At 43.8% G+C, this 144,179-nt stretch overlaps 3 protein-coding genes across 5 annotated transcripts; 2 read left to right on the top strand and 1 right to left on the bottom strand.

The window, feature by feature from the left end:
• Positions 1–41,955: 41,955 nt before the first annotated feature.
• Positions 41,956–104,772, bottom strand: PTDSS1 (phosphatidylserine synthase 1). Its single transcript, XM_026495690.4, has 13 exons — positions 104,454–104,772; positions 92,938–93,029; positions 80,915–80,959; positions 78,137–78,261; positions 73,897–74,055; positions 69,613–69,764; positions 66,284–66,425; positions 64,221–64,333; positions 61,325–61,390; positions 53,809–53,908; positions 45,790–45,858; positions 44,983–45,052; positions 41,956–43,044 (listed from the first exon to the last, which is right to left on the bottom strand). Exons 1-13 carry the CDS (start codon positions 104,630–104,632, stop codon positions 42,935–42,937), a joined length of 1,422 nt encoding a protein of 473 aa, XP_026351475.2. The 5' UTR covers positions 104,633–104,772; the 3' UTR covers positions 41,956–42,934.
• Positions 104,773–105,084: 312 nt separating this feature from the next.
• On the top strand, positions 105,085–123,764 carry MTERF3 (mitochondrial transcription termination factor 3). Of its 2 annotated transcripts, none has more exons than XM_026495691.4 (8): positions 105,085–105,177; positions 107,908–108,247; positions 109,714–109,866; positions 114,516–114,705; positions 118,710–118,857; positions 119,234–119,305; positions 120,467–120,628; positions 123,467–123,764. In XM_026495691.4, the coding sequence occupies exons 2-8, from the start codon at positions 107,923–107,925 to the stop codon at positions 123,659–123,661; spliced, it is 1,245 nt and encodes a 414-aa protein (XP_026351476.2). In that variant the 5' UTR covers positions 105,085–105,177; positions 107,908–107,922; the 3' UTR covers positions 123,662–123,764. The 2 variants fall into 2 exon arrangements, with proteins under 2 accessions (XP_026351476.2, XP_044238620.2); XM_044382685.3 differs by lacking the exon at positions 105,085–105,177 and adding an exon at positions 105,232–105,941.
• A 3,357-nt stretch (positions 123,765–127,121) lies between these two features.
• On the top strand, positions 127,122–131,779 carry LOC113252908 (cytochrome b-c1 complex subunit 7). 2 transcript variants are annotated; one of them, XM_026495692.3, is made up of 4 exons: positions 127,122–127,370; positions 129,577–129,648; positions 130,735–130,901; positions 131,577–131,779. In XM_026495692.3, the coding sequence occupies exons 1-4, from the start codon at positions 127,352–127,354 to the stop codon at positions 131,652–131,654; spliced, it is 336 nt and encodes a 111-aa protein (XP_026351477.1). In that variant the 5' UTR covers positions 127,122–127,351; the 3' UTR covers positions 131,655–131,779. The 2 variants fall into 2 exon arrangements, with proteins under 2 accessions (XP_026351477.1, XP_044238621.1); XM_044382686.3 differs by lacking the exon at positions 127,122–127,370 and adding an exon at positions 128,017–128,106.
• The last annotated feature ends 12,400 nt before the right edge of the window (positions 131,780–144,179 follow it).

Genomic DNA, 144,179 nt, shown 5'->3' with positions numbered 1-144,179 from the left:
AATATTAAAAAAATATATATATATAGTCAATTATTGAAATCCTGTGAATGGTTTCAAAGTTCTTCAGGTTGTATGCATTTAGTTATTCTGAAGAAACTCATCTTGGCTTTAATGTTTTCAGTGTAATGACCATAGAGATTTGGTTTATATCAGAAATACCCGTTTGTAAAATTAAAAAAAAAAAAAAGAAAAGAAATACCCATTTGTCCTCCAAAGTGGTACCTAGGCAGAGACAGACGACCCTAAGAACACCAGGCTTTTATTTAGTGGGAGCTTAAGAGGGACCAGGTGCTGTGATAAGTGCCCCACATTGTCAGCTCATTTAATCCTGGCCCACCTCTGGGGAGAGATTTCCGATTTTCCTCACTCTCCAGGTGAGAACCGAGAGTCTCGGTGAAGTGAAGTGACTTGCCCCCCACAGGCCTATGTAAGGGGTCGGCCTAGGACCATAATCTGGGTCCGTCTGAACCCACCGCGGCCCAGCCTGGCTGTGCACAGGAGATGGCAGGATGGAGACCGGGTCGGGGGCCAGCCGACCTGCAGCTGGCTAAGCCCCCTAAATGCACTCATGCAGCTGAATTTTGGAAGCTAAATGAGAGATACTATATTCTTCTCTTCTCATTCATATTTTAATTCAGCCCAACATGGTAGCCTGTACAGATATTTTTAGGCTACAGAATCAGTACAGTTCTGAGGATTAAGCTGCTTTAATTCTCGCGGACTTCCCTCTGTCTGGCAGACAGGGCATATCTTTATGTAAAATTAAAAGCTAATAAGAGTTAAAAAATTTTTTTTTTCGTGTGGCAGTAAAGTTGCTTTCTTCCAGTTGTTCTCAAATGAAACATGCTGTGCTCGTCTCCGAAAACTAGGAGGCCTGGAGAGAAATTTATGACTTCCAAACAGAACTTAGAGGTTGAAGGATATAGCAGTTTGCAAGGAACACAGAGCTGAGCCTGTGAGAAAGGCCGCTCCGAATGTCCTGGCCCGAAGTGCCAAGGTCCTTTTCAAGAGTCCCCAAAGAAGCTCTTAGGTGTCTGGAAGGGGAAAAATGGGGGCGAGCGCTTTGAAGCCATGTCTCCCCTAGGAGCCTGTGCGCTTTCCCACATGCGAGCCAGGCATTTCCTGCACGCCACAGGTTTGGGGAGCCTTCCTTTTTTTTTTTTTTTTTCCCCTGCTCAGGGAATTATCCAAGATTTGTAGCCAACAGCCTCTGCCACATTTTCTCTCAGCTCTTAGTCACACTCCCATATATGGAAATCCTTATCACATAACTGACTCCCCAGCCAGGACATTTTTGTAGGAAGCGTTCAGCGTGCTGTGGGCTTTATAAGCTCAGTAATGCTAAGGATGGAATGGCAACGGCAGTAACGCGCGTGCGTGTGTGTGTGTGTGTGTGTGTGTTTAAACAGCCCTTACTGCTGCTAGAACATACGTACCAAACTTGAGCTCAAGGCTTCATCCCCTTCAGTAGTTGGAGAGTGAAGTGAATTTGAACTATTTAGAAAGTCATGCCCGCGGGCCGCCTCGGTGGCTCAGTCGGTGAAGTGTCTGCCTTTGGCTCAGGTCGTGATCCTGGGGTGCCCGGATCGAGCCCCGAGTGGGGCTCTCTGCTCAGCGGGGTGTCTGCTTCTCCCTCTCCCTGTGCCTGCCGCTCTGCCTGCTTGTATTCGCTCTCTCTCTTAAATATATAAATAATTAAAAGGAAAAAAGAAAGGCATGCCCACATATCGCCTGGAAGCAAAGCAGCAAGCCATGATCGGAGATTTCTCCCACGATAAAGGATTTCAAATCCCCTCGGCATGTGGGCACTTTCTCCGGGGCTAGGCAGCAACAGCACAGGGTCAGACAGAATTAGTCGGTCACAAGGTTAGTCCAGCTTAAATGAACAGAACAAAGAGGAGCCCTGCACAGACCGGACCTTCAGCGATGCTTCGCCTTGCGGGGAAAGCGCAGCATGCGCGCGCCCCTCGGGCCGCCTTACATTCAGGCAACGAATTATGCGGGTAGTTCAGGGAGTCCTCACATCTTTTTGTCCTTGTGCAACTAATTCCTCTTACCCCTGAGGTTCCAAAGGGCACGTTATTTGCGTGAGAATACACAGCTAACACCACTCCTGATTCAAAAACTCTCGTTGGCTCCCATTATTCAAGTCCAGACTTTCCTTAGAAACAGAATTGAGGGGTAACGGTTAATATTTAGACAGTCAGGTACATGTGGGTAGGCACCACAGGGGGCAAAGGTGAATAAGACATGATCTTGGAAAGCTGTCAAGACACAAAAAATTAATAATAATGATAATAACAATAATAATAATTGCAGAAAAAGAAGTATCTTAGCTCAGGCTGCTAGGACAAAATACCATAGACTAGGTGGCTCAAATCCTTATCGCTCGTAGCTCCGGAGGCTGGAAAGTCCAAGATCAAGGTGCCAGCTGATTCAGTTGCTGGCGAGAGCCTGCTTCTTGGCTTGAGGACAGACCGACACCTTCTAGCTATGTGCTCACATGGCCTTTCCTCAGTACATGCAGGAGAAGGGAGATGGACATCTCTCTCTTCTGCTTCTTCACAGGGCCCCAATCCTATCTTGAGCGTCCAACTCTCAGGACCTCATTGAAACCTAATTGCCTCCCAAGGGTCTCACACCCAAATGCCATCACACTGGATGTTAGGGCTTCAACACAGGAGTTCCCAGGGGACACAAACGTTCAGTCCTTCTCAATAAGTGAGGGAGGCAGGGAGATGGACAGGACCGGGCCGCACTGAGGTGTGATTAGATTTGAAAACACATCTTTGCCAATGGTCTCTTTTCCACTCACTTGTTCCTGGGTCTATGTATAGCTTCCCAGAGAAAAAAGGCAGGACACGTTTGTGATCTCTGTCAGACTTTCAGTCTGAAAGGTTAAAGGGGGGCAGAGTTGTGGGGGAGGCCAGAGTTGTGGGGGAGGAGGTTGAGGCGGAGGCTGGAGGAAGACCAACGCAATGTCACTGACAGTGGCCCTGGAGGGTATTCTCCAAATTGCCTTCAGCGAAGATGGGCTGCTCGTGCATTTTTACTGACACTCTGGACCCAGAAAGTATTTTTTTCTGAGATGTCTGAAATCTTGAGACGCTCTTCAAAGCTGGATCCCCAGAGCTAGTGCGGTAGTTAACGTACAAGTGAGACTGATCTCCCAGACACGGTAGGAGATCTTTTCTATAATCAGCGCCATGTTCTTGGAGTCCAGGTTGCCTTCTGGCCCGTCTGCCGTTGCCTCGGGATGAGTGTTTTTGCTTTGCAACAGGAGTCACTGACTCCAGGAATACTTCATCCGCATGGAGTCCTGAAGCAGGCAAGTGACCGTGCTTAGGATAAAACAGAGCAAGAGAACAGCCCCGGTGCTTTAGTCGGGAGCCCAGCCACGTAAACATTCTCCGGGGCACCCAACGCCAACCTTTGGTGTGGGACCCTTTATGCATTGTACCGCATTGGCTTGGAGAGTTTCAAAAATAATTTAAGTCACCTTATGCAATTTTTTGGCCCTAAGCGGGGGGGGGGGGGGGAGTGAAATGCTAAGAAATTATTGATATAGTTTGATCAATCATTCTGATTGATCAAATTAGCTGTTTTCTTTTAAAGGCCTAGCACTGCGTCCTCCCCCTCTCTTTCCCCCTCTTTCCCTCCCCTTCACTTTGATTGAACACCTACCATGTGCTGGCACTGCCCTAAGCATAGAAGTACACAAATGACTAAGGCATGGGATGGCACCTGGCTCTTTCATTCTATAAATAAATATCTATTGTATGTGCCAAGCACTATGCTATGTAGAGGGGATACTGCATTAAACAGGAAACACAGATTTTGTGTCATCAGTGTATAGTCTAGCAGGAATGCTATTGAATAAGCAATTAGGAGTGTTGGCAAAGGTCATGAGTGAGAAGAATACAGTTCCATGAGGGTGTATAACGGGGACCGGACTGAGTATATTGGGTGTATGGGATCAAACAGTTCGTGATCCAGAGGAAGAACGTGTCAAAAGAGCTTAGGACATGCTTTTCACTAAGCAAGCTCTGTTTTTATTTTATATTCTATCTTCCTACAATTAAGACAATTAGATTAACAATAAAAAATGTATTTAGTCAAATTATTTTGCTTTTGATTACATGAGTCAAGCAAGCAGTCTGATAAATGAGTTAGTTGCTGAAGATTTAAGCAAACTTTGTCTAGGGATGATTGACTTTTTTTTTTTTTAAAGATTTTATTTATTTATTCGACAGAGATAGAGACAGCCAGCGAGAGAGGGAACACAAGCAGGGGGAGTGGGAGAGGAAGAAGCAGGCTCATAGCAGAAGAGCCTGATGTGGGGCTCGATCCCAGATCGCCGGGATCACGCCCTGAGCCGAAGGCAGACGCTTAACCGCTGTGCCACCCAGGCGCCCCGATTGACCTTTTGATATATATTTACTCAAGATTGATTTAAACTTCTACGCTCCTATAGCAGCTGTGGTCGGCGGAATTCTAAGATGGCCCCAGTAATCGCATCCCCCTCGTCCCCAGTACATGTCTCTCTCCCAGTTATTCAATCAAACACTAAGCTAGGTAATCCTGCAAAGAGATTTTGCAGATGTAACTAAGGTGTCAAATCAATAGGGAGATTATCCTGGGGCAGAGGGCTGATCTAATCAGGTGAGCCCTTAAAAGGGACAGGGCTCTTCCTGGTGAGAAAGATGCAAAGAGAGAGCTAGATTCAAGACTGGCTGGTTCTGAAGATGGAGGGTCCATGGGGCAAGGAATGCAAGTGGCCTTTAGGAGCTGAGAGCAGTCGCCAAGGAAACGGGAAACTCCGTCCTACAACCACACGAAACTGAATATTGCCACAACCACATGACTTTGGAAGATGACCTTGAGCTTCCAAGGAGAACAAAAGCTTGCTGACACCTGAGCAAGACCACAGCCATGCCATGGACAGCCTTCTGGCCACAGTACTATGAACTAATAGCTGGGTGCTGTTTTAAGCCAGTAAGTTTGTACTAATTTGCCCTATAGCAATACAAGCTTAATACAGCACCTATTCTCTTTCCCTGCTCAGCACCGTTCTCTTCAACTCCTTCTAATAGACTCCGATCTTCCAGACAAAAAAGAGTGGGCAAGTGACCAGGCTGGCAAATCATCATTTCTCTTGCCTCTAGGCATAATGATTGGCTCAGACGTTGGACGTGTGACCTGAGCTGTGCAATCATTGTCTTTACATGTGAATTTTCGATCTTGGGGAAGAGAGCTAATTTTCTTCTCTGGTCCTGAGCTGTAGGAATGTGAGTCCCTGCACCCACTGTCCTTTGGCTATCTGACCCATGTCCTTTCAGTGATTTCATCACATGAGCCAAGGCACACTCTTTCAAGTTCATCTAAGTCCTGTTTAGCTTTTGTCATTGGCGTCCAGGGCCCTGAACAATGCAGCTAGAGAAAAGAAGAGTTAGCTGGAAGATACAAGTTCTGCTTATCAGACAGTATGAAACACAGATGTGCCTCGTTGCATATAACCTGGGTTTTGATTCTTTCTTTTTCTTTTTAATAAGTGATGAAGGTCATCAAATTATAGCAAAAATAAACGCTAGCTCAATTGTCATATTACGAAAGCTGCAAGGGACCTTAGATGTTATCTGATTAAGGTCCCTCATTTTCTACATGCCAAAGCTCTCTGTGCCAGAGAGGCACAGCTAATTAGGGAACAAGCTGGTCATTCCAGAATCGTTGGATAAAAATGACCCAGGTTGGATGAAAAATGATGCTGCTTGCGTTTAATTAGTTTTTCTCTTCTGCTCACCAAATTTTCTGAAATTGTGTCTACTGAGTACTGTGATTTTCAGGATTTGAATGGTATGTTTTCAAGTGAAACCATCCAGTTTCTGGAAGTCTGATGGAACCTCAATTTGTCAAGCTGATTTTTATTTGATCCCACCAAAAGTGGGTATAAAACTGTCTTCCAGTATACACTGTTAGAAGCTTAGCCTGGGCACAACCTTATCTTTGTGAAGACTGCATGAAGATAAATCCATAAATTATCTTTCTTGAGTACGAATATGAGTAGTTTCCATAGATATCTGTTTACAAATACTAGTGAGATGAGTGTTTTCCAAAACCTGGTTGAATGACATCTTTGATATATGAAATTATCAACTTCTTATACCGTTTGTACATAGAATCACAGACTGTTAGACCTGGCAGTGGCCTCAAAGGTCATCAGACCCAGCCCCCCATTATTCAGACAAGGACAATGGGCTCCAGAGAGGAGAAAGGTCTTGCTCAAGGTCAGATTCTATTTTAAAACATCGATACCTTTAAAAGAGATGAATGGGTAGAAATTTTTTCTTCAAAATTTGCATTTTCTCATGTATGCAAACAAAAAAGAAGTAGCAAAAATTACAAAGATCATTCACCATCTGGATTTTGGTGTAACTTGGGAAAAGTTTCCAGACTAAGAAAAAACCTTACCAATGAGATAATAAAATGATCTATTTGTTAGAAATCTAAAAATTGAGTAATTGGGAGAGAAACACTTATTTATTATGAAAATTGATGCCAGCTTATTTTTAAATATTTAGAAAACTTCAAACTGCAGAAAAAATAAGAAGGAAAAATTATATTTTTACTACCCGACAGAACAAGTCTTTAACATTTTGTGGTTTTCCTTTCAATGTTTTCATATGTATCGGAGGTTTATGACAGTCACAGATATTTTCCCATGTGACTACATCTTCTTTATAAATATCTACTAAGTGCATGTGACATGTTTTTGTTCAGCAGCTAACAATTCTTATTAGGGGAATGCTGGTTTTAAAATAACCTTAAGTGAGCATCTTCATGTATAAATATCTTTTTCCATATTTAGGATTATTTTCTTCCCCATAAATGGAATGCCTGGGTCTGTTCTATAGTAGGCGCTTAGCTCAGTAGATATTTATTTAAAAACGACATGAGTATATTAGTCAGAACAGCCTAGGTGTGTTGCGGTAACAAGCAGCTCTATTATCTCAATGACCTGACTAGACAAGAAGTTATTTCTTAGTGATATAAAGTGATCTCTGAAGTTGCCATCTTCTCCACAGGGATTCAGCATCCAGACTGTTCAGTCTTTGGCTTCACCACCTCAGCCAAGGCCTCCTCTCTGACTGGCATCCTCAGAGGAAAGTTCTCCAATGCTTCAGTGCAGAAGTGACGCGCGTCACCCTGCCCGCCACCCATCGGCCGCAACCAATCACACAGCGCTGGCTGACCTTAAAGGGGATGAGGTCCGGCGAGGAGGTATCCTCTTCGCACACAATGGAAGGAGGGGGGCCCTGAAATTCTCTGTTACATCAAGGTTAATATTATCAACAAATGGTTTCCCTGGAGAGTCACACCAATTTACATGACCGTCAATTCACACGAGAAAGTCCTTCTCACTACATGTATTTACTATGCTCATTGGATATTACTCCTTTAAAAAAAAAATCTTTGCTACGCTAATGGGCAAAAATATTCAATTTGGTTGACTTTTTTGTATTGATTGATTCATTCACTTAATCAACTATTCAACAACTATTTACTTAATAGGTAAGCCACATTGACCCAGGCAAAAGGGCTACAGTAGTGAACACACAGACATGTTCCCTTCCTCATGGACCTTATAATCATTGACTGGTGGTAGTTTCTCTTTCGTGACCTGTCTGCACGTACCTTGCCTGTGTACGGTGAGGCTTCTTTGCTTTTTTCTTACTGGGTCACGTGAGGTCTTTCTACAGCAAAGACAGACAGCAGCTCTTTGTTGCAAATGTTTCCTGCAGTTTGCCTTTTAATCTTAATTTTGGTGGTGCTTTCTTTTTTTAACAGAATTTTAAAATAGTCTATTCAAATCTACTGATCTTTTCCCTTATGATTTTACTCTTGTTTTTGACTTTAGAAAATACTAAAAATGGTTATTTCTGAGTTTTCTTACAATTTTTCTTTTGCTAGAAACCACCTTGTGAGAAAACACACACACATATATGATACATATAATTATATTACTCTTGTAATAAACTAATTATACATAATAATTATACCTAGTTATACATAATATGTATCATACAATATATATACAATGCAATATACATAATATTATACTTATCTGATTATACATAATTAAATATATCTATATATGTGTGTGTTTTCTCACAAGAGAAAAATCATAAGAAAACTCAGATATATATTATATACATACTCAGAAATACATATATATACTATATAATTGTGTGTTGTATATAAATGACACTATATATGTGTGTGTTTTCTCACAAGGTGCTTAATAGATGTAGTTATATATCACACAATACATAAACGTACATATAGAATTCAATGAAGAATCCCAGACTGTTTATGCAGATTATGAACATGGAAGTCACTTCAGTAGATCCCACGCTCTCCCACATCTCCTGTTAGTATGACCTTTTCTCCTCTTCGAGTTCCTACTTCCTCTTACCTCCAGCTTCCCCACTATATTTCTATAGTGTTTTCCTTTCAGCAACCTGTCCCCTTTGAAGGATTAATTCACAAGAAACAAAGACGTTGCTTCTGTTAGGGGTAATTGCATTTTAATTGGGGTCTTTAGTCCCTTAACCGACCGGGATTAATTTTCAAAGGAGAAATATCAGGCACTATGACAGTCAGTAAGGGAGATGTTTTGAGCCGGGACCACACCTGGCTTACAGAGATCAGCCTTGAGTGGCACCTACCAAGAGCTCGTGTTGCTCTTCCCTCGGGCTGACGTTAAACCCAGAGCCCAGCTGTCCTTTGCTTGCCCTGTACAAGGTGAGCTCTACTGGATGCCCTGTTCACGTTTTTTATCTTTTCCCTGAAGACTAGCTTCCTCTCCTGGCTACCCTACTTCTGTCATTGACCCTAACATGGAGACTCAGAATCTTGGTCACTTGTAGCCCTTTGCTTTATTCACTGCCCGCCGACACTGTTCAGACATCCCTGTTTCTGTACTTTGGAAACATCTTTGACCTGGAATGCTGTTCCACTTACCCAGAGCCTTACAGGCACAGCTAATAGTAACCCTTGCTCTTCCGACCCCACAGAGGACCTGTCCAGGCCAGTGGTCTCCAAAGTGGGGGTACAGGGTGATCCTTGGAGGTGCAACAAGAAAGTAGTAGACATTTTACTTATAAAATTTAACCTTTTAAAACTCCCATCTTTGTGTGTTTTTAAATAGACCTAATATATTCATTTAGAAGTACATGACCAATTCTCATCAATTTTAAGACATACACTGCTTCATGTTTTAACGTCTCTCATATTGAGATGTATTTTACAACGGACGCCTAAAGAAAGCCTTATGTCCTGATACAGTTGGCAGCAACATTTCTCTTTCTTCTGAGACATTAGATAATGATGTCATATACAATTGATAGCGTCTTGAATTCTATGAAATAAACATATATTGGGTGTGCTTCCTCAAGAAAGTTTTTAACTAATGGGAGTGCAAAACGAAAAAAGGTTTGGAGGCCACCCAATCTATACAACTCAATTGCTTCTTGTTACACACTTTCTCGAATTAATGATTCACTCACACATTTGTGTGTCTGTGTAGTTGTGTACACTCTTATTATACACTTGATGAAGTACCAACCACGTGCCATCCTTCTTTATAGTCCTTACAAAAACTTGCACAGCCTGGGCCAGTAGCTTTCAACCTTATCCAACCAAAGACCTCTTTTATAGCTAATATTTTAAATGTCCTCTTTACTATCTTAAAATGAAATCCCACACATACAGGTATTAAAAAAAGAAGACCATATTGTATTAGTTAGGGTACATTTAAAGGCTTACGTACAATAGAAATTATTTCTAGCTCCTATCATGGGACTGGCAGATAAGTAATGTGTGGGGAAGGAAAGGGACATGGAGGGTGGTGTGTAGGAGATTTTCATGGGCCAAGCCTGGAAGTGGCAGGTCATACTTTTCTCAGGTGCCATTGGCTAGAACTCAGCCCGTGACCGTACTAAGTGCAAGGGTGGCTGAGAAATCGAGTCTAGTTGGGGGGCCCAGAAGAGAGAGGAACACAGCTTTTGGTAAACACTTAGCAGTTTCTGCCACAAAATACAATACTCCATTGTTATAGAGAAATAAAAGAAAAATAATTGTTAAAATAATATGATTTTCATGATATAAATCCTTAGGCATGGCCATACTAGCAGACATGAAAGTAAGACGTGTCTTTCTATATGGGGAATCATGTGAATGTGAAGGCCTCGAATGCAGTTTAAGGCAGGTGTGCTGTCTTAGTGACTAACTTGTCCTTCCCATTTTACCATTACTATCCAACAGTGATGTTGCTACTAGTAAGGGTTCCCCAAATGGTGAGCAACTCTTGGTAAAATTCCAAACAAAAGGCAATTTTCTCTTAATTTATACAGCCGACACATTCCTGGAAAATCCAGTGCATATGAGAATTCTGCAAAAAATGCTTTCCATTTCTGTGTAAAATAAAAATGGTCTCAAGGCTCAGACCATTATGAAGAGCTATTATTATTTTTTTTTAACCCACATGGATATCCAGTGGGACACTAGGAGGCCATGAAGGATGAGGGACCATCCTTCATGGTGGACGCTCTTCTGTCTATTGCAGGACATCTAGCATCCCTGACGCCCTCCCACTAAGTGCCAGTAGCACCCCTCGAATCATTATGACAACCAAATACTCCGTCACAACTTTCTAAAACATGCTCTGTGGAGAAGTACGATTTCCACTGAAGATCTCTTCCATTCAGTAATGCTTATGCAACTCACCCATGGGCGCATGAACAAATGCACTAAATTCGCCAATCCTGGCATATTGCTGTAAAGCAAAGAACATGGATATCTGTGCAATGCCACCGTCGTGCTCTGGTAGGTGACCTCACGTACACTAGTTCGTGTAATCCTCATAACCATCTTGCAAGATGAGTGTTAATATAAAGTGAGCAAAACGGGGCTTTGGAGGGGAAATAGCATGTCTGCATTCATGTGGTGACTAAGTATGTGAGCAGCTAGGACTCAATCCTATTTCCACTGATATTGGGGTGACCATTCATGTAAACCTGCTGTCTAGGAGTGACGATTATGAGCATCCCCTCTCACTCTCAAAAGAGCCGCAGTTTGGGTAATAAATTACATGGTCACTGTGAATATTATGTGCTGCTATTGTCACCAAGGGGTCAAGAGAGAGAATGGAAAACAATATTCTGCTGTCTCAGGCATCAGCGGGATGACAGAGGATCCAGAATGGGTTTTCCTCTTCCCAAGTCATTATCAATGCCATTTCTTAAATCATCCATGGAGGTTTACATTTATCTTCTAGCGAAACAATTTTTTAAACAGTAGGAAAACAAACACTTCCTAGATACTCAGTCTTTGCCCAGCACACAGGAGGGTGTTCTTCACTTTCAGTAAGATGTGCTGCCCATTGAGAAAGAGGAAGATTAAACGCTCCGAAGTCTGAGAAACAGCTGGAAGCGTGGGAAGACGAGCTGAGACGTCCTGAGTGAGGTAATGCGTTCATGCTTGCTTTGTTTCAATTTACTGGTCACAGGACTGAGCCAGAGAGAAACCCTCCTTTCCATTTTTAATAGTCAGAGCCCATCTCTGTCGGTTCCTGTTTCTAACAGTTTTTAAACAAATCAGTTTTAGAAATGTCACATGCACACGGTTGGTCACAGAGTTATGGAAGAGGACTGGAAATTCCTGGGGTGATTTGAGCATTCAAAGACAATATTGTACTTCGCTGGGGGTACTCAGCCCTTGTGCCTTTCCCACGTCACTCTGGCAATGACTCCTTTGCCTCTGTCCGCACTGCTACCCCCCAACTTTTGTTTCAGCTTTCCAGGCATTTTGTCATTTTTCTCTCCAGGTCTGCAGCCCCCCTGTCAGGAGCTGGTGAGGCAAAGTGGATCAGATTATCCTTTATGTCTTGTGCTAAATATCCCCAGAACCATCAGGTCCTTCCCCCAGCTACATCGCCCACCGCCCTCATGAGTTCTCTGAAGAGCCTTCTTGGTCTTCCACCAAGAGCTCCAATATCGAGGGTCCTGGTGCACCTGCTGAGCTAAACTCCCTCTGGGGCACGTTTCAGACTCAGGTGGGGCAGGAGGTTGGGAGGAACAATCTGGACTGTCCCTGGTGAACCTGTCACCATTGCCAGTGCTTGGGAATGATGCTTGACAAACAGCACAGCGCCCCATTACAGGCTCACAATAAAATTCTAAAACATTTTAAAAACATTTTTAAAATGAACCAATTGAGTCATTGCAAAATACCTTCCTGTTGCGATTGCTTCCTTCAGCTTCTATTATATCTCAGAAGAAAAGAAATCACACCGGAAATGGATACAAGTTATTAAAATTTCCCACTCCTCAAATCTCTGTAGTGGAGGAGTAGGTGTGAAGACTACCAAGGGAAACCTTACAACCTTAAATGGTACATATGACATAAATCCCCCAAGTATGGATCTTAGACTTTTTGTTATATAAAGACAGGTTGTCCTGCTGAGACTATAGGCAAATACACTTCATAAATGCTATCCTTCCTGCTCGCCACACCCATGGCAGTCACGGTAAATTGATGACTTACTCCTTCTTGTAATTCTCAATCTTCCCTTCTGACCTAGAGTAAGTGCACACCCCTAAAGAGGTGGACAGTTCCAGAATCTATTAGCCAGGAAAGATGTAGCCCTTCATGTCAGAATCTGGAAACTTAGAGAGTGGATTTCGAGCACCACGGGGCAGATCTCCTGTCTCTCTCTTGCCCCGTGGGTCTGTCTTGAGAAGTCTAGCTATGCTGGAGTATGCCAGGGGGGAAGGGAAAGATGTGGAGATATGCCAGGAGCTGGGCAGGGAGACCCTGGAGAGGAATACAAGCTGGAGACGAGTAAGTTACACTTTGTCGGCCCCATTTCTTAGCCAGAACTGGCTTTCTGAGTCTGTTTTCTCTTTTGCCACCTATGAGCTTCAAGCAAAATTCATTCATCCAACAAACATATAATTCATCTATCCTGTGGCCATCACTCAGCTCTGATCTATAATATGGGGAGGGATGAGTCAGATACAGTCCAGGGAAGGCAGACCTACAACAGCCACTTATTCTCACTTAGGTTCAAATGAATCTCGCTTTCTGGAAGAGCACAGGCTCGTTTAGGAGCTCATCTGATTAGGTCAGGCCCACCCAGATAATCTCTCTTTTGATTACCTCCAAGTTACCTATTAGTTACCTAATCATGGGTGTGATATCCCATCATATCTCCAGGTTCTGCCTACACCAAAGGTGAAGGGATTATACAGGGCGTGTTCACCAGGGGGCAGGAATCTTGTGGCTATCGTGGAATTCTGCCCACCACAGACTAGCAGCCTCAGCATTCCCTGTGGGATAGGTAGACTGAGGCTTTTGTTGGGACTGCATAACATTGCAATTCTCCCCTCCGCTGATCCTACTTCCTTTATTCCCCACAGATGGTAATCTCGAGATTACCAACAATTTTTCTGAGTTTGAATCTCCATCTGTGAGTCTGTTTCCCAAGGAACCTGACCTAAAACATGAGTGCTGTTGCACCACTGGATTAGAGGGTGCGGAGAACGCATTGGGAGCGTTTAGACCATCTCTGAGCCAGTTATCCTTGAGACTCTACTGAAAAGGATGTTGACAGAGCTGTGGGGCTTATCTCCGGGCTGCCAAGTCAGGAGCCACGCACGGGTCATCACCGACAACCACATCACTCAATGGTCCTCCTCCAGTTTCCACTTGTTTTAAAGTTTGGTCCTCCTATATCATCATCGATGCAATGACGTCATAGTTACTTACACTGAAAACATTTCAGTAAGCACTGAGTCATTGTAGCAGAGGATTTAAAAGTCCCGGGGGTTAGACTACTTACTGAATGCCAGCTTCTCCATTTGATTGAAATATGGCTCCAGTGACTTAGCTTTCTTGAGTCTGTTCCTTCATAAAATAAGCGTCAGTTTCCTATTTGATAGAATAACCCTTCGTGGAGAACTCTTAACATGTGCTGGAAACAGAGCAAGCATCCTGTAAGTTTCAGCGATTTCATAGCCTCAAGTTAATTCCTGTGACAACCCTGCAAGAGAGCTTATCGCTGAATGAGCTCAGGTTCAGAGAGGTTAAGCAGCTTCCTAGCATTCAACTAACAGCCGAAGAGGGCCAGGGGAAGGATATCAACCCCGCTCCTTCTGACCACAAGTCTTAGCCCTTGACCGTGATTCCATCTTAGTTCACCGTGGTGGGTATCAGCAGGAGCGATGAAGCCAACACTGCCTTAAGCACAATGCAGAAAGAAAGAGAAAATGAAAAAACACACAGAGTCTCAAAATCTTTGGGAAGAAAATGCCGGTGCGAGAGGCTTTGGCGCAGGTTCACCTGAAGGGCGTCAGGATTCCGAGCCTGAATGTCTGTGCTGGTTTGTGGTTTCCTAAATGCGGGAGTGGAAATCAGAGCTTTTCTTCTTCAGAGAGCTACACGGGGTAATAACCCCTCAGGAGAATGCTGTTACAGGTCCGTCTTCAGCTTCTGGGTTCCCTTTCTAAAACCTGAAAAATTCTGAATTTTGGATGAAGGCTCTGGGGCCTTTTTAAATGATCTCTGACCGTTTTTTGCTACTTACCAGAGCAAAGCCTACAAACACACCAGATTTCTTTCACAGAATGACCTTCGTTGAAAGATCCTTTATCTGAGAACTCTTCAGGGGATCTTTTGCTCGCCACGAGGTGGATTAACAAGCCCCAGGCCATGCACACCCCCCCAGCTCTGCCCGAAGGCAGACCCAGGGACCTTTAGTGGCTGCCGTCCAGTCTTTTTCCTAGCTATGGCTTTCAACTCTGCACTGCAGAATTCTCCTGCATTGTTTTCCATGCCCAGAGTGGTGGTGTGGAATTTTATAGGGCTAAGGGGGTTGAGGGTCCGGGGCAACGTTGGGGTTGTGGATAAAGATGCAGAAGAGAAATAGGTATTATGCCCCCTCTCGACCTCTAGTTCCTTTCCTGGAACCTCAGGGGACAGCAATCATCCACTCATAGTATTTTCCACATAATCCCAAAACGTAAACTTTACATATTTTGAATGCATACATTCTGCTTCATCCTCCCTCCTTCTTCACTTTTTATTTAAATGAGATGAAATGCTCAATGAGATACAGGCCTGGTCTTATTTAAAATGACAGATTCAGAACCACAAAAGGAAGAGTACCTCCAAATAAATGACCTGTGTCTCCATATTTCTGCCGAGTCTATATTCTAACATTAAAACCCTATTTTAGCCCCTTTGATGTGGGGCTGAATGTGTGAGCATCATTTTACCACCATTTGTTTAGCTGTACTTTGGCAAATGTCAAGTCCGAGTCTGTGTATTTGGACTGTGGTGGACAAAACGAGGTCGGCAGCCTCCTGATGGGCTGTGTGTCTGGCTGATGGCCCCTCATGACCTCAGTCCATGAGGAATTGCATGACCCATAGGGAAGCATCAAATGAATAAGGTCTCTGGTCGCTTTCTTCTCCTCAGGATAAATATCAGTGATCAGCCAACACAGAAGATACTCACCACTACCCCAGCTCCAGCGCTCACCCTGAGAGCAAATCAGTGAACACCTGGAGCATTTAAAGTGAAAACAAATGTTTCTATGTTTGGTCGCTTCCAAATTATTCCAAATTATTCTCAAACTTATGAGGGCAGTGTCCCATTCAGCCCCTTCTCACTGGTTATCTACCTTTGGTCAACAAATAATCATTGATGATTCCCTTTCCAATATATGGATGGAAAGCAGGGAGGAACGAAAACAAAATTGGTGTCTCTTTTGAGTTAAATTCAATTTTACAAACAAACTGAGCATCTACTAATGGCCAGGTATTCTGCTAGCACTATGGAGAAAAGGACTGTGAATTACAGTCAAGGGAAGGGGACAGACTGATTGGCTTTCAATGACAAGAAGTCAGCACAAGATGCTACAAAGATATACAAGACAAAGGATAGTCAATCAACTCCCCCAGATGGAGATGGCAGAGGATCAGGGAAGGCTTCCTGAAGGAGGCGACAGCTATTCCAAGTCCTGAAGATTGAATAGGAGTCATTAAGGAAAATGCGTGTGAAAGGGATGAAGACCTTGCGTGCAGACAGCAGCTTATGCAAAGGTTCCGAGGCAAGCACGTGGTATGAATTATATATATTTGCATGTCATTTATTTTATTTATAGACAAAGAGATGTATATGTTAGTTTTAACCCACATCCTAAGAACATTTTGTTAATGCTCGAAGTACCCTAATCAGCTAAACACATTCCAGAATGTTTTGTAAGCTCTATAGACTCTAACTGGAAATCCACACTCTAGGATATAGGTTCAACAAGAGCTTCAGCAATTTTCCCCTCCACCCCCAGCTTTATTGAGATATTACTAACTTATATGCAAGTTTAAGATGTACAATATGATGATTTGATAAACACATACGTTGCAAAATGATAGCACAATAAGTTAGTTAACACCTCATCCCCTCACACAATTACAATTTTTTGTGATGATTAAATTTAAAATCTACTCTATCAACAACTTTCAAGTATATAATACAGTATCGTTAGTTATAGTCACCATACTGTACATTAGATCCCCAGAATTTATTTATCTTATATCTGGGAGTTTGTACCCTTTGACCAACATCTCCCATTTCCCCCGCCCCACAGCCTCTGGTAACCACCATTCTAGTCTCTATTTCTATGAGTTCTATGAGTGACTTATTTCACTTAGCATGATGCCCTCATAGTTCCATCTATTTGTCACAAAGACAGGATTTTCTTCTGTTTTATGGCTGAATAATAAATTCCATTGTACATATATACCATATTTTCTTTATTCATAAATATTCATTTCCTCTATCTATTCAACTTAAGTTATTTCCATGTCTTGTCTATTGTGAATAATGCTGCAGTGAACATGGGCATACAACTATCTCTTCCAGATAGTGATTTCATTTCCCTCAGATATGTACCCAGAAGGGAGATTGCTGGATCATATCATAGTTCTATTTTTATTTTTTTTGAGGAACCTCCATATTGTTTTTCATAGCAGCTGTATAAATTTGCATTCCCAGCAACAGCATATATGGGTTCCCTTTTCTCAGCTTCCTCACCGACCCTTGCCATCTTTTGTCTTTTTTTGATAGCCATTCTAACAGGTGTGTGGTTTGATTCACGTTTCTCTGATGATTAATGATATTGAGCATTTTTTTGTGTGTATCTGTTGGCCAGTTGTATGTCTTCTTTGGAAAAATATTTCTTTAAGTCCTTTGCCCATTTTTAGTTGAATTGTTTGGATTTTTTTGCTACTAAATTGTATGAGTTCTTTATATATTTTGGATACTTAGACCTTATCAGATAGATGATTTGCAAATATTTTCTTTCATTTGATAGGTTGCCTTTTTATTTTGCTCATTGTTTCTTTTGCTGTGCAAAAGCTTTTTGGTTTGATATAGTCTCACATATTTATTTTTGCTTTTGTCGTTTGTGCTTTTGGTGTCATATCCAAAAAAATCTTTGCCAAGACGAGTGTCGAGGAGCTTTTCCCCTTTGTTTTCTTCTCGTAGTTCTATAATTTTGTATCTTACATTTAAGTCTTTAATCCACTTTGAATTAATTTTTGTGAGTGTTGTAAGATAGGGGTCCAATTTTATTCTTCTGCATATGGTTATCTAGTTTTTCCAAAACCACTTATTGAAGAGACTATCCTTTTCCCATTGAGTCTTCTTAGCTTCCTTGTCAAGTAATAGTTGACTATGTATGCATGGGTTTATTTCTGAGTAGAACTTAAGCAATCTTTATCTTACATCAGCACTAAAGGGTTTGCTCATTGTGTAATGGGTTTAGAAACTATTTTTTGTTGGTGAAATAATTGGTGCAAAAGGTATGTGGATAGCCTGAAATACAATACAGGTCCTCCATGCTTACATGAACACAGTGTAAGAATTTTCCAAGTTCAACAGCTTACACCCTTCAAAATGGCCTGCCAAGCCATCCAGATGGAATCCATAAGATGGAATCTGTATCTGTGTGCTGGAACTAACAGATGAGGCTATTGCCTGATTTTGACTAGAATTCTGCCACTAGAATATTATCTCATCATGCAAAGATGAGCAGTGTATGTCAGAGAGCAGTGATTTTATCAAACTTAGGAAAAAAGATTGTGCATTATTACAATGCCTGCTTATTAATAAATGTTTGCATGTATAACAGAATTTGGTCTGGGTCTTGCTTTCAATGCAACCTTCCCTTATACCCTTTAGTTGGGCAGTCTTCGTAGTGGAGATCTATAATCCTCATCGCTTTTTAACTCTGGGAGGCTAAGATACCCTGCACAAAGAACCTAATAATTATAAGCAGCCAAATTGGCTAGAGTCAGATTTCCACAGCATGATTCCTTTGTTTGTTTTTAATAGTGCTAGCCATCCATCCCCACCACTCCAGGGAAGGAGTTATCCAACATGGCTCAATTCAGCTGAGCAGCAGGAAGGACAGAATTCCATGGAAGGGAGCCTAAGTTCTACCAGGAAGACAATACCAGTTCTGACAAAGCTGCAGGGTGATGCAAGGACAAAATAAGGCCACTTGGCGACTGGGACAGCTGAAAGCAGGATGGAAAGAGGTGTGGGGCACAGGTTAGGGTAAATGACTCAGGACTGAGGCTGTCACCAGCAGGTGATTGCCAGAACACACCCTTGTCGTGGTGCCAAAACATATTGTGTTAACTTAAAGGAGCCACACACAGCTGAACACCAGTCAGCTACTCATGGCCAAGCTTATTACCTATTGCTTCTCCACGCCCCTCCTCTGAGTCTGCTCTGCCCCCTGCACTTTTCTGTTCGCTAATGGCATCACCATCTACTTGAGAATCATCCTGGCACCTCCTGTATCATCTCCCTAATTTTAATCAACTGCCAAATCAGAAAACTTCTCCCAAGTTGACTCCATCCCCAACTGCCTTGGTTCTAGCCCTCATCATCATCTCTGTGGGACCATTGACACAGCTTACACAGCAAGAGGCTCCTTGCTGGTCCTCCTGCTTAAAGTGTCCCCCTCTCCACTCTTGTCTTCTCTCCAGTGCACATTAAAGCCCTTTAGAAGCTCTGCACTGTCCTTAGTAGACCAAATTCCAGTGCAAGGTGGTTTATTAGTGTGGTTTTATTTTAGTGTGGTTTTATTACAACTGATAGAATCTTAAGCAGGACTATTTTGGGTGAAAAGAGGAAAATTATTTGCTTACATAGCTGAATTGTAGGAAATACAATGGCGTGCCCCAGAAATTTGAATCAGGGGCTCAAGTGCCATGGAAGTTTTTCCATTTCTCTGTGTATTATCAAGCATTATCTTCTTGCCCTTCTACACAAGTCTGGACCATGATTCATGGCCACTTAGAGCTCTTATCTACCTAGATGCACCACTATAGTAGGAAAGGGTCCTCTTTTTTTCAATTTGAATTTGGAAATTCCTGGGGAAGACCTCTTATTATTCTGGCTGGGATGGTGGGCCCATCCCTGGTCTAACGAATGTGGCTGCAATGGGGAAGGAAAACTCTGATTACCGTACGTGTCCCCGAGCAGAGGCCAAGAGCATGATGCATCACCCATACTGATGAAAATGGGTGTCCTTGGATAATCTAGCTGAGTTCTGGCCATGAAAACATGGCCTAAATAATTCCCTTTCTGGCTAGCTAACCCTTAGCAGTATGGCATAGGAGTTAAGCCCTTAGGCCCTGGAGCCAGACAGATGTAGGTTCAAATCCCAGCTCTCCCAATTATGTTAGCTGTGTAGTCTTGGGCACTGGGCATAACCCCAGTGAGCCTCAGTTTCCTGACCTGTAAAACAGGGAGGGAAGTAAAATACTACCTGTGTGAAAATTTAAGGAGATAGGTTTCAAGAGCACTTAGAACCAAGCCTGGCTCATGGTGTGAGCTCAGTCAGCTCTTCCTGTTCCCAGTACCCCTGGCATGAGTGGGCAGCCTTCAGAAAGGCAGCAGGGCCTCGGGCTACTGCCTGCTGCCAACAGAATGAGATCAGGGTTAATCAGAGGAACAGACTGACCTGATTCACAGCACTCCAGTGAAGTGACCCATCTGACACCCCAGACGAGACAGTGCCAGGAAGATGAGCTGCTTGGCAAATGATATTCTCCAAAAGCAACAATGAGGGGTCCTTTCAAAGCATCTTGTCTCCCTGCCAGAGGAGGACAACATCTGGGAGGAGGCACTTCTCCACCTCCATGGTTATGATGCTGCCAGCCTTGTGGGTCACAGCCTGGAATCATCTCTTTATTAAATAATAATTAGGAGGCCCCTGTAAAGGGAATCTGGATGTAATTACCTGACTCATGAAGCTGTCCAGTTGAAACTGGGAGGCTGTTTTACTCCTGTGGCCACACTCTTAAGCAATTTTGGTGGTTCTGGAAGCAGCAAGTGGAGTCTCACTTTTGTGGGGGTCCCAAACTCAAAGTTGCATGTTTAAGTATACACATCCCTCAGGAAGTCTCCAGCCAAGACTCCTATTCAAATGGCAAGTCCTCCCCTTTCCTGCTCAGCAAGATTGGTCTTGGAACAGAGAACACAAAGAAGAGCCGAGGGACCAGCTGGGCAAAGAGTCAGCTCATTAGTAGCCTCCACGGAGGTGTTGAAATGAAGCAAGTTAAAAGCATATTAGTTTAAATGAGATTTTTCATCAATGAGGGGTGGTGTTTAGATAGGAACCAAATGCAATCATTTTGTGACAGTGCATAATTTAATAATTAATGGGGAAGTTGTCAGCATAATCTTGATGGAGTCCCAGGAAATGAGAAATCTGTCTTTATTAAGGAGGATCCCAGAGAAAGTTTTTGGAATGCAGACAACTCACCAGCGAGGTCCTGGTAGCAAGTCCTTATTAGATGCATGAGTTGGGACAGACTTATTGTCCCTTCTGTGTTCCATCTTGATTTGCCCAGCCCCACTACCTCTTTTAATGGAAATACAGAGAAGAACAGAGGACATTGCTGGCGGTTGTGAAGCAAGCATGAGTTTTCTTTCTGCTTCTCAGAAGGGCCAGCCAGTGCCTCTGCCACGCTCCTCAGGAATGGCACGGAAAGACAAGGAGAACCAGCTCCCTCATGGTTCAGCCCTGTCCCTGCAGCCCTAAGACCTGCCAGGGCTGTGCAGACTCCCAGTGGGCCCACAAGGGAATCCTAGGAGAAAATCCTACAAAGGCCCCCATTGCACAGTGATTAAGGCAGGGTTCTGGAGCCAGAACACCCAGGTTCAGCTTTCCACTCGGGGACACAATGGTGTGTGACCTAGGACAAGCCATTGAAGCTCTCTGGGCTTCAGTTTCTTCATGTGTGACAGGGACAGTAACAGTGCCAATCTCATAGGGCTGTTATGAGGATTAAATGAGTCATTCTATGTGAAGGACTCACAGCAGTGGTTGGCACTTAAAGCCTACTCAACAAGTGTTCTTCTGTTATTATTCTCTTCTCTAGAACTTGGCTGCCCAGTACAGTAACCACTAACCACATGTGGCTATTGAGCACTAGAAATGTGTGCAATCTGGGTTGACAAGGGCTAGAGGTATAAAATACACAGATTTTAAAGACTTTGTGCAAGAAAAAGAATATATGATCTCTCATTGATAGTTGTTATATTGATATATGTTACAGTGATAGCATTAGGTTAGGTTAAATAAATATATAGTATTAAAATTAATTTCACCTGCTCTTTAAAAAAAACTTGGTAAAAAACGCGTAACAGAAATTTCTCATCTTAACCATTTTGAAGTGTACAGACGACAAAAAGGGATCAAAGGTATTCAAATCGGCAAAGAAGTCAAAATGTCTCTCTTCGCAGATGACATGATACTCTATATGGAAAACCCAAAAGTAGCCACTCCCAAACTATTAGAAGTTATAGAGCAATTCAGTAACGTGGCGGGATACAAAATCAATGCTCAGAAATCAGTTGCATTTCTATACACGAATAACGAGACCGAAGAAAGAGAAATTAGGGAATCCATCCCATTTACAATAGCACCAAAAACCATACGTTACCTTGGAATTAACTTAACCAGAGACGTAAAGGACCTATATTCTAGAAACTATAAATCACTCTTGAAAGACATTGAGGAAGACATAAAAAGATGGAAAGATATTCCATGCTCATGGATCGGAAGAATTAACATAGTTAAAATGTCCATGCTACCCAGAGCAATCTACACTTTCAATGCTATCCCGATCAAAATACTGAGGACATTTTTCAAAGAACTGGAACAAATAGTCCTTAAATTTGTATGGAAACAGAAAAGGCCCCGAATCTCCAAGGAACTGTTGAAAAGGAAAAACAAAGCTGGGGGCATCACAATGCCGGATTTCGAGCTGTACTACAAAGCTGTGATCACAAAGACAGCATGGTACTGGCACAAAAACAGACACATAGACCAATGGAACAGAATAGAGAGCCCAGAAATGGACCCTCGGCTCTTTGGGCAACTAATATCTGATAAAGCAGGAAAAATCATCCGGTGGGAAAAAGACAGTCTCTTCAATAAATGGTGCTGGGAAAATTGGACAGCTACATGCAAAAGAATGAAACTTGACCACTATCTCACACCATACACAAAAATAAACTCCAAATGGATGAAAGACCTCGATGTGAGACAGGAATCCATCAAAATTCTAGAGGAGAACATAGGCAGCAACCTCTACGACATCGGCCAAAGCAACCTTTTTCATGAGACATCCCCAAAGGCAAGAGAAACAAAAGATAAAATGAATTTATGGGACTTCATCAAGATTAAAAGTTTCTGCACAGCCAAGGAAACAGTCAGAAAAACTAAGAGGTAGCCCACGGAATGGGAGAATATATTTGCAAATGACACTACAGATAAAGGACTGGTATCCAAGATCTACAAAGAACTTCTCAAACTCAATACACGAGAAACAAATAAACAAATCAAAAAATGGGCAGAAGATATGAACAGATACTTTTCCAATGAAGACATACAAATGGCTAACAGACACATGAAAAAATGTTCAAAATCATTAGCCTTCAAGGAAATTCAAATCAAAACCACACTGAGATACCACCTTACGCCAGTTAGAATGGCAAAAATAGACAAGGCAAGAAACAACAATTGTTGGAGAGGATGTGGAGAAAGGGGATCCCTCCTACATTGTTGGTGGGAATGCAAGTTGGTACAGCCACTCTGGAAAACAGTGTGGAGGTCCCTTAAAAAGTTAAAAATTGAGCTACCCTATGATCCAGCCATTGCACTACTGGGTGTTTACCCCAAAGATACAGACGTAGTAAAGAGAAGGGCCATATGCACCCCAATGTTCATAGCAGCAATGTCCACAATAGCTAAATCGTGGAAGGAGCCGAGATGCTCTTCAACAGATGACTGGATTAAGAAGTTGTGGTCCATATATACAATGGAATATTACTCAGCTATCAGAAAGAACGAGTTCTCAACATTTGCTGCAACATGGACGGCACTGGAGGAGATAATGCTAAGTGAAATAAGTCAAGCAGAGAAAGACAACTATCATATGATTTCTCTCATCTATGGAACATAAGAACTAGGAAGATCGGTAGGAGAAGAAAGGGATAAAGAAAGGGGGGGGTAATCAGAAGGGGGAATGAAACATGAGAGACTATGGACTATGAGAAACAAACTGAGGGCCTCAGAGGGGAGGGGGGTGGGGGAATGGGATAGACCGGTGATGAGTAGTAAGGAGGGCACGTATTGCATGGTGCACTGGGTGTTATACGCAACTAATGAATCATCGAGCCTTACATCGGAAACCGGGGATGTACTGTATGGTGACTAACATAATATAATAAAAAATCATTAAAAAAAAAAAAAAGAAACTGAGTATAAATTTAAATGGAACAAAATATATATGTATATATGGAAACTTAAGAGTCTAGGCTCAGAGACTTATAAAGAGTTTTCACCTATATGAATGTCCAATGGGATATTTAGAAATCAAGAGGACCCCAGAATGATTTTTCACTGTGCAGAACTGTCCCGTTGCACTGAAGGACATCTTGTATCCCTGTCTACCTTGCATGCCAACTGAAGACCAGTGGCATCCTCCAACCACTGGGACAACCAAAAACAACCCCTCCATTTTCCAATGTTCCGCATCAGAGGTAGCACAGTCCGCATCGAGAAGCAGAGATACTGTATCATGAGAAAACAGTACGGTGGTCCCAAAGGTTCCATGTTCAGTGGGCTGCTCTGTTTCCCTGCCTGGCATCCCATCTGTGTCCTTCAGAATGTCAACCCGCGGCACGTCCTCCAGTCTAGTCCTGACCGTTCTCCAGCACAGACCAGAAGCCTAGACTGCAGTACTTCCAGAACCTCAAACACAGCAGGTTCAGCATCTTTCCCTTCAAACCCCTGACATCCAGGTTTCAATGTCACTAATGTTTTCTCTTGAGTTGGTGAAGAAATCTGTATTTACTAGAACACAGGGAGAGCACTTCTAGTGGGCTGTAAGAATCCCAAGGGGCATGAAAAGTCACAACGGATGGTCCCCAACAGGCCAGTAGCAGGCTGCACGGCTTGGGTTTGCTGGGTGGGGTAGACGGGTTTGGGTAGAGTTTGGAATTGCAGAGGCGATAGAGACCATGAGTCCTGCCACTTTCGGTCCTGCTCGCTTTACACACTCAGTTCTCAGTTTCTCTTCCAATAAACATCAAGCAAATATTTTTAACACATTAGTTTGAAGGAATGTCCAACTGATGCCAGCCCAGCACGCCTGCGTCTTCATCTAGGTATGGCTCCATCCATGCTCAGGCTGTTATTCCTCAGCCTCCAGGGCCCAGCTGCCCTGGGAAGCTTTATCTGCGCTGTCTGTCCTTGACCATCCTTCACTTCTTGGAAGTCCTGGAATACTCACCAAGCACATGCCTGATAAGCTTCTCACTTGGATCACGTTGTCTCCCAGTGAAGGGATGAACCTCGCAGCCCTTTGGTTCCATGGCACCTTTCCTCATGGAGCTTTGTTCTTTCCAACATACATCTTGGGAATCTCAGAAGGAGGCATCTTGTTTTGAACAGAATTTTGCCTCAAATGATCAGACAGAGATCACAATTAGCTGTGGTTTCTTCTAACTAAAAAATTGAAGACCACCACAGAATGCCGTAAGAAGATGGACTTTATCTATCTAATGGTCCCTACCAACAGCAGCCAATGGGCAAATTGTTTTGGCATGAAAATCCAAGCACCCATTTGAAGGCTCCTCCTAAAAATTTTTTAAAAGGAAAAGAGCTCATTCCTAAAGTCGTTTCTTCCCAATATAGAACCTCCTTGAAACAGAGTTTAACCTTTCTGGGGTTCAAGTTCACTTATTCTTTGCATATAACAACTTCAGCAGCTTCTTTATTTCTAAGAACAAAGGCTTGTTAAAAAGAAAAAAAGTCTCTCAAGTCTCCTTGGACATCAAATAGCTCTTCAGAGGAAACGCTTTGATGAGTTAAGTGTAAATGAGTAAGAAACATATGGATTAGATTTCTCATGTAATACACATGGATTTAAGAATTAAGAGGGAAAATCTTTTTGGAAAATATGGTTTGGATTTGGGTTCTGCCTACTCCACACACTAAGTAAAGCTAAAGAATATGGATTTTCCTCGGGTCTCGCTCTGCACCTTCAGCCTCGGGCATTTGCCATCATTCTTTCCAAAGAGTAATGTCAGATCAGGAAGGCCAGGGAAGATTTTTAAACAGGGAATTTATAGATTGCTAATGTTTAAGATCCAAATAGTTTTTGTAACAGATTCTCTTCCCATCAGATGGGTTTTAAAGCATTTTTCAGAAGCATCTCTCTGCTGGCCAATGCAACTAACCAGAAGGAACTTTGAGCCCTGTTTCGGCGAACTGAAAACCAGACTCTGTGGCTGGTAATCCCTTTTCAAGGAGGCCTCCTCCTACCCTCGGGGTAGAAGATTTTACCAGTTGTGGCCTTGATGGGATGTTATTATACCCTACAAGTTGAACCCAGCTGAGAAAGTTTCTTTTAGTCAACACATGCTTTCATACAGTGTCTGTAAGGGATTATATGGGATTAAGGCTATGAGAGCAATTGACACTGTATGTGGAACATGGAAAGTGCTGATTATACATTGGTTCTGTCAGAAAACTGTGAAAATAGACTCCTATTACCTCTGCGGATGGGAACTGCTCATCCCACACAGCCCTACTAAGAGGCGGCCTGGCTGGGCAAACAAGTCTCCATCCAGGGGGCTTACAGCTGGGTTACAGAGATTTCTATTGTACGAGCACGGGGGAGGGATGCAACGTCGAGTAAGCCCTAGGACAGCCACTCTTCTCCTTGTGCACGAAGCCCAGCCACAGAGGAAGGGGAACAAAATGGAAGCAGAGAGAGACTGAAGAGAGATGACAGGCTGTGCACTCCTCTTCCAAGCCAGCAGCTCGTCCTGTCAGTTCTGCCTCCCATGTGTGAGTCTCTCTTTTTTCAATAGCTTTACCGAGAAATAATTCACATACCGTACAATTCAGCCATTTGAAATGTACCATACAATGGTTTATTCATCAGTATGTGCAAGCATCACCTCAGCCAGTTTTAGATTTTCAGCACCTCAAAAAGAAACCCCCTACCCTTTAGCTGTCACCTCCCCTCCCATCACCCCCACCCCTTTGTCCTAGGCAACCACTAATCTACCTTCTGTCTCTATAGATTTCCCTATTCTGCACTTCCATAAGGATGGGATCAAGTAACACGTGTTTTTTGTGACTGGCTTCTTTCAATCAGCACAATTTTTTAAGGTTTATCCACATTGTACATGTATCCGTACTCCATTCCTTTTTATGGGTGAATAATATTCCACTGTATGGATATACCACCATTTGTTTATCCATTCAATCTGTTGATGAGCATTTGGGCTGTTTTCACTTTTTGGCTATTATGAATAATGCTGCTATGAACACTCATGTACCCCAAGTATAGCTTGGCCCTGGCCCCCTCTCTCTACCTCCCTGCTCTTGGCCTAAGCCACTGTCTATGAGATTTCCATTCCTGCCTCCCTCTCCCACCTTTCCCCCTCTCAAATCTACTCTCCACCTGACTTCCAGAAGGATCTTCTAGAAACATAAATCAGATATTGTTGCTTCCTAGCTTATAACTTCTCGGTGAATTTCGATTGCACTAGAAAAGAAATTCATTCCATAGTCAAGGCTCTGTGTGATCTGGTGCCCACCATGACACTCCTATCTGCTAAACTATCCCTTGCTCGCCCTGCTCCAGGCTCATGGCTTTCTCTCACTTCAACACAATATCTGCTCTGCCTGTCATGTGGCTGTCACCTCCTTGTCCTTCCAGTTGCAGCTTCAGTGTTGCCTCCTCAGAGCAGCAATCAATGATCAGCTAGGATAAAGTCAGTTCCCTCCACCACCCTCACCTCCCTGATATTCTTTCTCACAGCATGTGCTTTTTTCTTCACACAATTTACAGAATTTGGAATTTCTTGTTCATATAGTTGCTTCTTACTCATCTTCCCCAGTGTAAAGTCAGTTTTATTTACAATTGAATCCTCAAATTCTAGAACAGCAGTGTCTGCAGTTGAAAGAACCAGTGTGTATGGGGCGCCTGGGTGGCTCAGTCGTTAAGCGTCTGCCTTTGGCTCAGGGCGTGATCCCGGTGTTCTGGGATCGAGCCCCATATCAGGCTCCTCCGCTGGAAGCCTGCTTCTTCCTCTCCCACTCCCCCTGCTTGTGTTCCCTCTCTTGCTGGCCATCTCTATCTCTGTCAAATACATAAAAAAAATCTAAAAAAAAAAAAAAAGAAGAACCAGTGTGGGTTCTGTGAGATGAAGACAGGAATTTGGTTTTTATTTTTATTTTTTTTTAAAGATTTTATTTATTTATTTATTTATTTATTTATTTGACAGAGAGACAGCCAGCGAGAGAGGGAACACAAGCTGGGGGAGTGGGAGAGGAAGAAGCAGGCTCATAGCTGAGGAGCCTGATGTGGGGCTTGATCCCATAACACCGGGATCACGCCCTGAGCCGAAGGCAGATGCTTAACGACTGCGCCACCCAGGCGCCCCTAGGAATTTGGTTTTTAACTCTAGTTTCTGGATCCAGTCCTTCCTGAGGGTCCACCTTGGGTACCATGAGACACCCCTGTGTTCTTATGATAAGCACGTTTCTTTTCTTGAACTGGTATGAGTGGGTTCTGTTTCTTACAACTCAACGATCCTTGACTAATGACTTTTTTTGTGCCAACTGTTCACAGGTATTCTTTCAAAATTGCCATTGTTGGGCATGAATTGCTCTTTGAGTTTCTTTGTCTCTACAAATTTACTTCCCTAAATCTCCCCTCCTAACATTCCAAAATCTTAACTTCTGTATCCTTTAAAAGCATGTCTATATTTGTACATCAATGCTCACAGCAGCATTATTCACAATAGCCAAGAGGTGAAGGCAACCCAAGTGCCCATCAACAGATGAATGGATAAACAAAATGTGATCAACTGATCGATCGATTGATCTATCATCATCTCTATCTCCAACGAAGTATTATTCACCCTTAAAAAGGAAGAAAGTCCTGTCACATGCTACAACATGAATGAACTTTGAGGACATTATGCTAATTAAAAGAAGCCAGTCACAAAAAGACAAATACTGTATGATTCACTTACATGAGGTATCCAAAGTAGTTAAATCCATAGAAAGAGAAAGTAGGGTTGTGGTTGTCAGAAGGAGGAGTGAGGGGTAAATGAGGAGCTGTGAGAGTTTTAGTTCTGTAAGATGAAAAAGTTTTGGAGATCTGCTGTACAACAATGTGCATATACTTAACACTACAAAACTATTCATTTAAAAATGGTTAAGATGGTAAATTTTATGGGTTTTTTATTGTAATTTAAAAAATTTCTTTAAAAAAGCATCTCTACTTCATTCTCCTTCCCTCCCCTCCTCTTTCCCTCCCTCTGTCCTTTCCTGGTCAAATATCTCTAGGTCTAGGCCATGGCCCATGCTGGGCTAGGCACTAGCCAAGGTGCGGGCTCTGTCTGGAGGCTCTCCCAGGCCCCCCATCACATGCCAATGAGCACTCCCTGTTCCATAGAGCTCATCAACAAAAGGCAGGGCCACAGCTAGAGGCTAGGTTAGTCTTCGGCATGGGCTGACTGCGTGCCAGGTGTTCCCTGGGAGGATGTTTCAGACCAGTTCTGGCCTTGTCAGAGATTTTCTGGCCATGCTAAATTGCCTCTACTTCAATGTTTCCACTTTTGCTTATTTCCAGTTGATTCCTCTTTGTCCCCATTGTGAATGCTGCAGGAACTAGGGTAATAGACTTAAGTAGGCTTTGGGGCATGATAACCAAGAACAGTCTGTAGGAGAAAATATTTGGTACAGGAAAGATGGTACAGGAAGAACAAATTCATCCCTAAGACTCTTACTGTGCAGTCAGAAAACTCCTATATAAGTACTAAGTAGATTTAATTTCACTGACAGCAACTACAAAGATAATGATATCTAACGTTTATTGCAAACTTACTATTTTTCTAAGGACTTAAAATATACTATTCATTTTATCGCATAAAGTGTAAGTAGTGTGTCTGTTTTACAGATGGGGAAATGGAGGCCCAAATAGCAACTTGCCCAAGGTCACACGGCCAAGATGTAGAGCCAAGATTTGAACAAATAAATGAACATTTATTAAGTGCCCATTGAGAACAAATCCCTAAACTAGGCTGTAATGGAGCCCCAAAATTGTAGAGAAAGCATTCATACGTAGGAAATGGCCAAAGAACAACTTAAAGTAAGTATACCTAAGTATCTCTTCAATATATATGAATGGGAGTTGAACATGTATGAGTTGACGACGTATGGAAGAGAACAATAAACAGTCCAGCCGACTGTTTGAATCTTTGATTCATGAGTCTTTGAATCACAGAATCTCAGAATTGGAAGAGATCTGGGGGTCATCAAATCCCACCTCCTACCCAAAGCAGAGATCTCTTCTACAGAATCTGTGGTAGTTCCACTGTCAACTTAAACGCAACTAAGCCACTTCCTTTGTTTTCCAGGTTTTGATTAGTACAAAGTTCCTATTTTTCATCAGCCAAATGTACCTTCCTTAGGGGAATTCTCCTATTGATCCCAGTCTCCTCCCCCCACCCTGATCTACATTAAATAAATCACCTTTCCGATTGCTATGTTTGCCCTTCTTTGCATGGAGAAAGGAGAGAAGCACACATTGACCACCTACTCTGCTCCAGGATATCACAATAACCCCACTAAATAGGGATGATGATTTCTTATCTAAGGGCTTGGAAGGTAAGAGATGTTAAGAAACTTGTCCAAGGACACACAGTCCAGAAGTACTAGAGCAGACATGTGAGCCCAAACTTACCTCTTTTCTACTCTACTATGTTGTCTCCCAAAGTCAGTTATCAACATGCTCCTTATCATCTCTCCTACAGACCACCTAAATGTCCCTGGTTTCTTCAGACGTTCCTCCTCAGAGCAAATGTTCTCCAGAACTTCCCTGATGGTGGTCACTCTCTACACGTGCTCCAAGTTGTCCATGTCCCTCTCAAAATGCAGCGTAAGCCTGGAATACTATTCCCAGAGTGGCCAGACCATCTTGCCTGCCTCGCTTGCCTTGCGAGCCATCGTATCGGCCAGGATGGCTTCACTGACTTCAGAAGCAGGGAGCCCCATCGCACACTCGCCTGACAGAGCTACAACCCCATGTCTTTTTCGTTTGAGCTAGTTTCAAGTCAGAGTTCATCTATCCTTTACTTATACTATTGATTCTAACAAATTTGGATGGCATTCTGTTGGATTCCTTCCTTGCTTTGTTTTGAGACAGTATTTCAATGTTATGGAGCATATTAGCTGCCTCTCTCACTTTAGGTTATTGGAAAATTTTTAAAGTAGGTCTAGTCTTCAATGTTGTGATACTGTCACTGTAAGAATGTTGAACATGCCAAGACCAAGGGCAAAGCCTCAAGACATTCTATTAGAGCCTTCCAAAGAGTGGCTACTAATTGACTAACTAATGTTCTTTGTACAGTTGTCTACCCAAATGTGATTCCAGTGAGCTATTTTTAACCCTATTATTTCTTCGCCTCCTTCACAGTTTATACAATAAAAGACTTTGTAAAACACCTTGCTGAAATTTGCCCAAACCATCCTTTCTCCAAGTGTGTTCTGTGGAACATTTGCTCAATAGAGTATTTTAAATAGGTTTCTTTGGTGCAGGATTTCTCAGAACCTTTAATGTGCTAATATGCACTGTGACTAGGAGGAGTATATTAGCATACTGGGTTTCTCAAAGTTGAGGTGGGTTGTTTTTTTAATCGTTTAAAATTATTTTTTAACTTAGATGGGATTTGTACTCTGAAGTTTGAGATTTGATCTCCCAGTCTGGTAATCCTGTGAAAAAGGACACATTAGCCTTGCATGGTTTGTTCGTAGTGAACCTCAGCTAATGCTCAGTGATTAATGCTTTCTTCTGTAAAGATGGTCACAGACCACCTTTAATAACTTGTTCTAGAACTTTACTGTGGACTAATGCCAAGCGTGTTGATCTGTAGTTTTCAAAATCTACCTCTGTCCTCCTCTCTCCTAATGACACTTTCTTGTTCCTCAGGGTTGAACCAACAGCAGCTCTAAAATTCAGCACCACGTTGACACAATGTTTACCTGGAGCTGACATTTCTAACACAGGTAGGTGTGTCTTGGGCTCTGACTCCCTTCCACCAATGCACGTTCTGCCTTTTTCCAGTTTGTATATCATACTGTTGATGGGAAACATATAAAGAAAATCTTTAAAATAACTCCCTCGTGCTCAAGGCTGTCTTCCCTGACTCTGTGTCAGACTTGTTTCTCCCACTGCTTCCCATGGACCTCCTCTTAGCTAATTCATAGTCATTTCCTTCTAGAACCAGCTGGATGATCTCTCACTTCATTTAGGTTCTTCCTGACCAACCTCATCTCTCCCATCCTATATTCCTGTGTCATGCATGTATCGACTCGTCCTATTTCCTCTATCGTTTTTTCATTCAAGAATTCATTCCTCCAACAAACATACCTAGTGTGTTAGGTGTTGGGTATCTGAGAGTGGAAAACAGTCTTGGAGTCAATAATCTGCCAGGGAAGACAGATGTTGCACAGGAAGTAAGAGTTACAAGAGGAGGGAGATGGTGCTGTGGGGGTGGTAAGCTAGTCTGTGTGTTGATGAAGGTCTTCCTACCAAAGCAATGTTCTAATTGAGAACAAAAAGACGTGGATGAGTTTACTAGGGGAATAGTGGGAGGCAGGATGTGGTGGGGGAGACCCTGGTGGATATTTGAGTGATAAAAACAGGCCAGAATGGCTGGAGTGCAGGGGCGGGGCGGGGGGGAGATGGTACATGGGAGGGCCAGAACTTGACTCAACGAGCCATAGTCAAGAGCAAAGAGAAGTCACAGAAGGCTCTGCAGCAGGGAAATAAGACACAATAAAATATAATCAGACTGAACTCTTTTTTTCAAATAGCAGACACCAATCTTTTGTTTTCCTTTCTTGTCCTCTGTGTGACTTGCAAAAACTCTCCCTACTTCCTTTTAAAAAAATTGTCCTTAGCACTTCCCAAATAGCAGCCCAGGCTTTGGCCGCTTCAGATACTTGACTTTTCCATGGGTTCTGTCCCTCTTTTGTAAGCATCCCTGGCTATCTACGTGCTTTCTGTTTTTGTAGATGCCTTTTAAAATTCTAAACTTGTTAGTGATGGAAGGCTTCCAAGGGTGGAGCCGGTTCTGAAGGTGAGACATACACAGAGCTGGGGGAGGAAGAAATTTAGTTGAAAAGACGAATATGTTAAACGCAGGGGGACTTGGTGGCTACGCCAGCGACACATGGCTCACTTACTTCAGTAACTTGTAGGGGGACGTGGTGGACAAGGGCAGGGGCACGGGAGTGTGGATCCACGGGCAGCCCAAACCCCAGCGCTGGTGCAGCCAGCTGTGTGACTCTGGCCAAGTTACTTGACTACTCTGGGCCTCCGTGTATTTTTTTCTTTTTTTTCTTTTCTTTCTTTTCTTTTTTCTTTTCTTTCTTTTTTCTTTTCTTTTCTTTCTTTTCTTTTCTTTTCTTTCCTTTCCTTTTCTTTTCTTTTCTTTCTCCCTCCCTCCCTCCTTCCTTCTCTTTTTCTTTCTCTCTCTCTCTTTCTTTTCCAATTTCTTTGTCATTGTGGTAAAACATACAGAACATAAAATTTACCATTTTAAGTATACAGTTCAGTGGTTTTAAATACATTCATAATGTTGTGCCACCGTCATCTCCATCCATCTCCAGGACTCTTTTTACCTTTTAAAACTGAAACTCTATACCTATTAAATAACAACTGTCCATTTCCACCTTCCCCGCGGCCTCCGGCCACCACCGTTATGCTTTCTGTCTTTGTGATCTTGACCACAGTGCTTCCTGTCAGTGGACTCTTACGGTATTTGTCCTTCTTTGACTGGCTCACTTCACTCAGCATCAGGTCCTCAAGGTTCTCCCGTGTGGCAGCATATTGCAGCATTCTCTTCCTTTTTAGGTGGAACAATATTCCATTGCCTGTCTGTACCCCATTTTATCCATTCATCTATCCGGAGACACTGGGGTTGCTGCCATGTTCCAGCTATTGTGACTACTGCTGCTGTGAACACGGGTGTACAGATAGCTCTTCAAGACTCTGCCCTCAATTCTTTGGGACATATACCCAGATATACCCAGTGGGATTGCTGACCATCTGGGAGCTCTATTTTTAATTTCTTGAAGAACCACCATACTGTTTTCCACAGAAGTTACACCATTTCACGTTCCACCATCACACAAGGGTTCCAGTTTCTCCACGTCCTTGCTGACACTTGCTATTGTGTTTGTTGTTTGGGACGGTAGCCAAGTGGGTGAGAGGGGCACCTTGGTGTCGACCTGGGTGCCATGGGGGTTTGAGCACGGGCTGACCCTGGGCCCCTTCCTCCGAATGTCTCCTGGCTTCCTGGCTCTGTGTGTGTGTGTGTGTGTGTGTGTGTGTGTGTGTGTGTTACAACACAAAGGTTAGGTCACACGGGCTCTTTGCCACAACCTCCTTCTTGAACAGTTTGCGAGTCAGAGTTGGACGGCAGAAACAGCATCTGGGAGCAACTTTCTTTGGACTGGAAAGGACGTGAAAATGTGTTATTCTGTGTCATTTCCTCAGCTATCTTTTAATACAGCCCAGTCTTCTGGCTTCCAACAGCAGGAGGGATCGGTAGGCTGATTACGGGATTGTAATCTTGCAGAAGGGCAGGTGGGCCTCCCCCTGCAGCCAAGGGAGTGATTGAGTTTTGGCTTAGTTAACCCCCGAGAGAAGTCAGATTCGCAGAGACACTTGCTCGGAAGAGGCGGAAGTTGCACATGGCTTTCTTGAGGAAACACATAAGTGCTTTATCCAGCGGATAAAACATTTTACTCCATGGTCTGTCGTTGCCTGTTTGGAAAGCTTGTGGTAAGCAGATGCAAGACGGAAGAACATTTGTGTTCAAAAGCAAAAATAATTCCCCAAATTAAACCGGTCACAGCAGGATAAAGTTAGCAGGATGAGAGAGAATTATTTCACTTTGGGGAGAACGACCAATGGAAGTGTCTTTCTTTTGGGGGCTCTTTTCTCACTAAAGCAGTAACCAGGTCTTGCAAGATATGGAAAGAACATCTTCCCTAGACGCCTGGCAGACACAGACCCTGGCAGGGCAGCCCCTGTGGTTCCGGGAAAGAACCTCCCAGAACACGGCTGTCACCATCTGAAAACCAGAGGGGCTGCAGGTCTGGTCAGGAAGGAAGCGGCTCACATGGGAGCAGTAACTCCTCTGGAAACTGTCAGATCAGATGGAGCACATCCGCCAGCTCCTTGCAGGGAAAGAACCAGAACCCTGGGAAACAGGGCATTTGTGGCAGCAGAACTTTGTCGTTCTGCCTTTGTAAGCTGGCACCCACTTGCAGCATGTGCTATGGGCAAGCTGTTCCGGGCAGGTGACAGAGCTGCCGAGAGGCCAAAGGGCACGAGGAGGGGGCGGGTAAAGCTTAACTCTTCCCTCTTGGGGTTGTGCTTAGGGGAATCTCCTGGATGAATTAGCTGGTCCCCAGCAGTGATGGATACTGAGGCCCCAAAGGAGGGCTCATCCTGAAGACAGGAGGTGGGTGCCTGGCTGGTGAACCAGGATCCACTTTGATTTTCTCATTTCCTATTTTAACTTACAAACCTCAGTCCAATTACAAGGCTGGCTGTACTTAGTCAAGGTTCTCCAGAGAACAGAATCAACAGGATATCTATATCTAGATCTATAACTGTATCTGTATCTATCTACATGAGACTTGTTAGGAATTGGCTAATGTGGATATGGAGGCCAAGAAGTCCCACGACCCACGGTCTGCAAGCTCGAGAACCATGAAAGCTGGTGGATGGTGTAATCCAGTCTGAGTCTAATGGCCTGAGAATTGTGCATGTTTGTGTGTGTGTGTGGGGGGGAGTCATGGTCGGAGTTTGAAAGGCCCAAGAACCAGGAGCAATAATGTCCGAGAAGATGGATGTCTCGGCTCAAGCGGGGAGAGCAAATTCGCCCTTCCTTCACCTCTTTGTTCTATTCAGGCCTTCAATGGACTGGAGGATGCCCACCCACGTTAGTGAGGGCCATCTGCTTGACTCAGCCTGCTGATTCAAATGCTAATCTCGTCCACAGACACCCTCGCTGACACACCCAGAAATAACGTTTTACTAGCCGTCTAGGCCTCCCTCGGCCCAGTCAGGGGTGACACGTAAAATTAACCACCCCACTGACCTAGACATTTTCTTTGGCCTCCACTGTAGGGCTTATCTTCAGTTTCTGTTGAAATTACTTGGATGTCCATAAACAGAAACTTCCGGCAGAGACACAATATTGGGACCCGCAGTGGAGGTGATCCGGGTGGCCAAAACGTACACTCGCACTTGGGTGTGTTCGAGAACCTTAGCCCTCTCGTCCATGCCCTATGTGTGGTCTGGCTGGTCCCACCCTCGAGCTGAGCCTGGCATTCTGTGAAGCCAATGTGGTCCAAAGAACACGCCTGGGAGACGTGCAGGGCGAGTGTGGGGGTGAAGAGGTGCTCGTGAGAGTATGTGTGTCTGTGGGTGGACACGACTGTGACTTTAAGCGCCGTATTCTCACACACACCGCTCTGCTGTCAGCATCCTCGCTGACCACACACGGAAACACACGATCCTATCGACTTTAATAGATGCCCTGGCAGACTGGGGCTATGATAACAGAGGCTTGGGAACTCTGAGACTCTGGCTGTTTTTTCAGCTTTCACCCATCCTTGTGAACTGGGTCGAGGTCGGGTTTAAGGGGAAAAGTGCTAAACGCCAGCACAGCGATCCCGGGCGTTGTAGTCCGTGGTCTGGGACCGGCGGCAAGAGGAGTTCACACGGCGACCGAGCGGTTCCTTCCCACCTCAGCAGACTGGGAGCTGCTTCTGCCCAGCTTGTGAAATCGAAGCGGGAGCTGACCCACCACTGGAATGAAAATTCGAACCCAGGCGACCGTTTGGTCTTCAGGATGACTCTGCGGCTCTCCTGACTGCCTGTGGCAGCAGTAAGAAGTCTGCTCCCAGTGAGAGCGCAGAACCTTGACTGATAAGAGGGACAGGTGGAGAGTTTCAAAAATCTTACAGGAAAACCTCCTCCTAGAGAGTTATGACTGGGGTGACATGGGCTTGCTAAGTGAGAACACCGAGGTTTGGTTTGGGGGGGCGTGGCACTAGGTCAGCATCAGACTGTGCTGGGTGTGTGACAGTCACCTACTATCCCGTCCCTCTGTGAAGAGTGGCTTTCAAAGCATTTGGCCAGGGACTCATCAGAAAACTGCTCTCTCTCATTTGTATCTCAGCGGAACAGTTCACGGCTCTCTGTTCTCCCTAGAAATATGGTGTGTGTGGGGGGGACCCAGACCCTTAGAAATCAAAGCCATATGCATACCATATTAAAAAAAAAAACCACCCAGGCCATTCCGTTATTGCTGACCATAGGAATTCAGTATTTATAATTTACATTCTTTCCCATACTTCGCTGTTTTTCAGAAGTGAAGAGCAGAGGTTTATGGCCTCACCAGATCATAAATCAGATTCCTGAGGGTACAGGGAGCTGCTTTAGGCTGAGGAACTGCCTTCTGACAGTTTGCAGAATGCGTCAAAACATCAGGAAAAGAACCCAAACAGAGATGGGACCTGCTTCAAGGAACGACATCCTGACTCATTTGAGGCCATACAAAGGGCTGATGAGGCCAGAGTCCGTCTCCTCATATGACACTAGTTATTCCCTCCATCCAGCACGCAACCAGCCAAAATCACACGGGAAGCCAACATGTGGACAGAAGCTGGGCGTTCAGCCACCCCTAACACAGCGAGCACCTGAGAGAGGAGTCGCACTATCGCCTTCCAGGGCGAGGGCAGACAAGGGCCTGGGCTCCCCCATTTGAGCAGGCTTCTCACTGTCCACATGTGTGCCATGGATGCTGGCTGGAAGCAAGGTGGCGGCAAGTCTGTGGAGGCTCTGGTCTGGCAATGGGGCGTGAGACCTGTGCACAAGAATTGAGTCCAGGAGCTTGAGTGGAAGAAAGAGCATTAGGCTCTGTGCTGATCCGACAGCCTCTAATGCCTGTGTACTCCTTCCCTGAGCTTCATGACCCCAGAACATGGGGCTACCACCACCAAACTCACTGATTTCAAAAAGAACACACTACATACATACACCTGAACCCACAGGGCAGGTGAGGGGCGGTTTCAGGGACGCCCTTTTCTCCTGGAATTGAAAATGCCATCCTGGTGTCAGTCACGAGCAAAGCCAGCTGAGCGCTACTGCGGCCCTAGGAAGATTCAGGGGAGCAAGGGGGGTCCTAACAGCCTCGCCCAGAGGTCTTTCCAAGGTTTCCAGTCCTCTGAAAGCCTGTCTGGAAGATATGTTAGCAGTGGCCCATGAAACTCATCCCCTTGCTCCTGATCTGGATTTTGTCCACTCCAAAACTAGGTAGAGGATTCTAAACATTTTGAAAGCTGGAGATCCTTCTTAAGCCCTTCCTGGGTTGCAACCGTAAAATACCTAATCAGTCCACGACGTGTGCAGTCAGATTGACGAGAACGAGCCAAAGCAGCCCTTTGTCAGGTGAGCGGGAATAGTTAAGGTTTATAGTCCAGGTTTTCCAGGATGGATTATTACATAAACCCTGCCTGCGATTTGACACCATAATTAAGGCTATTCTATGTATACTTTAGACATGAAAACACATTATTTTGGTTCTTTATTCTCAGATTTTTCTTTTCTTTTAAAGGCAAACAAACCTTATTTCCTGTGGTTTGTAGAATCACGAGTCTCCTTTCCTGAGCACCCTTCTACAACGGGGACACGGCCTATATGGAAACAACAGCATCTGAGGCCCAGGGGAGACAGCATTGCGGGTGGGGGTGGAGGCCAGGCAGATCTAAAAAAACCTTCCAGACACTGTGGGACATTATCGGTGCCCACAACTTGCAGGCCCTCTGAACATGTTTTCAGAGCCTTCCAATCACAAAGAAAAAAATAATTACTACCCAGGGCACAAGAGGTTCACATGTAGCCCAGAATGGCAAAGGAGGCTGGTGGTTGGCTGCATCAGCTATGAAAGCAAAACTCTTGAGCAAATTCTATTTTCTTGAATGATGTTCCTGTCCTCACTGGGTTTATGAGAAGGGGATGGATTTGCCAATGCTCTTCTCCTTGCTCTAAGAGGACAAGAATGCTGGGGACCTTGGAGTCCCTTTGCCAACACTGTAAGTAGGAAGCCTGCCTGTCACCCATCCCTCCAGCCAGCCAGGTGTGCTGTACATAGAGACCGATTTCCAACCAGAGGATCGTGACGTGTAATAAAAGCTAAGGTTAGTCATGGGAGGCCTTGGAGCTACTTGGACCTGTTACAGATCCTTAATGGTGTGAGACTTTAACAACAGATATTTTCTTATAGAACAGGCCGCTTCAAAATCTACCCAACAAAGCTACAAGAAAGGGAATGTCAAGATAGACAAAGTCACAGATGAGTTTCTGAACTGGAATAAAGGCAGTTTTAGTGAACAGGAGACAAGGAAGATTTTTTACAATTCAGCATCCAACAAACCAAAAAAACCCACAAAAAACAAAACACCACACGCAACTATTTTTCTCCTTCTTTGGATGACATTCATAAATGATTCCTCTGAATTCACAGAAGAGAGGAAAGTAAAAATGCCGTTAAGTATTTATTGCACCAAAAATAATACCAATTAAAAATTTTTGTGACTTTCACCCGTGATAGTCCTAGCATCAGGTTTAGAATAAAATGTGATCAAGGAAATGTAAAAATTCAACTACTACGGGCTAGCAACGAGACTCTGCAGCCCATCGGTCTTAGCCATGACTAACGTCGACCCTCGTGAAGCACCAAATCTCAAACATAACCCTTGCAAATGCACACACACATACGAAGGAAAGACATGCATTTATGATGAAACACTCACTGATGGACAGAAGGCTTGGCTCTCCTCACATCTTGATTTCAATCACATAGTGGGAAATGTACTGAGGATTACGATAGCCTGCCTGTGGGACTCCTGGTTTCTCTGACACTATCAATGAAGCCCAGCTGGTGAACACCGTGGTGGGCCCAGGAATTCCGCAGGAGGCGCTGGGCATAATTCAAAGAGCACACAAGTCAGACCCCCTGTGTTGAACGTGCTCACTTCAGTCCGGTTTTCAATGGTGAACGGGTAGCTCTATTCCACCCTGCGTTTAGCCTCCCCGCCGTAAGGGTCTGACCACGTGCACTCTTAGAAACAAACGAAACAATCCGGTGTCCGCTTCCAAAGGGAGATCCTGGACAAAGAGACTACCACTCAGAGATGCAGCTTCGGACGGGAGATCACTAGGGCTGAGCCTGCTGTGTTTGGGAAAGAATTTTATTTTATTTCTCCTGGGTGAGTACTTTACTCACGAGCTCACTATAGAAGAAGTTCTAGTGAAAATAAGGCTGGCATTTATGGGATGTCTTTTATCATCAAAATGCTTAACAGGTCAATGAAATGTCCTAGCATTGCTGTGGGAGCCGTTTGGCCATGTCTTCTACAAACGGTGAAAGCAGACAGAAGGAAAGCAGGGAAAGGCCATGGAAAGACCAAGAAGGACAAAAAGGAAAAGGTACCTAACACTCGGCACAATGCTACTTATGGAGAAAAAGACGTGAAACATTCTTTGCACATTATGTCCAAAACAATGGTGTCTTTTAAGAGGGCGGTTTGCAAATGGCGAATGTGAGATGATCTGCAATCGAATCGTTTCTGATATTAAATGATGCCTCTGGTCTATTTCCATCAATGTGAGGTCCATTTCCAAAGAAACAAGTAGAAAAGTAAGCCAAAGCCAGCAGTATGGTTTCTAGGAGGAATGGCAGCTGAGGCTCTGGCCAGTCACGGATAGCACTGGTTTTGTAACAACTGTGTCAAAGAGCTTTTACAGAAAGGGAGAAAAAGAAAATTTAAACTCAGAGAGCAGGGGGCACCTGGGTAGCTCAGTCGTTAAGCGTCTGCCTTCGGCTCAGGGCAGGATCCCGGAGTCCTGGGATTGAGCCCTGCATCAGGCTCCTCCGTTAGGAGCCTGCTTCTTCCTCTTGCACTCCCCCTGCTTGTGTTCCCTCTCTCGCTGGCTGTCTCTCTCTGTGTCAAATAAATAAATAAAATCTTAAAAAACAAAACTGAGAGAGCAGGCACAGACAGTACCTGAGGCCTTTGCTGGGATTTCAGACAAGGCCATGGAGAAACGGTCTCATGTGCACTTTGCTTTTCGGATATCCCATGGGACAGTCAGCCGCCGCGTGCTGAACGGGTACCACCCCCCCCCCCCCCGCCCTCCTCTGGCCCCGGAGAAAGGAACGTGCCGCACCAGTTACTGAGCTATGAATCAGGAGCGTTCCAGTGCCAGGCCCAGCTCTCCTAGACAATGAACTTGGAAACACTCCAGGATGTGGGCCAGGCATAGGAAGGAGAGTCGAGGTAGACCACATAAGGATACTGTGATATACTCAGGCACTCGGTGCTCAGAAAAGCAGAAAGCATGAGGAAACGAAACAAACTCACTTGCAAGGAAACTTCGCGTTGTACCTATGCTTTAAAAACACCTCTTTGACGGGATATGAAAGTGTAGGTGGGTTTATCCAAGGAGCACCTCTGCTCTCTCAGCCCTTTCTGGGAAGGTCAGGGCTGTCGTGTGGACCACATGTGAATGCGGAGCGGGGTGGGGGGCGGGGAACCCATCACAGCCGACTCCCCCAGTCACCGTGCCCCTCCACTGGCAATGTGCCTGGCTGCTGAAGCAAGGCTGGGTGACGCTCTCACCCAAGTGGTCGCTGGAAGCCCAGGGCACAGGATGTGACCCCGGCTTTGCATGATTCATTTAACCCCTTCACCCCGGACTTCCTTTGCAGAGAAAGAAAAACATGACACTTCTAGGGTGAAAGATTTCCTTAAAGGGGGAAAAGACACGGAAAATTCTGCTCTGGGAAATGAAGGAACAACAGGATTTCTTCTGGCAGATTTAGATCTCTAAGCCAATCGGCTGAGGACTGGCCTCTTGCTCGAGGGAAAAAAATCCAACTCGGTGGGTGTAACCATCACCACATGAACACACCGACGATGTTGTTAATTTCCCGTGGATCACCCGGGGATCTGAGGAAACAGAACCTGTGTCCGTAAGCCCTCTAAGATACCTATGTTTCTTCCTCTCTCGTAGCACTGTATAAAGCACGTATGCATTCACATTATCCTAAAGTCACTTGAAGAATACGGTGATTGCTTACAAATGGTAAAAAATACCAACGCGATGCAAAGAAATGAGCACTTTACAGAGATTTGTCTTTGATGGCCTTTAACGTGAATTATTTTATTTAAAACAGGAATCCATCAGAGGTGGTGAACTATCAGGGTAAGTAAATGTTCTAGAGCATGGCACAGATGAAAGGTAATACTCACCAGCACCTCACATGGGACTAAAAGACAATGTCAGCCACACAGCGTGGGAGGAAAACCGACACAATGCAGAAGGCACCTGGCTGGGAGAGAAGCCCGGTGTGCGCTGCCCGCAAGGAGCTTCGCTTCTGTGCACTGTGGATACGTCAGGACAAACGACATCGGGAACGAACGGAACGGGTTCTAACCTGAAGCCCGCGAGCCTCTGTGGGTAGGGCATCTTTCCTCAGACCAGTTTCCACCCACCCTCGCGAGGTTTAAGGTCCTCAAGAGGGGATGTGTCTTCGAGAGAGTGACACCAACGTTCTCCCCCATTTTGTCTCCGGGAGAGAGAAGCGCCCTCTCCAGCTCAATTTCAGCAGTGGCTTCTAACTTAAAACCAAACACTAACAACGATAAAATAAAAGACAGAAGGGGGGCCTGGACTTAGACCAATCAGTCGAATGGGAGACGCAGATTCAGAAAGAGAAAGACTGGTCACCAGTTTGCAGGTGCGCGAACAAATGCCTGTCTCAGGGACCCGAGGCCACAGTACAGGCAAGCGCAGCGCTGCCCTGGGGCGGCGGGAGGGAGCAGCTGTGCCTGCCCGCCAACGCTCCGCACTCCTACCAGTGACTGCAAGCCAAGTGCTGAAGTTGGAAGAGACCCCGAATTGGCAAAGGATCCCAGGCAGTAAGCTGCCTGGGGTGGCCGGGCCTGTGGGAAACAAGACTCACGCTCTCAAATAACGAACCCCGAGCCCCCTCTCCTCGTCCTGATGGCACTGCATGTTTGCCCTCCTCGCAGGGAGGTCCACACCATTCCATTTCCCCTCTCAGTTCTAGGCACTCTCTGGGACATCTGCGACGAGCCAGGCTCTTTTCATTTCTTTCCCACTCCGTTGGTGACTTTTGACTTGGAATGTCGATTCCTTCTTCTGGAAGAGTGGCTTTCGTTGTTGCCTGGATGCTTGGGTGGGCTGTCTTCAGAACCTGGCCAAAGGAATGAGAATACGCCCGTCACCGTGGCTATGCAGGGCTGCGGGCTCGCTCTTCAGATCTGCAGCTCTCCCTGCTTGCTCGGGCCACCCTGGGCCGGCCCTAAGTGCAGGCTCTTCTGCTGATACTTGCACTCCATCTAGTGGCCTCATGCATACACGAAGGCAAGGCCCGGAAACCCAGCACCGAGCTGGTATGGCCGGTGTATCCAAGCGGATGGAGGCGGGCTGTTCTAAAGAATTTTTACATTCTCGCTGTGTAAGATGGACTGTGTTCGCGGTGATGCGCTCCAGAAGGGAGAGGACAAATGAAATCAAAGCACAAGGGGCCAGGATTCGGGTCTACTCTTCCAACCAAGGGAGGCATCTCCTAGATTTCCATGCCTTGACCCATTTACACACTAGAGTTTCTACATCCCCAAACTGAAAGGGTTCCTGACTCTACAAAATTAAAGATACTATGCCCTCTATCATTTGATCCAGACAGCAGCGTTAAAAACCAGGCCCCTGCTGCTCAGGACAGCTCTGGAGCCTCCCACTGAGGATGCCACACACCTTCGAGATGCTCACGGTCTGTGGGGACAGCATCATCTGCCACACTTATTATTTGTTTGAGACCTCAGAGAAAAACTTCCACATCAGTGGGATGCTGAGCAACCAGCAGGTGTCAGCCAGGTTGGGGGGGGGGGCTTCCAGGTAGTGGGGTGTAAGGCTTGGGGGAGAAGCACGACTGCCTGGCATCTGGCTGGCTCTGCCCTGAGGCTGAGCACATGGCCACCCTCCAGCCCAGCAGTCAAGCCACACAGTTCTCTGCTCCAGGGCTCAGATCCAGGCCCTCCACCCAAGACAGCCACGAAAAACATAAAAAGTTCCCTGAGTTTTGGTCTCCATTGCAAGGGCCATTTGGCTTAGTCCAAGAGATTCTTCAACCACTCTGAAGTTTGTTTTTTTTTTTTAAACTATTTTGTCTACCTTTCATTTAAACATATCTCTACCACTGCCTACTTCCTGCAGTCTTTTCAATGGAGAAGGGCTTAGAAGTGCCCAGAATCAATCTGTGAGGAGATGGTTCTGAATGAGGGAGCCCCAGGGAACCCCTCTGCCCACTAGTATCAGCATTCCAAAACAGGGTGCCCATCAACTCCTTGATTCAGGAGTCTCAGAAAGGGCGCCTGGCCACTCAGCAGGGAGCATTCTCGCCTCTTCCCTGGAAAGCACTCTGAAAAGCCTGACCCCCAGAAAACTCGGGAAAGCAATGCCAACAGTAGTGCTTTCCTCTCCCTGGGCCCATGGTTTCTCTGAGCAATTCTGTGAGCTCAAATTCATGGTCTCCAGCATTCATAATTCTCTCCGTTCAGCCAAGCCCTCCAATCAGCTCACGAGAACTGACAAGACCTTACTGTCCAGCGGAGCCTCTTTGGTATCATTCCACAAGCCTAATTCCTTAAAATAGCCAGGTGGCCCCAAATCTTTCCAAAAGGCTCAAGATCCCTGGCTCCCCTATTGAAATCTCTCTCATACTGGTCTGTCTCTTGAATCAATATAATTAAATCAACCTGCCTCTTCTGGGGGACCTCTCCTCCTGGTAAGTAATTCTTCCTAACCCTTTTCACTCATGACAAAAGCCAGGAGGAAGAACATTCCCATCAGGGCGCCTGAGACGGCTGCAGGCCTCGTGACATTCTCCCGTCTCAGAAAAGGCAGAACCACGTGGCGCCTCTTCTTATGAGGCAAGTTTCTTGGGCAGATCTGGCCAGTACTTTGCAGGTTTCATGAACAGGTAACGGATGACATGTGATGAGGAGGTCTGAGAGCCTTCAGGGCGTACGTTTATCAACATTCAGAGGATAAATATTGATTGCAAATCTCGTTACTGGGCCTCAGGAGGAAGAGAGCCCAATAAAGTTTTAAACAGTGAGTGAGAGAGAGATACCTTTTGAGCCTTTCCCATGAGACCAGGAGATGTCTGGACTGTACGTGCCATCTTCACACTCTGAGTACGTCTGGGGAGAGAGGCAAACTTAGTGATGGAGTTTCAAGTGCTCCCCGGGGTGGGGGGAGCAAGGCCAGCAAGTGAGGCTGCCCCGCCCCTGCGTCACCAGCAAGTGGCAGAAACTCCTCACGCTTCTGCTCCTCAGCTATAAAACCACCACCCTCTCCCAGGGGCTACAGCATCAATCTTCTAGAAAGTACCGTCAGTTCCTCAGACTTAGGGTATGAATCAAGGACGAAAGCCGTATTTTACTTAAGAAGATACTACACTTTGCGTAGACTACCAACACAGCGCAGCGCTTTCAGCCCGCTCACGTCCGTTTCCTAACCGTAACCCCTGTGTCTTCTACGAGGCGGGCAGGGCAGGTGTTTTGTGAGCAGGGAGCCCAAGGCTGGGTCACAAGGAGGCCCGCACAACGTACAAGGGCCGGGAAGAAAACCCAGCCTTTCAAAAACCAGTCCAGGCCTCTCTGTGCAATGTTATTTTTAAACAGACACGTAACTGGGTTTTAAACCCCTTTACAAAAGGAGGATAAAAATAGTGACCTAGTGAGCAGGGCACACACAAGCATGGGCAGCCACTGATCGGGGACGAATCCTGAGCTGGTTACGTTTCTACGGTAGCCAAGACTGGAGCCGCGAGCTCAGTGTTGGCCATGCCATGTTCTCAGATGAACACCCCCCGCTAAAGCTCCAAGCAGGGTGTGATCATTTTAAAGAGGGACCAACTCTGCCTTCCCTTCCATACCTTTTCTCGGTGACCATAGTGCTCTGCATACCAAACCATACCATAGAGACACAGGAAGGTGGTGAAAGCCTGGAAGAGAAAAACAAGTACATTTCATACACAACGTTGCACCAAAAAATCCCATTTCCCAGGATTTCAGGGTTTCGATAGTAACACACGCGAGATAGCTCGATGCGGTTTTGCCATCTCTCCTAGGACACTGGTTACACAATGGCAGAGATGGACCCCGGGACACGAGTGTGTGTGTGTGTGTGTGTGTGTGTGTGTGTGTGTGTGTGTGAGTGAGCGGGGGAGGTCATCCCCCAAAGCTCCGGACAAGAGTTACGATGAGACCCTCGTGACTACTTATGACGCCGATAATCAGAACGCAAGATCATTTTTCGATGGCGGATAAGGTGGAATGCGTTGTCTGCACAGGTTTGCAGGTTTTCCTTGAGAGACGTATAGGATTTCCTATACTTTACATCTGGTTCTCGGGGCCCATCCTCTGCCAACAGCACCGAGAAGTTACAAGGACTCCAGCGGTCAGCCTCTGTGGCGAAGAGGAGCTCTAAAGGAGAAAAGAGTTTCACGCGGTCTGGAATCACAGTGGTGGGCATCGAGGACTGACAACCCGGTGACTCTGCTTTCTCAACCCCTTTTTTGTCTCAGTGGCCCCACCCCAGCCCCAGTTCTGGTTGCTTTTGTTTTTCTTCTGTAAGTAGATAGGAAAATACAGAGGAAACAAAACCGCTTTGGAAGCAAGCCCCTGAGGGAAATGAGAAGGGAGTGCTCCGTGGGTACCCAGAGGCAGGGATAACTTCTACTTCCCCTGACAACTCCCCCACCCACCTTGCACCACACCCTAAATTATACTCTAATTTAAGCAAAGAATAGCATCTACGGAAATCCAAAATCTTCAAATGTGCCCAGACACTAAAAATCAGGGAGAAGTTTCTGGTTGTCTTGCTGGAGCACTGAAGGAGAGAGGGGGAGTGAGACAGATGAGTTCCCGCCAGGCCCTCCAGCCAGGCCTGACCTTCCCGACTATAAGTGAATCACCAAAACAAAACAAAACAAAACAAAGCAAGATGACTGTCCATCCCAGTTCCCTGTCTTCGGGATTCCTTGCCTTAGGAATCACCAACACCAAAGCACCTTCACTGTCTGACCTCCGTTTCTTCCTCTGAATTTCCTGTTGGGAACTGTCACCTTGAACCAACCATTCGAACAGTTGTAAAGTCATGGCAGAACCTTCTCTTCTTGATTAAGTTTAATTCTTTCCAAGAATCATAACTTTAGATCCCAAAGGGCTGCCTGTCAGATAGCATTCATTTCAACTCCTCTTATTTCATAGAAGAGCAATGAATGTTCAGAGAGGCGAATGGCCTTTTCAAAGGCACGCAGCTAGTTTGTGGCAAACCAGGGCCTGGACACAGGTCCCTTGGTATTCCTGGATCCAACTTTTAGGGATGGCTGCAGAGATAAATAAATCATTGATATGATGTCTATACATCCTTATATCTGTATCCAGCCAGCCAGCCATTCATTCACCCATCCCCAAAGAAAGAAAAGCATCCCTGGGAACAGGCAGCACCAGCAGCATCCCTCTGCACCAGCCCCAGACCCGAGGGTGGAGCCCAGCCTGCAGGGAAGGCAGGGGCTCTGAATTCTCATCAGCCCAGCATGCATAGCTCTGGCCCACTTCCTGTCGGTCAGCCATGTTTACTGAGTGCCTGCTAGGTGCGCAGTGTCATCTTAAGTGCAAAAAAGACAGGAGTCCGAGCGCTGTGGAGGGCCTTCTTCTACGTCAGTGAAGTGGGAGTACTGGTGTGGTGGAGACAACATGAAATGTGAGACCCACTGGTTCATTTATTTTAAAGCCATATGCAAGGTGGCGTACATCAGCAGATGAGGGATCTCAAGAGAAGGAAGCTCATAGCCTTCCCCATCAAAAAATCAGACAATGAATGAATATATTAAGATGATAAAATGAAAATAACTTCTAACCTTTAACATATTCTGGGCCTTGCTCAAGATTTCTAATATACACCACCATTAAATGTACCATTTTCATGGGATGGAAAGAGTGGGGAAGCCTAGAGGATTTGCAAAGTGTCAAGCTTAGGTATGTGTTTGCTCCTTTAAAAAGAGCAAAACAGACTGTCCTAGGTTTGGGGGTGGGGAGTGGGGAGTGGGGGGCAGGTTCCACCTCCCCAGACCAGGAGGCTGGACAGACAGCTGTCACTCCACTAGACTAAGGGGCCGTGAGCAGGAGGCTGGCTGTCATTGCGAATTCTGCCCACTGGAGGGCAGGAGTGTGGAGCTCGGCCTTCCCCAGCCCTGTCCCTGAGAGGGCAGGTGGCAGCAGCTGTGGCGTGCTCAGGCTGAATGGGCTTTGCAATTTGCAGGCAGGCAAACACTGGCAGGTGGTGAGCGACAGGTGCTTATCATCACAATCGCCACACAAAGGAACTGCTGTGGTGGCCAAATTTACCACTTCACCTGGGTACTTAGGGGCCCATTTCACACTTGTCCCAGGAGACAAAAGCTTGTAATTTACAGGTCTGCAATCACACCTGTGAAAATCTGGCCTCATATCCACTTAAAATGTCAAGGCCTGGATTTAAAATAGCGATTGTACAGATTTTGTTTAAAGAAAGGGAAAGGAAAAAAAAGAGAAAGAAAAACATGTGGGATGAGGGCCAAGGCGGCACACAAGCAGGGGTGTGGTGGCAATGAGGGCGTAAGACCTGGCTTGCCTTCCAGTTAGAGTAATGAGCAGGCAAATTTACGATGACTGACCAGACAACTGTTGAGGAGAAGCTTGGTAACCAGCATACGGGATCTCTGCTTCTGCCTTCATCTCAAGGTCTGGACCTGTTCTCTTACCAAGCAAGGGGAATAATTAGGGGCTTAGTTTTTCTGAGTAGTAAGGGAGGCCTGGCCACACTTAACTCTCCTATGGAATAATGTTCACCTCCCTTCTGAGTTTGAGACCAATCTTAATGTTTAATAAAGGCCCTGAATATGGGCAGTGGGGACCCCTAATCAACCCAGCCAATGGCCTCTTTTCAGGCCAGGTCCCCCCTCCGTGGCACTCATCACTGATAACACTCATCAGGGGATTCTGCTTCATCTTCAAAGGCCTGATCTCCTGGGGCTGTTTCTCAGGCCCAGCCTCTTAAATGTGGCTGCTCCAAAGAATCCCATCCTCAGCCAGCTTTTCCTGCCCGCCTCCCCCACACCCCCTCTCCTACCCCGGCTCCTTCCCCTAACTGAATCCAGTGGCTCCAACCACTCCCTGTGCACCAGTGGCCCTCAACTCGTTCACCTCCACAGCTGACCAAGTCTTCCCAGTGTTACTGGACAGACTGGAATTTCTAATGACAGAGGGCATCTTTGCCTTTAAGTTCTAAGGGTCCCTCAAACCCTAATGCCCTAATCAAATTCATCTCCTTTCACTCCATGGACTTCTCTGATATCCCCCAAATCCGACTTCCTGCTCAGCGGGGTATCTGCTTCTCCCTCTTCCCCTCATTCCACTCGTGCTCTCTCTCCCTCTCTCTCAAATAAATAAATAAAATCTTTTAAAAATAAATAAACAAATCCAGCCCTCTCTCTGTATCTTTCCATGCCACTGCCTTGGGTCAGCCTCCGTCATTTCTTGCTTGGGACCCTCAACACCCTCAGACAGCACCTCTCCTCCCCCCAGACTCACTCACCCCGTGCAGCCTTTCTCTGTGAACCAGGGTCTTCCCACTGAATGACCATCCTTAGATCTCCAACTACAGACACACAAGGGTCCTTCCCAAGCAGACGTCCCTTGTTCCCTCCCCCACCTTACTCTCCTCACTCACTCTTGTGCCCCAAAAGGGGTGCCATCTTTGCTGCATGTCTTTGCACGTGCCTGTCTCTCAGCCTGCCTGGATGTCTCTCCTGGCCTCTATTTCTTGAACCCACTCCTTTGTCCTCCATGCGTTTGCCGAGTGAGTCCTACGCATCAGAGACTGTACTAGATCAGTGGGGACAAAAGGACAACAAAAACTTAGTCTTTGTAAGCAAGAGGTACAACGCTGAGGAGACAATGTAAATGCCCAAAATTATGTGACACTGAGGCTGGAACTCAAAGAAAAATGTACCAGGTGCGACCAGTCCCCCAAGGGGACTTAACCAGCCCTCCTGGCAGGACGCACTTCACGGAGGGCAGGAATTTAGTGTGGTCTTGGCATGAGTCACTAGGTAGAACAAGCAAGGAAAAGCATTCAGATGAGGCAAAGAAAGCACTAAGAGTAGTCTGGAGTAGCCTGAGAATAAAGTCCAAGAGGGTGGGTACGATGAGAGCTCCAGAAGATGACGGTCCTAAACACACAGGTAAGAGGTCACACTTCAGCTGGTAGGTTTTGTGGTGGGGCTTCTTCTTCCTTCTCGATACTTCTTTCTACACGGAGGAGTTTGCTGATATAATACTCCTGCTTCTCTCCACCCGACTCCCCTCACTGGAGAAGAGTTCCCTCTTGAAGGACGGGTGAATCTGAGATAAGGAAGCTGGACATCTCCAGTCCTTCCTTGGGGGCTGGACCACCCACACGGCATGACGCTTCCTGGAGCTGGAGAGTGTGCCTCATTCTGGGCTTCACTCTTCAGAAGCCCCTTGTCGCCACGCATCCAAAGCAGATATTGAAAAATGTGAATCCTCAGTAACAGAGATGCTATGCTGATCTCCACGTCCTTCTTTCACCCTCTCTTTGAACTATTCTGAACTGAGTCCCGGAAGGTGGCGTGGCGGCAGCATAGAGAATGGCGCTGAGGGGCAGAACGGGGAGGAGCTTCATGTCCCAATAGCTGCAGGGACAGCGGGATGGGAGGGAGGGGACGGAGCTGGGTGGACAGAACCTGGTGACCCGCTGGTTTCAAGAGGGACAGAGGAGAGGAAGCAGCCCCTGCAGTTTTTCACTGGGGCACCGGACAGAAGCGAGAGCACCATGCAACCCTTCAAAACCCTGCTCACATGGTACGTCCAGGGAGACTTCGGCAGCTCCCAGCTCGTGCGGTGCTCTCTAGGGCTCCCTCAGCTCTAGGTACACACTCTCCGTAATGTTTATCACACAGGAACATGATTAGTTTGCATGGCTCATTCCCATCAGGACCTGGAGATCCTTGGAAGGGGACGCCTTTGCAGGGGGAACAGGAACTCTCTTGCCAGACTGCATGTGGGCCCTAGCTCTGCCACTTCCTATCTGTGTGACCTTGAGCCAGTCAGTGCACCTCTCTGGGCCTTTATTTCATCTATAAAGAGGGCTAATAAAGTACCTCCCCTCCAAGCAACCCTCAAACATGTCATTCATGAGAAGTGCTTAGACTCGCGCCTGGCTCACAGTGAGCATTAATATAATCCTATCATCACCCTCGGCGCGACTCCAGCATCAGAGGCCACGCTGATGAACCCTCAGTAAACGTTCTGTGAACGAATGGCAGACTTCCAGGGACCACACTAGGTGAAGGAGAGACCAACGCGGGGACAAGGAGTGGTTCATGTCCTCGAGAAAGTGACACTCACACAGGCACCAAGGCAAACCAAAAGTCACCAACATAAGGGAGCGTACACCAAGTGTCAAATAAGTAAAACAAAGAAAAATCTCTAAACTTAAAGAGAGGCTGGGGGAACCCCTGCAGGAAGGTGCCGGAGAGGGCTTCTTGGCCACGGCCTTGCGAAGACCTTGCTGGCCACTGATGGCCCAGGGCGGGGCTGTATGCAGGTGCTGTGAGAAGGGATGCTGTCCACATCCCAGGAGTCCTGCCTCCTGCCTGAAGCTCTCCGTGGTCCCCAGGGCTCAGGCACCAGGTGAGGGCAGCACCCACCTCTGCTCGTCCCTGCAGTCGGTCAAGCTACAACTCACGTGCCTGATGCACGTGCCAGACGGACATGTGAGAAGCACAAAGTTAAAATCTCCAGGCTCCTCCGACACGCTCCCCTAACCAATCCTTACATCTAGTCTCACTGGGATGGAAAAAATAGATTTGCACATTAATTCTGGAGTACAGGCACGAAGGAAATCATTATTCCCTTTCATTGTTCAGATAAAACAGGGCAGAAGAGGCTCAAGGTGCTCTGACACAGCTCAGACTTCTAACAAGTGACCCTAAAAATAGATGTTGTGAAAGGTAATAAAAAACACTTTAAAAATACAAAGTTTAGTCTTGCCAAAAAAAAAAAAAAAAAAGACCCGAATCTGATTAAGCCTCTAGATTCAGCTACTAATTTGCAGAAAAATAACAGAGGACAAAGACCTCTGTTATGGGGTGCCTGGGTGGCACAGCGGTTAAGCGTCTGCCTTCGGCTCAGGGCTGGATCCCAGGGTTCTGGGATCGAGCCCCACATCAGCCTCCTCTGCTGGGAGCCTGCTTCTTCCTCTCCCACTTCCCCTGCTTGTGTTCCCTCTCTCGCTGGCTGTCTCTCTCTCTGTCAAATAAATAAATAAAATCTTAAAAAAAAAAAAAAAAAGACCTCTGTTAAATGAGTACCCTATAAAATCAGTATAATCCGGACTGTGGGCAAATCTATGGGACAACAAAGCTAGGTCCTTTGACAGATAAACTGTAAAAGAGAGACAGTTAGAGACACGGAAAACTATACATTAAGAGACTTAAAAGGCATGCCAACCAATTGTAACAAGTGGATGCTGATTCAAATAAACTGTTAAAAAACACTAAATTTTAAAAAATATTAGAATTCTGAACATTGATTAGGTATTTGATAGTATTACAAAATTATTCTTTTTCAGATGTGACAATGGTATGGTGGTTGCATTAAACAAAAAAACATTCTGACCTTCCTTTAGGGTTGCATCCGGAACTATTAAAGGCAGATCTGTTTCAAAATAATTCAGCACGGGGGCAGTGGGTAGGGAATATAAGGACACAAGAAACCCATGAGGTAGCCACTGCTGAAACTGGACGATGGATGGGTACCTGAGGGGTCGTCTACCTCCACATACGTTTGAAATTTTCTATGATTATAATGAAAGCCTGAGTTCATTTTCTGGACCAAGTAAGTAAAAAGTAAAGAATCTTAAGCTTAAATATAAAATAAGACTTCTCTCCAAAATAATAAAACAAATTAAGAAGGGTAGACACAGAATGGTAGGTTAATATCTTACTTCATTTTTCTTCTTTTTTTAAAATTTAAATTCAATTAATTAATGCAGAGTGTATTATTAGTTTCAGAAGTTTAGAGATCCATCAGTTGATATAACACCCAGTGCTCATCACATCACGTGCCCTCCTTAATGCCCATCACTCAGTGACCCCATCCCCTCATCCCCGGCCCCTCCAGCAACCCTCAGTGTGTTTCCTACAGTTCATTTCTTATGGCTTGTCTCCCTGATTTTGTCTTATTTTCTTTTTCCCTCCCTTCCCTTATCAGAGAAAGACAATTATGATTTCATTCATATATGGAATTTAAGAAACAAGACAGAGGATCATGGGGAAAGATCTTACTTCATTTTAAAAAAGAGGGGAAAGTCCCAGGCAGTGGAGCTAGAGGCCCCCAAGGGCTCTTCCCTTCAGAGAGCAAACTCATCCCACAGGGCTTGGCCCAACAAGTCAGCCTGTGGGGCAGAAACTGCATGGTCTGATTACCTTCAAGAACAGCTCACATGGCCTACAAACCACAGTCTGTCATCTTGTACGTAAACCCTTGTACAGCCATACCTATGCTACGGGGCACTGTAACTGTCCTTGTCCCTTCACGGAGCTGAATTCCCATAAGCAAAATAAATGCACGTCTGGTGCACCTGCAGAAGGCATTTGACCAGCACCTGCCAAGGTGACCCGTTTTGGATGCTGGGTGGTCTCATGTGTTTAATCTTGACCTTTAGACGAGTGGCCGATTTCGGGTTATTACAAGTAGAAGGTCCTGTCTGCAAATTTCTAAAAGAACTTGGTGCCTAAGAGTTTTCGTTGTTGCTGTTGTGTTCTTTTAAAGAGACACCATGGAGAGTGTTGCTAACACTTCTGGGTAAAAAAGTAATGACTTACCACACACAGAAGCCAAAGCACAACATAGAGTATTTGGGTCTTAGAGAAGAGATCTTGTCCAAATTTTATGCACACGATAGCTTCCAGGAAACCGATGACCCTAGTCAGAACGAGAGATTAAATATTAATTCTTCTTATCACGTGCATGATACATACGCATATATACAGTGCAGGGCTGAGCATGCGCACTACCAGAAATACGCATTATTCTATTGTCATATGCTGCTAGCAGGCTCCCCCCAAAATGACACTTGTTCTATCCCACAGCAATTTCTTCCGAAGTAACATACAGATTTAGATTTAATACGAAGTTTATTTTATTGTTATTTTTCTTAAGACCTGATTTTTTTTTTCCAGCAGCTTTAGGTTCACAGCAAAACTGAGGGCCAAGTACAGATCTGTCATATCCCTCCCCGTGTGTCATGACCACTCGCCAGAGGGGTCCATTTGTATCAACTGATGAGGCTACAGGGACACACCATTATCACCTGAAGACCACAGTTCACGTAAGCGTTCACTCTTGGTGTTGTACATTCTGTGGGTCTGGACTAATGTATAGTTTTGTGCACTTAACATTATAGGGTCATACAGAGTTCTTACACTGCCCTAAAAATCCTGTGTTCTGCCGATTTGTCTCTCCATACCTCCCCAGATATGATAAAATATTTTTCACTTCTTCTTTTCTCCCAGACCAAAACCTCACCGCCCATGTTTTAATAGCTGGAAACCTCCAACTGGGCCTATGATCATCAGGGTGAACTGTCACCGCCTCTGCTGGAACCCGCTTATTCTGCCGCTCAATCTCTTCAGCCACTGGCAAGTTTTCCTTGTCTCAGGCTGGTATCTGCCTCCTTTTGCCCATGGATCCTAACTCTGTCTTCCAGTCATATGGGGCAAGTTCGAGCCTTCTGAGTTGTCTTTCAATAACCTGAAGGGAGCAATCACATTCCCTCCCAGACTTCGAAGCATTTCCAGATTTAGCATTCCCCGTTCTTGCTGACCATATACATAATCCTTTATCCTCTAAATACAAAAATGTTAAAGAAAACAAATTCGTTTTACTCTTTACTTAAAAGAGCAAAGAGAGAAAAAGGCCACTCTTACGTTCTGCATCTTCACTTAACGAATATAAAGATCAGACCTTTATTAAGGTTCAGAGTTTGGAGGTAAGAACAGAGGAGGTGAGGACGATGGTGCTGGCCGCGTGATCTCAAAGACTACCCAAGAATGCTGATTTTAGACACCTCCACGTTAGGTGTTCCTCACTCAAGATGGAATCTGGTCAATCAGGGATCAGTGTAGTTGCACAGATATTCTCTCAAAAGGCAAGAAGGGGCTCAGGAGGTCCTTGGTCCCCCTCCCCAAGGGCAGACACAAAGATCACTGCCATCATCAAATGATGGATGGCTCTAAACAACCGAATGCCTCAAATCTGAACCAAAGCAGAAAATCTCCTTAATGTATCATTAGAGAGTTTGGGGTTCTTTTCCCTTAGCCCCGATCAAACACTGTTTAGAAGTGGTTGGCCTGAATCTCTAAAGACCACCTCCGCCCCAGACCACCCCCAAGAAAGTCCATGTGTGAGAAAGCATCATTCTAGCTGCGATATAGTTAGTGCAGGGCTAAGCGTCACCAGAATGGTCCAGTCAGGACTGTGAGCGGCCGCTGGGTGGCAGCACAGAGCAGGCAGGTGTCTGGAGGGGGCGGGGCGGGGGGGGGGGGACTCGGAAAGAACACTTAACCTCCGGCTGGGGCTTCTTGAGGAATTACAAGAGCAGGTGCTCAGCCCAGGAAGTCAGTGTGCTCATCTGTCCTTAAGCCAGACTGAACACCCAGAGTTTACTGTGAGAGTTTTGGGTATCTACTCGATCAAGTCACCTTTCAAAAACACAGTAACCAGGGCTGTGATTCTCAAACTTTTACGACCCGAGACCCACAGCAAGACACACGTTTTTCTTTGTGACCCCATACACGCGCGCGCGCGCGCACACACACACACACACACACACACACGTATACATACAACTGAAAAGTTTCACAGAATAATTTGTTCCTTTACTCTGATATCTTTGTATTCTATTTCATTTTAAGAAAATGCTGGTCAGGACCCACTCAATTTGACTTCGTAATGACCTGAAGTTAAAGACAACAGAGTGTTTCAGTCAACGACTTCAGGAGTAGGATTTGCTCCTTTGTGCTGAGGGATCTTAGCTAAGCTGTGGTCCCTGCGCATGGCCTTCTCGGGGAGCATGTGACACTGAGCAAAGTCGGGTGGCAGGAAGTGAGGGGAAGGGGCAGAGACGAGGCACAGAGCAACATGGGTCCCGAGGGCCACACTAGGGCTTGGCTTTTAGTCTGAGGAAGGATTTTGAACAAAGGGAAAAGCATCCGTGACTCAATTTCCATTTTAATATGGTCATTCTGGGGGCAGGAGCAGGGAGGCTTCTAATCTGGGGAGAGGACCAGGGGAGTCGCTGTGGAGGTGTAAGAAGTGGTGAGAACTCGGAAGCCTTAAACCCAACAATCACATGATCCCTTTTACCACCAGTCGTCCTCCCACCATTATCCCTGGCCCCCTGAGGGAATCCTGATAAAGTCCTTACATAAGGAAGGCTGATATTACTTTGTACAAGACCCAAGTGGCGGCTCATTTAGGGCTGAGCCCAAAGGCTTGGGGTACACAGGGAGCCCGTGTTACTGAGCCTGTCAGCTGGGACCGCATGACCTCCTCACCAAGGGGGTGGGGTGGGGTGCAAATTTAAATCTCTCTGATCTTTACCAGACTGAACTCGGTGGCCAAACTGTGGTTTGATGGAATTGGGTCGGGGCTGCTACTCCCTTTGACGCCTCTGCCCATCCTTATCTTTAATCAGCAAGCTTAGAAGGCAGCCAAATGTCTAGGCTGCCTGACAGTGCTCCTGCCTGGGGGACGAGGCTGGTCTGCTGACTCGGACCTTCTCAGCTCCCCTGCCCTGGGAGCTCCTTCCAGATACGGTACAAATAAAGACAACATTAATGTAGAGTCCGGGGTAAGGAGCTCCTCAGTGAGTGGGACAAGAATGTAAGCAGGTACATGCAGAAACTTGCGGCATAAAAGCACTGGTGTACGAGCCAACCCGGAGAAGCAGAGCAAGTTTTCAGTTTGCCAACAAAACCCACTTTAGGATTCTGAGGATGCCACAGCCCGGGTGCACCCGGCACCTACCGCACGTAAAGCCCCGGGCTGCCCGGGAACACGCTGCCAGGATGGCTTACACTGGGACCCTCCCGCAGTGGAAAGGAGACATGGAGACACGGGACACATCTACCACAAAACCACAGAGGCCCCCAGGCACTGGGCTCCGGTCCTGGTTAGGGTGAGCAAAGACACCTTTTTAGAAGAAGTGATACCTGAGCTAGGCTTTACCAGATAGGAAAAAAAAAAAAGGTTCAACGGTGTTTCCTGGAACTTTCTGACTTCCCAAGAACCCCAGGGGCAGGGTGGGAAGAGGGGCAAAAGGGTCCTGGGCAGCATACCCAGGACAGTTCTGCTCAACTGTTTCGCTATTAGGATTTGGGGCAAGATATCATTTGGGGAACAGGATTCCGCTGCTAAAAAAAATTTTGTACCTACTGCCAGAGGTTTTGGGCTGTCAGTGGAGGTGTTTTGAGGAAAGAAGCAGGGAGTGGTGGGATAAATGAGGATGGGATGAACGGGAGACAGTGGGAAAGGGAAACTGGCTATGAAGCTACCCTAGCAGTGTGAGCATGAAACAGAAGTGGGCAGATGGGAGGGAAGGTGAGGGACGCAGGAGGCTGGGAACAAAGGTCAGAAGCAGGACGGTGGGGACGGGTCGTGCTGGGAGAGGTCAGAGTGGGATGAGACCTCCCACAGAGGTCTCTTCCCCTCACACGCACCCGCCTCCTGGAAGGACCCCCTGCCTCATAGCTGTTGTCCATCCTTGGGTGGGGGGAAGAGACCCAAAAGAGCCTGGAAAAACAAGCACAATTATAAGAAATTGTGGAGTGGAGTGACGTGGAATGGGCAGCCAGCAGAGGAAACTGAGAAGGAACAGAAAAGTAGGAGGAAAACCAGGCCAGCTGCTGCAGAAGGAATGGTATCAAGATGGCAGATGCTGGGAGAAGACAGGAGAGCCGCGGATGGAGGAAGAACGTGCTGATTCGGGACTGGCCTTGGCCAGACAGTTCAGCAGAGCACCGGAGATGGCAGCTGATTGTCAAAGGGGCACCAGTAGGGTTACGATGACACGGAACAAAGGGCAGTTCTGCCAGCGAGGCAGACGCGGTCCTGGGGTCCCCTGGGCCCAGTGGACTCTTATCCAACCCCCAAAGTCCCCACCTAGAACTCTCTCGGGAATGAAAAGTGACAGTTCACTCCTACGACAGCCAAGGCTTGTAGGATACATTCCTTTAGGGCCAAGTGATCAAACATCTTTTTTTCTACATCAGCTTACTTCTCTCCTGTTTGGAAACTCAGTTATGATGAGGGCTGAGTGGGGAGAAAGATGAAGTTAAAGATGCTATAAAGTGCACCCCTAGGGAATCTGTTCCTATTGGTCCAGCTCTAAGGCCCCCCCAGAGCTGGAAATAGTGTAATGGGACCTTCTAACGAGAGAAGAGACCAGCTCTTTCACACTACTGCTTTCTCCTTGGTGGGGTTCCCATTCCTGAGCTGGATGGGGTCCTATCTCTCTGCTGGGCACAGTGTGTTTTCAAATAAAAGGCTTAAAAGTTCAGATCTATGGCATGACTATGGGAGACCACATTGTAAGACTGTATTTAGTTACATCAGTGAGTAACTAATACAAACTTTTTCTGGGTATAACATTTACAGAAGAAAAAAGTGCTCTCTTGAGGAGAAAAAATTGTGGAATGGTGGGAAAGACACCTCAGGTGGTCCTATTTGTCTCCCCCCACCTCCCGCCCACCTCCCCAAAAGCAAAATTCCGCTGTCACTATAAGGGGCGCTCCTACTCTGTTTCCCCACATCTCCACACCGTGCTAAAGCCTGAAATTACTCTAAAATTAGTGAAAAGGAAGCTATGAAGCAGCTCCTAGTTATTAAAAGAAATAAGACATTTAAACGTTTGCTGTTTTGTCTTTGTTTTTGTGAGAGAGAGAGAGTACATGCGAGTGAGGGGAAAGGCACAGGGAGAGGAGAGAGAGAATCCCTCAAGCTGGCTCCAGGCTCAGCGCTAAGCCCGATGCAGGCCTCGATCTCACAACCCTGAGATCATGACCTGAGCCAAAATCAAGACTCGGATGCTTGAGGGACAGAGCCACCCAGGCACCCCAACATTTGCTGTTTCTATACGAGATGGAGAAAACAAGAGAGGAGGGCAGCAGGGAGACTGGAGGAGGGATGGGGCAGAAGAGGGGAGGGGGTGGCCTCCGAGGGGCAACGCTGCAGAGAGAAGAGACAAGGCTGGGGCCGTGTTGTTTCTCCTTTGCCGGCTGATGGGAGGTGGCCCTTGCCAGCGTCTGCAGGCCCAGCCGGATGGCTGGGTGTGATTCTCGGAGAGGCCTTTTCATTTTCAGCACGGCCCACTAGTTCTCAAGGTTCCGGAGCCCTGACCCCACCTTTCTGGAAGCTCTCTACTCTCGAGAAGCATACTAAATAAGCCCAGTGAGCACTCCTTTGCATTTTGCTTTATTTTTTGGGTCACTTTCATCAAGATCCGACTTTCTGTGGCCGCGTTTTCTGCGGCTCGAGCCCTGCTGACTTTGCCATTTCTCCCACCCCCAGGGATTGTTATTTTTTGGCTGCGCGATGAGAAACCAACTTTGCTGTAACACTACCTCTCTCCCTGATCAGCATCTCCTTTCCCTCAACAGGTAAACAGAGACGGCTGTGGGGAAAATACGTCCACTCGCAGTGGAGTGAAGACTCTGGCAAGGACTTGTGAATGTGAAGAGAAAACCGCACGTGGGCAGAAGTTTCCTGTAAGCGGTGGAGGGGGACTCAAGCGCTCTGTGGGCAAGGAGATGCAAAACTAATGCTTCTTATCCTCTCTGGGCGGGACAGGAAAGAGAGCCCACCTCCCTCCTTTGTGTGACTCAACAAGTGTGCCCTCACACGGCCTCTGCTCCGTCAGTGTAAGTTCTCGCTCCCGTCACAAACAGTGGAAAGCGAATCCATGTTACCACCCGGTAGGAAAATCAGTTTATGTCACAGAATGTATGAGAAATAAGGACAATGACCCTTTGTGTTCCAGGGGGCGGGGTGGAGACTGCCTACAGCTAACGCGAGTAACCCGTCAGTCTCTGAACGGAGAGCTGGACACACACACACAGAAAAATGTTTAGAAGGAATAACACAGAAATGTTAACCACAATTATCTCTGACCAGGTGACTTCTTTGGATCATCTTTAGGTTTTTGGGGTGTTTTGTTTTGCCACTTTTTTTATCTATATATATGTATTACCTTTTTAACTGAGAAAAAGAAAGTTAACTCTGTTTAAAAATCTGTTGAAAGTAGTAATTTCTTCCCTACTATGGGTATTCACCACATTGTCTTTATGCCATCACACTCAATTTAGAACCTAGATTAGTTCTTAAATCTAAGGTGCCTCTGGGACTGAACTTCGCACACAGATGTGCTGGACATCTCTGGAACCCCGGTTGCTAAGTGGAATGGTAAACTGTTGGCGGTATCTAAGCAATAGAATCACTTACCCGAGAGAGGACGGTCTCGCATTTAACACCTTGGGGTTAAACTAGATAGCCTATGGTCTCTTCCAAATCATTTACGTTTTCTTCTTTCAAGATTTTAATTAAATTCAAGTTAATTAACATATAGTGTAGTATTAGTTTCAGGCACAGAATTTAGTGATTCATCAGTTGCATAGAACACCCAGTGCTCATCCCAACAAGTGCCCTCCTTAATGCCCATCACCCAATTACCCCATCCCCCCGCCCACCTCCCCTCCAGCAACCCTCAGTTTGTTCCCTACAGTTAAGGGTCTCTTACGGTCTTTCAAAACATTTAAATAATAATATATTAAGAGAGCATTGGTATCTCTAACAAGACAATAAATTGTGACCATGTGACTATGTGTTAGTTCTCTTTGGAACAATAAAATTATACCTTGGTAGGTAGCAAGCAGCTGTTTTGAGGGGCCTTTCTGATGTGAAAGTAACAGAAAGCATTGGTAAGCCTATCACAAAAATGATGTCCCAAACTTGCCACTGAATTTAGAGGGAATTTCAACAATCCATCATCTACTTATTTCACAAAATAAAGTCTCCCAAGTTCTATGCACAAAATATCTTTTGATTTCCTATTTTTCTTAAAAAGCCGTTTATCTATCATCTTTCTATAATTTGCCAATGAACTACAATATCCTAAACTTAAATCAAAAAAGAGAATGTTAAAAAATGAAAAGACCTATAAAAACAACAGCAAGCTTCATAGGAAAATTGTACTGAAAGGCACTTAATTTAGGGTCAAGAAAAAACCAAGGCAATTCAAAGGCTCAAGTGGTTCTGAAACGTCCACAGTAAGAGATTACTCACCCAAACACCCAGCACTGTGTTCCTACGCGTTTGCACTGTGTGTCAGTGAGGTAAGCATAGTACTGCCTGCAAGAACAAACGTGGAATTCATTGAGGGCTTCTGGAAGACCAAGGGGTCGGTACAGAATTAAATCACTTTGACAGAGCAAATATAAAAGATGTTCTGCCTTGTACGTACTCCGGCTGCCTGGTCTACTTCTGGTCAAGGGACTAGGAAGCCAGTGCCTGCTGAAACATTCTTGTAAAAGGTTACAAGCTCGGGCTGGGTTTGGAAGAAGGAGAGCATGGTTTAAAGAGCCAATTATTCGCAAAGGTGGTTTTGATTTGGGGACAGAATGGGTGCTTCAAGTCTTTGCATGGAAGCGATTCCAGAGGGTCACGTACACTGTCAGTAATTGTCTCCTCTGGCACTCTCCAGGACAAAGGCTGCTGATTGTAACCCAGGCAGGACAGACACACATTTCTGGCTCTCAGGAACTGGAATGGGACCCCAGCTGCAGTTCACTGTTCACTGAATACCAATGACTTTAAATGCGACTGATGAGATCAGAAAAAAAAAGAGGCAATGATATGAAGTTGAAAGGCTTAGAGCAACACCGTCCAATAGATATGTAACACAAGCCACAAGTGTAATTTAAAATCTTCCAGCGGTGATGTTGAAGAAGTAAAAAGGAACAGATAATATTCGTTCCAATAACATATGTCATTTAATCCAACATATTGAAAACAGCTATAGTGAAGCATTTTACGTTGTTTTTGCACTAAGTCTACAAAATACGGTGCGTATTTTCCACGTATGGCACATTTTCACACAGACCAGTCACATTTCCAGTGCTCAGCCACCACACGTGCTAAGTGGCTGCTATTTAGGACAGCACGAGCTTAGACCCTCATAACTACCCCCAAAACTCAATCCATCCCTCCAGAAGTAGCATCTGAAGCAGGAGCTTGTCATCTTTTTGGGGGGTCACAGACTCCTTTGAGGATTTAATGAAACCTATGATAAAGGCACACGAACACACACACACAATTCTGCATTAAGCCTCAGGGGATTCGTGGATACCTGAAGGTCATCCACAAACTATCACCTCACCCTAAAGGCCTGAGGGGAGAATTCTAGTCCTAAAGAATTCAGGTCTACCTAATATGCTTTTACCAGTTTGGCGACTCGACCCTCCGACTGCATCCCTCCCCTTGGACTGCACTTTACGTTACCAGATTCAGAGAATGTTCAGTCAAAAATCTTCTCAAAGCAAGAGAGTCGAATCAAAAGGGAAGAAAACGGAGATGTGGTCTGTATGATTTATCTTGAAGCCTATATGCTCCCTCTCCTTTTAGGGGCCTGGCACTCCCTACATGGAGCGGCTGTGTTAAAAGCCGCTGGAGCACCTCCATCTTTCCAAGTGGCTTGTCACAGCGTCTTCATACAGAGGAAATGCCTCTGGTAGGTACAAAAGCATAGAAAAGTGGCTGATTTTTAAACAAGAAAGAATCACGTAGAAATCCTAGGGTTTAGCAAAAATCTTAAGCTCTCAAAAAAAACCCTCAAAATACTGGACGGCTAGTCTCCAGTTTTTGTTTTGTGATGTTTAACGATATTAAAATTTCATGATCAATCAGATGTGGTTTGTGATTCTGTTTTATAAGAGATTTCTTTTCCTCGCGTACTGACTTTGTTGATTATTCTGAGTTTTACCAAGAAGCTGTGGCTAATCTTTCTCAAATTAAATTAAATTTTAAATGAGAGAAGGAGGTTCCAATGCACTGAGGGAAAATAGCATATTTGCAAGAACACTACTTCAACAGGCCACTGGTCTGTGACACGTCAGAACGCCACCTGCCTACCAACGGCTGGCTTCCCATTTGGTTCATAATGACACCAGAGATGGAATTTTAGGCCTTAGCTCCACAGAACTCAGTCGTATCTTATTTGGCTTGTTCAATCCAGGATCTGGGAGGAAATATATATAGATACAGATACAGATAAACATAGATACATAAATATCTATATAGATATACATTATATATATTATATATCTATGTATCTATGTATGCTTGTTTCCTTTTTGTAATAATTAATGAGGACCAGAAGAGGTGCTGGCTGGAGTAAAGAGGTTTATTTGACCAAGGAGAACATTCACTCTGCTTGTGTGGTTTGCATGCACACTAAAAATGGTGAATTGAGTTATCCCACAGCTTCTGAGAAGCTAACCCTGTAACTGCTTAGTTTATATCTGAATTGACTGAGTAGCTATCTTTGGTGTTATTCCTGCTCAATGCCGGTGCTCCAACATTAATTGTAAAACCCAAATGCTATTAGCTCTGAGTAGGAAAAATGAAACAGATGAAAGTATGTCTGTCTGATATTCACTGGGATCAGTCTACGTGAGTGGGAGTCTCCAAAGAACACCTCACCTCTGGGGCCCTACCCATATCGGGGCAACAACAGTATGAATAGCCAAGCTTATCTCAGTTGTCCTGGAGGATGACAGGAAGGACAATGTGAAAAGGAAATTAACCGGCTCTAAAAGAGCCATTCTAAAAATAACATCATTTATGACTTCCGATCCACCATAAAAATGTTTGTATTTTTCAATCACCTCATCTTAGAAAGAAGTCAGCATCACCGCTTTTTTTTTTTAATTTAAAGGATGTTAAAGGGGGTAAAAATGGAACAGCAGTGGAGGGTAATAAAAAGGTTTGAAGATAATGGTTTGTGTGGTGTTCTCCATGTGACTGAGGTCTGAGAGCAAAACATTTTTGTCATATTCAGAGGTCTAATCCTTTAATATTTTCATGGAAAATCTGCTAGTTTACGTGACTTTCCTTAAGCTGAGCAGGAGAATACATAGCAGGTTAATGTGCTCAAATGACAGTCAGGCTTGTATAGAATTACCTCACTGTGGGAGCCGTGATGCCACCAATAAAGAGAATTCTACACCAACTTAATGGATGACTGGCTTGGAACACAAAGATATGTTTCAAGAAGAAGGTATTCAACTCAGTTAGCTGAAAAAGAAGGAGGCATTAGTCAACCTGATACTGCATGCTAAGTCATAATAATATATTCCTTGTTATGGACATTCTAAAAAATAATTAGTATGTTCAAAGCATTTTCAGAAAATAGATGGGGTCTTCCAAGTCGCTACCGGAATAGTTGCTATTTTTAAACTAAGTAACAGCCAGTACAATATTGGCACCAACCAACTGGGGGTTAATGGGGGAGGTGCTGGGGTAGGGGAAGGGGTACATGATGGCATCAGCTATCGGTCATGTTTCCTGGGGCGTGGCTGTCACTTGGGTCATACATGTGCTCTGCTGAACAGTCGGGACACAGATACTTTGGGAACAGCAGAAATCATGAAAACCAGTATTTGCCATGGAACACCCCTGCGGTCTTACAGAAATCAGGCCGGGTCTACAAGATGTATGACTGTACGAAAGTGAGCTCTTTAATCACCAAAAGAAGCTTGAGCATGAGAAATGACTGGGAATGCCTGTAACACACGCCTCGGCCAAAGGCAGCTCTTAAGGGTGCGTGTGAAGGGTTGGTTCAAGGTTCCATCTACAGGCCGTGGTCCTTTTCCCTGAGGTTAGCATCCCGGTGCAGCTCATCACAGGAGGCAGCACAGGGGTGGGTTCCCTGCTGAGCCCGCCTCCTGCATTTCCCATCCAGATTAAGCAAGGAGCAGAGATTAGGACAGGTCACTGCTTAGAAAACACATGGACCAGCAGGTTCATTTCAGTGACGTAAAACGTGTGTCTTTTCCCACAGCACTGATTTCAAGGGTATAAAATTAAAACATGGTCCACTAATTAACCCCACACGTGGAAAGCTGGTCACAGCTCAGTGCTCATGCTTGCGGAAGAAGTATGCTCCATGTAATGCTGCCCTTCTGGAAGCACGCCTTACTATCTCTCCTGGACAAATCCACACTCCTCCTTAGTTCGTGGATTAAAGGAAAACCTACACCTTCCTGGATGCTGCTCTCATGAGGTAAAACTGAATCCCCATCCATTTAAACTCCCATCTTTATACATACAGACTTCCCCAAACCACGGTGACTGTTCAACTACTCACATACAGTTCTGTATCCCTAAAGTCCATTTACTGAGATGAGCACTACTATTCTTCACGTGGGGACCAGGACAATTGTCTTAAAGGTGACACATGCTTATTTTTTCTTATGCTGGGAGTATTTTGTGCATGTGTCCAAAATATAATTTCTGATGATTCCAAAAGACTCTTCAGGCAAAAGCTAGTCCCCCAGAGTTGTGAAATAATTAACCTGGGGCCAGGAGGAGCCACACAAAAGGCTATCTCTAGAAAACAGAGATATCTGGTAATCCTTTTCCAAGACTCTTGGCTGTCTGAATCACTTCAATCACCTAGTGGGCCGCGTGGGAGGAGACCTTCCCTCCACTGACGGCATCTTCCTGGAGGACCAGGGTTCCCCAAAGGGCTCCAGTGCCCCCACAGGCCCCTGGTGGTAGACGGCTTCTTTACTTAGCTCTCTACAAATTACGCAGAGTAGTAACAGCTGAGGCACAATTTTAAAAATCAAACATTAAATTTGGAACGTAAGAGAAAGCCTTTGCATTTGCTCCTTTGGTCCTGAAAACGATCACTCTGAAAAGCTATCCAATGCCTAACTCCTTGGGTGACAGATGCTGACCAAAAGCTTCTTTCGGGGAATTTTAAGGTGTTTCTAATTTGCAATTCAAAGAAAGATACTTGAAAATGTCTTCCCCAGGAAGCAAGACCTTAGGCGTGATAACACTGTTCTGTTTAATTATTCTATATGTCAGCTGCAGGATCTTCTATCTTCCGAACCAGCCAGCGGCTAAGCAGTGTCAACTAGCATTAACTCTAAATTCCTGGATGGCTCTTATTTTGCTTTTGGTTTTGTTTGGTTTTGCTTCCCCCCTGCCCCGAGTTCTGGGCATCTGCAAAAATACCTGCCAGATGATCATGAAAAGGTATATTCCAGCCACTCTCTGAAATGAAGATTTGGGGTCAAACCATCGAACGTAGGTCCAACTAGCAGGAGTGAACTGGAGCACGGCTCTTTTGATTTTCCCGGTGGTGGTGTGGATGTCTCTGTAAGAAGAGAACGGCCCCGGTGAAAATCCGAAGAGATAAGGAAAGGGAAGAAGAAAAACAAAAAGACAAGGAAAAAAAAAGATAACCTGCACTGACAATTTTGCAACACATGCTCAGAAGAAAAAGATTCCTTTCTAGTCGAACCGTCTCTCCAACAATGATCTCTCTATCCATAGGCAGCGTGGAGAGCTGTATACTTGATGGGGACTTTCAGTGATGACAAGCACGGGGCAGAGGTCAGGTCACGGCAGAGCCAGGAGAGGCCTTCACTTGTGAACAACCACCTGGAACCAGGCCAGGGAGAACGAGGGCGCCGGCAAGGATATGACCCCACCCGCTGTGCGCCTCCCAAGTCAGGGCATTTCAGTGAAACAGAGGACGTGCTCCATATTCTGAGGTCACCCACACCCTTTCTTCATCCCATTTGTTCCCAAGGTAAGTGAACAGTTGGGGATGACAAACAGTGATTTTTAACCTTCCTTAGTTTTAATCCTAGAAATCACTCAAATACTTCATACTCCCGTGACAAAACAGGTCAGGCCTTTTATACTTGTGGGGGAAGAGGTGAGGGTTTGTTCCTTCGTTCATTTACCTAACCCATCAACAAGCATGTATTGAGAAAATCTTGCAGCAAGATTTGAGGGACAAGAGCAACAACAAAAAAATAGAGTTTATCCAAAAATAAACAAAAACTATGAAGGAACTGTATTTACAAAAAAAAAGCCAACTATATGGAAAGAGGAAGAGGAATATGGGAAATAAAGAGAGTGACACAGTGGGGTCAAGTACTGGAATGCTTACTACAGATCTTCCTCAATTTATGAAGGGGTTCTGTCCTGACAGACCCATCATAACATGGAAATATCATAAGATGAAAATGCATTTAATACACCTAGCCCACCAAACATCATAGTTCAGTCCAGCCCACCTTAAACTCGCTCTGAACACTTAACATTTGTCTATGGGGGCTGGGCAAAATCTTCTAACAAAAAGCCTCCTTGATAATAGCATGTTGAGTATCTCATGTAACTTAAGGAAAACTGTACTGAGAGTGAAAAACAACGGCTGTCTGGGTGCAGAATGGTTGTGAGTATAATGGCTGTTTACCCTCACGATCACCTGGCTGACGGGGAGCTGCGCGGCCACTGCCCAGCATCGCAAGAGAGGGTCCTACGGGCATCCCTAGCCCGAGAAAAGATCCAAATTCAAAACTCAAAGTATGATTTCTACTGAATGTGTATCACTTTCACACTATTGTTAAGCCAAAAAATCATGGAGTCAAACCATCACTGTAAGTCAGGATTGTCTGTAAAGAGGTTAATTCAACTTTATGTTCATTTATATATTTGACGTTAACATAAAAAATATACCAGTGGCATTTCTGCTTATTAGTCGGGCTTGTGTTTTGGTAAGTTGACAAAATGACTCTCAAGTTGAAACTAAAGCATAAGTGTATGAAAATGGGGAAGCGTTACGGCAATGTGTAAAGAGCCAGGCAGCCTGACATAAATTCACACTCAGGCGCTTGCTACCTGTGTGTCCTTAGACAAAGTACTAAACCTAGTTCTCACTGTCACCATCCCTAGAAGGAAGAAAAAAGTAGTGTCAATCCCTAGGATTGAGGTCAGGCTCAAAGGAGATACTGCTTATCAAGCTTGCTTACAACATCTCTCACAGCTACAGTTTTTGTTCCGTAATATACGGTCTTAACTATATTAAAAAGTATGCTTTCAAGCCAGTACCCAAAGAAAGGATTACTTAAAAAGGAATGGGGAACACGGTTGACTCAATTGCAAAAACACTGTGAAATCCCTCCTTCACACCATATACCAAATTAAGTTTGAGAAAGATTAAATAAGTTACTCATAATAAAAAACCAAACCATTAAGAACTGGGAGAAAATACAGGTCAACATTTACCTAAACAAAAAGACTAAAATCTTTTGAAGTTTAAATAGAGTACCTACCATGAAGAAAATTAAAGCTGGATGACAAAATGGAAAATAAAGTCACATTTATGAGAGTGTTAATACCCTTAACCTATCAAAAGCACTAATAAAAAGAGGGAAAACCTAACAGACATGGCCGAGAAATTCAGTATCACACGATTCTATGTGTGATAACACTGAAAAAGGATTAAGGGTAAAATTCAAAGGAACAGTGAAATGGACACATACATACATTAGCGAACATGGGTGAAAATATAAATGGGTGTAAATAAATTCATTTACAGAAAAAAATTTACACAAAGATTATGTGTAAAGAATGTTCACTCTAGCTTTCTTCATAAAACTGAAAACTTCGAAACAACTAAATGACCACAAAAGGGAACTGGTTAAATACCTCATGATTTATTTATATGTTGGGATATGAAGAAGCCCTTAAAATCATGGTCTAGGAGACTATTTAATGATGTGGGAAAATGCTCCTGTTTTGTTTGATAAATAAATGAAGGTGTAAACACAATAAAAACAACTACTTTCATGATCATTACTGCTGTTCTTTCCCTCCCGGCCAATGGCACAGTTCCTGTGACCGTCAAACTGAGGAGTGAGTGAGTTTAGGAGAGCACGATGAGGAATGATGGAGGTGGGCGCTGTCCCCCATGGTGGCATAGAGGAGGGATGTGTGACTTGAATCAGAGAGTCAGAGATAACTACCTGGAAAGGTATCAAGGGAGCTGAGGCAGGAAAGGAGAGGACCTGTCACCCTGGGGACACGGGTCAAACCCAGGTGCAGAGGAGCACGTGGCATGGGCTCAAAGCCTTGGGTGCCCCAGAGGGTGTGGAGGAAAGGAGCGGACCTGCCCAGCCCCCTCTGTGCACTTTGTCCTAAAGACCACGAGAAGCCATCACAAGAGAATGACATGATGTATCTGACATCCCTAAAAAGATTGCTTGGAGGGGGTAACCAGGGAAGAGGGGACTACCTAATCCAGTGACGGCAGGGTGAATGTAGACTGAGGCATAAGCATAAAAATAAAATGGATGTGAGAAAATCACAAATGATTTAGCATTTTCTGGAGGAATGCCTGAAATTAGGTCTATAATCGCTCGTGAGTTTCAATTACTACCATGTAATTTACTTCTCATCCTCTAAGACCACACCAAAGTTGCACGCTACTAACACAGTGAAGGACGCACTGTGAAACACGGTGACTCATGTGCAGGAAGAGGGCCACTCACTTGAAGCTGGCCCAGTGGTAGGTCCTCATCTCCAGGAAGCGGCAAACGACCATGCCCAGCCAGATGCCGCCGCCATTGCACAGCAGGATGTCCAAGATGACCTGATCCCACCAGCACTCGGCGAAATTGGGCAGCAGGTGCATGAAGAAAAGCTGAGGAAACAAGAGACCATGGTTTTAAAAACAACGCCACAGAAAGATGGATTTCCTTGGAATAATATATTGTTAGGAAGAGTTGTTGACGAAAAAAAAAAAGGAAGAGTTGTTGACGTGTCAGGTTCTCCTAATGTATGAACAGAATAAATAAAAACAAGGTCTGTAATCAGGTTTGCTTTTTATGCTGTGGACGATTTACAAATATTATGAATCCAAACAGTTGTTGTTGTTGTTGTTTTTAACATAGGGCTTTAAAGAAATGATAACCGCTCCTGAAAAATACTAAGGATGAACGACCTTGGCTAAAGGTAACAAGACACGGATCTAGAAGGGGAGAAGGAGAAAAGTCTTCGTACCTGCCAACAGAGAGCTGGCATAGTCCTAAAATTAGCAGCTTGAGAGTTCAAGCTGCGCATTTTAGAAATATTCCATAGATATTTAGGTAAAACAGCAAGGAAACTGCAAAAGTAGAAAGGTTAGGTTTTGATGACATGTTTTAGGAAACCAGGAAACCTTTCGATAACCAATCTGCAATCATCTTATTAAGTGCTTATGATGTATAAGCGGTTGAGGCAAAACAGTCAAGGTTTTTGATCTCAAGGGCAGGAGTCAGACGTTTATCCAGAACCACAAAATCAGGTAGGCTGTGGCAAATGTTTCCATGGGGACAAAAACGGAGCACGGTGGGACAAAAGAGAGATTCGTGCTGACAGATGGCAACTGGAGCACGACATACTGGACTGGGACTGGTAAGGACAGGAATGACAGGTTTCACGAGACGGGGATGAAGACAGAGGACATTCTGTGGATGAAGGGAGGAAAGGGGACAGAAATCTCCTATGGAAATAGTTTTGTCCAAAACAGTGGGTCAGCTGTGTCCAGAACAGCGTGCCCTGCTGCGTACAGGCCCATTTTAAGAAGGTCTGAAATGACAAAGACAGTGCCTGGGAGTTCTCTGGAAAGAGGCCACCCCGTAACTGCAAACCTCTGAAGTAATGTAATCAATACTATGAAATACAACTGTTCATGAAAGCATTTCAGAAACTGCAAAATAATGCAAATATCCGAGGAGTTTGCCTGCTTAGCGTGCCGGCCGCCGAGGAGACAGAGCACAGCTGCCCCATGGGCGAAGGCAGGTGGCTGCCTTCCTCTCCGAGGCGAGCCACGCACAGCCCCTGAAGTGTATCCCCAGGTTCCCAGCCATGAGATGGGGCACTAACTGTGGCCTTTAGACAGGGAAGAGAGACACGTCAACAGAGTCAATGACACGTATTTGCTGACACGACACTATGCAGAGCAGTGGGATGTGGAGGACGGGTTTCGGCCTCCAGAGCTTTCCTGGACAGTACCAGATACCGGGGGTGAGACGGGCCATCCAGATGAACGCCTGGAACTCAGGAAGGGGGACACGTCAAACAGCAGGAACGAGGGCTGCCCATCCACAGCAGAGCACATCTGGAACCCAATCCGGGCTCACCTCACGAAGCAAGGTGCTGGGCCCTGGTCCCCTCGTCTGTCCAGACCTGAGCGGGAGGAGCTAGACAGGGCTGGATTCACTCATTCGCTCACTAGGAATCTGGGAAGCACGTGCCACTTGCAAGGCACAGTATCCGGGACTACACAGAGAGGGGCCCTGCCCTCTCGAGGCCTAACCCTTGGCAGCAAAGAGACACTGTAAGCATCTAAACTGTGATGAGAGTTTCAAAGGAGAAGGGCCAGGTACTCCATTTCCAGGCGTACAAACATGCAGCACAGCCAGGGCAGGGAGCAGGGAAAGGAGCGAAGAGTCTGCAGGTGGGCTCTGGGACAGGAAAAGACATGGAATCTTGGACACGAAGGCAAAGATGGCTAGAGTGCACACCGCAGGTGGGGAGGGTCTCAAGCAGGTAGGGGAGGTGGGCTGTGGCCGGTTAATATCGGGCCTCTTGGAGGCTGGTCTGGAGGTTTGGATTTTGTCATAAGAGCAATGGACACACATTAAAGAGTTTTCAGTTGGAGAAGAATGTAACCTGACCGAGAAGTGAAAATGATTCCTTTGGGAAGAGACGGTGAAGGGAGGAGGTGAGTGGTTCAGCCAGGAGAGGACAGGAGGTTAGATACACATGGAGCAGCGGCGTGAAAGACTTGGACGGAGCCACGCTGCTTACAGGAGGCGAGAGGATGCTGAGGAGCAGGGAAGCAGGCACGGAGCCATGTGTAGTGTGAGGGGAGAGAAGCAGGCGGGCGGAGAAAGGCCCAGGGCCTGGCCACGGTCCCACAGCAGCGAGGTTAGGAAGATGCCTGGAATTCCAAGGGGAACGTGCTGGGAGAGCAGGAGTGTGCGCTGCACCCCTGGAACCAAGCACAGCTGGAGTGCGATCTGGCTCACCTCATGAAGCAAGGCTCTGGTTCCTTCATCTGTCCGCTGGGGATGTACACAGCCTTTTCGGTTTATGGTGAGGACTTAGGACAATACATTTACAGTGTTGGGTACTGCTGTGGGTTGAATTGTGTTCCCCTCAAAATCCACACGTTGAACCCCTAACCTCCAATACCTCATGACACGGAAAGAGAGTTGCTGCAGGTGTCATTAGTACAGATGAGGTCATCTCGAAATAGGGTGGGCCTCTAATCCGGTGTGACTGGTGTCCTTACAAAAAGAATGCCACGTGAATGCATGCAGGGAAAACCCCACTCGAAGGTGGAGGCAGAGATTGGGGTGATGCATCTAACAAGCCACGAAACACCAAAGATGGCCAGCAAGCCATAAGAAGCTGAGAGGCCTGCACCAGATTTCCCTCACAGCCGTCAAAGGACACCAATCCTGCCAATGCCTTGAACTCAGACTCCCAGCCTCGGAGGCTGTAAGAGGCACATTAACAGAAGCTAGATGTGACTGGCACGCTTCCCTAACTTAGGGTCAAGACAACAGTTGGCATCAAGAAATATACTGTACACCTGGGGCACCTGGATGGCTCAGTTGTTAAGCGTCTGCTTTCAGCTCAGGTCACGATCCCAGTTCTGGGATAGAGCCTCGCATCGCATCCTGCTCAGCGGGAAGCCTGCTTCTCCCTCTCCCACTCCCACTGCTTGTGTTCCCTCTCTCGCTGCCCCTCTGTCAAATAAATAAATAAAATCTTTAAAAAAAGAAAAAAGAAAAGAAAAGAAATATACTGTACACGTGGCCAAATTTTGTTCCCTGGGAGTGATTAATATCATAACTGGGGGCGCCTGGGTGGCGCAGTCGTTAAGCGTCTGCCTTCGGCTCAGGGCGTGATCCCGGAGTTATGGGATCGAGCCCTACATCAGGCTCCTCCGCTATGAGCCTGCTTCTTCCTCTCCTACTCCCCCTGCTTGTGTTTCCTCTCTCGCTGGCTGTCTATATCTTGTCAAATAAATAAATAAAATCTTTAAAAAAAATATATCATAACTGAATGATAAATGAGTAAGTCCCCCAAATTTCATTTTCCTAATAATTTTTCAAGACTATCTCTCTTTCAGGAGCACCCAGGTGGCTCAGTCAGTTAAACACCTGGTTTGACTCAGGTCATGATCTCGGGGTTCTGGGATCAAGTCCTGCATCAGGCTCCCTGCTCAGCGGGGAGCCTGCTTCTCCCTCTCCCTCTGCCTGCCTCTCCTCCTGCTTGTGCTCTCTATGTCAAACAAATAAATAAAAATCTTAAAAAAAAAAAAAAAGACTATCTCTTTCATTCATTTAATGAGACAAACTTGACTATGAGGTATTAGAGCTATCGGGAATCCATTTTTCAGCTACAAAATACCCTTGAGGCTCCTATAATTCCGAAACACCACGGTTCTATTTATCTCAGACTGGCAACTAGCTGGTGGGTAACCTACCTACTTACTTCTAAACACATCTCCTCATTACCTTGTATTTGTCTCACTGGGGATTTTACTTCATTCTTTTTGCTTCATTTCATTTGTTTCTCTTTAAGACTTGTGAGACAAGAGACACATTTTAAGTTAATAAGGAATTTGCGCCCCGCCTCCCACCAAAGACATAAAATATTCCTAAGGGGTAGTTTAAACACAGCTTGCACCACAGAGGCAAAGAATGGATTAACTGCCTGTGAATGGACAGACTACCTTCCTCCTACATGTAAACTAACTGATCACAGCCCCTTCTTACCTCGGTTAGCTCCCAGGTAATACTGATTGTCCAGCAGAGACCATAACTACGGATCAACAAGGCCTTCATGGCCCAGCCCCAGAAGTGACCAAACGCAAATATATCAAAATGGCTGATAATCCTCTCCCAGGTGATTACGTGGCAGTTGACAGCATATTCCTATTCAAAATAAAAAGGGAAATAATTAATGGACACTCTCAAAATCAACTTTCTTCCAGGATCCTGACAATAAATGAAAAGAACTAATATAACCTTGGTCAAACCTGTCCTGCCCCCCTACCCCCAAAAGCTTTAATAACTGAACACCCTTTAGGAAAAATGGACAAATATTTAAGTTTATGAATCAGAACTGCTTTGCTCTGATTGCAGAAGTCTGACTAAAATGGGAAGCAAAATAATTTTACAAAGGCTTATTAGCCTGTCTTAAAGAAGTGGAATCACACAGCCCATGTCACCTGACCGTAGGGCAACTATGTTAAAGCCAGTGGTAAGAACATAAGTAGAATCCCAAATAATAAAGAGTAAGTAGAATCCCAAAAGGTTTGGAAATTTAAGAACACATCTAAATATCACAGCGTAAATAAGGAATCAGAATAGAAATGCAAAATACAGGGGCGCTTGGGTGGCTCAGTCGTTAAGCATCTGCCTTTGGCTCAGGTTATGATCTCAGAGTCCCGGCATTGAGCCCTGAGTTGCACTCCCTGCTCAGAGGGAAGCCTACTTCTCCCTCTCCAGCTCCCCCTGTTTGTGTCCCTCTCTGTCTCTCTTGTCAAATAAATAAATAAAATCTTAAAAAAAAAAAAAAAAAAGAAATATAAAATATATTCAGTACTAAATGGTAATAAAAATACTATGTATCAGGGGTGCCTGGGTGGCGCAGTCGTTAAGCGTCTGCCTTCGGCTCAGGGCGTGATCCCAGGGTCCTGAGATCGAGCCCCACATCAGGCTCCTCTGCTGGAAGCCTGCTTCTTCCTCTCCCACTCCCCCTGCTTGTGTTCCCTCTCTCGCTGGCTGTCTCTCTCTCTGTCAAATAAATAAATAAAATCTTTAAAAAAAAATACTATGTATCAGAACGATGAGATGAAGCTACGAACTCAGAGGAAAACCTAAAGCCTTAAATATTTATGTCAGAAAAGAGGAAAAGCTGAAGCATCCAATTTCAGAAATTAAAGGAAACAGAATAAACCTCCCCACCTCCAAATGTTATCACAGGCTACATAATTTAAGTATTTAAAAATGACAAAGCTGGGCATCTGGGTGGCTCAGTTAAGTGTCTGCCTTTGGCTCAGGTCATGATCCCAGGGTCCTGGGATTGAGCCCCACATTGGGCTCCTTGCTCAGCAGGGAGCCTGCCTCTCCCTCTGCTACTGCCCCTTGCTTGTGCTTTCTCTCTCTCTCTCTCTCTCTCTCAAATGAATACATAAATAAATAATAAAAATGGCAAAGCTTTTAAGACTTTTGGTTTTGTTTCTAATATCTTTTTGTTTTTAATATGACATATTTCAAGGAAATTTTAAATCAACATCCTTATATTTCTGTATTTATTAGGAAAGTAATCATCATATGACAACGTAACATTTCTCAGGGACCTCCACACGTGACATTCTGTCTTCCCAAAATTAATCTGATAGGATGGAGTAAGATTTGGAAAACAACCACCTATTATCAGCCAGTTGAAAGAATTCCTGTAAATATTAATATTTTCAAATTCTAGAAATGACGCCTGCTAAGGGAGCAAAAGAGCAAGTTGGAACTCCTCTGTCTCTTCCAAAACCCACTACCATCAGATTTCTGAAGCCTTTCTCAGATCCACCCAGTACATTTTGATTTGCAAAGCTGAAAGGACATTTTAAAAAACTGTTATTTTTTCAGAAACATTGTGATGTGAATTATGCTGTGTAAGTGGGAAATGGGGAGAAAAGAGAATATTCTAAAAAGAGAATAAGAAAAGAGAATAGAGAGAAGTCAAGACAAGACTTAGAACAAACAACAAACTGCTCTATAGAAAGAGGAAAATTCTCACCCAGAGTCTGGAACATGGGCCTGTCACAGACATCAAAGACCAATGGAGAGAGATGCCATGTCTGGTTATGGAAGAGCCGCAAGGCCCCGTCAGCCCCAGATTCCTTGACCACCCTATCCTCTTATTGACGCTGGACACACTGCACAGGGTGAGGAGAGAGGGCTGAATTCTGTTTTCAGAAGGCTGCTCTTCAAGTCATTGTGGGCTAACTCTGGGGGCCCTTGATCCTCCCTGAGAATATTTCTGGGCTTCAATGCATGCAAAGTCTCTTCGACAGTCATAAAGAGCCAAGTGTAACTCTTAGCGTTATAATTATTAATGCACAGACTCGCCAATGATCACATCAGGAAGATCTCAAGGTCCTGGCCATAGGAGGGACACGGGACACTGCAGTTTAATGCTGCTAGGGAGCTGGGTGCAGACACAACTCTGGGCAGCAGGGAGAGGAGGCATTAAATGAGGGCATCTCCGAGCCAGGGGGCTAAGGAGGGGAAGGTGTGTGCATGAGTGCACAGGAGGTGAAGACAAATTGTGGCCACCTCCCAAACGGCTGCAGGGCTGATCCTGGTGGCTCCACCCTCTTCCTCGCTTGCCCAACACTTAACCAAATCCAAGTCCTATTCATTCTGCAGGTCATTTTACTTTGTGATATAACCCCTTTTGCTCAAAACCCCAAGAAAATGGGGGGGGGGGGTGGGATAGCATACCTGGAATACCTTTCTCCCAATCTGTTTCATAAGGCTCCTGTGAGTGTCAAAGCACTGCCATTATTATAACTATGTACTTAAGGCAGAGTCCAAAGGAAAAGGATAGGTCCCAAAGTCAGAGGGATCTTACCAGCTTTGTGCTTTGAATGAGATACTTATCCATTTTAAATTTCCATTTCCTCCTTGATAAAATGAGGGCTATTAATGCATGTGTATGCATGTGTGAAGCTTATATAGAATTTATGTAAGTGCTGGCAGAACAGACAACCCACAGTCAGTAGCTGCCCCACCCTCACCATGCCCACCGCTATCATTATCATCATCAGGAGAAGCGCCAAGGCGCCGCACGCCACTCTGTTGCCTAAAGTACGAAACCCCCGGACAGACTTTTCTTCCTGAGACTTTTAAATAATTTTTGGCATTCTTATTTCTGCCTTTATAAAAGTTAAAATGTTGAAACACCATTCAAGAAGGGTCTGACCAGTCTCAACTCCAGTAGAATGATCACTTCTTGTATCTTTTATTAAGTCCCCCTGTATTGTTTTTTTCTTTTTTAAAGATTTTATTTATTTATTTTGAGAGAGAAAGAAGGAGAGAGTGAGCGAGAACACGAGCAGGGGGAGGGGCAGAGAGAGAGAGGGAGAAGCAGACTCCCCACAGAGGAGGGAGCCCAATGCGGGGCTCGATCCCAGACCCTGCGATCACGACCTGAGCCAAAGGCAGACGCTCAACCGGCTGAGCCACCCAGGCGCCCCTTGTATTGTTTCTTACACCAGACCCTGCCTGTGGCCCAGATGCCTGCTCTCCTTTTCTGAGCATTACTAGGTTCTTCCTTCAGTCTATACCAAATGTAAGGTATTATTTAAAAAAATTTTTAAAAAAAGGAAAGAAACAGCATTAGAGTATAAAATAGTCTCTTCCCTAAAAGCTGGAGCAGGGAGAAGTTTTACCCAAGAATAAAATTATTTTTGTGGGTTAAGAAAAATAATGAACAAAATGGCCTGGATCATTCACACCGGCCCCTCATGGCTTCGGGTCCAGAGTGTGGAGCAGACGTGTTGAGGGTCACACTGCTACAGCGGCCACCACCACCACCACCGAGGACCTGCTGTGTGCAAGGCACCATGTGGAGGCTTCAGAGATAAGGTTACTTTGTTTAGTTCACAATAAAACTCCCCAAAGAAGTACTATTATTTCACTTTACAAAGAAAGGAACAGGCTAGCTAACAAGTACATTGCCCAAGGTCTTACAGCTAACAAGGGACAGAGGCAGAATTCACACCCAAGGTTGTCACACTCTTCCCACCATCCCCCTTTGCTCCAAGAAGGGGTATCATTTCCCTGGACTGTAATCACTCCGGAAACCGCACACCTCACCTTCCCAGAGACCCGACTTTTACATTATCTACACGGGAAGTACGCAGAAGTAACAATTTAGGAAGTGAAGCCGACTATCTCTTATACCCAAGAGCCTACCGATTTCTCTGAGAGACCACTGACAAGTACATACCATGACGTCTGCTTCCCTTGTGGCGTATCGAAGATTTGGATCCAGCCAGTACATGATGGATTTAACCTGATCGAAGTTCAGGAAGAGGAGGAATACCAGGAACAAGAAGTAGAGCACACTGAGTCCTGAGGGAAACGAGAAATGTGGGGGTCAGATGCAAACACACGTCAGGCACTGGTCTTGCATGGTAGTGTGTCGAGATCCCTGTGACAGCCTGGCAGCTCCTTTGACGAGCGAGTCTGGTACACAGTCCTAACTCTCACTGACGGGGTTGGTAATACTGAGACAATGATGCTCGAGCTGAGTCTTGAAGGACCAGCAACATTCAGGTAGAGAAGAGGCATCCACGTAAGCCCGCGGCATTGGAAGCCAGCCTGCGGCTGGGCCACCAGCAAAAATGGGAAGGGAGCATGTGGCCCTGAAGTGCAAGGGCTTGAGGTCCGAGGCAACAATCTCAGATTTTACCTTAAGTGAAACAAGGAGCACGTGACAGGCTTTAAATGGGGAAATAGGATGATATGGGTACCGCTTTGCAAAGCAGACTCTGGCTGCTGTGTGGAGAGTGGAGGGAGGTAGGCAAGCCGGGTATGAACAGTCCATTCGGGGGCCACATCAGCAGAGACAGGTGTGAAGGGCCGAGAGGTGGCCTAGGGACACACATCCACGTCTTACACCCCATGTCAGCCCTTGTGGGCCTTATGTTCCTGGGCATCATACCATAATCCGTATCCTAATAATTACCCCATGTCATTTAAAAATAAAGTTAATCATCTGCTTTTAAAAGAGCAAAAGCCTTTTAGAAAGATTTGGAAACCAACCACTAGTGGCTCTATCACTTCTCTTTCTCTCGAAACTGCTAGACTTAAAACATTTGTGGAGGACACCTAGACACTGTGATACAAATGACCTTGGATCACAGCACTCCGTGTGAACTTGGCTCAGCGCTAATCTCCCACGAACTGTTCCAGAGGAGACAACGTCCATGGCTGGAATGAAATCCCCTGGAACATTCACAGCTCCAGGCCTTCCAAAAGGAGCTCTCTCTGTCCTCAGGGAGCTCAGGGGACCCGATCACAGCATGGCTGACCTGTTGTGCACCCCAGAGCCACATACTTTGTCAGCATAGGGACTTCCTCACGTTTATTACCAGCTGCTTTTATAAATTTTCATCTCACATGCCTCCCACTACACTTTTTTATTATAATCCTTTCAAAATAATTATTTTAAGACAACAGAAACTACCTGTGTGGAGCAGGGCTTCTTAAACTGGAATTCATCGTTGAGCTTCAAAGTCCATGAAGCCCCAGATGTAATATGCACAAATGTGTGTGTGTGTGTGTGTGCGTGCGCGTGCTGAGAAAGGGTTAGTTCTCATCAGATTATCAAAGGGCTCCATGATCCCAAAAAGATCTCAGGTAAGAAATAAACTAATTACCTATCATGGATCATTTGAAATAGGAAAAACTCAAATGTAGCCAACCAGCTGAAAATAACTCCTAATTTCATGCAGCAACATTAAGTCCATGAGATGTAAGTATGATGCAAACAGGACAATCTATTTACAAATGGAAATGAATCATGTCACTTTTCTGTGAAAAATCCTCCTGGGACTTCCCACTGCCCTTCCGGTCTGTGCCCTCTACTGGCCCACAAGCCCTGTAGGGTTCTGTCCCTGCCCGACTCTGGCCTCTCTCTTATTACTCCCCTAGGGCCTGCTCTGCTCTGCCACACTGGCCTGCAACACACCATGCTCTTTCTGGCTAGGGACCATTTTAGTAGCCTTTCCCTTTGCCTGCTTCCGGTGACCCCAATGCTTGCCAGCTCCTACTCTGCACACGTTTCCATGAAGCATCCTTCCTTGCACGTGCACGTGAAAGCAGTCACTCGGTCACTATCAGCCCGCATGGTTTTAATTAACTTCAAAACACTTGGAGGCATCTGATATTTTTCGATTATTGATTTATTTAATTGTTTGCAAGAGCTGTCCTCCCTCCCGAGGGGAGCCTCCTGTCTGTCTGGCCCTCCCCTGTGGCCTCGGGGCCAGCGCGGCTCTCCACACAAAGGCGCTCAGTGAACTCCTGCAAAAGGAAGGACGCCACTCCATTCGAAGGGATTGACCTATGATCTCTGAAGGCTGAGGAGAAAAACAGGGTCCGTTTCATAACGTTACATTTTATGAACCTAAAATAATTTGCTTGCTGTCGTATTTAGGCAAGACAAAGCCAAGAGCCAACATTTGAAAGATGCATTTTAAGTCCATTCAGGGGATTTGAAACTATCCGTGGACTCGAAATCAAGTAAAAACAGGACATCCAATATTTATAGAGATGCTTATCACTAACCCTTATTTCAAATCTGGGCTCTCTGTTTAAAGACTTCACCCTTTCCAGGATCTTTCCTATTCACAACACTCAAGAGACTGCTGGGTTTTCAGTCCCTTCTGGATGCTGACAAGACAAACGTGCTCACAGCACCCATGAAAAGCAACAGAAAGATGCATCAAGAAAAACAAGCCACAACCCCTTCTGTCAGATCCCGGGTACATTAAGAAACAATATCATACACAGGGGGCGAGCGGAGTTGGAACAGTTCACACATATGAGAAGTTAAAGTTATCACCAATATATTTGTTTTGTGTCAAAGAATCTTCATAAAAATTTATATTAGGAAAACCAAAAGGTAAAAGGCTATAAAATTTACTGTAAAACTGCTATAATGATATACAGAAAATGGATTTTAAGTACAATATATTTCTAAATCTACTAATGGATAACTCACCAAAAACCATTCTCCATAAGGCCGGATGAGGTCGAGTAAAGGGGCCTGCAGATAGAAAATGTAAGGTTAGAACAAACTGGTTCCAAACAAAAACTAAAAGCAAAGTGCTGATCTCTCTACAGAGATTTAAAAAAAAAAAAAAAAACAACAACTCTCTACGGTCAAAATGTTTTTCTACATAAATATTTTGAGGTCAAGTGTAGGTTGAAATGTTTTATTCACACTGTAGCAACTGTCACCACAACGGTAACAGGTACCAGTCTCCACAACAGACATTTGTTTTCAAAGCTTTGTCTTTAGAACTCAGACCCTAATTTCCCATGCAAACAATGTTACAACACTGAGCGGTTACCAGGCCAGCCTGAAGCGTTTTTAACAAGTGCAGTCTCTGAGCCCAGCCACGGGGTGTGTGTGTGTGTGTGTGTGTGTGTGTGTGTGAGAGAGAGAGAGAGAGAGAGAGAGAGAGACAGACAGACAGACAGACAGACATGGCCGGGTCTCCGAGCCACGGGGTGTGTGTGTGTGTGTGTGTGTGTGTGTGTGTGTGTGTGAGAGAGAGAGAGAGAGAGAGAGAGACAGACAGACAGACAGACAGACATGGCCGGGTCTCCGAGCCACGGGGTGTGTGTGTGTGTGTGTGTGTGTGTGAGAGAGAGAGAGAGAGAGACAGACAGACAGACATGGCCGGGTCTCCGAGCCCAGCCACGGTGTGTGTGTGTGTGTGTGTGTGAGAGAGAGAGAGAGAGAGAGACAGACAGACAGACAGACAGACATGGCCGGGCAGGCGCTCTGGAAATTAAACAAGAGAAACACTGCTTTGAGAACACGAGGTGGGGTATGAAATTGAAAATAAATCCTTTGAGCACCAGAACGTGCTAGTGCAGCGGCTTTTGATCATGAACTGTGGTAACAAAATACCTCTGACATGGCAACCCAGATCAGACACACAGATGCAGCTTCTGCACCATGAAAACACGCTTCCCAGGACGAAACTTATCTGACTACAAGGGATCCACCAATACTTTTCTCTTCTTGTTTCTTTCTTTGGGGGAAAAAAAAAAGAAGTAGAAGCAAGCAAGCCGGGCCTTGATCTACTAGACTGACTGACCATCAAGGGAAGGGTTACAGTTCATGAATACTGAACACTGCTCTCGTGGGCACTCGACCTATTTGGGGATGCCCGCCCTGTGGAACAGCCTACCTACGTACTGCTGGAGGACTTCCAACATCAGAATCCCACATCTCCAGGGAAGATGCCAGAGCTGGCTGCCCAGCCCCCTTCCTAACTGGGGCTTAGTTCTTCAACTGCACCTGTGCCAGACTTGATCTCACAAGCTGGTGACACAGACCTAAGTATGCAGAGCTCTCCTCCACCTCTCCCTCTCCCTCCGCCTGGATCAGCATGGACAGTAGGGGGGAGGTGGCACTAGTGATCAGGGCAGTTCCCTGCAGAGGTGACAGTGGGACAGACAATAGCCAGTGCTCACTGGGGTCTCCTTGTTAGACCAATTTTGGGGGACCTGCCAGTTTCTAGAAGCTTAGCCTGGGACCCAGCCTAGGATTCTAGACCCCCCCCCCCCCCCGTCCCCCGGAGTCCTCCACCCAACATCCTAATAAGTCTTTTCAATCAGTTGTCAGCTTCTGTGGCTGGCAACCTGGAATCCTGTCTGAAGGAAACATTACGTTACATTTTTTATTCTGGAACTCATCCTCAGTCACCCACCTCATCTTAAAAAGATGACTTTGAAACATATTTTAACTGCTTTCTTTTGATGGATCAGGTTCTTACTAAGAGAATCAGTTGCAGGTAGCCCCTGCCATCCAAATCTGGTCATTTTCTGAGCTTAGATGGGCAGATCCGAAGGTGAGTGAGGTTTGTGCGGGCCCCGCTTTATCCAAACTAATATGGTGTCTGAGTTTTGGAATGGCAAGGAGTGAGAGCTCAGATTGAAGGATTTAAATAAAGTGTCTCCAAATCCATTCCATTTCTGAGTTCTGGTAGCGAAGGCTCAGACAGCAAGGAATACCTGTTTTCTTTCTCACCCGCCGCTTTTTTCTCAGAAAGGCACAGTGAAGCATAAAAACCAGGATCACCTTCCAGTAACAACACGGATAACTTTCTTCAAGTCACTGGAGAACGGATGGCTAAAACGGTCATCTTTTAATTTCCTCTTCCCAATGCTCTCTTCATGCCATCCATCACCACGAATGGCTTCTGTGTTAACGGTGGCTGCCTGGCTTGCAAGTTATCGCTTCATCCAAACCGCTGCACTCACCTTTTAGACAGAACACGGGACCCCAGCTTTCTCTAGGTTTCCTCTCACAAGGTGAAACTCTAAACGGTACGATTATTTGGCTTGCAATACAATGCAATGCCCAATCAACACTTAAAACCACGTAAGGTGGGTTGAGCAATCACAATTATAATAGTACTTTGCTGGGCACTTAGCGCGTAGCAGATGGGGGGGTGAGACCCCCATCCCCTATTGTCTCCTAGTTGTCATGACAGCTGGGTGGTGAGAGGGTATCATTACACCCATTTTACAGCTCAGGACCCAGGCACAGGTACTTGCCCGGGGTCCCACGGCCCACAGGACTCCACGTCTGGTCTGAGAGCACTTCTGTGCTTTCTGATCCACTCGGCCATGCCTGGGCTGGCTCAGGAGGAAGGGGCGGGGGAGCGGTGGGTGGGGAGATGTTGAGGGTTTCAACCAGGACTGTCTCAGGGTCAGGAGAACGAGGGGAGAGGAGCAAGCTAATGAGTGGTGTTCAGAGGTGCTGCTGTGCGGAACTGGTAAGCAAGGTCAGGAAGGACAAGGGGCAGGATGCAAAGCTGAAGTAAGGTCCCTCATATCAGTAACAGAAGGGCCCCCAGAGTCGTCTTCAGTCCATAATGACTTGAAGAGCAGCCTTCTGAAACAGAACTCAGCCCTCTCTCCTCACCCTGTGCAGTGTGTCCAGCATCAGTAAGAGGATAGGGTGGTGGAGGAATCTGGGGCTGACGGGGCCTTGCGGCTCTTCCGTAACTGGACATGGCATCTCTCTCCATCGGTCTGTGATGCCTGTGACAGGCCCATGTTCCAGACTCTGGGTGCGAATTTTCCTCTTCTTACAGTGCAGTTTGTTGTTTGTTCTAAGTCTTGTCTTGACTTCTCCCTATTGAATCATTTCCTCTTTTCTCCCCATTTCCCACTTATACGTCTAATATCACATCACAACGTTTCTGAAAAAAATAGTTTTTTAAAATGTCCTTTAGGGGTGCCTGGGTGGCGTCTGCCCTTGGCTCGGGTCATGATCTCAAGGTCCTGGGATCGAGCCCCGCATCGGGCTCCCTGCTCAGTGGGGACACTGCTTCTCCCTCTCTCTCTGCTCCTCCCCCTGCTTGTGCTCTCTCTGTCTCTAATAAATAAAATCTGTAAAAAATATAAAATAAAATGTCCTTTATCTTTGCAAATCGAAATGTACTGGATGGATTAGAGAACGGCTTTAGAAATCTAATGTGGTGAGTTTCAGAGAACAAGTTGCTCTACCCTGAACCACGTAGGTGGGAAGCGTTGGTGTCTTTGCTACAAAAGGTGTAGATTAGGCCCTGGAATGTAAGGTGAGACTTTTAGCAGCTACCTGCAAAACCCAATTGAGGCTTTATTTCAGTCATCATGTCTGCCCACTTCTTTCTGAGAAGGCACTCTAAATGTTTTGATGTTGTATTTCAAGTACATTCTAGCAGCATTACTCACTAAGATTACCAACTTTACCATCAAAGACGGGAATACTGCTAAAAATATTATTTGTATTATTTTGCTTTAAAAACAAAACAAAACAGAGGATGAGGCTGGTGTGTTTTTCTCTGTTATAAACCCTGACACTGATTCTCACCAGATCACCCACACTTGGCTACCCCAGCCGGGTTTAGAGCCGTGCTTCCCGCAGCACTCATCTGCCCGGGCATGTGAACGCTGCCCACAGTCTCCTCTGAACATTCACGTTATCTCTGCACCTTCCCCACAGATCCCACTTCCCAGGAGACTACTTTCTCAGTGGGCAAGTCCAGGCAGGGCTCCTTTTCCTCCTCTGCCCAGTGTTACAGTCCAGAAGTTAGGGGCGCCCCATCTCAGGGTCTTGAGTCTCCTCTAGGCTTTACGTCTGACTTGATAACAGCTGCCGGTGAGAGCTACTCTTCTTGATCCCATGGGAGGCACGGGGAAGGGCTTCTCCAGGCGGCAACGCAGAACCAGTGCTGTTTTGTTTCGGGTTGTGTCTTCTTCCACGGCCACGCTCAGACATGGCTCGGTTTACTTTATCAGTCCCTCCATCTAGGACATGTAATTTTCAATCAGCTATGAAGAGTGAGTTTGATTTCAAAGGAAACAGAAATCGAATGGCTTTGCCATGAGAAGAGCTACCACTTCAAAAACTATACCTCAGAAGTGAGAACATAAGATCACACACAAAAATAAGAATTAAAAAAAAAATTAAAGATGAAAATAAGATCACAGCTCGACTCGCTCGCAGCCTGTTATGATTCCCATGAATAACTAAGTTCAAGGGACCAAGCCTTAGGGAAGCAGTGGCCTCTCAAAAGCTACGGGTCTGTGCCCTCTCTGTCTGCTTCTCCTCTTGATTATCACTGTTTCTCAGCTTTAATGAGGTATGATTGGCAAAGATTATTATTATTTGCAAGTTTAAATTCCTCTAGGAAAAACCTAGAAAAGGTAAGACTATCTTTAAGCAAATTTCAAACCTAAGAAAGAATTTTTTTAAAGAAAAAGTAGTGGACGGGGGGCGCCTGGGTGGCATAGCGGTTAAGCGTCTGCCTTCGGCTCAGGGTGTGATCCCGGCGTTGTGGGATCGAGCCCCACATCAGGCTCTTCCACTGTGAGCCTGCTTCTTCCTCTCCCACTCCCCCTGCCTGTGTTCCCTCTCTCGCTGGCTGTCTCTATCTCTGTCGAATAAATAAATAAAATCTTTAAAAAAAAAAGAAAAAGAAAAAGTAGTGGACGGGAAACAGGATGGGGGAAGAACAAGAATTTTGTTTCGAATTTAGGGGACAGTGAATCTTCTGGATCGCCTTCAAATCTCGAGGAGATGTGATTAACACTAACTTAGCTCAAGAAGTCAAATGAGGCCAAAGGACAAAGCAAAGGATGAACTCAGGAAAATCAAGAAATACTAGTATTTCACTCTCCTCAAAATACCTTAAATTAGTGCTGAATGGCGTTCCTCCTGCAGACCAGGAATGGAAAAGGGAGGGCTGATTCTGGGAACTTTCTTCCGGGCAGACTCTTGTCCTGATCCCACATACACCTACTGAGAGGCCCCCGTGGGCCAGGCACTGGGGGTACAGATAAGGCTTAGGCGGTTTGGGTAGGGCAGGGTGGAAGGGGAAGGAACGGTTCAAGGAAGCCCCCAGAAGCTGGAAAAGTACACCTGAAGGTCACCTGTTGACAGAAATCTCACAGCCAAATAGGTTTCTAAATATCACCGCAGGGAAAGACTGATAGTTATAATTACACCCTAATGATACAGCAGTATAGTTACAATCACACTTCTGCTTGAGTGCCAGTTGCTATAATGAGATGGAGGTAGCATTTAAAAAAAAATCTAAGGCAGGGGCGCCTGGGTGGCTCAGTCGGTGACATATCTGCCTTTAGCTCAGGTCATGATCCCAGGCCCTGGGATGGAGCCCTGCGTGGGGCTCCTTGCTCAGCTGCGAGCCTGCTTCTCCCTCTCCCTCTGCGTGCCCCGCCCCCACTCGTGCTCTTTCTATCTCTCTGTCAAATAAACAAAATCTTTAAAAAAAAAACACGTTTAAGGGAACTAACTGATGGAGAATGAAAGAAAAGAAGGCAGGAAAGAAAAAGCACAGTGTAAGTATCAGATCCTTCTTCCCTGGCCTCACCCCAGGGTCTCTCGCACCACATCTCCCTCACAGGTCTGAAAGAAGGAATTCTAGAACCTACCCCAGTCACTCACCCTGGGGATGAAATTCTGTTTGAGTGTCCACTCCTCTCCCAGATAACTCAGTGGTAAAATCTAAGCCAAAGGAAGCAATCCTTTTTCTCTTTTATTCTTTTCGTCAGTGAAGATCTACCATGTGCCTACTCCTTTGGGCACTATAAATTCCTGTCCTCAGGTCTGGATGGAGAAGAGGCACAGGGCCCAATCCTAGTCAAAGAGAAGTGAGGACAAGTGTGCTGGAGGGTTTCTAAAAAAGGTTTCTTCACCCTTAAAAAGACAGACAGAAGAAGTGCCCCCCCCCCCCTCTGGACACTGCCCGAGACCGTCTGTCCAGCACTGCAACAGCTCTCATGGGATCCTCAGGGCAGCCGAGCACAGCACCCACAGGCTGAGGACGGGGCAGGGAGAAAAAGGTAAAGAGCTGGGTCTTCACACGTCACCGAGCGGCTGAATTAGCCAGCCCGGGAACCACTAGCTCAGAACTTCCTGACATGCGGGACAGTAAACGTTCCCTTTATGCTTCAAGCCATTTTGAAATGGGTTTCCTCTTACTTGTGGCCAAAAGCATCCTGACTGTTATAAAACCCTATGGAGAATGTTAAGGGCTTCCTTGGTTATTTAGACTCTACGAAAAGCATCATGCCCCCCCCCTTCCTGAAGGAGTTAGCGGATTCTATCACATAGCATAGATGAGCTCACCCAGACGAGACATATGGACACGATCGAATTTAGGCATAAACTCAAACACGCAGGGCAGCCTTTGCTAGGTCAAGGATAAACGCGTTCGAAGTTGCCAAAACAGAGCCATTCTGGGAATGCCATCCACTGCAGGCACTCCCCCAAAACTGCCTTTCAAGGAGAAGGCTAATGTTGGGCTCTGTTTCTTCCATCCATTTTCATTACTTAACTTGAGAATATGTGCCAAGGGTGGGGGAGAACAGAGAATAAGGTGACAAGACTGAAGCAAGAAGAGACATGTACACTCTGCTCAGAGAAGCAGCCACCCAGCCGCGGGGCCCCTGGGAAGGCCTGGGAGGGGACAGCCACATAGCTTGGGAGCACCCTTCCCCAGGGGCCTGGCCAGCTCCCCCATCACCCACACTGGTACCGTCTAAAGCCACCCCTACTTTTAAAATATTCGATAATAACATTCTTTACTGTGGAAAACTTAGAGTTTTACTGATCACATGTAAAGTGTGGACAAAGGGATCTTTAGAAAACAAGGCAGACACAATGTGTTTGCTCTGCACACAATGCTTCAAGAGAATCCCTCTAACTAGGTGCTGCCCTAACGTCCTAATCTTTCTCTACATTGAATACTGAACTGCTATTGTCCTTTTCTGTATGATCTAAAAACCTTCTTTTGGGCATGTTCTGTCTACAGGGGAGTGGTGTGTGAGCAGGCAGACACAGAGATGGCAGAGGGAGGATGTGGCAGGAAGAGACGAGATAAAAGAGAGGGGAGGAAGGCTCCAGGGGATCTGCTAGGCCCTCTGGTCACAGATGACATCTGGGTGATGGAGGGTCCTGGGCACAACCACCAACCAACTTCTGCAGGATCCAAAGCCATGAGGTAGAGACCAACTAAGACCCTAAGACTGCATTCCTGGGAAAAAAGAAAAGCTAGACATTGATAGAGAGGAACAGAAGAAAAAGGATACAAAAATATATAGAAAGACAGATAAAAACACATCACAATGGACCTAATAAGAGAAATAACCAGAGCAAGACAGATTAAAGGAAGATGCCAGAGCCCAGGCCCTCCCAGCAGGCTGACATTGAGCGGCTGGGTGACCTCTCAGGGATGAATGAGGGCCGAGCGTTTCAGGTTTCGCAGCTGTAAACGGAGCAGGCTGAATGAACCACACCGGTCTATGGGTCCTCCCCACTTTGTCTGTATCACAAAGTCCACGAGCCAGGATAAGAAAAGCATAAAACTAACTTAACTTTTATCTTCCCAGAAGGAAAACAATACAGTCCCACAATGAGAGGCTGAATGGGTTAAGTGGACTTTGAAGATTAGAGGACTTCCTTAGCGAACAGAAGAAAAACCAGCAGAAAGCACCCAAAATGTTATGTCCACTAGGCTTCATCCCAACAGACAGACTTCAGGGCCCTTGGTGCCTGCAGAGAACCACCTGCTAATGAAGCCCCAAACCCAGCCCCTGCTAAAGCCTCACGCAAGGGATGCCTAGAGTATCATAAAATCATGGCTACTGAGTGACTCATCTTTGAGAATCCTCAGACTTCCAAAATGGCACTGGACTCAGAAAAATCAAGTTTAAAAGAAAAAAACAAAGGGAGAAGAGAAACCTTCAGAGCCACGAAGAAGTTACCTCTGAGAACTCACAACAGTGAACATGCAGCCAAGAAAAGCTGAGGGTTTGCAGAACAGACCTGACACCTCTGGACTGACCAGTTCCCTGAGCACGGACAGGGACAGACTAGATAATAAGAAGTAAGAATAAAGGGCACAGAGCAATAATGGTCAGGCCACTGCCTGATGACATAGGAGTAAGCAGCAGACTCTCACAGGACAGGAATGGTAGAATGGCTAAAGGGAAGAGTGGCTGTCACCACCCCTTTAACTGTCACCTGCTCACCCGCCTTCGGGGCTCAGCATCTCCTCGCTTTGGGCTGTATTTTTATGCCACCTTTGTAGGAAAAGGCCAGGTTCCAGAGCTCAGGGGGACCACCTACAGACTTGGGTGGTTTGTGTGTATAGAATGTTTTATGCAGCAAGTGGCCACTTAGCTGTCCTACAACGTGGGACCCTTGAAAGAAAGGATGGGCCCTATAACGTACAAGCTCTCCTCTTAACTAAAAATTCTGAATTCTGAGTTTCTGTATGTTGGGAGAGGGAGGGAAAAGAAAGTTGGCAAATAGCCAAAAAAGCTGTTTAACATCAGGGACTTTTCCTAGAAAATTCTAGAGTAGGGTCAATAGCCCTTCATTCCACGACCTAGCCATACCATGGACATCGAATCATCATACTCATACTCACATCATAATTCTGCATTACCAGAACTCTCAATCAAAATGGAAAGGCCAAACTATGTTTGTTGTATCTGCATAAGGTATGCAGGTGTTATAGACTGAATGTTTGTGTCCCCTGCCAAAATTCATTATGTGATAATCCTAACTCTTACAGTGAAGACTTCTGTTGGACTTCTTGGACCCTACAGGGCTGAACCATTGAGCTACTTAGCTATGAACATTTGCTACTCTTAAAGACACAGGACGAAGTACCTCAAAGGCAGTTGGGAGATTATCTGGGCTGTCACTTCCACCACAGGCCTTAGAGTGCATGGGCCACTGGGGGGGTGCAGAGTGGGAAGAATATCTCCACCTTAGTTTCAAAAGGCAAGATCAACACCCAGCAGTGCCATGGGGGCAGGCCAAAGCCCAGCTGGGCAGAGCTGTGGAAGCAGACTATTATTACCCCAGTAGGTCTGGAAGGCAGAGCACTGAGCCAAAGAGGACTGATTCTTCTTCTTCTTAAGTTAACTCTACCCCCTACATGGGGCTGGAACTCACACCGAGATCAAGTCACATGCTCTACCAACTGAGCCAGTCAGGCGCTCCCAAGATTGGCTATTCTTGACCCTTAAAGTCTTATCGAGTTTGCTTTCTGGGACTTATCACCCTCCCTTTTTCCTATTTCTCCGTTTCGGAATGGGAGCTTCTATCCTGTGCCTGTCCCCCTACTGGACTTTGTAAGCACATGTTTGGCTTCATGGGTCCACAGGTGTAGAGGAATTCTGCCACGAGGCGTATCTTGTGTTGTTTAAGCCATCCAGTCTATGGTCCTCTGTTACAGCGGCCTACATTGACTAACACAGCAGGTTTTCACATCTTGAAAGGTTTCCACTAAAAATAAAAATTTAATCTAGAAGCTTGAGTGGTTGGAGAGTTAAACTCAGCTGCAAATAACTTGGTTATCTGAAACAATTCATTCTCTGAAGGAGCCAGTCACGGTTTTACTGGTTGGATTATTATACTCCCAGCAAAAATCACATAGTGCTACATAAGATTAGGCAAAAATAGAGAACATAATGCCATTGCCATCATCTTGGAAAGACTGAAGGCCTTGCCGTGTGTGATTCTGTGATTTATAATAAGAACTATAGATTTGGTCTTTCTGCCGTTTTCTGGCACAGAGCTCCTAAAGCCCTTTGGAATTTCAAGTGATCAGAATAATGAATATTTTTTGCTTTGTTAATGAGACCTTAGAAAAGTACCTAAGGATGGGGCTGGTTGCCAGTGGAGCCAAACATGTGATTAGAGAGTTAGAACTTTCAGTCCCATCCCCAAAACCTCCAGGGAAGGGTGAGAGGCTGGAGGCTGAGTTCAATTCCCACTGGCCAATGATGCGATCAATCATGCCTATGCAAATGGGGCCTCCAAAAACCCCAAAAGGATGGGGTTTGGGGAGCTTCTGGGTTGGTGAACACTTTTCTGACGCCAGAAGAGTGACACACTGAAGAGTGCATGGAAGCTCCTAGTCCCTTCCCACATCCCTATATCCTATGCATCTCTTCATCTGACTGTTGATGAGTACCCTTTCTAATAAACGGGTACTGTAATCTAGTGAGTAAATGTATTTCCTGCATCCTGTGAGCCACTCTAGCAAAGTAATCAAACCCAAGGAGGGGTCATGGGAACCTCTGATTTATAACCATTTGGTCAGAAGCACATCTGAAGTGGGGGCCGTCCTGTGAGCCCTTAACCTGTGGGATCTGATGCTAACTCTGGATAGACAGTGTCAGAATTGAGTTGAACTACAGGGCAGCCAGCTGGTATCCAAAAATTACTTATTGGTGGGGAACACCCCCATCCCTGCTGCTACCTTGTCCCCTCAGCACACATAATTTGCAATTAGTATTAGAACTTTGTTACCATGGTAGATTTCCAAGTAGCAATGAGTAACATTCACAATGGGCTTCTTATATTACACATACATTCTACTGAATAGATGGGAGGAGAGAGAAGAAACACACCCTAAAGTATGATGTTTAAACCCGGGTAGGGCCCATGGAGCATAATGTGTAGGTAAGACTAAACGATTTCAAAATAACTTCACAGTAAATGAAACAGGATATAAAAAGGAAGCATTGAGAAATGGTTACAGGGAATAAGTAGAGAATATTCTAGGGAGAAGTTACTGAAGAGGAATAAGAAAAAACAGAGCAGGGGACAATTCAGAGGAAAGGGATGAATCTTAAGTATAACAGCTTTTTTTTTTTTTTTAAGATTTTATTTATTTATTTGACAGAGCAAGAGAGAGAGAGCACAAGCAGGGGGAGCGGCAGCCAGAGGGAGAGGGAAAAGCAGGCTCCCCAGTGAGCAGAGGGCCCCAACCTGGGGCTTGATTCCAGGACCCTGGGATCATGACCAGAGCCAAAGGCAGACATATAACTGACTGAGCCACCCAGGCACCCCTTTAAAACAAAACAAAACAAAACAAAGACTTTTCCTCACTCTATAATCATGATGGGGAATAAAATTCACAGTAATCATTGTCTCTTTTTTTTCACCTGATGATGAAAATTCATATCCCAAATGCACGATCAGCAAGGTTTACTGTGATTAAAGATCACCTGGGACAACACATTAAGCAATATTCATTACAGCACTGACTCTGTCCTTAGCAAAAAGGACTAAATAATAATTGAGTATTTTATGACTCAGCTGATACAACAAAAATAGCAACAACAAGAACAACAGCTGATACTTACCAAGGGCTTACAATTTGTCAGTCACTATTCAGAGAATTTAACATGTATTAATTTAGTTAACCCTTTCCACAGGACCTACCTGACAAATTCCATTTACAGAAGAGAGAGACTCAAGCACTTGGCAAGAAGTTGGGTGACTTCCCCAGGGCCACAGAGCTGGCCAGGGGCAGAATGGGCAGTTTGCCTCTGGAGCCTGTGCCCTAAGCACCACAGATTAGGTTTTTATTCCCATTTTCTGGCTTCATCTTCTAGATGGCATGCCTCTCAAAAAAACATCAACAGGGCACAACGCACAGGAGTAAGATGGTAAAGCATGACATCACTTACCGTTGGGAAAAGCTAACACACTGATGATAAGGAAGAAGAAAATGACAGAGAGGATCCCCCTCCAGATGTTGTCCTCTGGGACAGAGTCATCCCTGAAAACAGAAAAGAAAACATTGAGTATTCATTTTCAGACCTAAACAGTCAATCCAGAAGGCATAAGTGTTCCCTGTTCTAAAAACCGGGGACTGTTAACTTCATTTTGCTGAAAAAATTCTTTACACACGCTACTTAGTCCTCACTATCCTTTCCTAAAATAACATGATCCTAAATAAAGTCCAGTCTTACAAGAAATGCAGTTGGCAACCTTACCGAGACACATGCCACTGAGACAAACATTTGAGAATCACTCTACTTAAAAAAAAAAAAAAAAAAAATACCCAGGATGTCAAAAGGTAAGGTTTATTTTGGAGAAATGCCTTTTGATTTCAAGAATCACTAAAGATGACCTTTATGATATACACTGTGGCAAAGAAATCTTTCAGAAGTCAGAAAGAAAGCATAAGATTATAAGGAAGAAGAGCACAATGCAATGAGATTATCTATCAATTCTTAAAAATGGGCAGTTGGCCATCTGAGGAATGAATGAAAAGGGCAAAATGCTGGGTAAGAAGAAAGCACCAGAAAACAATATTAAAAGAAAAAATCACGAGAAAAATGGACTACACGATCACAGTCAGACCAGAAGCAAAAGAACTATAAAGAAAGGGGATGAGTTTCCTCACTCTGTGCCTGGTCATTTCTGATCTATTGGTGTATTTATGGCCTCCATAACCCTAGTAACTGAAATGATTCCATTTGTTGGTTGTTGTCTGTCTTCAATATAGAAAGTAAACTCCTGGGGGCGCCTGGGTGGCTCAGTCGTTAAGCGTCTGCCTTCGGCCCACGGCGTGATCCCGGGGCTCTGGGATCGAGCCCTGCATTGGGCTCCCTGCTCCACTGGGAGCCTGCTTCTTCCTCTCCCACTTCCCCTGCTTGTGTTCCCTCTCTCGCTGGCTGTGTCTCTGTCAAATAAATAAATAAAATCTTAAAAAAAAATAAAAAATAAAAAGAAAGTAAACTCCTGGGGGCGCCTGGGTGGCTTGGTCGGTTAAGTGCCCAACTCTTGATTTCAGCTCAGATCATGATCTCAGGATTGTGAGATCGAGCCCTGCATCGGGCTCCATGCTGGGCATGGGCTTGCTTAGGATTCTCTCTCTCTCCCCCCATCCTTCTGCTCCCCACCAACAGAACAAAAAAAATATATAGAAAGTAAACTCCTGAAGGCAGAGAATTATTCACTTGTTGTATCCTCAAAGGCTGACACAATAAGCCCTCAACAGATATCTGTGGTCTATTGATTAGGAAGAAACTCTATTGCATAAAACTATGTAAAATTTCCCAAATGGAAATTTTCTTAACATTTATGGCAGAGAACATTTAGGTTCTGACGGTCTATATAAAAAAAAAAAAAAAAGAAAGAAAGAAAGTCTAGCAACATACTACTTGGGGCTCAAGAAAAGCAAACAAAAGAGTTTGGAAAAGAGAAGTCTCGGTCAGTAAGATTTTCTGAATTATTGATAATTATTAAGAAGCTTGAGAGAGGGAAGTCCAGCATTTCAGTTTAAAAAGGTGCAGGGGAATGAAACATGAGAGACTATGGACTATGAGAAACAAACTGAGGGCCTCAGAGAGCAGGGGCGTGGGGGAATGGGACAGACCGGTGATGGGTAGTAAGGAGGGCACGTATTGCATGGTGCACTGGGTGTTATACGCAACTAATGAATCATCGAACTTTACATCGGAAACCGGGGATGTACTGTATGGTGACTAACATAATATAATAAAAAAAAACATTAAAAAAATAAAAAGGTGCCGGGTGAGTAGACAGAAATAGAACAGAATGGAAGGAGATATTTACACATAATGAGACTAGTAGCAATAAATTTAAAAGTGATTTTTGAAAGTTGAGTTTATTTGTGCAAAGACTGCAGTGAAAGAGCTTTCGAAAGACAGATATTAAATTAAGATTAAACATTACTGAAGGAAAAGAAAGAAGTAAAAAAAAACCTTACAGGAAAATCAAGTTAACATATAAAATAGTCTAGAGCATCAAATACATGAAGAGGTGTGGAATGAAACAGTAATCAATGACCCAATTAAAGACTAGGTTGTGGGGTATTGGGCTTAAAAAGGGAAGTTAATTTAGGTATCAACTTCTGTTCAGGCTAAGTTTCTGCACCCAATTAAATAATTTCCAGATTTATGACAGGACGGAACATAAGGTTCCGAGGTAAGAGATCATACAGATCCCATTCCTTAAATCATCATCTGGCCCAACAGCACTGACACTAATGCTGGACAAACAATGCTTCACTGTTAACTTCATAGATCTGCTTATAAAGCCAAACTACGCAATCAGACAGACTTCCTCTTACAGCAAAGTGCAATCATATTTTAATGTACACCCCAACAATTTAACATCTGCCCAGAAGTTATGAACACAGCCCTAAAAATGCTTGCCCAATCATTTACTAGGGTACATGGCCTTTGGCTTAGGCAGGGAAGCCCTATATCCAATTTCCAGGACGAGCTTTTATTGAAGAATGGCTACGCACAGGGACTAGGGGGACACACTGTCCTCATTCTGGCCAACATCACCCTACTGATATTGGTGACAATACCGACAATAGTAGCAGCTCGCATTTATCAATATTTAACTGTGTACCAGGCACTGAACAAGCAGTTTCTAAACATCATCTCTAATTGTCATAACCCATCTGTGAAATGGGGTACTATCAACCATATTTTACAAATGAGGTACCAAAGGCGCAGAAAGGTTACGTAATTTTAATTTGCCCAAGCCCACATATGTAAGAAGTTGCACAGTCCCCATTTGAAACCAGGTCTGTTAGACTCTGAAGATGATGATCTCTCCCTATGCCAAGCTGCTTCCTAAAAATATTATGTCATCCTAAATCTATCTGACTCATGTTAGATGTACAGGGATGGTATAAGAGAGTTTGACAGGGCACACATTTGTAGGTCACAAATAAAATAAAAGCAAGGCTGAAATAAATTAACTGTTGCCTGGGAAAAGAAGGTTGATTCTGTAACTCACACTTTATACTAAAATGTATTCTGGATGATTCAAGGAATAAAAGTTAAAAAAAAAACAAAAACAAAAACCCCAACAACAAAACCCAAAAACCAAAAAACAAAACCCCAAAAAAGTTCTGGAAGGAACAATGGACTAAAAAAACAAAAACAAAACACACCAATTCCAGAGCAGGGAAGACCTTTCTACAGTATGACACAACCCAGAAATCACAAAGGAAAAAAATAACTGGTCAATCTGCAGGACAAAGAAATCAGTAAAGGACAAGTGATAAACTTGGAACTTAGATCAAGGCAAAGAGTTCATTCATTTCCCTAATACACAAAGCACTCGCAGAACAAAAAAGAACAACAAATGGACAAAGAAAAACAAACAGAAAAATGGGCGAAGGATATGAAGAAACAGTTCAGGGTGGGAAATCCAAGGGCTCTCAGGCAAGTGAAAAGATGCTCACTCGTGATAAGAGACAGACAAATTAAAACAACACCAAGAGACCATTTTTTATGTACCTATGACAAAGGGAAAAATTGAATGAGCTGGAGAGGATATGAAGAAAAATACAAACAGGTAATCTCTCACATTGCCAGTGGTAGTATAAATTGAAACCACCTTAATAATGTAGGGCAATCTGGCAACATATTAACTTTATAAATGCATATACCCTGTGACTCAGCACTGCCACGAATGGGAATTTATCCCACAGATATACCCTCCTTTACGCAAAAATCACATAGATACAAAGTTGTTCACTGTGGCATTATATGTATTAGCAAAAGAATGGAAACAAGCTAAATCAATGTCCACTGAATGGGAACTGATTAAATAAATTACAGATTTATTCATAATGGAATACGAGACAGCTGGGAAAAGAACGAAGAAGCTCTTTATAAGTTGACTGCTACAGAATAAGAGATACCATGAGATAAACAAAGCAAGCTGTTGAGTACGGGAAACAAATATCTGGCTCAAAAAAGGGGGCATGTGTATGTGCATACAACTTATAACTTGTACAGACAGTTGCACACTGTGTCTCTGGAAATCTACCCAGGAAGTGGCAACACTAGTTTCCTCCAAGGGGGAGAAAAGAGCGGGAGGGAGACTTTTCTCCACTCACCCTTTGGTAAAGCTTGGATTTCAAGCAATGTGGACACAGTTAATTAAAATTTACCTAAACAAAGGGTTATGGCAAACCAGCACATTGGTCTCTATTTAAAATTACTTGCTAGTCAAAATGCTTGAAAATATACCTCAACATTAAATGTATAAAACCTTAAGGTCAGTAATAAAAAAAAAAGGATATAAAACCAATGAAATTGCAATTTCATAAATTCTGAGTGATTTTATTAGAAAGACAGGATCAAATGGATGGCTCAGTTTCAGGAGAAAAAAAAAAGGCTGATTAAACCTAAGAAAAAGTAGCAGTGGGGTCTGAAAGTTGGTAGTTTTGTATTTAATTAGGGGTTAAAAAAAGCCTATCAAAGACGGACAGCGGTGTTGTTAGATGAATGGAAAATACACAGCACAAGATCAGACTTCTGTGATCCAAGACGGGAGGGTGAGCAGGTGAGCTTCAGAAGGAATGTGAGCGCCATCAGAGCCCAGCCTCGCACACAGGCGGCCTGAGAGTGGAGAGCGTGTACCCGCCACAGCTCAGCTAGACCGGTGACAGCGGTCCCTCCAGGAGGCGGGTGCGCGGAAAGAACGGAATGCTTGGCTGGTGAGGCTGCTGCCCAGCGCCCCGCCCGCACCCCGCCCTGCCAACGCTCCGGGCTCCGACAACCTTGACCACAGCCCTGACTTCTTCCCGAGGTCTACTGCAGCCACCCGCCACAAAGGTCTCAGCCTCTGGTGCTCTGAACTTGCCAAGCAACTTCCGCAGCTGGCATTTTCTTTTAACTGGCCCACAGTTCTGTGGAGGAGTATTATCTTGACTTGAAGGATGAAGGAGATAAAGCTCTTGGTTTATCTGGCCCACAGTTCCACACAAATAGGACGCTGAGTGGAAGGAGGAGCCAGGGCTTCTGAAATACTGGCTCTAGGTCAAGACTGCTACATTTACCAAAATGATAAGAGACACAGGCTGGGGGGAGGGGGGGAGGCAAAGTCCTTTTCCCTCTCTGCCAAATTTAGGAGGTGCTCCGGAAGTGTGTGTGGGTAGCCCTGACTACATACAGTGAAAATACTGAATGGGCAGATTACAATAAAATTGTCATTTAAGCTCCAGAGGGCACGCATCCCATCTTATTCCTTTGTGGCACCTCCCGGCGCCCAGCACAATCCTTGGCACGCGGCAGGCATTGTCAATATAGTGGGAGCCAGAATGAGCGAGATGCTGTGGCTGAGTGGGCCCAGCGACTCAAGTCACGTAAGGGTGAAGCACAGCCTGAGCCCACGGAGTCCACTAACAGTGGCTTTCCTGTCCTGGTGGCGATGGCCAAATATTCAAACACTTCAACTCCTTCTGTCCAATGCTGTTTCAGCCCGTATAGGGAACTAACTACCCAGAGAACAGAGAAGGTCCTAAAAGCAGGAAAGGTGGAAGGAAATCCCTGAACTAAAAAAAGTTTGCACTCAGAAAAAATGTTGGACTCAGATTCTGTGTCAGTTTAGTGTCTGACTATAGGCAGTGGGTGAGGCTGACTTCGGGAAACTGAAGCAAACTCCATGTACTGACTTACATGCCACCTTGACAAGGCTTCCTCCCTGTGGCCAGGCAGTCAGGAACCTTTCACCAGGACACCTAAGGCTGCTAAGCAGGTTGTCCTCCCTCCCCTATCTTCTCTCTCCCTTCCCTTTAGTAGGAGTCCTTGAAATTGAGACATACAGGTAGGCTCACGTTGGTAAGGCCGGTCCCTGTTAAGGATCCTCTCTCGCAATGGAAAACCTAGTCCCAGGTTACAAGGTGCATCGATGTTGACTAGCTTTCGTACTGTCTTTAAAGACTACATTCATTTCAATTTATAGTAAGTTACAACAATCTTTGCTGAGAGTTATCTTAGATCTATCAACTAAAGGAGAAGAGTGATATTTTTTCAAGTTCTTATTGGATAAATTATTTCTTGTATTTGATTCATTTAGCATTTACTAGGTGTGTATCCTGGGAGGATTAAGGTATTTGGCCTCAAGAAATTGATACAGTGACAAATATTATAATGCCCATAAGAGACATACAATAATAAACAATATTTGGAAGTATATAAACATGTCTTCAAGCAGTTGAGAAAGGTATCCAGGAAGGAGCCCATCCAGGTGGACTGTGCAGGATGCCATGGGCTCATGCGTAGACAGGTGGCACCAGGGCGTGCTTTCCAGTAGCAGGGGGCTGCCAGCCTGGCACTGGGGTCGGTGAGCCATCTGGGCCTGCCTGTGTGCCCTGCGTGCAGGTGTCAGGGGTGGGGGTACAAGGCTGGAGAAGCAGAACTCCTCCACAGTGAAAGACCTCAGAGTCTAGCCAGCATTCTCTACAGGTGATGGGGATGCAGTGACAGACTGTATGCAAGGGACAGATGGGGTCCCAAAGTTGTCTTAGAAGGTCATGAGGGCAGAAGTGTGGAGGACAAATGGGAGGGAGTTGGAGTAAAGATTTGGGGGCATACTATCCCAAACGATAAGGGAATTGCCAAGCCAAGGCCTGGGGTTGGGCAGAAGAGAGCAGCTCTAAGAGCTGTGAAGGCCCAGTGAGACCTGGTGAAAATAAACTAGATCTACTCCAGGTGAGCAGAAACCCGGACTGTTGAATTACAGAATTGAATTACACGGGATACCAGGGCCAAGAGCTCAGGAAGCAGTCGTGGCTGACTGGATAAGCCCTGGTTTCTGGATTCAATGAGACTGAAAAACTGCTAACTTCCCTACAAAAACCTGAGGCTACAGGGATTATTATCGCAAGACAAACTGTATTACTCTTGGTAACAGAATTATAGCTAAAATGTTAAACACCAGGTAGCAATTGGTAGGTACGTAATCTCTCTGAGGTAAGGGAGCATTTAAACCAAATAAACATCTGAGGTCACCTAGGAACCTACTTCCTACAGGAGACCCCAAAGAAACACAGGATACATTTTCCCCTCCAATAAGCTTATAATTGTATTAGGGACCTAAAACACCAGACGTAAATATGAGAAAGGATACAGAAGATGCTTACTGAAATCCAAGGAGAAATATGATTCAAACAGGAAGTGGGGAAGAGAAATGTGAAGATCACTGGTAACTGGACCTCATCAGAGGGCACCACCTGACAGTGTGCTGTCTGTCCCCCCCCCCCCCCCCCGCAGGCCGGTTGAACCCCAGCGCACAGCCGCTCTGGACTCTCACTTAATAGAGCTGGTGTCAGAGAACAAGGACATCCAGGCCTTCTGTTAATGGGAGAGAAAGAACATGATGTACATAAAGGAAAAAGAACCAAGACAACTGAATCGGCAGTATCAGGAGACATTTTCTATTGGGATTTATATGGGCTAAAGGGGAAAGAATGGAGAAAGCTGGCAGGTCTCCATGAGAAGGGGTGACAAAGAAGGCAGAACTAAGTAAGGCTCAGGGACCTGAGGAAGAACGGGAGCTCCAAGCCCACTAAGGGAAATGAAATCAAAACCACTCTTAGCAAGTAAATAAGAACAAATCAACCCAAGGTCTGTCCACGTCCCTGCCCTCCTCTGTCTCCTGGGCCTCCTATCAAGGAGAAAGCTAGCGCAGACAGACTAATAAGCACACGGGGACAGCAAGCTGCAGGAAGGCAGTCTCTTCTGGGTTAAGGGACGACTGGACGAGGCTGTCGGACAAGCACTCCTGGAGAGGCGGATTCCACGGTTTTATTGCCAAGTGCCTCTTAAGGACAGGGTGGGCTGCTGTGAACCAGATTTAGTACATTTAGGTGTTTTCAAATCTGATGTTTGAGTTTTGCCACGAGGGCCATTCACGATGGCCAAGTTTGCCAATCTCTGAAGGCAGAACAAATATGAAGCACCTCAGTAATTATACTCTGAACTCGAGACAAAGGTTCTCCTTGCCCCATTTTGGCTGAACAAACTTCCAAGACGTATGCCAAAGCATTTATCTTATAGGAAGACTTATTCTAAAATGTGGCAAAATGAGCTTGGGGAGGATGATTCGGTGGCTTTGTTTTTAATGATAGTGAAAGAGACAGAAGATTCAAAACACTATGATTTAACAGTGAGTTGGCCTAGTTGCTATTTAACAAAAGAACTACTTGACAAACCCAAACCGGTCTCAGTCTTCTGTGCGTGGTATCTAATCCTGCATGATCCGAAACTCTTGCTGTGCCTGCAGCACGTGACAGGACCTAGCCACTAGTGCTCACCTCCTGGTCATACAGCACCCCGAAAGTATTCGATCTCCTGTTCTCTTACATCACTAGTCCTTGAAAAACACACTTTTTCACTTTTGCTGAAGAACTGCACTGAAGAGTCATCCAGCTAAAGTCCTGTTATAAAATAAGTATAAGGTACTGGAGACAATCATTACAAAAGAGCACAGAATGAATAATTTTCATTTAAGAAGTCATTACTTTCAATCTTTATGGAGAAAGATAGAGCGATCACTGTAATGTCCCACTTTAAAGGGTCACAAATCATCACAAAAAATGAATAAGAGATAGTAAGTACCAACTGCATTAATGGTGCTTATGATTTTATAGAAGGTGAAACTTGTTATTAATGAGTTCTTCAATATATGGCTTCTCTTTATGAAATTATTGGAAGAAATAAAATGATTATTATTTTTGGAAAAGGCCATAGTGTGAGGTTCAGATTATGCCTTTTCTATTACTTCTGACAAGCTGTTAAAATTCATATTCTCTGCTGCAATTTTTCGACTGCTTTGGCAGAATATGCTGTAAAAGGGAAATTACAGAAGAATGTGACTTTCTGTGTTAGAAAAGAGGAAGAGAGATCTATTCTTAGAGGGCCTAGAATAATATTAAAGATAAAAGGCTGAAACAAACCGCTCATTCTTTTTCTCATTATTTAGAACAAAATACCACAATTACTTTTCTTATTTCCAAAGAAACCCCCGCACTAATTCCATCATTGTCTACCCACACAGGAGATGAAGTTATACTGAAATTAACACTAAACAGACATGTATGTTATCCAAGCAAAGCGATGTCCACTATTTCACTGCCTTCATCCTTTTTCTCAATAACAGAGCATACTTCATCCTCACTCCATGACAAATATAATTTAGAAGACATTAGCATACAATGAAATGATGTAATAGCTATGGCTAATGTTTACTGAGCACTTACTATTTGGCATGCACTGAGCTACACACAGATTATCTAAAAAAATGAGTTGAATCCTCATGACAGATAATCCTATGGAGTACTATTAGATATTTCCATTTTACATATAAATAAGGAAACTGAGGCTTAGCAAAATTAAGTGGCCACATGGCTTTAAGTGCTAAAATCAGATGACATGACAAATGAAGTATTTGAGAGTAACCATAATTAGGGACAAGAATGAGTTTTCTCCCAGGCTAGAAATATGTTCTTGGTTGGATACTATGGAAAGGTCTGGTCTTATCCCACTGCACAGAACTAGCAGAAGACTTTACAGTCATAGTAGCTGTATCCCTTAATCACTAAGAGTAATTGTTACATATGGTTTATAGTTTTAGGTAGACTTACGGAAACAGATAAACACGAAATAAGAATGAAGAGTCAAATGGATTGTGGAGGGAGGAAAAAGTGTGATGTGGGAAGATATTTAGTTTTATGAAAATATGAAAGATTGCAGTGATTCCCAATGGAGGCAACCTGGCACTTGCATGTGTGCAGGTGTGCATGTGTATATACGTGTGTATCTTACAGGTATATGTGCACACACAAGCATTTATATAAGGGACAGTTCATTCTTTGTTGTGCAGTGCTGTCCCACGTGTGACAACACATTTGGTGTCCTTAATCCCCACCCACTAAATACCAGAAGCTCCAACGCTTGTGATCACTCAATATACTTCTTCACATTTTCTGCTGACCTGGAACAAGAACCATTGATTGCTGGATAAAAATACTGAGAGAAGTAACTGACATTAATTGTGCGTTGTGAATGAGGTACTCTGCTAAGTGCATTCACACATCTTCATTTATTACTCATAAACCCGTATGAGGTAAGTACATATTTTATCTCCATTTTACAACTGTGGATCCTGAGGCTCAGAAACAGGTTAAGGAACTCAACCATGGACAAAAAGACCCTTGAAGTCAATAGTCTGGCTCCAAAACTACACTTCTCTGGTTGATCTTTTAAGCCATAAGAGTGTGGTAGGTATGCCTTTCCTTCAAAGAGGTTCATTCAGAAAATACAAATCCTTGTAAGTTGGACCCATAGTGTTCATGTCATTATGAACCGGGGATGGACTATTTCCCTGGGTTGGGGGTGAGGGGCCACTAGGGTGACTAGTTACATGATGTATCAAGAGTTGGGCTGGGTAGCTCCTATGCACAAGTATGTATTAGATGAGCTTTGTGTGAGAGTGTATGTGTGTGTGTGTGTGTGTGTGTGTGTTTTCAGGGAGAAAAGAGCTGTGCTATGCTGAGGTTTATGTGTTTTATTTATCACTTCCATAGCATTTACTATGCACCAGGCACTGCTACAATTGCTTGACAATATCTCATCGGGTAGCAATGTGCACAAGAGGTGATAGGTAGCTGCTGCGCTGGAAGGGGAAGGGTCAGCTTTGCTTTGTATGTACATCATTTGTGTTGTGGTCCTGTTTGAGGCTGGGGGAAGGGTTATGCTAGATGGTTTGTGTCCCCCGCATACCGGAGGTGCTGCATGGGAAAGACTGTGTAGTGCAACTCACATGTGCGTTTTGTGCATGGCTGGTAGTGAATACGGGAGGAGATCCCACAGGAAGGGGTACTGGTTGTGCCCTGGGCCTGTGTATGGTGCGTGAAAACGCTGTGGACCCGGGTGCTTTCAGCGTGTAGCTGTATGTGCTGAAAGCGGTGCATAAGAGATGATTCATACGGTGTGCTCGGTAGGGACGGGGGCTGGAGAGGAGGGGGCCGCGTCGTAAGGTGTGCAGGGAGCGATGCTCAGTACGACAGGAGAGGTGGGGATCGAGCTAGGTGACCCCCGAGTGCTCCTGATGTGGCCCGAAGCGCTGTACAGGAAGAGGTAGTATAGGGTGGGGGTTGAGGGTGGGGGTTGAGGGTGGGGGTTGGAGGGCACGGGCAAACGCCAGTCCAGAAGAGCTGTAGGGCAGGAAGCTGGGTGTGCTGTGAGACACCGCGCCGGTGGAGGAGCTGATGGGCGGTGGGTCTGCGAGTGTGTGCGTGGAACAGCCAGCCCGATTCCTCATCCAGAGCTCCACCGGCCCACGCTCCTCACCACCGCCTCCCGCCAGCCCCTTCCCTTCGCCCAAAGGCGCTCCCTCCACGCGGCCCGGCCCGTCTCACCGGGTGAAGGCGAAGTACATGAGGCTGACGATGGTGAAGCTGAGCAGGGTGATGGTGTGCGGCCGGTAGAAGAAGTCGATGGTGATGTCCTCCACTTGCTGCTCGTTGATCATCCGGAAATGCATCTTGTAGTTCACATCATCTTTGCTCAGGGTCCGACTCCCCACGCAGGACGCCATGGCCCGCCTCCCCGTCCTGCGGAGGCGTCGGCGGTCCCGGCCCGTGGAGGCTGGGACCCCGGAGGTGACGAGCCGCAGCGGGCGGGCAGCCGGACGGCGGGGCCGGGTCTGGCGCGGAGCAAAGGCTGGAAGCCGAGGGAAGGACAGGCGCGGGAGGGCGGGGTCGCGGCGCCGCCAACGCGGCCTCGGACGGGGGGGCGCCGCCGGCTGTGCGGCCGCCGACGTTCTGGGAACAGCATCTCTACGGACTCATGGGGTCTTCACATTCCCAGGGGACGAGGTCTCAGGGAAGTGGCGTGCGGGAGAAGGGAAGCTGTGACCCCTGGCTGGCTCTTTCCTCCCGCACGCCGCCCGCTCTCCCCCCGCGCAGCCTCGCAGATGGTCTCGCCCACTCCGGCCGCAGTCCACGTGGGCGAGGGAGCGCGGCGGCGCGGGCCGGCGGGGCTGGCTGACCTGTGGGCGTGAGGCGCAGCGGGACTGTCGGCCGGGCCGGGCTAGCCTTGCGGCCACCCCCAAACAAACCGGGAGCGTGGGCCTCGCCACAGGTAAAGCGGGAGCCGCCGGAGCACGCGGGGCGCGCTCCTGGTGGCGTTCGGGTCCGGACCCACACGCGTCCAGGCCGCGCCCGGGGCCTCATTGGCCCTTGGGTCTCGGCGGCCCAGTCGGAGGCGATTAGTTTAGTTTTGTTTTTTTCTGTGGCCGACGAGACGAAAAGGCAACCATGCTTGTTTATTAGCGCCTTTTGCGGAGGCCGCGGAAGGAAGCCTAGCGTGTCAGCTGGCTTCCTGCGGAAGTTCGCTAAGGGGACTTGCAAAAATGGCCTAGGAGGGGCATGTAGCATTCACGAGGGGCCCCGATTACGAAGCCATCTTCCTATCTCCTCCTTTCATCTCCTGACTTCACTTAATTAGCCTCAAAGAGGTAGAAATCTTGAACCCTGGAAAAACAGTACTTCAGTGACAATTCCTATTCCTGGCGAAGAACTAGAGCAAGAACCTAGTATATGATATTTTAATGGACTTGACAGAATCCTTTAGGGCTTTTTTCTTTAATCTTACTGATGGAGTCGTGTTAGATTTACTGTTATCACCACGCAGGGCTTTTATGCACGTCTGCAAATGCCTTACCCGCTTTTGAATACTGAGTAGACAAATGAATTAATCATAGTTGCAACTGATTGATTTCCATCCAACAGACGTTGGAGCAGTGCAAGTCCCTGGGCTAATGGGGAATAGTCACTGGGACGGTGGGTCCAGAGATAGGATCCAGCCCTGCTCGGGTGAACGAACAATTCATCAATTGTTAAGAGGTATATACAGCAATGAAATGATGATGTAGAGAGGATACTGCACTTGTAAATACAAACAGGATAAACATTAGTTGAATGCATAAAGGTCTTTTAATGAATACGGATGGAATTCAGAAGTTAATTTTCGCTATATGGCAGGAGTATTAATTTGAGCCTAGGTAGGCTTCACAGTGAATGTGGGATTTCAGAAGTTTGCTTTGAAGTAGGATGAAATGTTTAGACAAACTTAGAAGTCAAAATATTTTAAAGCTGATAGGGACCTTAAGAATCATATTATTATATCCATAACTTTTTCAAAAAATTGTTAAAGAATAGTTATTGAACCCGCATCATGGGCCAGTTTGCCCACCACCACAAGAAACAGTCTTGTCAACTAGCACAACTGAGGTCTTCTGGCTTCCAGTTTGCTCCCTTCTGACTTTGTGCAGAGAGGTTTGAGGGAAAACCTGACAGATATGGCAGATCATTTCCTGCCAGAATTTAACAAAAAGCACCTATCCCACAAGGCTGTTGTGCATACTTATTTCCTTTCTAAAATCATTTCAGAATGATAGTGAGACTTTCACTTTTATAAATCTGTTTCAGGAGACTTCCCTAAATTACAGATCTCCAGGAGGAGGTTAGACATTCAATATCTGGTCTAATTCTGAGCATAAAACAAGCTGAATTCCAGTCTGTAGAAAAACAAGTAAAAAAATTGTATGCTACAATTAATTCAGCAGAAAACATTTAGATATGGATGTGTAATCAATAATAATACTAATGGCTAACATTTGTTGAGGATTTTCCATATGCTGGACTCCATGCTGTGTGTTATATGGATTATTTTACTTAACATAAAATTATATGCATCAAATCTTCTCTTCTAATTAAGCTGTCTAAATATAAAATTTCTTCATAATCCTGGAGCTTAAAGTATTAACAGCCTTTCCTTATAAAATCTTTTTAAAAACAACACATTTTTGGTAAAATATTCGTGTATTCTGTACTGGTTGCTTATGTATTTCTGTCACTTCATTTTGCTCACTAGTTTTGACCTTTTGTTTTTGAAGGCTTTTCTTTTTCTTTTTTTTCTACAGCCAAAAAACAGAATATTTCAAAATTGGTTTTGTTCAGTTCCCTTTGGAGGAACAGCTTTATCTGAAATAATCAAGAGTGTTCAGCCCTGAGGATTAACCAAGAAACAATCTTCTAGATAACATTGATAATATTTAGGACAGTGATAATTTATTTAGGACAAAGTAGATTTCTTCTTGTTTTTTATTTTGTGAGTAATGTATAAACATAAAATGCATTTGCATAATTCAGTGTCTTGATCAACAATCTGGTTCTTAAATCTCCTTTATTTATTTATTTTTTTAAGATTTTATTCGTTTATTTGACAGAGAGAGAGACAGCCAGCGAGAGAGGGAACACAGGCAGGGGGAGTGGGAGAGGAAGAAGCAGGCTCCCAGCAGAGGAGCCTGATGTGGGGCTCGATCTCAGGACCCTGGGATCACGCCCTGAGCCGAAGGCAGACGCTTAACGACTGAGCCACCCAGGCGCCCCTTAAATGTCCTTTAAACCAAATTTCAAACACTTAATTGCATCACCTTATTTCCTTTAAATATTAAATTAACAGATATTGGGTTCAGCTGTAATTTGAACATTTACAGATTCTTGTTTTAAATGGTTTTCTTATACCAATGGTTTTGCTTTTTTTTTTAATTGTAAAGCAATCTTTATTTTTCCAGTTAAGAAGTTTCCGTCTTTTGGTTTGTAACTGGGACTGCCTTGTTTTTGGCTTTTCCTGTGCTTGAGTAATATCTGACTACTCTAATCATCTAAGTTTCTTAAATATCTTTTAATTAGAAAAAAGATTTTATCATTTTATCATCTCCAGTTTATCATTTTTTTTGTTTGAATACTGTTCTAAACATTTAAGTAAGTTTCTCTTTTTTGATGCTTATATATATTTCCTTTGTAGGCTACTTTAAGAAAAATGGCTTTGTCAGCCCAACAGATACCCAGATGGTTCAATTCAGTTAAATTGAGTAGCTTCATTACAGCTACACAACTCAGAAAACATTTTCAGAGACCAGGAAAAACATTGTTGCATGGCTTTTCTGCTCAGCCACAGATGTCCTCTGACAATTGCTTTCTCCAGTGGGGATTCAAGACTTACGGGACTTCCTCCTTATGGAATAGTTCCCAGTCTACCAACTCAAGTAGGCAAGAGATTGGTTCTGCCCAAAGTACTCTGCTTCCTTCCGTGAATGAACAGACACAGAAGACACCCAACTTTGATTCTGAGCTATCTCTAGAAGGTAATTCTGAACTTCCAGAAGAGTCCCCTTTGCCCCACTTTGGTAGTTTGAACAGGTTAACTGTTTATAGTCTGTTAGCCCATTTCAAGTCATACTTTGTACCAAGTAAGAAAAAGAACAATGCCAGTTCTATTCATTTACTTATTTGACTAAGAATAAAAGGTTTGTAGATTAATATATATAATATTATGTTATAGTTATATTTATAATAGTTGCTTTCTAAATACTTTATTATTTATTTAAATTCTTTATAAAAAATTTTCAGGTGGTGATTAGGTTTACTAGGGTATAGTTTATCCTAATATGATATTCCTGGTCAGGATATAATTTTATCCAAGTAAAATTCATCAGTTTTGAGTGTACAGTTTTATGAATTTTGATAAACACATCTAGTAGTGTAACAGCCTCCACAATTAACAAACCAAAAAGAACACAAATAGAACACCCCAAAAAGCTCCCTTGTTATTTTTAGTCAGTCCTCTCTCTCCTATGCTTCTTCCTATTCTAGGAATATTCTCGTGCAAGGAATATTTCACCACAATGACGTAATGTTAGGTTAAGTAGAATATGGAAGAAAGACAGCAGGGTCAAGGAGGGCAGGGAGTAAAGACTGGCTATAAGAAATAAGAAACGGTAGTGATTAGAAGCAAAAAATAGAACAAAAAAAAAATCATAGTCTTAATTCTTTAGCTTAAGGGAGGTTACATACCGCGTTTGGTTTCAACAAAACAAAACCTCAGAATCGAGGCTGTGCTAGAGAGGGTCACGAAGTCCTTTTAAAGACCTACTTGAGGGGCGCCTGGGTGGCGCAGTCGTTAAGCGTCTGCCTTCGGCTCAGGGCGTGATCCCAGCGCTCTGGGATCAAGCCCCACATCAGGCTCTTCTGCTGGGAGCCTGCTTCTTCCTCTCCCACTCCCCCTGCTTGTGTTCCCTCTCTCGCTGGCTGTCTCTGTCAAATAAATAAATAAAATCTTTTAAAAAAAATAAAAATAAAAATAAAGACCTACTTGAGCATAACTTGGAGGAAAGGGGATTTCATCAAAAGACATTTCAGGATATAATGACTTTAACTCATACAAATCGGGCTGGTAGAATATGTTGTACTTTGGGCCACTTTAACAAGCTGTGGTTGAATCTATCTCAAAAGGTACTTGAAGGTCAGTTGATCTTTAGCATCTCACCTGTTGATTAAAAGTGACATAAAGGAAAGGAATTTTGTGTAGGACCTCCTCCTTATGAATAGAAACTTACCAACAGGTTTTTTGTCTTGGAGGAGCAGTAGTTGATTTCTCTCAATAGTCTTAGCCTTACCTCTTAGAAGGTAGAAAATATTTGAACTTCGCAGATACTTAGTGCTGAAATGATCCCAAGATTTAAAAAGAAGCAAACTAGGGAAGAGGTTTAGCTTTAGGTGGACAGACTGGAGAGCTGACCGCCTCTGTCTTTCTGCATGTCTGCCTTCAAAGCACTGGACGACCTGCCTCCAGTGTCTCCTTTGCAGCCAGTTTCCGAGGAGGAGGCCGTTCAGATTATTGCCGACCCTCCACTGCCCCCAGATACGTTCACACTTCGAGACTACGTGGATCATTCTGAGACTCTGCAGAAATTAGTGCTTCTAGGTAAGTCTCAGCAACCTGCAAGTACTTCTTGAGTGTATTCCTCATTTGCTTTTTTGCCTTACTTTGTTCAGATCAGCATTTTTAATCTTTATCAAGATGAACAGAAGTCAAATAGTGTGAAAAGGCTTCTAGTGAAAAACTGTACTCTCTGCCCCATCCTTCCTGATCGTCATGCTATTCCCCAGAGGTATCTACTTAACTTTTTACAGCTCTTTCTGTTTGTAGTTGATCTCTGTTTATGTCATTGTTTGTGGTGCTGTTGCTTGGTTCATCAGTTTTAGCCATTGGTTGATCCCTTGTATGTATGCACATACTTTTCCCCTATTCAGTTTGCCCCGCATAGTTATGGTAACAATTTTTAGATGAATCATCAGTCGGCGATTATATTATGACTGTAAATATCACTTGCTGCTCTCTGGGACTGTTTTCCTTCCTGTACAACTTTTCATTTTTCTACAGTTGTTAATAACTCTTGTTTTTCCTTTGATTAGTTTTATTTCTAGGGCTAAATTTTCCCACACAGTAGCCTGTCCGGACAGTGTTTCCTGCAGCAAACCCTACCAGATGAGGAATTCCTTCCTTTCCGCCCTCCCCCTTCCTCCTAGAGCCCACTATCCCCCTAATGTGGATGGTTTCTGTCTAGGCCTGCTCTGTAACTATTTTAGCTTGTTGGCTGGGAGGATGCACTTGGGTCTGGATAGTTGAAGACAGCCAAGGGATCTCACTGCAGACTTTTTACTTAGTCCTCTCCTGTTCAGTCCAACACCTTATTGCAGCCATCTGCTTCTCTCATTATCTCTGAGTCTGGCACATCTCTGATTTCATTTTCCCAGATGATGAACCTCCTTTCCCCCGGGGGATTGAGAGGAACAGGGTAGATAAGGGATTGTCTCTCAAATTCATCTGCTTCTCTCATTCTCCAGTCACCGCTGTACTTTAGGCTCTCATTTTTCGCTGGAAAGTTAGGAGCTTCCTAACTTGATAGTCGTCTTATCAGCAACATTGCCATGATGATCTCTCAAATACCAGTTCTCTTTCTAAAATGCCGATCTGACTGGAAATCCTTCAAAGCCTTCCCGGGACGCCAGAGCTCTGCCTCGTCTGGCCCCTGCTTACCTTTTCAGCTTTACTGCTTGCCCCTCCCCTCCTTCTGTTTGGCCAGCTCTGACAACTGGAAAACTTAGTTCAGGTAACTTCTGAAATGTCTTCGGTGACCCTCCTCTGGACCCTTACATCATCCTGACTTAGTTCCATTCTAGCACTAATAACAATATTATAGTTGTTTACTTCTCTGTTCTGTGCAAGTTACCCAAATGTGCAGGGAATGGCCTTTGTTCTCAAGAAGCTTCAAGTCTTCAGAAGTGTCTAAATATACATATATAAGAATAACTGGACTATAAGGATGAAAGGTAAAGTGAGAAGTGCTACATAAGACATACAAAGAAAGTGTTCTGTGGTTTCAAAGGGGAGAGAAAGATGACATCTGCTACAAACAGGAGAGCCAGTCACCTTCCTTCTGGAACAGCTTCCCCAGCCTTATGATAGGTGTCATGGCTAATACAAGATAAACAGAAGACATGGCCCCTGCCTTTAAACAATTTAAAGCATAGTTAAGAGTTTTGGGAATATATGTTTCAGCCATTCCTTCTCTGTATGTTGATATGTCAACAGCACATCTTGGAAGTGACTTAAATGACAGTACCTTAGAGGAGCCATGATTGCATTGTCAGATAGTAATTTTGAGGACCCACATGTCCCAGTGCCTGTCTGCTTCTCAGCTCTACTTTCTGCCTTTCTCTGCCTATTCTGTATCCCAGGAGGCCAGCCTCTATGCACTAGAGCTCCTTTGCCAGCTGGCTTCTGGGCAGCTTCAGCCAGCGGGAGGCACTTGCAGGAGGAGAGGGAAGGCAGGTGGGAGTTCATTTTTTTTCCCTGTCCCCTCCTTGCTTTGGGTCCTCTAACTGCCTCGCTCCATGACAACAGCTCCTACTGAGCAGCCCTTTCTTAATAGCTTGCAGTTCCCTCTGGGATCGGGTAATACTTTTTGCTCCCTGTCTCTTTAGCACTAGGGGTGCCCTTGTTCGCTCCCTCAGCTCTGTCACACCACTGTGTGAAGTCCCTTCAGTGAAGGTCTTTTTGTTTGCACTTTCTAGGGCAGTATCTGCTGCCTGCCAGATCCTGATGGCTACACTAAATATGTGTAACCATAACTGAATACAGTGGTAATAATTGTAGTTACTGAATGGATAAAAGCAACTTAGACTGTGGTCACCCAGAAGTTAGAGGCGTGGATTACTCATTTGTTATATCCCCAGAGCCTAAGAGAAGTGCCTGGTCCATAGTGGGAATTCAGTGACTATTTTTTCAAGTTAAAGAAATCTTGAGTAAGCCCAAGTGATTTGTGCTGACAGCAGTGTGCTCTCCTGATGAGATTCTGCTCTCCTATTGCTGTTAAAAGGCAGCTTTTCAGGATTTCTGTTTGAGCACAGTCAGGGTGTGATGGCTCATGCTGAGCAAGGCACTTCAGCACATGTCAGCTGTAATAGTAAGTTCAATTCCAAGTCTAAACCCTTCATGTTATTTTTAAAGCACCCCTTCCCACATTTATCACAGAGATCTGAAACGAGTTTCTGTCTTATTTATGTATCTATCCATCCAGTAATTTATTTTTTATAAATATTATTTTAAAATTATAACAGAATTCCATCGAGTGTTAATAATGCAAGTACTTTAAGAGAAAGAACTCTCACCTTCTCTACATACCATTTCCACTTTCCAGAGGTAGCTTTTCCCACCTTTTTCTATGCAAATCCATTTATTACAGAAAGCCATACACGGGTTTTACATTTTTATGTAGTCAGGCTTAATATTTTTAAAATTGTTTTCTTCTACTAGTTTTAGAGTTAGTACAAATTTAAATTCTTAATCTTTCTGAAATTTTGTATCAGATATAGAAGGATTTTTTTTTATTTAAGTAAAATTGACATATGTTACATAGTTTCAAATATACAACATAGTGATTCAATAGTTCTATACATCAAGCTCACCATGATAAGTGTAGTAATCAGAAACAATTATTTTTCAAATGTATAGTTAGTGGTCCCATTATGTTGCAATAAACACTGTATCTTTTCACCATTAATTTGAAATGCCATTATTATTATATGCTGATTTTTTTATTTTATTCATTTAGTTGATCCTGGATCTGTTTCTGGTCTTCATTCTGTATGTGTGTTTGTGTAATCTATTTTTCTAGTCATGATCATCTTATATCAATGCCTGTTTACTATCAAGAAATTTGGGTTTAGAATTATGTTTGGATATAATAATATATGAAATTATAATTGATTTTTCTGGTTGTGTACACCATTAAAGAAAGAATGTTTTTATTTCATTGCTTTTATATTTAAGACTTGAAAGTTGCATCTGGAAATCAGTTGGTGAGTTATTTTTCACCTAAAGAAATATTTTTAAGAATATAAAATTTAGGGGCGCCTGGGTGGTTAAGCGTCTGCCTTCGGCTCAGGGCGTGATCCCGGAGTTATGGGATCGAGCCCCACATCAGGCTCTTCTGCTATGAGCCTGCTTCTTCCTCTCCCACTCCCCCTGCTTGTGTTCCCTCTCTCGCTGGCTGTCTCTCTCTGTCAAATAAATAAATAAAATCTTTAAAAAAAAAAAAAAAGAATATAAAATTTAAGTCTAACCTTAAGGTTTTAGAATATCTTCAAATGTTTACTCTAAAGGTAAAGAATAGACCTTTCCTGTTCATGGTTATCTTTTTAATCAGATAAAAGGAAAAAAATTAGAGAATAAAACGCTCAGTTTTAATGAGAATTTTGAATTACAGGTTACTTTGATTCCCGGCCTAATTAATATTGTCATCTAATTATATCCATAACCAGAGAATACTTTAAAGTAACAACTTGCTTTCTCCCTCTTCTTTCTTTCTCCTGTGCCTTGTCTCACTTACTTAGACTACCTAAGATTATAGGGATATGTGAAGGTCAAAGGTTGTATACTTTCTGCTTTGTTGTATATTTGAGGGCTGTATATGCTCACCTGTTCTCACACAGACATTTCTTGAGCTCCTTCGAGGTACTTGTCTCCATGCTGAAGACCTGGAGATTACAATGAGTAAGACATAGGGTTATTTTTATTCCCCTCCCTGGAGGAGATCATAAATATATCTCGAAAATAATGCTTATAACTAAGGAAATGACAAACGTCAAAGAAGGTAACGATTTGTTTAAAGGGTTTGTTATACTGTAGAATTGCCAGTTCAGCAATTACTGTGGAGATCACTGGGAGCTCATAAGCATTCTTCAAACAATATTCAAGAAACCGTACATAAGGTGATGACCCTAGCTGGGTGGTGACTTGGTGAATTTGTTTCGGGTAGAAATTTAGCCCCAAATGAATTGTTTTCCTTTATATGTGACTTTGACATAAATACTATGTTTTCATTTTAATTTAACTTTATTTCTGCAATTCGTTTAGTTTGAATATATTTAGAAGTTTCTGTTGGCCTGTTCCAGTTCTCTTTTGCACAGGTTGTTGATCTTCATCAGTAATTCCTCGTGCTTTTATGTATGAAGTTTAATGACCTCGCTAAACAGTTGTCTTCAAACAGTATTTGTAATTTATTATAGGAGTGGATCTCTCAAAGATCGAAAAACATCCAGATGCAGCCAACCTCCTTCTGAGACTGGATTTTGAAAAAGACATTAAGCAAATACTCATGTTTCTTAAAGATTTGGGTATAGAGGATAACCAGCTGGGAACATACCTGACCAAAAACTATGCTATTTTCTCTGAAGACCTTGAAAATCTTAAGACCAGGTAGGGCTTTTACAATGATTTTCACATAACCCAAAAAGTGGTTATGAAGGAAATGTATGTATAAGTTATTAAGTCTTAGCTGCATAAGGATTAGCTGATAATGAACACGAATGTTATTTATTTTTTTCTTATGGACTTTCTTTGATCAAGATTAAGGATCAAACAGTTCTTTTATTCGACTTCTCATTTTTATGTGTTCAACTTATTGCTGAGTCAATACTTAACGGGTTCTCTTCAGAAACTGGAATAAAAATTTTCTTTAATCCATTAACAAATGGCTAAATTACCTGAGAGTGCACTTAGAGTTATGAAAGCCTGAACTTTCGTGGATAGTTTTAATTTTCTGGGCAATTTTTGATGGTAGACATCTGACATCCTCTTGGCACATTATTGTATAATTTGCTTAATCATTTCCGTAAGTTGGCTATTTTGGTTGTTCCTTTTTTTTTTCTTTAAAAAGCACTTCCATAAACATCTTTGTACTTCATTCAACATTCAAATAATTTATTAAATCTGTGAGAATCAATACAGGGCGATGAGATAGTATTGATCTGTGAGATAAGAATCCTGCTAGGCATTGGGAACACCACAGAGAACAAGACAGAGCGCCTGTCCCTAAGTTCACCTTTTGAATTTATTATCCTCTCTACTACTCAACGTAAGTCAGTTCTTCCCTGTATTTCCAGATTCACCTAATGGGAGCATGGTTCACCTTGTTGCCCAAATCAGAAATATTGGTAGTAACTTTGGCTTCTCTTCTTTTAGTATCCACATCTGATTAATAAATCACCTATCAATTCTTTTTTATCTCTCAAATCAGTCAACGCATTTCTCTTAATCTTCACTATGAAGATCACCTCGGGTCCCCATTTCACATGAAGATTGCTGTAACAGTTTCCTAACTGGTCTGCCTCTAGTCTCCACCACCAGATGGTGAGCCTCACTGCACTTCAGAGAACACTACAGTTCCTTGAACAACATCAGAGTCCAATGCCTTGTCTGAATTAGGGGGAAAAAAAGGAAACAAAAGACTAGATTCCTTACATTGAACAATTTGGGCTCCTGTATATGCAAGGCACTGAGCTAGACTTCAACCACCTAAGATAGACACGCACACCCTCTCTCTTCATGGACTTACCTTCTGATATAATATAGACAGACTATTACAGGGGAGAGAATGAGTGATTCTAGGACACTCAGTCTGACATATCCAGCTCTGCTTCTCCTCCTGACTGTCTGGAACACTGATCCCTCCCCATTCAAAAACCAGTTTGCCCTATTCTTCAAGATTTATTCAAAGGAAGTGTGCATACCAGGAGGTGGGGATTGTTGGGACCCATTTCAGAGACTGCCTACTGGGCTAATATGATTTTTTTTTAATTGAAGTACAGTTGACATACAATGCTACATTAGTTTCAGGTGTACAAAAGAGTGATTCAGCAAGTCTATACAAGGCTATCTGTAATGCTGTGCTTACCACAAGTGTAGCTACCATCTGTCACCATACAGCGCTATTTCAATGCCGTTGACTACTGCACCACCATTATTAATATCCCCGTTTTCCAGGAGAGGCACGGAAAGGTTTAATAATTTGTCCAAGATGACGTGGATAGTGTAAGTGACAGAGCTGGGATTCAGGCCCAATTAGTCTAACTGCAGCGTCCTGTCTACTGCACCATGCTGTCTCCCTGCTCTTAATTCTGTAAAGCAAACCTAAGTTTAAAGGAAGGTGAAGTGACTTGCTCAAGATCACACATGCTCCTAACACTGAAAGGATATTCTCTCATACACAGCGTAGTTTAATGGTTCCTAAACCTGGCCGATTCAAATTCTGGAGGGTTGCTTTTAATTACTTGGAATTTTTTAATAGGTTTATCCACATACAGCAAAAAATAAGCTTCTACTGTAAGAGGCAAGAGTATGATAATCTTTATTTAATTGAACTTAACTTTTGTCTCTGGTATGTACAGTATTATTTTCTAGGATTTCTGTAATAGCATTGATTTCATATACTTGTTCTCCTTTGAATGAAGAAAATTTCAAATGTATAAAGAAGTTATTTGGTTCTTTGTAAGAATTTTGAAATGGATAATCTGCATTTAATTATTTAAATTTCTTTTGGCTGGGCCTTATATCTTAATTTTTTATTAGAAAAATTAGCACAAGGTAGACAACAGTTTTAACAGTGTTTTAGTCAGATACTGATTTTTGCTGTGACCAAAAAACAAGAGGGAAAGAAAAAGTAATCCTCCTTCCCACTTACTTAATTCCTATCCCTCATCAACTGTCTGAGACCTGTCTGTGGAGGCAGCTACTATGATCAGGTTTTTTTGTTTGACCTGCTAAGAATGTTCTGTCATATGCAAGCATATGTGTATATGTGTGTACAAATACACATGAACCCACGTGCATACAACTGGTAGCATTTATACATGCTGTTGTCACCCCACTTTCTTACCTTAACTGTATATTAGAGAGAGTTTTGTACTGGGACTTCCTCTTCTTCTTAGTGCTAGCATAGTTCATCCTGCGGATCATCCAGTCCCTTGTGATCAACATGGTGCTTGTTTCCAGTCACTGCTATCACAACGAGGCTGCAGTGATTCTCCTATGTGTGTGTATATATATCATTTCGCACATACTGCTATGTATCTGTAGGACAGATTTCTAGAAATGGAATTGCTAGGTGAAATGGTATGTGCATTTATAATCTTAATAGATGTCAACAAGTTGGCCTTTGTAAGGTTGTTTTCTAGTTTACGCTCCCATCAACACCATACAGAAATGCCAGTTTCTCTGTTACCCTAATACAGAGTCATCAAACTTCATAGTTTCGGTTCATTTTATAGATAAAAACAATGCCTCAGTGTTGTTTCAGAAATGACGTTTGGAGGATCTTCTCCTATGTTGAAGTTCTATTTACATCGCCTTATCTATAAATCACATATATCCTTTGCCATTTTAAAATTAAGTCTTTTTCTTTCTTTTGTAAGCATTCTTCTATATTTTAACAAAATTAGTTATTTCTCTGTGACATGTTGTAAATACTTGACACTTGTTTTGACTTTGTCAATGGTTGGGGGGGTTGCCTTGCATTGTAAATTTTTATATAGTTAAATTTATCGGTCTTTTCTCTCATGTCCTCTAAGGGAGTCCCTTAAAGGAGCAGTAGTCACTTACAAAATATAAGCTGTAGTGGTACTTGGTATAGAAATAGCATAGGCATTTGGTATAGGCATGCCTGGGTTCAGATCTCAGCTTCGTCATTAATTAGCTGGTGGTCTGAGAGGAGTTATGTAACTTCTCTGAATCTATGTTTCTTCAGATACAATGTGGAAAATTACCTGGTTCACAGGTTTTTGTTTTTTTACCTTTTTATTTGGTGAGAATTAAACAAGATAATGTCCTGGTATATTTTAGGCATTTAATAAAACCTCCTTTTACAATGTTTATAAGTTTTTAAAAATCAATAATGTTATTTCATAGGCAAACTTTCTATATTTTACTACCTTATTTTGGTTCCCAGAAACTTAGCAGGAAATTTCTCAGTTGTTAACAAAATGCATAATGGAAATCACAGTAAAAATTATTTACGAGTATACATATTCAATAAATTTGCTAAACTAAAAAATTCCTCTCTTGACTTCTGCCACACTTGAGGGTCTTTATAAAAAGAGTTTGGAATCTTATTTTCTTAATTTATGGATTTTCTGTTCTTAGCAAGAGATTCTTAAACAGAAGCTATTTGATTTTTTCCTACCAAGTAATAGTAATAGTAATAGTAATTAACTGAAAAGAGAATCTGTTAGATTTCAGAATTAGTTGGTTTCTAAGTAGAAATGGGAACCATTCTAGAGTTGGATGGGTGCTTGTTTTGCTTTAACTGTATTTGGGCCATTACTATAGAATGTTTTTACTTATCCTTTCTTTTGTTTGTTTGGAAAGTAGCACGACATTAGTAAATGTTAATTATATTTACATGTATTTTTTGTTTGTTTTTCTAGAGTGGCTTATCTGCAGTCAAAAAATTTCAGTAAGGCACATATTGCACAGATGGTCAGAAATGCACCATTTTTGCTGAGTTTTTCAGTGGAAAGATTGGATAACAGATTGGGATTTTTTCAGAAAGAACTTGAACTTAGCGTGAAGAAGGTAAAGAAAAGAGGAGAATTTATATATTTGCATATGAGCTACATTTAGTAACTTAAATCTCACGTTTCTCACAGATGCCTGGCCCATATGAATTCTATAAATGCCTGGTATTTTTGTATAAGAATGAATTATCCTACTAGGTTAAATATATAACTGTATCATTTTATAATATTCCATCAAGTTGGTGCCTTAACTTTTGTTTTCAGTATTTGTTTTTTCCTCCAACAGCATTAAGTTTATGTATTTTCAGGGTTCCTAGCATTTTTCTGACTGGCTCATATTTTGAACTTTAGTTTTGTGCTCCTAGTAATGCCTTGTTTTCCCAAACTAGTTGAATGTGCATGAATAGTAATAATAGATTGTTTTATAACTATAGACTAGAGATCTGGTAGTTCGTCTCCCAAGGCTACTAACTGGAAGTCTGGAGCCCGTGAAAGAAAACATGAAGGTAGGTTGACTTTAAGATTTTCAGAAATCAGCTTCTTTCTTCAAGTGCTTAAGAAGAGGATAGATTTTGCTACTATCTTCTTAAAGAACACTAGATTGTGAAAGAAGTTATTTCTAAAAAGATGGACATAGGAAATGATGTAATAAATATCTAGCAGGCGATACGTTTTAGTTAATAATATGTTCCCATGTTGAGCAGGTGTTACATGTGTGAATCACCTTGTAGACACGGATACCAGTAATCCTAGAGTAATGCATTAGGTGCCTGCGCAATGCCTGGAAACCACATCTGTTGTCCAGTGTGAGACGCCAGCTTAACGTCACCTCGGTGGGAGATGAGATTTGGAGGCTGGATCCAAAAGACTTCTGTGAAGAGACCAGTGGCCAAGCACATCGCTCTCCTTAGAACTGTGCCCACTGCCAGCTCTAATTCTGTCACAGGACTTACCAGACACTCGTTACTGTCCTTCCTCCAAGAGAATAGTATAAAGCCAAAGGCAGCTGACTAGTTAGTATACAAAGCTGTAGTAAGATTTGAAATTATGATAGAAGGCCTATTTTTCTGAGGTGCTTAAAGTCTTTCATGTCCAGTTGTTGAAGAAATTTTTGTTGAGCACCTGCCCATGCACTGTGCTGGGGAGATAGTCCCTGCTCTCATGGGGTTTATAATCTAGTGGGGGCAGCCCCCACTATGGATTGGTAGGGGAGCAGGGGACCTAACACACTATTGGATATTTAGTTTTACCATCTCTGTCTGAAATTTTGACATGTAGTTTTTCCAGATAACATGTATATGCGTGTGCTTGGGAGCAGAGACTCAAAAAACACGTTGAAATCTTAACTGCTGGTCTGTGATGTAGGGCCCGTACAGATAGCCTGACCAGGCCTTCCACATCCACCATTATTTTGTTGCATTGTCATGATAGCTCCTTTTGGTGACCTTCGTGATGATCACCATGCTGTGAGAGTTCATCTCAGAAGAGGGGCTTGAAATTCAGGTTACCCCGGAAGCAGGAAGCTATGGACCCTTGAGGGCATTGGCATAGCTGTCTCCAGATTTTAATGTCCTCTTTTCAAATTTTAAAAGAATCAGTTTGTCCTCTGGCATATTACCAAAATAACTGTTTCCATTTGTGATTCAAGCAACTCTACTTTCTTTTAGGTTTATCGTCTTGAACTAGGTTTTAAACATAATGAAATTCAACATATGATCACCAAAGTCCCAAAGATGTTGACTGCAAATAAAAGGAAACTTACTGAGACTTTCGACTATGTGCACAATGTGATGAGCATTCCCCACCACCTCATTGTCAAGTTCCCACAGGTAACAAGTGCACAGCTCTCTCTGGGAGCTCTCATTGCCCTTCATCCAGAACTGCTCTCTGTGTGCGTAGTGCTGTTCGCTGCAAAAATGACTTGCTGTTTGGGAAGGAATTGGACCAAATATAGTCTGGTTCTGAGATTGACAGTTGTAGTAAGGTCATATTTCTTTTGCCCATCTTTTAAATCAAGAATGCATCTAGCAAATGAAGTTGAGGGATCACTTGTGAAAAGTTCACAGCTTCTAGGGCACACATGTACATCTCCATAGGAGACACAAGTGACGAGTCTGTTTGCCTATGATTGTTACCTATTGCCTGCTGCAATCTAACATATTCCCAATTGTGTTTTTCTCCACTTAAATTTGAAATAGATCACTTCCCTTAAAGGTCCTGTCAATTCTACATGTACTTTTTATTCACAGTCTAAGTCCATTAGTTAGAGGCGCCTGGGTGGCTCAGTCGGTTAAAGTGTTCAACTCTTGGTTTTGGCTCAGGTCATCATCTCATGGGTCCTGAGATTGAGCCCCACAGCGGGCTCTGCAGTCAGCAGGGAGTCTGCTTGGGATTCTCTCCTTCTGCCCCTCCCCGCAGTTGTGTGGGGTCTCTCTCTCTCTCTTTCTCTAAAATGAATAAATAAATCTTTTAAAATAAATAAATAAATCCATTAGTTAATGAGCCATATTGTAATGATCTCCTACAAAAGCATAAAACAGTTCTAGTTTGCCATTGTGCCAAAGCCATATTTATATTTTCCAAGCTAATCAGACTTTCCTGTTCTTTAGCAAGTGACATTATCTGCTTGTTCACAAGAATGTTAACTCTTTGAAAGCAGAGAGCCTGTCTGATTTATACACTGCTGGATTCCTAGTGCCTGGAACTGTACCAGGACATTTAGTAGGCACTAAATAAATATTTGCTGAACAAATGAATGATTGAATTTCATCAAAGTCATCCTTTCTTTCCTGTTTGCCATGTGAATAGACACTCCATATTTACTGGATAAATGAAAGACTGAATTTCATTAGAGTGATCCCCTACTCTGTTTTCTACATGTGTTCTTGATCTAAAGATAGGCAAAAGAAATTTGACTTTAATATAACTCAGAACTAGATTGCATTTGGTACAGTTCCTTCACAAATAGCAATGTTTATTTACCTATCATACTTCACTATGAGGAGGCCCTTAATAAAGAGCTTTTCTGTTTCATCAAATGTATTCATTATTAAAAGTGCAGTGGTACAAATTTGGCTTATTGGAACAATTGTAAAGTAAGTGGTCTTCAACTAGAAAGCAGTAACAATTAGTTCTCCCCTGGGCTGTTAGATAATTCAGTGACACAGCATAAAATAATCTCATTTGGGGATACAAAAGTCAATCAGACATGGTCTGTATGCTTGTGGAATTTGTGATCTAGTGTGGAAGACAAGTTTCTAAAATGTCATTGATTTACATAATGTTAGAGTCTTAACCAGATAGACTTAGTTAAGTCTAAGTCTACTGTAACCTAGACTTAGGTAAGTCTTCTGTAACATAGACTTAGGTAAGTCTTAACCTTATAGAGCTTATTAATTTAATGTAGAAGAGGTAGGAAAATCATACAAATAATGATAGCTACTAAGTGCTCACTGTGTGCCAGCTCTGTCTTTACTGCTTTACTTGTATGAATTCATTTAATCCTCACAACCACCATATGAGATAGGTACTATTATTATCCCTGTTTTACAACTGACGAAAGTGAACATAAAAGGATCGTCGAAAGGTTACCCAGGTAATAAGGGACAGAGCCAAGATTAGAACTCTGGCAGTCGAGTTTAAAAAACCATGCTCTTAACTAGGATATGAATGCTACCACTCTAAGAACTGACATTTGAGTTGTCAGTAGAATGAGTGGGGTCTTCCAGAAGGATAGAAACTTTCTAAGTCTACTAGAGGAAACTATAAACTTGACCAGATACATCAAAATCACTTGTTTAAAAAACACAGACTATTAGGCACCCCAAACCCTTGCTTTTGGGAAGCCCACTTGTAGAACTGTGACTTCCTTATTGGGATTCTCAGACTCGTAGGGGTCTGGCTAATATTGTTAAAAAAAAAACAATAAACAAAAAAATGGAAAAATATTAACTGACGGGACTGGGGGGGAACTGAAAGACTTTAAATTTTTGGCTGGTGCTTTAAAAACTTAGTGGTATGAAACAAATTTTCTCTTGCAAATAACGGTTCTGGTTGGCCTATTCCTGATTCCTTTTTAAAGTTGCTGCCACTAACGCTACATCTTAAGAGTTTTAACCCCAAGATGGATAAGACGTGCATTCCCTAGTTGCTCGCCTAGAGACCAGGTTCATTTCATTCTAATACTAGGCAGGGAGAGGGAGCAGGCAGGAATTTTACAAAAAAAAAGGAAGCTTCCATAGATTGTGAAATCTTACAAACTTTTGGTGCCAGTGGATCTTGATTTCTAACTTTGGTTCTCAAACTTGACGGTGTCAGAATCACCTGGAGAACCTATGGGCCCCATTCAAAGTTTCTGATTAAGTATTTTGGGGACAGAGCCTGAGGATTTGCTGTTTTAATGTCTCCTCCATCTGGATTAGCCAATGTTCTTTGCCTACAGTATAGCCCTTAATTACTTTATAATTGTTCTGTTAGTTCTTTTTAACCATAATCTCTTAGCAGAAGCTATACGGGCTAAACCCTGTGACATTTATCATAGTTACTAAGCATGTGGTCAGTACTTTATAATTGTTAGCCTAATTAAAAATTTTAGCAAAATAAACATTTTAATAGTTCATCTTTCAGTGCACAATGTTGTTTTTAAAAACTTTTTTTTTCTTTTTTAGGTATTTAATACAAGGTTGTTTAAAGTCAAAGAAAGGCATTTGTTTCTTACCTATATAGGAAGAGCACAATATGATCCAACAAAACCTAACTATATCTCTTTGGACAAGTTAGTGTCTGTGCCTGATGAAATATTTTGTGAAGAGATTGCCAAAGCCTCAGTACAAGACTTTGAAAAATTCTTAAAAACTCTTTAGTTTTTGATGAGTGTTAAAATGTAATAATGTAAAATGAATGTGGATATGAATGAATGATATATATTTTTAAATAAATGCCTCAGGCCTCCTTTGATGCTGGAAACAATTTCTTGATATTGTGAATTTGGGTACACTTGTGGCAGATCTTTCTTACAAGTTCCTAGTGACTTAATTTTTCTTCACCTCCACCATTTCCTTCCTTCTCGGGGAGGACAGAACTTAAACCACAGCAGGCTGAGAGGAGAGAGAGTCACTTTCCTATGGGCTGGCACACTGTCCTTCTGGTGAGGATGAGGATAGAGGTTTCCCTCTGATATTCGCAGGCCTTCTAAAGTGGCAAGACCTCTTTATTTTCTTCAAAATGTTAAGAGTTTCTGGAGTATCCTATGTTATTATTCACCTAATAACTACTATTCATGTAGATAATGCTACAAAACACATTCCATTTTGGATGATCCGCACTGTATCTTCCTGAGCATAGATATTCAGAGTTGCCCACAATTGGCTACTGAGAATCGGGAAAGGAAAAAGGATTGGGGAGGTGGGAGGGAGATAAGTAAAGGGCAATGAAACATAGTAAAAGGCCATAATAAACCTCTGACTTATTGCCAGTATGCAAAGATTTATTACAGTATGAACTGATACTCTTTTTCCCATTTATCATGTAGACATGTAATCCTGAGCTAGTAATTTCTCTGGGTCAGATCCTTATTTGTAAAACAAGGCATTGTGACTTCAGCTATCTGCCTTGGGATCACAAGCTTGGCTTGGGTAGTTAACACTGGTGGCTTCCAGCGAACCACCCTGGTATTTGTTCTTGTCCCCTTCCACACTGACTCTGGGCTAATGAGATCTGGGCCCTGAAACATTATCAAGCAGAAGCTAGACAAGTCCTTGCACACTGGGGCCTGTCCTCTTGAAACATTTGCTCTTGGAACCCTGAGCCACTGTGTAAAGAGGTCAGGTGACTGTCGGAGAAATGAGGTGGACAGAAAGAGGTGCCTGGCCAAAACTCAGCTATTCCAGCCATGCCAACCAAGTACCAGATGTGTGGGGGAAGATAGACAATTCAGCCTTAGCAGATACAACATGGAGCAGAACGATCCAGCTGAATTCAGAACTGGGATAAAAAAGAAAGACACTAACTTCGGGGGCAGTTTGTTGCGCACCAGGGTTCTGTGGTGTGCTATAGGTCCGGAAGCCTTGTAAGAAACTAAATTTGTAATTGATCAGGGCCTTTCAGTTAGGTATTTTATTCATTTGCCCAACAGACATTTGAGTTCCTAAAATGCAGTGGTGAGTGTGGCATAGTTACGGGCCTTCATGGAGTTCTCTAATGGATGAGATCAATACACAGGAAACAGGGTTCAGCTAAAAAACAAAGCATGGAACCATCCCAAATGATCTCTCTATGGCTCAGAACCTCATTTTGCCCTTATTAACAAACCACTTGTATCAGTCAGAAAAGGCTACAATGAACGGTCCTAAAACGGTTTTTTTAAAGATTTATTTATTTGAGAGACAGCATGAGCAGGGGGATGAGCAAAGGGAGAAGGAGAAGCAGACTCCCTGCTGAGCAGGAAGCCTGATGCAGAACTCCATCCCAGGACTCCAAGGTCATGACCTGAGCTGACAGCAGATGCTTAACCAACTGAGCTACCCAGCTGCCCCAAACCTTAAATGGTTTAAAACCACAGAGGTTTTGATCCCATACATGTCCTACTCGGGACCAAAAAATTTATGAAGGGAAATTTATGAAAATCTATGAAAGGGGAAAGGAATGTGAGCACAAGCAGGGGGAGGGGCAGGCAGAGGGAGAAGCAGGCTCTCCATTGAGCAAGGAGCCTGATGGGGACTTGATCCCAGGATCCTGGGATCGTGACCTGAGCGAAAGGCAGACGCTTTACCGACTGAACCCAGGTGTCCTGCAATGTGAATTGCTCTTAAAAACTGATCACATTTTTCTTGGCCAAAGCGTTACATGGCCATGCCTAGCTTTAAGGGAGCAGAAAAATGCAATCCTACCCACGTGCCAGTAATCAAACATAGTATTTGAATCAATACTAATGACTGCCAGCAAACATCCAGGAGCGCTAGGCTCAGTACCTCTAGGAGCTGGATTTTGTGACAGTCTTGGGCGTCTGATCTCTTGACAAGGTCTTCCTTCTCTTACCACCATCACTGTGTAACCAGCAAGCTGAAACTTAAGGGTAATGAAGCAACAAGGGTTTACTGAGTACTTCTTGCAAGGCAATGTGCCAGTGTTCAAATGTATTGCACTTCTTCGCATCTTTCAGACTTCACTTTGGCTAGTGTAGTCTGGGAGCACACATTCACCAGTTTTTAGTGCAGCATACAGGACTGAGTAACATGAGAATCTGGTGGCACAAAGAAGAAAAAAGGGGAAGGCAACAAAAGTTGAGAACTGGAATGTGACTAAGACCATTGACTCTAACCTTTTGAATTGACAAGGAGATGGAGTTCTATGTGGTCCCAGTTCTCAGCTTAAGCCTGAAGAAAACAACAGTAGATATTTGTGGGTGCTTGTTATGGATTGAATTGTGTCTCCCCATAAGTCATGTTGAAACCCTAATCCTCAATGTGATGGCATTTAGAGATAGGGGCTTCATAATGGGAATAGCGTCCCTGTAAGATACAAAAGAGCCTGCTCTGTCTTTGCTGTGTAAGGACACAGTGCGAAGGCATTCCTCTAAAACCCACAGGAAAAACTCCCACCTGAAAGTGACCATTCTTGCACCTTGATCTTGGGCTTTTAGCCTCCAGAACTGTGAGAAATACATTTTGTTTTTTAAACTATCCAGCCTGTGATGTTTTGTTATGGCAGTTCGGGCTGACCATGACAGTAATGGTGGTAGAAGGTCACTAGTAACTTAATGAGTCAGTCACACTATAATTGTTTCTGTCCCTAGATTTTAATGCCTTAGACTTAACATGTTGGGGCTGAGACGTTAAAAGTATACTTTTATCTTAAAATCACACACAAATTCTGCTATATATCTTAGATTTAGCATTAAAATTTTTTTTGTTCTGACCTACCCTTCCACGAAAATGGCTTGGTGTAGACCTTAAGCTGGAGAAACCTAAGGTCTAAAGGTTAGTGTCTCCTGGATTAGTATTGTGGTATATGGCCCTAAAATTAAGGAGTCCCAAAGTTTTACCCGGATCCTCTGATACCAGAAGATAAATCTGGATTCTTCCTGGCTGTGTAGTCTTGGACAATTTATACAGCCTTTTTGAGCCCGTTTCCTCTCTACATTGGGATAATCATGGTACTTACCTCAGGGATTTAGAACTAAATGAGAGAATTAAAATGACAATACGCAGGTAAAAGGTTTAGCGCACAAAGGGCGCAATAAATACTCTCTAAATTCTCACAGCTCGTCCATCACAGAACCTAGGCTAATGCCCCTTATTCATTACCTAATGTTCTTCCCATCAGGTCACATGAAATGTTTCGTGCAACGGGGCGCGCAAAACACTCACCCTACTACATTGGCATGACGTAGACGGGTAAAACGCCAGCGGCAGGAGCCCCAAGTCGGCTACCAGAAACTGCGCCTGCGCGGGCGTCCTTCCTCGCCCAGCGACGCGACAGGAGGCGCCTGCGCATTGGGCCCAAAGCGTCCTCCAGGACTTACCCAGCAGGCAACGCGGCAGTCTCGGGTCAAAATGGCGAGCAGGCCTAGCGGTAAGTCGTTGGTGACCTCTCTGACAGGCATTGCCACACTCAGCCTTTTATTCTTGCAGCAATTTGCTCCGCTTCCTCTGTCCTAAGTGGCTAGGTGTGTGATGTCAGCGAAGGTGGAGGCTCCGCTCTAGCCTAAAGGGCGCCTTTGCCCCCCACCCTTACTGTCCCCAGGCGGGGCTCACCTGAAGGGTTGAAGGTGGATCTGCTGTGAAGGTGCCCGCGGTGGCTCCGATAGTCCTGCCATTCCAACTGCCCGTGCTCGGCAGGCCTTCCCCTCGGCCTTAGAAGTGTTCAGGGGCACAGGGAGATAATCAGTGCATGACTTTCAACCAAAATGAACCGAGTGCTTGCCGTGAGTCAAGCCCTGTCGTGTGCGATAAATTCTCCGGCCTGTGTGACGAGGGAGATATTAGTTTCCCTTTTACGCTAATCAGGTAACCGAGGCAGAGTGACCGGAGGAAATAGGTCTGCAAACTTCCTTCTACGCCTCGCGCTTCTCAAACGGAATTCGGGGCAGCTGAGCCAGGGTTACAGCGAAGCTTCAGATTAATTAGGTTTATCTGGAACGTCAGCTCGGTCTGTAGATTTGGAGAAGTTTGTATTTACTCTAGGCACTAAAACAAACATACTTACTCTGCAGTAGAATACAGAGATTACCGGAATATTTGAAACAGATCGTGAACACGAAGAATTTTCCCTTCCCCGCACCTTTTTTGCTGTTCGCTGCCCTCTGGAGGTATGAATTGGAGTAGCCTTTAAATAATACTGGTCCTTTTCTCCTCGGGCTCAGCAGTGGTGAAGTTATTGGGAAACATCCGATTGCCGGAAAAATCCGTTAATCTAAATGACATTGAACTTTTTTGGGGGGTTGGGGGAGACATTTAAGAATTCATTGCTTCATTAATTTGACAAATATGGAAGGCACTCTGTCCTGTGTTTGAGAACTAGATAGACCTGGTCTCAACCCTCTCACTAGCTGGCTCTGATCTTGGAGAGGATAGGTTCTGTAAGCCTTATTATTCTGCGAGGACAGGTGTGTTGTAAATAAACCGAGCTAATGTGGGTAAAGCAGATAGGATAGTAACTAGAACACAAGTGTTCAATGAATATTAATCATCACCATCAAAGGAAAATATGTATGTAGGTCATTTGTTTTCTACAAGTATGTTTGTAGATTGTTGACTCTTTGGTACTTGTTTTTCTAGAAGCAATCTTCTACATGGTGTTTAATTTTCAAGGAGATTTACCAAGGCTGTGTAATCTGTGATATGCTAAGAAGTAGGGATGAGTAGGGGTTGGAATAAAAGAGTTTGCTTTCATTCCTTGGTGAGAGAATAGCCCCAGACAAAATTTTTAAAAGAAAATTTAAATTTACTCTATCTCCCCCTCTTACCACATCTCTCTTAACGAGCATCAGGCACTATAGTGTTGCCCTTAGTCCCTACTGGGTTATCCCATCAGGCTCAGTCCTCCCCCAGAGAGCTTTGGCATTACCCATTTCTTCTCATTCTCATCCTTTTTCAAATATCTATTTCCTTGTTGGAAAGTTAGCTACTTGGGAGGAAGAAAATGAACGTCTTCTACTAATCCATATTGATATTAAATGACTAGGTAATGGTATCAAAATCCTCCCAGAAATATGTGTATTTTTAAAGAGGGTAGCCAAGTGAATTAAAAGTAATGTAGAATAAAGATTTTGGAGGATGAAGGTCATTGAGACCTGCCAGCCTGTCCTGAAGTCTTACCTACTTTACATGTAATTCCAGCTCCGTTGATAAGAAAAGTTTACACTTATTTCCTGTCATTTATTTCTGAAATTACAGAAGATGGAGGAGTTCTGAGTTCCATTCCCACACCCTACCCTTCAGTTCTGATGGTAGCAGGGGTACATAAAAGATGGGATACTTGACATGAGGAGGCTGGAGTGCTGATAACTGCTATAGATCTTTTGTACATCATGTGCTTGAGTTTACCCTTTTTTCCCCTGACTTGCTGCCCAGTTTTTTTTAACCTGTAATCACTTTTGCTCATAGATAAAATAAGCAGTTTTTGTCTACAGTATACAGAATATACACTTCCAAAAGGAAATTCCTTCCTATGTTTGCATTCTCTAACAAGGTAACTTACAAGAGTACTGGTTGCTTGCCTATCCAGGTGATCGTATAGTATAAGTGAATCGTAGCAACTAACAGTGTGACAATATCAGTTGCAGCATCAGGCCGGTGGCTGGAGGGTATTCGAAAATGGTATTACAATGCTGCAGGGTTCAATAAACTGGGTGAGTATCTTTTTATTTGCCTTTTCTTGGTTTTTTTTTTTTTTTTTTTTTTTTTTTGCTTTTTCTGAGAATAGTCCTTTTGCAAGAGTTGTTATGATTACCAAAAACAGCTTAACTAATTGTACCAATGTACTAGAAAATTTTTAAAATTAGGCCATATTTTATTGTCCAGTCATTTTTAAAATTTCTTTGAGAAGAGAGTAATAGAATCAATCACTTCAGATGTTTGAGGTGGAAATAAGTTATGTTCTTGAAATATGGTCACAGTACATTTTCCTTATACGCTCCCCCTCCCGACTCCTTCATTTGGCATTTGAAAATTTAAGTTATATGAACTTTGAAAGTAAGATTTCTCAAATGTTAAAATTGTCAAATGTTCAAATCATCGGATACATGAACTCTTTTAGAACTTTAGAAGTTGCCATGAACTTCATCTTTTTTTAATTGAAGCTTGACAGAAGCGTCATTAAATGTTACTGGTTCATTAGTGCACTGTCATCTTAAGGTTCTTTAATACCTTGATCTCAGATTCAAAGTATAAGAAAGTAGAGATGTGATTTATTGATGAGTGTTTAAAAACAAAGTAGATATTTTAGATGTTTTAAAATTGTTAGATAAAATGTGAATTTTGTGAGTGCATTTTAAAAGACTCATATTGTTTCTACAGTACCGTTTAAGAAATAACCCATTATGAAGGGAAGGAGAAAATAAGATAAAATCAGAGAGGGAGACAAACCATAGGAGACTCTTAACTATAGGAAACAAACTGAGGGTTGCTGGAGGGGAAGTCGGGGGGGCATGGGGTGAGTGAGGGATGGACATTAAGGAGGGTACTTGATGTAATGAGCACTGGATGTTATACACAACTCATGAGTAGCTAAACTCTACCTCTGAAGCTAATAATACACTATATGTTAATTAGTTGATTTTAAATTAAAAAAGGAAATAACCCATTATTATGTACGAAATGCACACAACTTAACCAAGTCTTAAGTTATGTTTATGACTAAATATATTTCACTCATTTTTTAAAAATGTCTGATTTTTGAGATGTGTATTCAATCTGACTCTTGTTTTCTATCACAGGGTTAATGCGAGATGATACAATACATGAGAATGATGATGTGAAAGAAGCCATAAGAAGGCTTCCTGAGAACCTTTATAACGACAGGATGTTTCGCATTAAGAGGGCACTGGACCTGACCATGAGGCATCAGATCTTGCCTAAAGAGCAGTGGACAAAATATGAGGAGGTAGCTCAGCTTTTATGTATCTGACAATGTTGGCCACTGAGCATTGAGCATTAGAAACAGAGAAGCACATTGCTTTGTACAGTGCTTTAGAGTTCTTAAAGTTGTGTCACATAAATACCCTCATGGCAGTCCAGTGAGGTTAATAGAGCAAATGTTAACTCCATTTTAGAGATTAATACTTTGTGACTTAGAGGTGACATGATTGTTCCAAAATCACTAAACAAGTCTCTGATATAGAGATCCAGGGCTAGAGTGCAGATCCTCTGTTTTCTGGGTCATTGTTCTCCCTCTACACTCTGCACCCTGCTCAGATGAAACAATGGTGGTATCCATGTGATCAGCCCTGCAGTAGCCCTCTGGCCCCCAGGAAGGACTCTGAAGTAAACCCTCACCCCTTGAACTGCATTGAAGCTAGGCAAAAGCTTCTACTCTCATATGTTCTTCTCTTGCAGATTTTCCCCTCTCAACCTATCAAAGCCACTTATTACAATATCTTTGTGGGTTTTTACATTTTAGAAAAGCAGATTGTTCTTAGTCTGCTTGAAAATACGTTTTCTTAAGTTGGAAATAAAAATTAATTTTGGTGAATTTCTTTTGTCAAAGACTTGTTTAGTGTTTGGGATATATCAGTATGTGATGCCTACATATAATATTTTTCTTTTATTCATTCTTTAGGATAAATTCTACCTTGAACCATATCTGAAAGAAGTTATTCGGGAAAGAAAAGAGAGGGAAGAATGGGCAAAGAAATAATCATGAAGTTGAATTTGTGGTTGCAGTTGCCCTCAAACTTTTTAAGTTGAGTAAACCTGAAATGTACAATTTAGAACTATCTGAGCTGCAAATGTACTACTTTAAATAAATGTCTGTTGTGATTATTGTTGGAGTGTTTGAATTCTAAATCTTAATAACTACTGAATTTACTTACCTGTTACAATTCTTTCTAGACTTCTAAGATATTTTTTAGTGTTTTATTGCTTCCTGGAGCTCAGGCCACTTTAATCAGTTTTCTTCACTGGTTGGACAATGTCTTAATTTACGGAAGGATATAACATCCTTGCAAGTAGAATAGTCACCTTTATATTGCCTTTGTAGATTAGCAAGGTAATTAGAAGCCCCCTCAGGGCCTCACTTGGCAGGGATGGAGTAGAGCAAGAAACAAGTGCCAGTGAGTTTACTGCGTGTGAAGCAAACCACCGTAACAGATTGGCCCTCAGAATTTACAAGTTACCCAATGAAAAGAGACCTCTCTCTTTTCACCCCCTTGTTTGCCAGAATTGGTAAACAGCCCTCTCCAACCACTGTTCTCCGAATATTCTTGATTTTACATCCTATCCTTTTTTAAAAAGTTACATACGTGGTCCCAATATGGGTCTGTGTATGAAACATGTATGTGTTCTTGTGTTAATATGTGTAATAGAAAACAAAAACTAGACATTAAAGAAATTGACAAAAATACAAAGTTAAAGTGTTAAGGTTATAATTTTAAATATAAATTAGAACCATTCAATAATGTCATTCCCACCCCTGAATTCTAAAATGCTTCAGTGGAAGGAGCTGTATAGGACATGCAGCCTGTGCAGGGTTCCACGAGCCTCTGCTGTGTGCGAGAGAGCATCTGATTGGGATCCTCCCTCGGAGAACAGAGCAGCAGTGTGAAAAGCAAGTTTGGGGTTATATTTAAAATTCCTAAAGCAGAATCGAAAGTGTATATATTTTTTTTCACAAAATGAGTTATGACATTTGATAGTCATTTATGATTGACTTTTACAACATGAACAGGAGTATCTTCAAATTTTTTCTAAAATATCTAAAATATTAGAAAGCCACATTAAATTCTCTAGGAGCTTTATCTTTCACATTCAGAGTATTTTCTGAAACGCCTAATCATTTCTCGCCAATTTTTCTTAGTCTGGTCCAAGTTGCCTGAATCCTCATTTGAGAATGGTCTTGGTCATGGTAAAAGCGGTTCTCCTTTAACATACTGAATATTCTATAAGATTTGTGATTTGATTTTGCAGTCCATTTGAGTTATATTGTTGGTACAGTATCACAAATCACAGAGAAACAAGATGGCAGTAGATGCTAGTGTTGGGGAATGGTTTAGTGAGGTACTATATATGATTAGTCAGTTACTGTTTTTTGTGTCAAGATACTTCCTTATCAGGCCTAATGAGGCAACTAAGATAAATTCTCAGACCCAGATCCCAAGGACCACCCAGTGTTTCAGTGATTCAATTTCTTTCCTTTCACATCCTTTCGAATTTGAATCTCATATGTTCCTGATGGGTGTTACAAGCGTATGACCCATTTGGATAGCATTTTGGCAATATGTATCAAGAACTGCAAAATCTAAATAATTCCAATAGCAGCCACCATTATATTGAGTGATTATGATTATTTTACATGAGGCACTGTTCACTTTATGATCATTGATCTCACAATAATGCGGTGAGATAGGATTATTACTCCTTTGCAAATGAGCAAACTAAGGCTTATTTACAGAGGTCAAGCAAATTGCCCAAGGTCATGCATCCACAGAAATAGTGTATGACTCCAAAACTGTGATGCTGTGCTGCTTTATGAAAAAGCTGTTTATTGCAGCATTGCTTATCAGAGTGAAAAATCAAGCAATGTCGGTTTTCAATAATAGGACATGCTTAAGTAAGCTGTGCTGAGTGGGAAAAGTATATTTATGAACTCGGAAACTTCTTGTGATATTATATGAAGAAAGATTTAACTAGGTGAAACAAAATCCCCAACTCTTCATTAATGAAAGATGGGAAGCACTAAGGCGACAGTGGTGGTTATCTTTTAATGAGTAAGGGTGGTTTAGTACTTTTCCTTTTCTCTGATGGTTAATTTTTAATAATTGAGTAGCAATCACTTTAACAGTAGGAAAGGTAATAGCAGATATTTGTGTTCTTGGCATAAAAGCTGTAAGTCATAGGATCTCTTTACTTACCTGAGCCCCCTGCCCCAGGGGCTCTAATGGGTGAAATGGTAGCTAGCAATAAGATTGAATAATCTTTCTAAAACATGTTCAGGCTAAATAAAGACCAGACTGAGAAACAGCAGGCAGGCTCTGCCCTTGTATTTCCCTTGTTGCCAGTGAATTTGCTAGTATGGTGAGGACCGAAAACCACTCAGGGAAGATCAAGACCCCCTGGCAGTTCTTAAGAAAAAGATCAGGTCGCACCGGGAGGAGGTTTCAACGTAGTCCTGCTTGACGGAAGAAGGTTGAGAAAACAGACTGCCCAGAACCCCTGTTTTTTTTTGTTGTTGTTGTTTTTGGTTTGGAAAGTAGTTTGTTTTTGTTTTTTTTTTTATGATTTTTTATTATATTATGTTAGTCACCATACAGTACATCCCAGGTTTCCAATGTAAGGCTCGATGATTCATTAGTTGCGTATAACACCCAGTGCACCATGCAATACGTGCCCTCCTTACTACCCATCACCAGTCTATCCCATTCCCCCACCCCCCTCCCCTCTGAGGCCCTCAGTTTGTTTCTCATAGTCCATAGTCTCTCATGTTTCATTCCCCCTTCTGATTACCCCCCCTTTCTTTATCCCTTTCTTCTCCTACCGATCTTCCTAGTTCTTATGTTCCATAGATGAGAGAAATCATATGATAGTTGTCTTTCTCTGCTTGACTTATTTCACTTAGCATTATCTCCTCCAGTGCCGTCCATGTTGCAGCAAATGTTGAGAACTCGTTCTTTCTGATTGCTGAGTAATATTCCATTGTATATATGGACCACAACTTCTTAATCCAGTCATCTGTTGAAGGGCATCTCGGCTCCTTCCACGATTTAGCTATTGTGGACATTGCTGCTATGAACATTGGGGTGCATATGGCCCTTCTCTTTACTACGTCTGTATCTTTGGGGTAAACACCCAGTAGTGCAATGGCTGGATCATAGGGTAGCTCAATTTTTAACTTTTTAAGGGACCTCCACACTGTTTCCCAGAGTGGCTGTAACAACTTGCATTCCCACCAACAATGTAGGAGGGATCCCCTTTCTCCACATCCTCTCCAACAATTGTTGTTTCTTGCCTTGTCTATTTTTGCCATTCTAACTGGCGTAAGGTCAGAACCCCTGTTTTTAAAAGCATTTGTATCCTCAGAGAATTTCCTTGACTAGGACTCTCCAGAGGCTCCTTTAACTTCAAAATCATTTTTGCAGGAGTCTGATAATCATTCAACTAAGGATCCAACGTGCACCTTTACAAGAAGACCAGAGCTGAAGCACCTCCCACCGGACCCCTACAAAGGTGTGTGGGGAGAAGGATGGGGTGGAGGGAGGCCAGGGCACTAAATTTAGGAACTATGCTTGTAAATGCTGTTGACATTTAAAGCAAGTCTAAGGGCTCCACTGAAAGACGGGGGCAAACAACTGACCAAGGTTAAGGTGTAACAGGAAGAAGTGGGTCATCCACCCGCTCAAGGTAGAAAATGAGGCATGACATTAGGGCAATCTGTGACTTTGTGAGAGCTCTTTGTAGCCAAACTGGTAAGGCTTTTCCACGTCACCTAATGACCTTATTCTTCTAAATGGAAAAAGTATGCAAAAGTTCTTTCAAAACCATAGAACACTATGTCAATGTTTTTACTGTTAATTATCAGTACTGTTCTGCTTGTTACGAAGAGTAAGAAAGTAGAAACAGTATTTGGCCCACTGAAAGAATAATTGAAGGGGTGAGAATTTTGTTAATTGGTCAATGAAATCCTTTCATTTGAAGGGAGGGCCTTTTTGTTACCACAAGCTGTAGTATTTGAAAAATCAGCGTGGAAAAATCTGAAATACAGAGGCTCATCATCCTGCAGACAGACTAGAGGGACTCAGAGATGCCCCGATACGAATCCACTTATTACTGTGTAACTGGAGGACTCTGATTTAACCGCTCTGTGCCTCAGTTTCCTCAGCTCTATAGTGGGGTTCATGGTAGAACCTACTTTATAGGGGTATTGTGAAAATTGCCTGATTTCATTACCTGTCAAGCACCCAGAATAGTTCCTGGCACATGGTCAGCCCTAAAAGGGTTAGCTTCTGGGCTCCTTTATGTGAGAAGGGAGAATAAATATTCTGGGGAAATGCTGAGGACCATCAAGTTTAGCAGTGGTGTAGTCGAGGCCCAGGTCCTGGGCTTCTTTCCTCTACCTCCTATGTGGCACTCTCATTTCTGGTCCATCTGCCTCCTTTGGATGTCTGGCCTTGAATGAAGTACCCATTACTCGAGATGAGGACAGGCGGAATCGGACCTGTATGACAGCTTGATTGGGATGGAGCCCAGCTAAGACTTTCCTGTTTCCTTGTTTTGCCTTTTGGATTGGCAGTGTCTTTTAAACTTCCAATAATTCACATCCTGCTACAGTGTAAAACGTCTGTACAGTGTAAAATGTTTGATATCTTTTATTGTTCAAAGTTTGAGGTTGATTTAAGTTTTGAATATATGGCTTCCTAGACCTCAAAGAAGGATAGATCTACTTACTCTCAAGTGGCCTACTTTGTTTTTCTGTTCTTTGCAATTCCATCCCACACTTGGCTTATGCTCACTGTTGTAGTGCATCACTCAACCTTCATGGTGTCCAGCGTAGGAAGCAGAGTAAGGAATGGTGGGGCCTCAGGTCCCCAGGTACTGACTCTGGTAATCCCAAACTGCACAGCAATGTTTGGTAACATTCCCAAACGGAGTCCTACGGCCTAAACATTTATGTGGTGCTCTATGAATGGTGCCCACAGGTTCGTGAAGGAATATTCACCAGCAGCACCATTGCCTGTTTTAAAACTCTGGAATCTTAATAAAATCCCAAGTGTAGAATTTGGTAAGGATTTCATGTTTACTTTAAGGACTCCCTTTTAAGGCATTAATTCTGCACTAATTCTGACTTCCTAAAAGACTTATTAATAAAAATAAAAACTGGGCCAAAGCCCAAAGTTCCTACAGCCATAACAATCCTTCTATGTTCACAAACCTGGTGGGGTTTTGTTAATACAGACATCCTGTTTGTGGCTTTGAAAATAACCAAAGTACTTGGAATTTAAAAGTTAGGCGAACATAAAAACTGTACTAAGCAAACCTGGGACAACCTGGAGGATGAAGGGAATTGAGTTTACTCTGTATGGGTGACGTGAGTTTTAGGAAGTGTGGTATCAGAGATGAACAGACTTGAAGGGTGACTGAATCAGTAACTTTAGAAAATACAAGGAAAGGGTGCCTTGTTAGAATAAGGTACTAAATTCTGCCACTAGGTGGCGATGCACTACAACTTTACAACTTCAAGGTACAACACTCCAGTGCGATTGAAGATTTATCCATTCTGTGCCCCACCAACTCCCTCCCCTTCATTTTTCAGGATGACAACACCTTAGAGGTTTATGGCCATCAGGAGAATTTACAACTAAGCTATATACTGATGTAATGAAATCTAATATATGCTGTGCAATGAATTATGAGATGTTATTTAGTTTCAGGATTTTATTACTTCAATCAGTTATGACCGTATTTCCTTTTATATGATTGCTCACTCTTTAAACATACCAGATGACTGTATAAGGAACACCTAATAAAGTCTATAGATGTTAAAATATAAATGTTTTAATTTATTTGCCATAATTTGTTTAAATTCTGGTTATGCTCGTGTTCATATTAAAAGTCATAACATGTTAGAATCTGAGATCTCAGATTGGACGGTGCCTCTGAATTATATTTTGCTAAGAAATGTCATTGTATGTATTAGCAATTGAGCAGGGAAGAAGAATGGAGTCATTACAAGGCAGTTAATTTTTAGCATAGATTCCAGAAAGTCTGTTAATATTTGAGAGGTTTATGTATTATGACAAACTATTTAAATTGTTATTCTGGATTCTGACTATATCTCTCCTACAGTCAAAAGTATTTATTATTTGTTTTACTTTGTATTTTAATACATTTGCCTATTTTTGCATAAATGCCAAAAATGTAATTTCAAAATAAACCCCTGTGAAACTTGTGGTAACATTATTCAGTTGAGTCATTGCTCTGTTAGTATTCTAACTATTTTAAAGAAAATTTTATACATATATATGAAAACTATATTTACAAGCCAACCCCCACCAAAAGATAATTATTTGGTTTACAAAAGTGTCAGTTTATAATTCCTTTCTTATGCATCCATTTAAAATGTGGTTTGCCACTAAACTGGAAACTCAGATCTGATGCCAACAATTTAGGCAAGTCATTAGCCTTTACAGATTGGGGTTTCTCAGCTATAAAGTGAAGGGGTTTAGCTGCAAAGTCTTTAAGACTCATTTCAGCACCAAAACAGTCTGGGTCTGTGATTTAATTTATGTACTTTACTGTTAGGATAAACCACCATTGATGGAACATCAGCTTTGTACCATTTTTCATATGTTGTCCCTTTTAATCCTCCCTGCAACCCTCTGACATAGATATTATTACATCTATTGTATGGAAGAAGACATTGGGCTTGAAAAGGTAATTTTACTATTGTTCATTATATAGTTAAAACTTTTTTTTTTTTTTTTGGCGTGTGCTTTTTATGTGCTTTATACTAGGTGGGAGCTAGGGATAGGACAGGGTTTCTCAACATCAGCACTATTGACATTTGGGGCTGGATAATTCTTTGTCATGGGGGCTTTCCTGTACATTGTAAGATGTTTAGTAGCATCCCTGGTTTCCCCCCAGTTGTGGCTACCAAAAAATGTCTCCACACCTTGCCAAATGTCCCATGGGAGACAGAATTGCTCCCAGTTGAAAACCGTCCATATAGGGATACAAAGAGAGAAACCAAGATGGCGGAGACAGGCGTGTAAGTTGGTATATAAATATGTAAATAGACATGTAAATTATCTATAAAAATATATGTACCAGTATTATGTAAACATGGAAGAAGGCAAACTTACTCAACCTGGAGGGTAATGACAACTTAGCTGATTCCAGAAGAGTAAGCAAAGTCAGCCAAGCCAAGAAGGTGGTGAAGGACTTTCTAAGTAGAGGGAAATATAAAGGACATGCTCAGAGGCACAAAAGTGCAAGGCATGTGTCTTGGGAAGAACAAGCAGTTTTGCATTAATGGAGTGGCAGATGTCAGCTGGGAGATGTGCGAGATGAAACTTGGAAGGGAACTCCATATGACATGCTTGGACTTTGTGAGCAGGAAAAGTGTTTGAAAAGACTGAGAAACTTTCCCAGAATTTTCCCAGAATTCCCAGAATTTTCAAGTTGGGTCAAGGGGGATGAATTTTAAAGTTTCTCAATACTGAACTGCCAATTTGCTTTTCAAAACTTTGTCATGATTTATACGCCTCTAAGCAATCCACTAGCACCCCTGCCTGCACTGAGTGCTCCCCTTAAAAACAGTCTTTGTGAAATTGGTTGGATAGTTTCTTATTTAAATTTGCATTTCTTGGATTGGGTAGTTAAACATTTTTCCATATGCCATTATCAAGTTGTTTTTCCTCCTTAATCAATCTTGTTTGTGTCCTTTGCCTATGCCTCTCTTTTTTATTTTTACAGTTTTTTCCTTATTTGTTTGGTTTTCTTCTTAATCCCCCCCCCACTCCCAAATTTGGGTCATTTCTTATCTATTTTATGAGAACTTTAAAAGTATTTAGACAGTACTCCTTTTACTTAAATTTGCTGAGATGAAATTTTCTTATTTCATTGTTTGAGTTTTGTTATGGTTATTTTTGATGCCTTTTCAACTTTGTTCATGGTGGTTTTTGTTGAATGGAAGTTTCCAATTTTTATGTAGCACAATGTATCAGTCTTCTCCTCTGTGGTTTTGCCTTTGAGGTCATGATTTGAGAAGTCCGCCCTTTACTCCAAGGTTATATAAATATCCAGCGAGATTTTCATCCAGTACTTTTAGCTGTAAGAAGTAAAATCATAAATCTTTAATCTCCAAGGAATTTAGGTATATGGTATGAGCAGAGTATATTTTTGAGAGATACTAGGAAGTCCAATTGGCAAGACTGGATGATCAATTACATGTGCAGGGGGTGGAGGTGGGAGGTAGAGAGGGAGACATGGAGGGGATCCACTGAAGGGAATGCTTTAGTGGGGAGGCAGGCTGGTAATCAGCCCCTTCTGTGAGCTTGTCATTCTGTAAGATTTTCCGCTGTGCTGAATATTCCAGATCCACTCTCTGTACTTTGCCCTGAGATGCTGACCTGTATGGACTACATCAATAGACATCTTGGCCTCTGGCTTCTGGCTTGAGGTTGGCCAATGGAAAGTCACCGGTAGGAGAGGGCAGACCAGAAGAGAGACTAGGGTATACTTCCCCAGCCCACCCTCTGCTGGGCTATGGGTTGGCAGTCTCTCTCAGGATTCCTGCAGCTCTCTCCCTCTCCACACCCGTCCTTTGTTGGTTTGCTTTAACCCTGCCTGCCCTTTGTTAGTAGTCTCTTCGCTGGATGTTCCTTGGTTGCAGGAATGTGACTGGCAACCAAGGACCCTGACTCAGACAGAGTTGGGCTCCCCTCAAGAGTAGTTAGGTTTTCCCATGGGAGCACCAAGTGCTGCCCCTTGGAACTGGTTTGTGGTCCGTCCCTGGAAAACTTTACAAGCTTGCTTCTTTGAGGTTGGCCAACTCATGGCCCAGAGTCAGCCTCCAAGAGACCACACAAGTTCCTGTTGAAGGGAATGACCTTCCAAACCCTGTCTCCTACCACTCCCACTCTCTGCCTCTATGTCTGATGGATCTGCTTCCAATCAGAGACTTACTCTTCCACACAATTTAATTCAGGGAAATGCCAGTGCTAAAAAGATGCCGTATGACAGAAAACAGAAGGGTCACCCATCCTGACATACTGCTGCGCTGTCTTTCTGGGCAAGCTCTTTCTTCTTGTTTAACTCCCTCTTCCCCAAACACACTTTAAATTCTACCTCTAGTCTTTGTCTCTCCATTTCCCTATCTCCTGGGATGCCACTCGCAACCCTCACCATTCTCTCAGCTTGCCCACGTTCTAGTTTTTCTTTCAGACAAAAATGAAATTCTGCCTACTCAAAGAAGCCCTCTCTGACCCCAAGGCACCTGACATGTCTATTTTCTTTGAATTTCTGAAGCACTTCCTGCTTCAACCAATCACTTGTTATTTAAAATTAGCTAATAGTATTTACCTAGTGTTCACTGTGTGCTAATAGCAGCCTTGTTATTCCTTAAAAAAAAGCTCTTTAAGGTGGGTACAGTTTTCATAAGGGCTCGGATGTTACGTAACTGATACAACCCACCACAGCAGGTGAGCAAACTGAAGTTTAAATTCTGTCGGCCTCGAATTGGCGTGCCATCTTCTCAATATCTGCCATCTCTTATTTACCATCTTAACATTTGCAGATTCAATTCCATTTAGTACTCATTCTTTGCTTATACTTTTCTTTTTAAAAAGTCTCTCTGTCAAATAAAATCTTTAGTTTTAGAAGTAGTGTAATTGTACTCTCTCTGAGGATGTGATATTCGAATTACGTCCTGAATGTTGGAGAGGAACCCCCTCTGGGAAGCCACCCTGATTCTCAAGTTGAGCTTTGCAGAGAATCACCAGGGAAATTTAAAAACAAGCAAACAGCCCAAACCAAAACAACCTGGTGCCTGGGAGCCTCCCCGGAGATCCTGAATTGACCGGCTTAGGATGAAGCCTGTAATGCAGATGGTTTTAATATATAACTAAAGCTGAGAAACACTGGTTTAGGGAAGAACACTCCCCGCAGAGAAAACAGCAAGTGCAAAGGACCTGTGGCAGTAGCTAGCTGGGAGCAGCTGAGGAGAAGCTGATGGAGAAGGCCATCGTGCTGACTCGGAACAGAGGAGGGGAGAAGGCAAACCTGAAGTCAGGCAGGCACGGCCACCCAGTGGGGGACATTTTAGACCAGGGGAAGGAGTTCGAATTCTATGTAAATGCAACTGTAAGCCCGGGAGGGTTTTAAGCAGAGCAGTGAACTATGATTTGAAAGCAAGTGGTATGTATAAAACTACCTCATTCTTTTTCAGGAAAGCAGAACTCTCCACATTACAGGCGTCCGATAATTTATCCAACCACTTGCTCATTGACTGACATTTGGGTTGCTTCCAGTGGAATGCTATTACAAAATAGAGCGACAGCAAATATCCTTCTGCACTTGTGCTCTTGCATTTTTATAGGATAGAGTCCAAAGGCTTAAAAATTTTAGACAGGGGACATGGTTGGTGGGGAGGGGAGAAAATCCTTTAAAACTCCCTGTCATGGAAGGGAGAGAGATCTCTTAAGCCCATGTGTCTCAAATGCATGTTCCACACCAGCCAGGATAAAGCCAGGCTAGCAGACCATCAAGATTTTGCAACTAGCCGCTGAAGTGTCCTACAATAACACTGAAGTGTGAGAAACATGGACACACCCAGCGTTACTGAAACGGACATTTCATTTCCCCTTAGGTTTTGATAATATCATAAATTGATTACTTTTGCTCCGCTTTCAGTTCTATCCAAGCAACTTCGCGAACATATTGTATGTTTAGTATTTTATGTTCACGTAAAAGTCAGCTTTTTAAAATCCTCATAAATCAGGACAGAATTTTCCTTTTAGGTAGAGAAGTATACCATTTTTAAAAATAATTCCCATTGTCTAAAAACAGGTACCTAATGTGAATATTTCTCCATCTATTCAAAAGTTTTTTCTTTCTTAAGGCATTTCCACCTTTTGTGTCCATGTGTGTGTACAAGCAAGTTTTAATGTGTAATTGAACTAATATTTACTCCTGCACTGTGCTAGGTGAGCTGGCTTCCAAAGGTGAGCTGCACTGAATCCTTGTCCTCACTTGGTCTGTGGCCTGGAGGGGAGATAGCCTGGTGCCTGCAGTCACGACTTGGGATCAGCAGGGTTTCTTTGCTGAAAGCAGGGACTAGGGAGGGAGCATGGAGGATAGGAACCAACCAGCACTGGGTGAGGGCTGAGGATGGGTGACATTCAGTTGGTGATAAGCAACTAGAATAGATTGTGGCTACATTAAGCAGATATCTGTACTGGGAGACTATCATGGAATCAGTGGAAGTTGTTTTAGTTTCCCATTGCTGCTGTAACAAATCACCATAGACTTAGCATAAAACCACACAAATTTATTGTCTGACTGTTCTGGAGGTCAGAAGCCCATAATGAGTCTTATGGAGCTAAAATCAAGGTGTCATCAGGGCCGGTTCCTTCCGGAGGCTGTGGGGGAGAGTCTGTTCCTCTGTTCCTCCAGCTTCTAGAGGCTGCCAGCATCACCTGGCTTGTGGCCACAGCTCTTCGATTTCTCATGCTATTAGCACAGGGCTTACTGCTATCTTTGACCTCCCTGCGTCCCTCTTCTAAGAACCCTTGTGAGTATGTTGGGCCCACCCAGATGATCTAGGATAATCTCCCCATCTCAAGATTCTTCACTAAGTCCCATCTGCAAAGTCCCTTTTGCTATTTAAGGTAACGTACTCACAGGTGCCAAGGATTAAAGTGAGGACCTCTTTGGGGACAGAGGATGTTATTCAGCCTACCACGGAAGGCAAAAGAGAGGCCTCCAGAAAGGGATGGACGGGCTCAAGCCCTGCCAAGTTCCTGTCCCAGGACTGACTGACTGAAGCACTGTACTGTCCACGGCAGCTGCTGGCCCCTGCTGCCGGCCTGCGTCATTTCCCAGCTCTCCCTGCACCTGTGTGGTTCCCAAGAGACAGAAGCGTGAGTTGGAACATCCAGGTGGGGGGACCTGGCTCAGGCACCCCATGCTGACTGCTGGGAGGAGGTGTCTTGCTCCCAAAGCTCTGGTAACAAGAGGCAGGCGATTGCCTCCCCCCGGGACTCATACAGGAGGGATCCCCCTGCCTGTGCCAGGAGCACGTCCAGATGCTGGTGGCTCTGATGTGGACACACGAACACATCTGCACCCCAGGAAGGAACCAGTCACCAGGGGGCATCACCCTGGACGGAGCTGCTGGGGCTGGCGGCCTGATGAAGGCTGTTAGAGTAACTCACGTGAGCTCTTCTGTCCTTCTTCAGGTGGCTCATTTCAGGACACTTGGGCCCTGTATCAGGCTGTCATTTTCCCCAAGAAAGGGGACTAATACTAATACAAATAAAAGGTATGTAAGAAGAAATGAGAGTCACAGAGTATGTTCTAAAAGCATACAGACAGAACACGAGAGTCCCTCGCTTTACTGCGTTCCTGGTGGGTGCGCAGTTTGGCAAGATCTTTCTCAAAAACAATAGATGCCAAGAGCCTTTAAAAGACATACCATTTGGTCTAGTAATTCTGCATCTCAGAATAGGAA

This window comes from Ursus arctos, unplaced genomic scaffold (genome assembly GCF_023065955.2).
Source record: "Ursus arctos isolate Adak ecotype North America unplaced genomic scaffold, UrsArc2.0 scaffold_6, whole genome shotgun sequence".
NCBI lineage: Eukaryota > Metazoa > Chordata > Mammalia > Carnivora > Ursidae > Ursus > Ursus arctos.
Note: the sequence above shows the minus strand (reverse complement) of the source record. Positions and strands in the feature narration are given on the sequence as shown.

What these genes read in the sequence shown, in the direction of transcription:
- PTDSS1 (XM_026495690.4), bottom strand. Translation starts at nt 104,632, where the DNA reads ATGGCGTCCTGCGTGGGGAGTCGGACCCTGAGCAAAGATGATGTGAAC. An exon ending in TGTGTTAGCTTTTCCCAACG is followed by an intron (nt 80,960 to 92,937) that starts GTAAGTGATGTC and finishes TTCTATCTGCAG; the next exon opens with GCCCCTTTACTCGACCTCAT. An exon ending in TGCTTTGGCTTCTGTGTGTG is followed by an intron (nt 45,859 to 53,808) that starts GTAAGTCATTAC and finishes TTTCTCTTCCAG; the next exon opens with GCTTTCACCACCTTCCTGTG.
- MTERF3 (XM_026495691.4), top strand. Translation starts at nt 107,923, where the DNA reads ATGGCTTTGTCAGCCCAACAGATACCCAGATGGTTCAATTCAGTTAAA. An exon ending in GCAGAAATTAGTGCTTCTAG is followed by an intron (nt 109,867 to 114,515) that starts GTAAGTCTCAGC and finishes AATTTATTATAG; the next exon opens with GAGTGGATCTCTCAAAGATC. An exon ending in CTTGAAAATCTTAAGACCAG is followed by an intron (nt 114,706 to 118,709) that starts GTAGGGCTTTTA and finishes TTGTTTTTCTAG; the next exon opens with AGTGGCTTATCTGCAGTCAA.
- LOC113252908 (XM_026495692.3), top strand. An exon ending in TGCAGGGTTCAATAAACTGG is followed by an intron (nt 129,649 to 130,734) that starts GTGAGTATCTTT and finishes TTTCTATCACAG; the next exon opens with GGTTAATGCGAGATGATACA. An exon ending in AGTGGACAAAATATGAGGAG is followed by an intron (nt 130,902 to 131,576) that starts GTAGCTCAGCTT and finishes TTCATTCTTTAG; the next exon opens with GATAAATTCTACCTTGAACC.